At 32.9% G+C, this 144179-nt stretch overlaps 1 pseudogene; it reads left to right on the top strand.

Annotated features, from left to right (window-relative positions):
- Positions 1 to 89735: 89735 nt before the first annotated feature.
- On the top strand, positions 89736 to 91437 carry LOC141547281 (R3H domain-containing protein 2 pseudogene; annotated as a pseudogene).
- Positions 91438 to 144179: the final 52742 nt, after the last annotated feature.

The following is a 144179-nucleotide window of genomic DNA, read 5'->3' as shown; positions in this document are numbered from 1 at the left end:
CAAATCTATATATAATTCTGTACATCTCACCAGAGAATTATTCAAAATTCCACTTTATATGGATTCTAGGGTTAGTAATTTGAATACTTTAATGAGGCAGTATTCATCGATAATCTTCAATTGACTTTATGATTCTTCTATTCAGAAAATTTAGATTATCTTTAGGAAATGAACTAATACCAGTGACATAACTCCCATAATGAACAAAGTACTTTTTTTCAGTACTGCTCTTCCATATTATTTCTTTCCTTTAAATTCTTATTTTGGGAATTTTCAGTCAAGACTGAATTTTACTTTGGGTCTCCACCAAGATAGCAAGAGTAGAGAAATACTCAAATAAGTTTTCCCAGCAACTCCCCTCAAACAATTTTAAAATAACAAGTTCAAAAAGCAATCTAGGTTGACAGAGCCAACAAAAGGTCAAAGTGAAAGCTCTTTCAACTCCAACACACTAATCAAAAAGAAATCTGTGAAAACAGTGAAAGGGCTATCTTGAAGTCTTCACCAAGGATGTGACTAAGTGGTAGACAGAAGCATATATCAGCTTTAGGATCTCATTATCCAGTGATAAAAACATGACTTGACAAATGGTCAAAAAAGAGATTAGAAGGGATCCCCTGTGCTAGTATTGGGCATAGAACCAGATGCTTTTTGACAACCACATTGCCTTTGACCACTTATGAATCATAGTTCAAAGATCAAGAGGAGAACTTTCAGTTAAGAGAGAGTGGGAATCCTGAAGGGAAACTGGCAACTCTATTGTTTATAACCATTGCTGGGTCCTATATTTCACAAGCCAAAAAGAGTACTCCTGGCAGAAAGGAAATGGAGACCACACAAAAACATTTTCAGTCCCAAGGGATCAGACACCAGATAAACAATATATGCTGACCCTGAGGATCAGCACTGATTGTAATCAAAAGAGGTTGGGGATTCATCAGGAAAAAAAAAGGTTGAGAATATCAAAGAAATAAGTGAAAAATATACAAAAGATAGCGCCTTAGCATTACTAAACCTAAAACTATATTTTAAAACAGTAGTCACCAAAGCCATTTGGTACTGGCTAAAATATAGAGGGGTAGATCAGTGGAATAGATTAGATACACATGATACAATAATTAAGGCCAATAGCATTCTAATATTTGATAACCCGCCAAACTCTAGCTTGTGGAAGAAGAACTCACTATTTGACAAAAGTTTCTGAGACAACTAGAAAATAATATGTCAGAAACTCAGTATAGACCTATATTTCACACTCCATACCAAAATAAGATTAAAATGGACACATGATTTGAGCATAAAGGATGATGCCATAAACAAATAAGAACAGCAAGGGAAAACTTACCCATGAAATCTTTGAAGAAGTGAGGAATTTATGACCAAGAACTAGAGAACATCATGAAAGGCAAAATGGACAACTTTGATTACATTAAATTAAAAAGATTTTGCACAAACAAAACCAGAATCATAATTAAAAGGAAAAACAAAGCTGGGAAAACATCTTTACAGATAGCATTTCTGATAAATGTCTCATTTCTAAAATATACATAGAACTATGTAATATTTATAAGAATCCAAGTTATTCCCCACTTGATAAATGGTCAAAGGATATGAACCGACAAGTTTTACATGACAAAATTAAAATCCACTTTGGTTATATGAAAACAAATAGTCTAAATCACTATTGATTAGAGCAATGCCAATTAAAACATCTCTGAGGTACCAGCTCCTATCTTTCAGATTGACTAAGAGGACATGAAAAAATAATGATAAATGTTGGAGGGGATGTGAAAAAAAACTGGGACACTAATGCATTCTTGGTGGACTTGAAATCATTCAAGCATTCCGTAGAGCAATGTGGAACTATGCCCAAGGGGCTATCAAACTGTGCATATCCTTTGACCCAGTAGTGCTATTACTGGTTCTATATTCCAAGGAAATCATAAAGGAGAGAAAAAGACCCACATGTGCAAAAATGTTTGTAGCAGCTCTTTTTGTGATAGCAAAGAATTGGAGAATGAGTAGACGTGTATCAATTGGGGAGTGGGTGAACAAGTTATAGTATACGAAGCTAAGGAATATTATTGTTCTATATTAAATGATGAATAAGCTGATTTTAGAAAGGCCTGGAAATATTTACGTGAACTGATGTTTGTTATGGATCAGAATTCTGAACTTGAAACAAAGGATTCTTACAAGGTAGATATTAAGTCAGTGGAATTGATAGAGACAATAGTTATCTATTTTATCATGATTCAGTATGATTGATTTAATACTACAAGGAGATGTTATGGGCCAGAACTTTAAACAGTACTAAGTAGAATTGAAGAGACAGTGGTTAAATCTAGTTTAGCCTTGATTTAATCCTACAATAAATAATGATTTCCTAGTGATATAATGATTGGTTTCTACTCAGTGTACAGCATATAAGCAAGAAGCTCTCAGAGCCAGAAAGGACAAGTGCACTAGAAGCTCACAAAGGCTGAGAGAGATTCATTCCAAAATCCACCTTTCTGGTGGCTGCAGGCTGAAGCACAAACCTTTGAAGGCATGGAGATTCAAAGGCCAGAGAAGGCATGTGGGAGCTCAAACTCTAGGAACCAAGGAGAGAGATAGGCCTCCAGCAAAACTAGCTGAGCCCCAAGTGAAGGAGATAAGATTTTGAAAGAGACAATAAAGGATTTGGACTCTTTTTTTATTATTATTAATTTTATAATTATAATATTTTTGATAGTACATATGCAAAGGTACTTTTTTTTTTACATTATCCCTTGTACTCCCTTCTGTTCCAAATTTTTCCCCTCCTTCTCTCCACCCCCTCCCCTAGATGGCAGGCATTCCCATACATATTAAATATCTTATAGTATATCCTAGGTACAATGTATATGTGCAGAACCGATTTTTGTTGTTGCAATGGAAGAATTGTATTCAGAAGGTAAAAATAATTTGAGAAGAAAAACAAAATAATACTCACAGTTTAACTCATTTCCCAGTGTTCCTTTTCTGGGTGTAGCTGATTCTGTCCCTCATTGATCAATTGGAATTGGATTAGCTCTTCTCTATGTTGAAGATATCCACTTCCATCAGAATACATCCTCATACAGTATCATTGTTGAAGTGTATAATGATCTCCTAGTTGTGCTCGTTTCACTCAGCTTCAGTTGATGTAAATCTCTCCAAGCCTCTCTATATTCCTTCTGTTGGTCATTTCTTACAGAAAAATAATATTCCATAACATTCATATACCATAATTTACCCAACCATTCTCCAATTGATGGACATCCATTCATTTTCAAGTTTCTAGCCACTACAAAAAGGGCTGCCACAAACATTTTGGCACATACAGGTCCCTTTCCCTTCTTTAGTATTTCCTTAGGATATAAGCCCAGTAGTAGCTCTGCTGGGTCAAAGGGTATGCATATTTTGATAACTTTTTGGGCATAATTCCAGATTGCTCTCCAGAATGGTTGGATTATTTCACAACTCCACCGACAATGGATCAGTGTCCCAGTTTTCCCACAGCCCCTCCAACATTCATCATTATTTGTTCCTGTCATCTTAGCCAATCTGACAGGTGTGTAGTGGTATCTCAGAGTTGTTTTAATTTCCATTTCTTTGATCAATAGTGATTTGGAACACTCTTTCCTATGAGTGGAAATAGTTTTAATTTCATCATCTGAAAATTGTCTGTCTACTCATATCCTTTGACCATTTATCAATTGGAGAATGGCTTGATTTCTTATAAATTAAAGTCAATTCTCTGTATATTTTGGAGATGAGGCCTTTATCAGAACCTTTACCTGTAAAAATGTTTCCCCAATTTGTTACTTCCCTTATAATCTTATTTGCATTAGTTTTGTTTGTGCAAAACCTTTTTAATTTAATTTAATCAAAATTTACTATTTTGTGATCTATAATGATCTCTGGTTCTCCTTTTGTCACAAATTCCTTCTTCCTCCACAAGTCTTAGAGGAAAAGTTTCCAATGTTCCTCCAATTTTTTTTATGATTTCGTTCTTTATGATTAAATCTTAGACCCATTTTGATCTTATCTTAGTATGTGGTGTTAAATGTGGGTCTATGCCTAGTTTACACCATACTAATTTCCAGTTTTCCCAGCAGTTTTTGTCAAATAATGAATTCTTATCCCAAAAGTTGGGATCTTTGGGTTTGTCAAACACTAGATTGCTATTTTTATTCACTATCTTGCCCTGTGAACCTAACCTATTCCATTGATCAACTACTCTTATTTCTTAGCCAATACCAAATGGTTTTGGTGACTGTTGCTCTATAATATAATTCTCCATCAGGTACAGCTAGACCACCTTCATTTATTTTTTTTTTCCATTACTTCCCTTGAAATTCTTGACCTTTTGTTGTTCCATATGAATTCTGTTGTTATTTTTTTCTAGGTCATTAAAATAGTTTCTTGGGAGTCTGATTGTTATAGCACTAAATAAATAGATTAGTTTGGGGAGTATTGTCATCTTAATTATATTCACTCGGCCTATCCAAGAGCTCTCAATGTCTTTCCAATTATTTAAATCTGACTTTATTTTTGTGGCAAGTGTTTTGTAATTTTGTTCATATAAATCCTGACTTTCCTTTGGTAGATATATTCCCAAATATTTTATACTATTGACAGTTATTTTGAATGGAATTTCTCTTTGTATCTCTTGCTCTTGGATTGTGTTGGTAATGTATAAAAATTCTGAGGAATTATGTGGATTTATTTTGTATCCTGCAACTTTGCTAAAGTTCTAAATTATTTCTAATAGCATTTTAGCAGAGTCTTTGGGGTTCTCTAAGTATACCATCATGTCATCTGCAAAGAGTGATAGTTTGATTTCCTTATTTCCTGCTCTAATTGAATCTCTTTCTTGGATCATATTGCCGAGGCTAGCATATTTAGTACTCTATTGAATAGTATTGGTGATAGTGTGCAACCTTGTTTCACTCCTGATCTTCCATGGAAAGGTTTTAGTTTATCACCATCACATATTATGTTTACTGATGGTTTTAAATATATTCTCCTTATTATTTTAAGGAATAGTCCATTTATTCCTATTCTCTCAAGCGTTTTTAGTAGGAATGGATGTTGGATTTTATCAAATGCTTTTTCTGCATCTATTGAGATGATCATATGGTTTTTATTAATTTGATTATTAATATGGTCAATTATACTAATAGTTTTCCTAATATTAAACCAGCCCTGCATTCCTGGAATAAATCCTACTTGATCATAGTGTATTATCTTGGGGATGATTTTCTGAAGTCTTTTTGCTAATATCTTATTTAAGATTTTAGCATCAATATTCATTAAGGAGATTGGTCTATAGTTTTCTTTCTCAGTTTTCAATCTACCTGTTTTAGGTATCAGTACTATGTCTGTGTCATAGGAGGAATTTGGTAGGACTCCTTCAATCCCTATTTTTTCAAATAGTGTATCTAGCATTGGAGTTAGTTCTTCTTTAAATGTTTGGTAGAATTCACATGTAAATCCATCTGGTCCTGGGGATTTTTTCTTAGGGAGTTGGTTAATAGATAGTTCTATTTCTTTTTCTGAAATGGGACTATTTAGACTACTTAATTTTTCCTCTGTTAATCTGAGCAAGTTATATTTTTGAGGGTATTCTTCCATTTCATTTAAGTTATTGAGTTTATTGGCGTAAAGTTGAGCAAAGTAGCTCTTAACTATTGTTCTAATTTCCTGTTCATTAGTGGTGAGTTCACCCTTTTCATTTTCCAGACTAACAGTTTGCTTTTTCTCTTCTTTTTTTTTTTTTTTTTTAATCAGATTTACTAAGGGTTTGTCTATTTTGTTAGTTTTTTCATAGAACCAACTTTTAGTTTTATTAATTAATTTAATAGTGTTTTTTTTTTTCACTTTCAATTTTATTAATCTCATCTTTTATTTTTAGAATTTCAAGTTTCGTGTTTGTCTGGGGGGGTTTTAATTTTTTCCTTTTCTAGCAATTTTAGTTGTAAGCCCAGTTCATTTACCCTCTCTTTCTCTATTTTATGCAAGTAGGCCTCTAGAGATATAAAACTTCCCCTTATTACTGCTTTGGCTCTATCCCACACATTTTGGTATGATGTCTCATTATTGTCATTTTCCTGAGTGAAGTTATTAATTATGTCTATGATTTGCTGTTTTACTCAATCATTCTTTAGTATAAGATTATTTAGTTTCCAATTATTTTTGGTCTATTTTCCCTGGCTTTTTATTAAATGTAATTTTAATTGCATTGTGGTCTGAAAAAGATGCATTTACTATTTCTATTTACTGCATTTGATTTTGAGGTTTTTATGTCCTAGTATATGAACAATTTTTGTATAGGTTCCATGAACTGCTGAGAAGAAAGTATATTCCTTTCTGTCTCCATTTAGCTTTCACCAAAGATCTATCATATCAAACTTTTCTAGTATTCTATTTACCTCTTTGACTTCTGAGAGTGCAATATTGAGATCTCCCACTATTATAGTTTTGCTGTCTATTTATTTTTGCAGCTCTCTTAATTTCTGTTTTAAGAATTTAGATGCTGTACCACTTGGTGTGTATAGGTCTAATATTGATACTGATTCATTATCTATGCTGCCCTTTAGCAGGATATAATGCCCTACCTTATCTCTTTTAATAAGATCAAATTTTATTTTGCTTGATCTGAGATGAGGATGGCTACCCCTGCTTTTTTGGCTTCAGCTGAAGCATAGTAGATTCTGCTCCACCCTTTAACTTTTAGCTTGAATGTATCACCCTATTTCCGGTGTGTTTCCTGTAAAGAACATATAGTAGAATTCTGAGTTTTAATCCAGTCTGCTAACTGCTTCCTCTTTATGAGGGAGTATATCCCATTCACATTTATGGTTAGAATGACTAATTCTATATTCCTTGTCATCTTGTTCGCCCCTGTTTATGCTTTCCTCCTTTCCTTCCCTCTTACCCCCCTACCCAGTATTAAGCTTGTGAACACCACTTGCTTTTCACAGCCCTCCCTTTTTAGTATCCCTCCCCCACCTTAAAGTTACTCTTCCTATTTTACCCCTTTTTCTCACAATTTCTGTATTCCCTTCCCCTTAGCTTACTCCTTCCCGCTCACTTTTCAATGAAATGGAAGAAGTTTCACCATAAATCAATATACTATGTTCATCTCCCTCGTTTCTTTCTCTCAGATATAATAGATAGAATTCATTTATTTTGTTAAATGTCCATTTTTTCCCTGGAAAATGATGCTCAGTTTTGCCGGGTATGTTATTCTTAGCTGCATACCAAGTTCCTTAGCCTTTTGTAATATCATGTTCCAGGTCATTCCTTCTTTTAAGGTGGACACTGATAGATCCTGGGTTATCCTTATTGTGGCTCCTCCATATCTGAATTGCTTTTTTATAGCAGCTTTTAGTGTTTTTTTTTTCCTTTGTCTGATGGTTCTTGAACTTGGCCAATATATTTCTTGGTGTTTTGATTTTAGGGTCTCTTTCAGTAGGTGATCAATGAATTTTTTCAATGTCTATTTTTCCCTTTGTTTCCAAATCATCTGGGTAGTCCTCTTTGATAATTTCCTGGAAAAATAGTGTCCAGGCTCTTTTTTTTTTTCTCCTATTTTTCAAGGAGTCCGATTATTCTTAAATTGTCTTTCCTAGATCTGTTTTCCAGGTCTGTTGTCTTTCCAATAAGGTACTTGACATTCTTTTCAATTGTTTTGTTTTTCTGGTTTTGTTTGAGTTCTTCTTGGTTTCTTCTTGAGTCATTCATTTCTACTTGTTTAAGTCTAATTTTCAATGATGTATTTTCTTTACTCACTTTTTTTATATCTTTTTGTAATTGTTCATTTGAGTTTTTAAGTGAGTTTTTTTCTTCTATGGATTTTTTCCATTTTATGCATTTTATTCTTCAGAGAGCTGTTTTCTTTTTCTAGCTCACTAATTTTATTTCTCAATGATTTGATCTCTTTATCCACTCTGGATGACTTCTCCAGACTCTCTTGCCAAGCTTTCCTTTCCTTTTCCTATTTCTCTTCTAGCTCTCTTGTGAGAGACTTTTTGATTTCCTCTATGAGATTCTTTTGTGTTGAGGAGCAGCTCATATTCCCCTTAGGGGATTCCTCTGGGGACAATCTGCTTTTAGTCTCCTCAGTATTTGAAGTCTGCTCTCTCTCCATACAGAAGCTGTCAATGGTTAGAGCCCTTTTAAATTTTTTGTTCATTTTGTCAGAGTGTGAATCAAAGAAAACAAATTGACAAGAGAAACAATTGGTCTGTTTCTGGGAGGGATGGTGCTTCAACGTGTTACCGAGCTTCCTCTACAGACTGAGGGAGACAGTCATGAGACACTAACAGGACAGAGATGGTTGTGCTAAGTCTGTGCTCTGAGGCTCTGAGAATGTGCTAACTCACTCTGCTTGGGGGTGGGGGTGGCTGGGTCCCAAGAGATGCTAGATTTCTGGGATTTTATTCTTCACCCCTGGTGTACCCTCTCCACTGCTCCTGACTTGCTGCCAAGACAGAACATCCATACTGGGAAAAATGTCTTTTTGCAGAAACAAAAAAGATAGTACTCCACCCCCCTCTGGTTCAAACTTTGTAAGCTGCCTGTCTTGCTCTTACTGTCTGCCCTCAGTCTGGACCCAGTCTGTTCGTCCCCGCCCCCAAGCAAACACAGACCTTCTCTGGCAAATTTCAAGGATGTCTTCTGTTGGTGATTATTTGTGGGTTTCTTTTCTGGTCAAGCATTAACTCTGAGGCTTCTCATGAAGTAAGTCCTGAGAGAAAACACAGAACTCAAGCAGCTGTCTGCCTCCACTCGGCCATCTTGGCCGGAAGTCCCAAGGATTTGGACTTTAATCCATGACTACCCATGTGGTGATTACTAAACTGAAATGAAAACTGCTCCCAGAGATCTATTTCTTTTTTGTGTTACTTCCAGAATTATTTCTTCAATATTATTTTACAATGTTTTAATCTACTTTAATTAGTTCACATTTTCTAATAGGTTGAATTTGTTAACATAAATAATTGGTGACAAATTTAGACATGAATACAAAGACAGTACATGCTAAGTCATCTGTACAGACTTTTGATGGTTTATAATTTCTATTGAATCTCAATTGAAGTATATTTGATTGTTCTTTCCTTTTCTCCACTCATGGATTACTGATTACTAATAGCTGTTCATATTTTCTTCAGACATCTTACATATTTATTTCCTACCTTTAATTAATTTCTGAATGTTATCGTGACACCAAAGTTTGCCCTTTATCATTTTAGAGTACAGAAAAAAACATATTTAAACAACTTATAATCCAAAAAATCCCTGCACCCAAGGAAACTTTTGCCATTTTGGAAATATGCCCATGAGAACACATTGGAAAGGCAATAAGCTGAGAGAAAGTAACATTGTAGAAAATTCAACAATTGGTGAATTGCTTTCTGGAATTAGTATACAGTTTAAATTCTACTCTTAGGTAAATCATCCGTGAAATATAAGGATGTCAAGCCTAAAATCAATCAGGCTGCATTGATATAGTAGAACCAGAGGGTAAAATAGTTATTGAAAGAATCCATTAATCACTCCTGAAAGAGATTCAAAAATAAAAACTCCAAAGAATATTGTTGCTAAAGTCCGGAACTATCAGATTGAGGAGAAATTATAGCAAGCAGCCAGAAAAAAACAATCCAAATATCGAGAAAGCACAATCAGAATTATGAATGACCTAGTAGCTTCCACTTTAAAGGATCAAAGAGCATGGAATATGATATTCCAGAGAAAAAAATAATTTGGACTTCTGTCAACAATCTACTATCCAGCAAAATTAAGTGTTATCTTTCAGGTTAAAAAAAATGAGCATTCAATTAAATAGGGGGTTTTCATTTATTTTTCATGAAAAGACCAGAACTGAACAGAAAATGTGATATTCAAATACAGAATACAAGAAGAATAGAAAGGTAAAAAGGGAAGGGAAAATGATTTTTGTGTTAATTCTTTTATTTTATTTTCTAGTAAATTTCTATAATCTTAATACACATTTTTTTAATTTTATTTAGAATTTTTTTCCACAGTATATATGCATGAGTATTTTTTAAATAATATTATCCCTTGTATTCATTTTTCCAAATTATCCCCCCCTCCCTTCACATCCTCCCCCCAATGACAGGCAATCCCATACATTTCACATATGTTACAATATAACCCAGATACAATATATGTGTGTAAATACCATTTTCTTATTGCACATTAAGTATTAGATTCCAAAGGTATAAGTAACCTGGGTAGATAGACAGTAGTGCTAACAATTTACATTCACTTCCCAGTGTTCCTTCTCTGGGTGGAGTTATTTCTGTTCATCATTGATCAACTGGAAGTGAGTTGGATCTTCTTTATGTTGAAGATATCCACTTCCATCAGAATACATCTTCATATAACAGTGAAGTGTACAGAGATCTTCTGGTTCTATTCATTTCACTCAGCATCAGTTGATATCTCTCCAAGCCTCTCTGTATTCCTTCTGCTGGTCCTTCTTACAGAGCAATAATATTCCATAACCTTCATATACCATAATTTACCCAACCATTCTCCAATTGATGGACATCCATTCATCTTCCAGTTTCTAGCTACTACAAAAAGAGCTGCCACAAACATTTTGGCACATACAGGTCCCTTTCCACTCTTTAGTATTTCTTTGGGATATAATCCCAATAGCAGCAATGCTGGGTCAAAGGGTATGCACAGTTTGATAACTTTTTGGGCATAGTTCCAAATTGCTCTCCAGAATGGCTGGATTCTTTCACAACTCCACCAACAATGTATCAGTGTCCCAGTTTTCCCACAGCCCCTCCAACATTCATCATTATTTGTTCCTGTCATCTTAGCCAATCTGACAGGTGAATACACATGGTTTTATAAATCATGTTGGGCAAGAAAAATCAGAGCAAAAAGGAAAAGCCATGGAGGAAATAATTAAAAAAAAAAAAAGAAAGAAGAAAAAAAAGAAGTGTATCATATGTTGATTTACATCCAGTCTCTTTAGTTCTTTTTCTGGAAACAGATGACATTTTCTGTCCAAAGTGTATTGGGATTGCTTTGGATCACTGAACCAATGATATTGTGTAAAATGTATTCCTGACTCTGCTTGTTTGACTAAGCATCAATTTATGTAAAACTTTCCAAACTTTTCTAAAGTCAGCTTATTCATCATTTCTTATAGAACAATAATCATTGTTATATACCACAATGTGTTCAGCCATTCTGCAATTGGTGGGCATCTATTTATTTCCCAATACTTTGCTACCACAAAAAGAGTTGCTACAAACATTTTGGCACATGTGTGTCTTTTTTCCTCCTTTATGAATTCCTTGAGAAGCAGACCCAGTTATGATACCACTAGGTCAAAGAGTATGCAAAAATTATGTTTTATTAAAGGTTAAAATATTTACCTGCTTATATGGGTAGATGACAAGTAAAACTCTTGAGAACTGTATATTTCTTAGGGGAATACTTACAGAGTATAGGTATAATTTGACTTCACTGTGATGATATAAAAAAGGTGTTATGGCTGAAAAATGGAAGGAGAGGTAAAATGGAGCAAATTGAATCACATTATAAGGTAAAAAAAAAAACCTATTACTGTTGAGGGAAATAAGGAGAGAATATGATGATTGTGTGAACATTAATCTCATTGAATTCAGCTAAAACAAAATAAACTTTTAGTTAATTTGATAAGAAAAAGGAAAGAAGAAAACCAAATTGTTGGTATGAAAAATAAAGAGCAAGAACTTTTCACCAATGAAGAGGAATTTAGAGCAATAATTAGAAGCTTTTGCTCAATTATATGCCAATAAATCTAATAATCTAAGTGAAATGGATGAATATTTATAAAATTTAGATTGCCCAGATTAACAAATGGGGGAATATATTACTTAAGTATATCCATTTTAGAAAAAAGAAATTGAAAAATCTATCAATTAGTTCTTTAAGAAAAATCATCAGGACGAGATGGCTTTACATGTAAATTCCACCAAACATTTAAAGAACAATTAATTCCAATACTATACAAATCTTTTGGAAAAAAAGGGAACGAAATACTACCAAAGTCCTTTTTTGACACAGATATGGTGTTGAAACCTAAATCAGGTAAGGTCAAAACAGAGAAAGAAAATTATAGGTCAATATCTCTAATGAATATTGATGCAAAAAGTCTTAAATTAATATTAGCAGAGAGATAAAAGCAAATTATCACCAGGATAATGAAAGTAGAAAGTCAAATAAAAAAACTACTAGAAACAATTAACAACATTAGCTAAATGGCAAAATGCAAAATAAATCCACAGAAATCATCAGCATTTCTATATGTTACCAACAGAAGTCCAACTGAAAGAGATACAAGGAGAAATCCCATTTAAAATTACTGTATACAATATAAAAGATTTGGGAGTCTACCTGCCAAGACAAAATCAGTAACTATGTGAACACATTAAAAACACTTTACACACAAATAAAATCAGTTCTAATCAATTCAAATTATATTATCTGCTCATGGGGACATTGAGCTAATATAATAAAAAGGCCAATTCTACCTAAATCAATCTACTTATTCAATGCCAATCATACTCCCAAGAAATTATTTTACAAAGCTAGAGAAAATAATAACAAAGTTCATCTGGAAGAATAAAAGGTCAAGAATTTCAAGGGAATTAAAGAAAAAACTGCAAATGAATGTGGCCCAACTATATCAGACCTAAATATATATTATAAAGCAGCAGTCATCAAAATCATTTGGTACTGGCTAAAAAAATAGAGTAGTTGATCAGTGGAATAGATTAGGTTCACAAAACACAATAGTTAATGACTATAATAATCTAGTGTCCGATAAACCCAAAGATATCAGCTTTTGGAATAAGAACTCACAGGGGCGGAGCCAAGATGACAAAGAAGATACACTCGAATTTTTAAGCTCCCTTCTTCCCTCATTACCAATTAGTTAAATCAGCCTCAAAAATAACACTGGACTGATAAAAACCACAAGGATTAGAAGCACAACTTACCAGCTGAAGAGAATCTGGAATTTCAACAGAAAAGGTCAGTTCCCAGGGGAGGAAGAAAAAAGGCCAGCACAGACAAAGCTAGGTGCTAGCACACTGTGCCAATCAGGCTGGGGAGAAATCTGGGATCAGAGAAGCCACTGAAATAGAGGAAAATGGCACAAGCTCTTCTCTGCTTATAAAACAGCAGTTCAGAAGATAAATCAAGACACTTTAAAATATAAAGGCAGATTCTAGAACTACCCCAATCCAGAAGTGACCTAATAGATCTCAGCACTGTTGTGAAGCAGCATTCTGCTGCCTGGGGCTTCTCCTTGGGTAGTTAAGAGCCTGAACAATGGGGACACAGCCTGAGGCAACATCCAATCCACATAGTGCTGGGCTTAGCCTGAGGCAGTGGAACTCTAACACTGTGGAAATACAGAATTAGTAATTTTAACTGTAAATGTGAATGGGATGAACTATCATCAAACGGAAATGGATAGCAGACTGGATCAAAGGTGAGAACCCTACAATATGTTGTTTACAAGAAACACACTTAAAGCAGGGAAATATATACAGAGTAAAGGTAAAAGGTTGGAGCAGAATCTATTATGCTTCAGGTAAAGCCAACAAAGCAGGGGTTGCCATCCTTATTTCAGATCAAGCAAAAGCAGAAATTGATCTAATTAAAAGAGATAAGGAAGGAAACTATATCCTGCTAAAAGGTAGCATAGACAATGAAGCCATTTCACTACTAAACATATATGCACCAAGTGGTATAGCATACAACTTTCTAAAGGAAAAGTTAAGAGAGTTGCAAAAAGAAATAGACAGTAAATCTATAATTGTGGGAAATCTCAACCTTGCACTCTCAGATTTAGACAAATCAAACCACAAAACAAATAAAGAAATTAAAAAGGTAAATAGAACATTAGAAAAACGGTAGACCTTTGGAGAAAACTGAATGGCGATAAAAGGGAATATACTTTTTTCTCAGAAGTTCATGGAACCTATACAAAAATTGACCATATATTAGGACATAAAGATCTCAAAATTTAATGCAGGAAGGCAGAAATAATGAATGCCTTCTTCTCAGATCGCAATAAAAACTACATTCAATAAGAAGTTAGGGGTACATAGACTAAAAAGTAATTGTAAACTGAATAATATCATCTTGAAGAATGAAACAGCAAATTATAGAAACAATTAATAATTTCACCCAAGATAATGACAATGATGAGACATCACACCAAAATCTGTGGGATGCAGCTAAAGCAGTAATAAGGGGAAATTTTCTATCTTTAGAGGCTTATTTGAACAAAATAGAGAAAGAGAAGATTAATGAATTGGGCCTGCATCTTAAAAAGCTAGAAAAAGACCAAATTAAAATCCTCCCACCAGGACTTCTTGCCAAGATGGCGGCATGGAGGCAGACAGCTGCTTGAGTTCCATGTTTTCTCTCAGGACTTACTTCATGACAAGCCTTGGAATTAATGCTTGACCAGAAAAGAAACCCACAAATAATCACCAACAGAAGCCATCCTTGAAATTCGCCAGAGAAGGTTTGTGTTTGCCTGGGGGAGAGTGCACAAACTGGGCACAGACTGAGGGCAGGCAGCCAAAACGAGACAGGCAGCTCACACAACCCGGACCATAGAGAGGAGGGGTACAATCACCTCCTTTTCTGCAAAAAGACTTTTACCCACTGTGGATACTCCATCTTGGCAGCAAGCCCAGAGCAGCAGAGAGGGTGTAAATACCTGAAGTGAATAATAAAACCCCCAAAAGGCCAGCATCACTGGGATCCTGGCCACGCCCACCCCCAGAGGGACTGACTCAGTGCATTCTCATAGCCTCAGAGCCCAGACTTAGCACAACCATCACTATCTTGTTAGTATACTTGCCTCTGTCTCCCTCAATCTGTAGAGGAAGCCCCATAACATGATCCAGCCCCATACCCTCCCAGAAACAGACCAATTGTTTCTCTTGTCAATTTGTTTTCTTTGATTCACGGTCTGACAAAATGAACAAAAAATTTAAAAGGGCTCTAACCATTGACAGCTTCTGTATGGAGAGAGAGCAGACTTCAAATACTGAGGAGACTAAAAGCAGATTGTCCCCAGAGGAATCCCCTAAGGGGAATATGAGCTGCTCCTCAACACAAAAGAATCTCATAGAGGAAATCAAAAAGTCTCTCACAAGAGAGCTAGAAGAGAAATAGGAAAAGGAAAGGAAAGTTTGGCAAGAGAGTCTGGAGAAGTTATCCAGAGTGGATAAAGAGATCAAATAATTGGGAAATAAAATTAGTGAATTCGAAAAGGTAAACAACTCCAAGGAAAATAGGAATAGTGAGCTGGAAAAAGAAAACAGCTCTCTAAAAAATAAAATGGATGAAATGGGAAAAAAATTCCATAAAAGAAAAAAACTCACTTAAAAACTCAAATGGACAATTACAAAAATATATTAAAAAAGTGAGTGAAGAAAATACATCATTGAAAATTAGACTTAAACAAGTAGAAATGAATGACTCAAGGAGAAACCAAGAAGAAGTCAAGCAAAACCAGAAAAACAAAACAATTGAAAAGAATGTCAAGTACCTTATTGGAAAGACAACAGACCTGGAAAACAGATCCAGGAGAGATAATTTGAAAATAATTGGATTCCATGAAAAATGTGAGGTAAAAAAGAGCCTGGACACTATTTTCCAGGAAAATATCAAAGAGAACTTCCCAAACATTTTGGAAACAGAGAGTAAAATAGACATTGAAAAACTTCATTGATCACCTACTGAAAAGGCCCCTAAAATCAAATGCCAAGAAATATATTGCCAAGTTCAAGAACCATCAGATGAAGGAAAAAAAAAAAAAAAACTGGAAACTGCTAGAACAAAGCAATTCAGATATGGAGGAGCCACAATAAAGATAACTCAGGATCTAGCAGTGTCCACCTTAAAAGAAGGAATGACCTGGAACATGATATTCCAAACGGCTAAGGAACTTGGTATGCAGCCAAGAATAACTTATCCAGCAAAAATGAGCATCGTTTTCCAGGGAAGACGATGGACATTTAGCAAAATAAATGAGTTTCATCTATACTTGATGACAAAACCAGACCTACACAAAATGTTTGATCTTCAAATAGAGAACTCAAGAAATTTCTAAAAAGGTAAAAAGAAATCTTGAAAACTATATTTCTACCATAAAGATATGTAAAGAACACATGTATAATTTGTCCTAGAAACTAGAGGTGGAAAGGAAATTATATCATAAAAAAGGGTAAAGTGGTGGTACTACATCTCATGAAGAAGCAAAGGTAACCTATTATATCTGAGAAAAAGAAAGGAAGGAGATGAACATAGTGTGTATCATTAGACATGTTGGAATTATGGTGAAACATCTTCCAGTTCATTGAAAAGTGAGAGGGAAGGAGTAAGCTAAGGGGAAGTGAATACAGAAATTGTGAGGAAAAAGCGTAAAATAAGGGGAGGAACTTTAAAATGGGGGAGGGATACTAAAAAAGGAGGGCTGTGAAAAGCAAGTGGTGTTCACAAGTTTAATACTGGGTAGGGGGGTAAGAGGGAAGGAAAGGGGAAAAGCATAAGCAGGGGTTAGTAGGATGGCAAGCAATATAGAATTAGTCATTCTAAACATAAATGTGAATGGGGTAAACTGCCTCATAAAGAGGAAGCAGTTAGCAGACTGGATTAAAAGTCAGAATCCTACTATATCTTGTTTATAGGAAACACACCTGAAACAAGGTGATACATTCAAACTAAAAGTAAAAGGGTGGAGCAGAATCTACAGTGCTTCAGATCAAGCCAAAAAAGCAGGAGTAGCCAGCTTCATCTCGGATCAAGCAAAAACAAAAATTGATCTAATTAAAAGAGATAAGGAGAGGGACTTCCGGCCAAGATGGCGGCATGGAGGCAGACAGCTGCTTGAGATCCTTGTTTTCTCTCAGAACTTACTTCATGACAAGCCTTAGACTTAATGCTTGACCCAGAAAGAAATCCACAAATAATCACCAAGAGAAGACATCCTTGAAAGTCGCCAGAAAAGGTCTGTGTTTGCTTGGGGGAGGGTCAATCAGACTGAGCGCAGACTGAGGGCAGGCAAGCCATAGTGAGACAGACAGCTCACACAGCTCAGACCGGAGGGGGAGGGGTACGATCTCTGCCATTTCTGTGAAAAGACTTTTTCCCCAGTGTGGATACACTGTCTTGGCAGCAAGCTAGGATCAGTGGAGAGGGTGTACACACCGGAGGTAAAGATTAAAACCCCGGAAAGCCAGCATCTATCAGAACCCGGCCACCCCCAACCCCCACCTGGACTGATTCAGTGCGTTTTCAGAGCCTCAGAGCCCAGACTCAGTACAGTCATTGCTGTTCTGTTAGTGGCTCTCTGCTGCCCTACCCCCATTGCTGTTCTGTTTTAGTGGCTCTCTACTGCCCATTAATACCATCCAGCCCCATCCACCGCAAAACAGACCAATTGTTTCTCTTGTCAGTTTGTTTTCTTCGATTCCTACTCTGACAAAATGAACAAAAAATTCAAAAGGGCTCTAACCATTGACAACTTTTGTATGGAGAGAGAGCAGACTACAAACAATGAGGAGACTAAAAACAGACTGTCCCCAGATGAATCCCCTAAGAGGGATATGAGCTGCTCCTCAATACAAAAAAATCTCCTAGAGGACATCAAAAAGGCTCTCACAACAGAGCTGGAAGAGAAATGGGAAAAGAAAAGGGAAGCTTGGCAAGAGAGCCTGGAGAAGACATTCAAAGACAGAGTGGATAAAGAAATCAAATCATTGAGAAGCAAGATTAGTGAGCTGGAAAAAGAAAACAGCTCTCTAAAAAGTAAAATGGATAAAATGGAAAAAAATTCCATAGAAGATAAAAACTCAATTGGACAATTACAAAGAGATATAAAAAAGTGAGTGAAGAAAATACATCATTGAAAATTAGACTGGAACAAGTAGAAATGAATGATTCAAGGAGAAACCAAGAGGTAGTGAAGCAAAACCAGAGAAATGAAACAATTGAAAAGAATGTCAAGTACCTTACTAGAAAGACAACAGACCTGGAAAACAGATCCAGGAGAGACAATTTGAGAATAATCGGACTCCCTGAAAAATGTGAGGAAAAAAAGAGCTTGGACACCATTTTCAAGGAAATTATCAAAGAGAACTGCCCAGACGTTCTGGAAACAGAGGGTAAAATAGGCATTGAAAATATTCATCGATCACCTACTGAAAGGGACCCTAAAATCAAAACGCCAAGAAATATATTGGCCAAGTTCAAGAACCATCAGACAAAGGAAAAGATATTAGAAGCTGCTAGAAAAAAGCAATTCAGATATGGAGGATCCACAATAAGGATAACCCAGGATCTAGCAGCATCCACATTAAAAGAACGCAGGGCCTGGAACATGATATTCCGAAAGGCTGAGGAACTTGGTATGCAGCCAAGAATAACTTACCCAGCAAGAATGAGCATCGTTTTCCAGGGAAGAAGATGGACATTTAACGAAATAAATGAATTCCATCTATTTTTGATGAAAAAACCAGACCTACATAAAAGGTTTGATCTTCAAATACAGAACACAAGAGATTTCTAAAAAAGGTAAAAAGAAATCTTGAGAACTATACTTCTGCCAAAAAAAAATATGTAAAGAACATATGTACAATTTGTCTTACAAACTAGAGGTGGAAAGGAAATTATATCATAAAAAAGTGTAAAGTGGTGGTACTACATCTCATGAAGAGGCAAAGGTAACCTATAATATCTGAGAGAAAGAAAGGAGGGAAGTGAACATAGTGTGTATCAATAGACATATTTGATTCATGGTGAAACTTCTTCCACTTCATTGAAAAGTGAAATGGAAGGAGTAAGCTAAGGGTAAGAGAATACAGAAATTTTGAGGAAAAGGGGTAAAGTAAGGGGAGGATCTTTAAGGTGGGGGAGGGATACTAAAAAGGGAGGGCTGTGAAAAGCAAGTGGTGTTCACCAGTTTAATACTGGGTAGGGGGGTAAGAGGGAAGGAAAGGTGAAAAGCATAAGCAGGGGTTAGTAGGATGGCAAGCAATATAGAATTAGTCCTTCTAACCATAAATGTGAATGGGGCAAACTGCCTCATAAAGAGGAAGCAGTTAGCAGACTGGATTAAAAGTCAGAATCCTACTATATGTTGTCTACAGGAAACACACCTGAAACAGAGTGAAACATTCAAACTAAAAATAAAAGGGTGAAGCAGAATCTATTATGCTTCTGGAAAAAACAAAAAAAGCAGGAGTAGCCATACTCATCTCCGATGAAGCAAAAACAAAAATTAATCTAATTAAAAGAGATAAGGAAGGGCATTATATGCTGCTAAAGGGCAGCATCAATAATGAAGCAGTATCAATATTAAACATATATGCACCAAGTGGTGCAGCATCTAAATTCTTAAAAGAGAAATTAAGAGAGCTGCAAGAGGAAATAGATAGCAAAACTATAATAGTGGGAGATCTCAACTTTGCACTCTCAGAATTAGATAAATCAAACCACAAAATAAATAAGAAAGAAGTCAAAGAGGTAAATATAATACTAGAAAATTTTGATATGATAGATCTTTGGCGAAAGCTAAATGGAGACAGAAAGGAATACACTTTCTTCTCAGCAGTTCATGGAACCTATACAAAAATTGATCATATACTAGGGCATAAAAACCTCAAAATCAAATGCAGTAAGGCAGAAATAGTAAATGCATCCTTTTCAGACCATAATGCAATCAAAATTACATTTAATAAAAAGCAAGGGGAAAATAGACCAAAAAATAATTGGAAACTAAATAATCATATACTAAAGAATGATTGGGTAAAACAGCAAATCATAGAAATAATTAATAACTTCACCGAAGAAAATGACAATAATGAGACATCATACCAAAATGTGTGGGATACAGCCAAAGCAGTAATAAGGGTAAATTTTATATCTCTACAGGCCTACTTGCATAAAATAGAGAAAGAGAGGGCCAACGAATTGGGCTTACAATTAAAATTGCTAGAAAAGGAACAAATTAAAAACCCCCAGACAAACACAAAACTTGAAATTCAAAAAATAAAAGGTGAAATTAATAAAATTGAAAGTAAAAATACTATTGAATTAATTAATAAAACAAAGAGTTGGTTCTATGAAAAAACCAACAAAATAGACAAACCCTTAGTAAACCTGATTAAAAAAAGGAAAGAGAAAAAACAAATTGTTAGTCTTGAAAATGAAAAGGGTGAACTCACCACTAATGAAGAGGAAATTAGAATAGTTAAGAGCTGCTTTGCTCAACTTTATGCCGATAAATTCGATAACTTAAATGAAATGGAAGAATACCTTCAAAAATATAGCTTGCCCAGATTAACAGAGGAAGAAGTAAGTAGTCTAAATAGTCCCATCTCAGAAAAAGAAATAGAACAAGCTATTAACCAACTTCCTAAGAAAAAGTTCCCAGGACCAGATGGATTTACATGTGAATTCTACCAAACATTTAAAGAACAACTAATTCCAATGCTATGTAAACTATTTGAAAAAATAGGGATTGAAGGAGTCCTACCAAATTCCTTCTATGACACAGACATGGTACTGATACCTAAAACAGGTAGATTGAAAACTGAGAAAAAAACTATAGACCAATTTCCTTAATGAATATTGATGCTAAAATCTTAAATAAGATATTAGCAAATAGACTTCAGAAAATCATCCCCAGGATAATACACTATGATCAAGTAGGATTTATACCAGGAATGCAGGGTTGGTTTAATATTAGGAAAACTATTAGTATAATTGACCATATTAATAATCACATTAATAAAAACCATATGATCATCTCAATAGATGCAGAAAAAGCATTTGATAAAACCCAACATCAATTCCTACTTAAAACGCTTGAGAGTATAGGAATAAATGGACTATTCCTTAAAATAATAAGGAGCATATATTTAATACTTTAAGTAAACATCATATGTAATGGCGATAAACTAGAACCTTTCCCTATAAGATCAGGAGTGAAACAAGGTTGCCCACTATCACCATTACTTTTCAACATAGTACTAGAAACTCTAGCCTCGGCAATAAGAGCCAAGAAAGACGTTCAAGGAATTAGAGTAGGAAATGAGGAAATCAAATTATCACTCTTTGCAGATGACATTATGGTATACTTATAGAACCCCAAAGACTCTGCTAAAAAGCCATTAGAAATAATTCAGAATTTTAGCAAAGTGGAAGGATACAAAATAAATCCACATAAATCTTCAGCATTTTTATACATTAACAACACAATCCAAGAGCAAGAGATACAAAGAGAAATTCCATTCAAAATAACAGTCGATAGTATAAAATATTTGGGAATATATCTACCAAAGGAGAGTCAGGAATTATATGAGCAAAATTACAAAACACTTGCCACAAAAATAAAGTCAGATTTAAATAATTGGAAAGACATTCAGTGCTCTTGGATAGGCCGAGCGAATATAATTAAGATGACAATACTCCCTAAACTAATCAATTTATTTAGAGCTATACCAATCAGACTCCCAAGAAACTATTTAAATAACCTAGAAAAAATAACAACAGAATTCATATGGAACAACAAAAGGTCGAGAATTTCAAGGGAAGTAATGAAAAAAAAAATTAAGTGAAGGTGGTCTAGCTGTACCTGATCTAGAACTATATTATAAAGCAACAATCACCAAAACCATTTGGTATTGGCTAAGAAATAGACTAGTTGATCAGTGGCATAGATTAGGTTCACAGGGTAAGATAGTGAATAAAAATAGCATTCTAGTGTTTGACAAACCCAAAGATCCCAAATTTGGGGATAAGAATTCATTATTTGACAAAAACTTCTGGGAAAACTGGAAATTAGTATGGCAGAAACTAGCCATGGACCCACATTTAACACCACATACTAAGATTAGATAAAAATGGGTCCAAGATTTAGGCATAAAGAATGAAATCATAAATAAATTGGAGGAACATAGGATGGTTTACCTCTCAGACTTGTGGAGGAGGAAGGAGTTTGTGTCCAAGGTTGAACTAGAGAGCATTATTGATCACAAAATAGAACATTTTGATTACACCAAATTAAAAAGTTTCTGCACAAACAAAACTAATGCAAACAAGATTAGAAGGGAAGTAACAAATTGGGAAAACATTTTTACAGTTAAAGGTTCTGATAAAGGCCTCATCTCCAAAATATACACAGAACTGAATTTAATTTATAAGAAATCAAGCCATTCTCCAATTGATAAATGGTCAAAGGATATGAACAGAAAATTTTCAGATGATGAAATTAAAACTATTACCACTCATATGAAAGAGTGTTCCAAATCATTATTGATCAGAGAAATGCAAATTAAGACAATTCTGAGATATCATTACACACCTGTCAGATTAGCTAAGATGACAGGAACAAATAACGATGAATGTTGGAGGGGCTGTGGGAAAACTGGGACACTGATGAATTGTTGGTGGAGTTGTGAAAGAATCCAACCATTCTGGAGAGCAATCTGGAATTATGCCCAAAAAGTTATCAAAATGTGCATACCCTTTGACCCAGCCATACTACTACTGGGCTTATATCCCAAGGAAATACTAAAGAAGGGAAAGGGACCTGTATGTGCCAAAATGTTTGTGGCAGCCCTTTTCATAGTGGCTAGAAGCTGTAAGATGAATGAATGTCCATCAATTGGAGAATGGTTGGGTAAATTATGGTATATGTATGTTATGGAATATTATTGTTCTTTAAGAAATGATCAACAGGAGAAATGCAGAGAGGCTTGGAGAGACTTACATCAACTGATGCTAAGTGAAACGAGCAGAACCAGAAGATCATTATTCACTTCAACAATGATACTGTACGAGGATGTATGCTGATGGAAGTGGATATCTTCAACATAGAGAAGAAGTAATCCAATTCCAATTGATTAATAATTGACAGAATCAGCTACATCCAGAAAAGGAACAAGGGGTAATGAGTAAAAACTGTTATTTTTATCTTCTGAATTCAATTCTTCCTGTGCAACAAGAAATTTGGTTCTACAGTATCTAGTATATACTGTAATATATTTAAAATGTATAAGATTGCCTGCCATCTGGGGGAGGGGGTTGGGGAGGGAGGGAAAAAATCTGAATAGAAGTAAGTGCAAGGTATAATGTTGTAAAAAAATTACCCATGCATATGTACTGTCAAAAAAAAGTTATAATTATAAAATAAAATAAATTAAAAAATGTGCAACAAGAAAAAAAAATAAAAGAAAAGAAATAAGGAAGGGCATTATATTCTGCTAAAAGGTAGCATCAATAATGAAGCAGTATCGATATTAAACCTATATGCACCAAGTTGTGCAGTACCTAATTCTTAAAAGAGAAATTAAGAGAGCTGCAAGAAGAAATAGACAGCAAAACTATAATAGTGGGATATCTCAACCTTGCACTCTCAGAATTAGATAAATCAAATCACAGAATAAATAAGAAAGAAGTCAAAGAGGTAAATAGAATACTAGAAATGTTTGATATGATAGATCTTTGGTGAAAGCTAAATGGAGACAGAAAGGAGTATACTTTCTTCTCAGCAGTTCATGGAACCTATATAAAAATTGTTCATATACTAGGACATAAAAACCTCAAACTCAAATGTAGTAAGGTAGAAATAGTAAATGCATCTTTTTTCAGACCACAATGCAATTAAAATCTCATTTAATAAAAAGCCAGGGAAAAATAGACCAAAAAATTATTGGAAACTAAATAATCTTATACTAAAGAATGATTGGGTAAAACAGCAAATCATAGACATAATTAATAACTTCACCCAGGAAAATGACAATAATGAGACATCATACCAAAATGTGTGGGATAGAGCCAAAGCAGTAATAAGGGGAAGTTTTATATCTCTAGAGGCCTACTTGCATAAAATAGAGAAAGAGAGGGTCAATGAATTGGGCTTACAACTAAAATTGCTAGAACAAAATAAAAACCCCCAGACAAAGACAAAACTTGAAATTCTAAAAATAAAAGGTAAGATTAAAGGTAAGATTAATAAAATTAAAAGTAAAAAAAAAAAAAAAAAAAAAAAAAAAAACTATTGAAGTAATTAATAAAACTAAGAGTTGGTTCTATGAAAAAAAAAAAAAAAACAACAAAACAGACAAACCCTTATTAAACCTGATTAAAAAAAGGAAAGAGAAAAAGCAAATTGTTAGTCTTGAATATGAAAAGGGAGAACTCACCACTAATGATAATGAACAGGAAATTAGAACAATAGTTAGGAGCTACTTTGCTAAACTTTACGCCAATAAATTCAATATCTTAAATGAAATGGAAGAATACCCTCAAAAATATAGTTTGCCCAAATTAACAGAGGAAGTAGTAAGTAGTCTAAATAGTACATCTCAGAAAAAGAAATAGAACAAGCTATTAAGCAACTCCCTAAGAAAAATTCCCCATGACCAGATGGATTTACATATGAATTCTACCAAACATTTAAAGAACAACTATCTCCAATGCTAGATACACTATTTGAAAAAATAGGGATTGAAGGAGTCCTACCAAATTCCTTTTATGATATGAATATTGATGCTAAAATCTTAAATAAGATATTAGCAAATAGACTTCAGAAAATCATCCCCAGGATAATACGCTATGATCAAGTAGTATTTATACCAGGAATGCAGGGCTGGTTTAATATTAGGAAAACTATAAGTATAATTGACCATATTAATAATCACATTAATAAAAACCATATGATTATCTCAATAGTTGCAGAAAAAGCATTTGATAAAATCCAACATCCATTCCTATTAAAAATACTTGAGAGTATAGGAATAAATGGACTATTCCTTAGAATAATCAGGAGCATATATTTATGATGCATACATTGTTGATGGAATTGTGAAAGAATCCAACCATTCTGGAGAGAAATCTGGAATTATTCCCAAAAAAATTATCAAATTGTGCATACCCTTTGATCCAGCATTGCTGCTATTGGGCTTATATCCCAAAGAAATACTAAAGATGGGAAAGGGACTTGTATGTGCCAAAATGTTTGTGGCAGCCCTTTTCGTAGTGGCTAGAAACTGGAAGATGAATGGTTGTCCATCAATTGGAGAATGGTTGGGTAAATTATAGTATATGAAGATTATGGAATATTATTGCTCTGTAAGAAATGACCAACAGGATGAATTCAGAAAGGTTTGAGAGACTTACATGAACTGATGCTGAGTGAAATTAACAGAACCAGAAGATCCCTGTACACTTCAACCACAATGTTGCATGAAGATGTATTCTGATGGAAGTGGATATCTTCAACATAAAGAAGATCCAATTCACTTCCAGTTGATCAATGATGGACAGAAACAACTACACCCAGAGAAGGAACATTGGGAAGTGAATGTAAATTGTTAGCACTGCTGTCTATCTACCCAGGTTACTTATACCTTCGGAATCTAATACTTAATGTGTAACAAGAAAATTGGATTTACACACATATATTGTATCTAGGTTATACTGTAACACATGTAAAATGTATGGGATGCCTGTCATCTAAGGGAGGGAATGGAGGGAGGGAGGGGAACATTTGGAAAAATGAATACAAGGGATAATGTTATAAAAAAAATTACTAATGCATATATACTGTAAAAAAAAAAAAAAAAAAAAAAAAAAAAAAAAAAAAGTAAGAACTCACTTTTTGACAAAAAAAAAATTGCCGGAAAATTTGGAAATTAGTATGGTAGAAACTAAGCATTGACCCACACTTATCATCCCTATACCAAGATAAGGTCAAAATGGGTTATAATTTAAACATAAAGATTGATAGTAGAAGCAAATTAGAAGAAGAAAGGATAGTTTACTTCTCAGATCATGGAAAAGGAAGGAATTTATGGCCTAAGAAGTACTAGAATACACTATGAAATGCAAATTGGATAAATTTAATTACATTTAAAAGTTTTTACACACACACACACACACACACACAAAAAAAAAAAAAAAAAAAAAACAAAACAGTGCAAACAAGATTAGATGGGAGGCTGTAAACTGGGGAACAATTTTTATCCAAGAGCTCTGATAAAGACCTCATTTCTAAAATATATAGGGAATTGACTCAAATTTATAAAAATGTAGGCTATTCTCCAATTGATAAATGATCAAAGAACGTTAACAGACTATTTTCAGATGAAGAAATCAAAACAATTTCAAGTCATATGAAAAAATGCTCTGAATTGCTATTGATGAGAAAAATGAAGATTGAGACAACTCTGAGGAGCTGCTACATATCTCTCAGATTAGTAAAATAAAAGGAAAAAATATAATAATATTGAAACAGATATGGGAAAAGTGTGGCATATTAGATGAATTGCCAGTGAAGTTGTGAAATGATCCAACCATTCTTGAGAACAATAAGGAGCTATGTCCAACAGGCTATCATATTGTACATATCCTTTGATCCAACAGTGTCTTTACTGGACCTGTATCCCAAAAAAAGATCATTAAAAAAGGGAAGAGGATCCATATGTGTAAAAATGTTTGTAGCAGCTCTTTTTGTAGTGGCAAATATCTGGAAATTGAATGGATATCCATCAGCTGGAGAATAACTGAGCAAGTTATAGTATATGAATGTTATGGAATATTACTGTTCTATAAAAAATGATCAGCAAGATGATTTCAGAGAGGCCTGGAGAGCCTTATATGAACTTTTTCCAGTTTTCTGTATGTATTACATATATATGTAGTATTAATTTCCATCTAGTTGAGGGGATGGGGGAAAAAGAGAGAGAAAAAAATTGGAATGCAAGATTTTACAAAAGAAAATGTTTATTTTAAAATAAAAACCTTTAATTAAAAAAAAAGTAAAACAAAAGAAAAACAAATAATAATCTCATATAGTTGAAGAAACTCATGAACTTTGTTAGGAAGTAAAAGGATAGAACAGGGAATGAATAATTGTAGCTCCACACTAAATACAAGACTTTTTACCTTTGATTACAGTTATACTTTCAAAATAAAAAAATAATTCCTTATATTTTAAGGGAAAATGGTGAGTGTTCAAGACAGGGTCCAATAAATTAGAGGAAGAAGAAACCAGTTATCATAGTTGTTGAATTGTTCTTGAGATGTTTATATAGTGACTTTTATGATTCATATTAAAGTACATTATATTCTGAGGAGGAATGGAGAAAATTCTGAGATTTTTCATCTATATAGAAAGAATCAGTAATTCATAAGAAAAACTATCCAAGAAGAAGGAAGACAGAAATAAAACTCATGGACTCCAATGTCAATGAAGAAATATATGAAATATGGCTAATAAAAATATAAACTATAGATCATAATCAAAAAAGTAGATTTAGGGTAATTACTATTGTTCATATTTGTTGAAATAGGAATTATGACTGAATATTTCTATAAAAGAATTATGACATTTAATGAAAAAAAAGCATATATTAAACTTTTATTGTGAGTCAAACACTGTGATAAGTCCTAAAAACACACAAACAAGAGAGTAATCTACCTTATAAAGTTTTAATTCTCCTAGACAGGATATTTATTCCTGTATAGATAATAATGCTGATCATAGGATTGTCATATGTTTTCTTAACATAATGATTTAAATATAATTAGATGATGTTACTTAGAACAATCTTCAGGAAAGCTGATTTTTATGCTTTCTCAAAACACAAAGAATTTTCAAAGGTTATTGATTATTTTCTTTATTTTATCTTCTTTGGCATTATTTGATCAAATCCTGACACCCACTTTTCAGTAAAATAAGATAAACTGGCTCTTAATGGTACCCTCTCTGTGATACATATGCTTGGCTTGATGTCAACCACTGCTATTCCAATGGGCATTCCTTAAATTGATGCTATTTTGATGATAGGTACAATTATCACATTCATTAACTTAATGATGCCATTTCCACTTCCACATGTTTTTCCTAGTAAATTCATTCATTTTTAATACTCATTGCTTTATGAATCATGTTGGGGGAGAGAAATTAGAACAAAAGGGAAAAATCATTGGAGATATATAAAAAAAGAATTGAACATAGCATGTGTTGATTTTCGTTCAGTATCCTTAGTTTATTTTCTGGATACAATTGGCATCTTCTGTCTAAAGTCTATTAAGATTGCTTTGGATCACTGAAACATAGAGAAGAACCAAGTGTTATATAGTAGATCATCACATATTTTTACTGTGATTGTATAGAATGTATTCCTGGTTCTGCTTGTTTCACTCAGCATCAGTTCATCTATCTTTTCAGGCCTTTCTAAAATCAGCTTGTTCATCAGTTTTTACAGAACAATAATATCCCATCACATTTATATATCACAGTATGTTTGACCATTCCCCAATTGATGAGCATCTAATCATTTTCCAGTTCTTTCCAATTCAGAAGAAGAACTGCTACAAACATTTTTACACATGTTTGTTCTGTTTCCTTCTTTATGATTTCCTTGGAAAATAGACCCAGTAATGAAAAAGCTTGATAACCCCTTGGGAATAGTTCCAGATTTCTCTCCAGAATGATTGGATTATTTTACAATTTCATCAACAATGCGTTAGTGCCTCAGTTTTCCCACATCCCAGACAGCATTTATCATCATTTATTCCTGTCGTCTTAGGCAATCTGAGAGAGGTAAGGTGGTACCTCAGAACTGTTTTAATTTGCATTTCTCTAATCAATAGTGATTTAGAGCATTTTTCAATATAACTATAGATGGTATTAATTTCATCATCTAAAAATTGTTTATCCATATCATTTTACCATTTATTAATTGTGGAATTATTTGTATTGTTATATATTTCACACAATTCTTTATATATTTTAGAAATTGGGTCTTCATCAGAAACACTGCTATAAAGAATTTTTTCCAGCATTGCACTTCCCTTTTTATATTGTTTCTAATTCTTTTGTTTGTGTAAAATCTTTTTAACTTAATGTAATCAAAGTTGTCCATTTTGCCTTTCATAATGTCTCCAATTCTTTGATCATTAATTCCTCACTTCTCCAAAGATCTGATAGGTAATTTATTCCTTTTTCTATTAATTTGCTTAAGGTATCATCCTTTATATCAAAATCATACCCATTATAATACCAAGTTTGATCTTATTTTGGTATGGAGTGTGAAATATATGTCTATGCTGAGTTTTTGAAATATTTTCCAGTTTTCCCAGAAATGTTTGCTTTTTTCAGAAACTGAAAATTAAAGATTTATCAAATATTAAATTGCTATGAGCCTTAATTGTTGTGTCATGTGCATGTACTGATCTGTCACTCTATTTTTAGCCAGTGTCAAATGATTTTTTTGACTGCTCCTTTATAACATAATTTTAATTTTGAGTATCATTAAGCCAGCATCCTTTATACTTTTTTTCATTAATTTCCTTGATATTCTTGACCTGTTGAATTCTTCCTGATGAATTTTGTTATTATTTTTTCTAGTTCTATAAAAGAATTTGTGGCAATTTGGTATGGCATTAAACAAGTAGTCAATTTGTCATTTTTAATATATTAGCTCAACCCAGCTATGAACAATTGGCATTTTTCCAATTGTTTAGATCTGATTTATTTGTGTGAGAAATGTTTTTAATTATGTTCATATAGTTTTTGGAATCGTATTGGTATGTAGATTCCCAAGTATTTTATGTGTCTATAGAAATTTTAAAAGGAATTTCTCTATCTCTTGGTGTTGGTCTTTGTCTATATTTATAAATGCTTTGATTTATGTGGGTTTATTTCATATCCTGCAACTTTTCCAAAATTGTTATTTTTTTCAGTAGGTTTTTGAATTATTTTATAGGCTTCTTTAATATATTATTACATCATCTTCAAAGAGTCATAACTTTATTTCCTCGTTGTCTATCCTAATTAATTTATTTTTTTTGTTATTGCTAAAGCCAACATTGGCAACTATAATTTTTAATTGTAGTCGTGATAATGGGCATTCTTGTTTCATCCTGATCTTATTGAGAGTACATGCAGCTCCTCTCCATTACAAGTAATTCTTGAGGTAGGTTTTGGATACTGTTTATTTTAAGAAAAGCTCCCTTTGTCCATTTGCGCTCTAATGTTTTTAATAGGAATGGGTGCTGAATTTTGTCAAAAACTTTTTATGCATTTATTGAGATAACCATAGTTTTGTTTTGTTATTGATATAATTGATTATGATAAGTTTTTCTCTTATTGAACCAGCCCTGAAATTCTGTTCTAAATCCCACTTGGTCATAGAGTGTTTTCAGGAAACAGCCTGCTTTCCCTGAATTTGCCTTCTGACCTGGGACTAGAACCTTCCTTACTGATTTGCTCCTCTACTGAGTCAGGACTGAGAGTTTTAGTTGCTGATTTGCTGTGATTAAAACCTGTTCATGGCCTTTCCCAGGCCTCAACTGAGCTGTGCTGTACTTCTTTTCATCCCAGTAAAACTGATCTTTTTTAATGTTTTTCTGATCTAGCTGCAGCTGGAAAATGGATCATTCCATCAGACTCTGTTATGGGCTAGGTTTCATGTGGTTTTCTAGTGAAAATGGGAGAACTCAAGCAGCTTTCTGGCTTTACTCTGCCATCTTGCTTTCACACACAGAAGTTCCTTCTTTTATACTTTTTGAAACTCATAAAGTCATCTGCTTTTATAAAGGAAGAAATAAAAAGGTAGTATATCTCATGGACCTATATACAAACTCACCAGCTTCCATTTAGGTGGGATTGCTGTGGCTCCAGGAACAGAGATAGAATTCTATCACTTCACAACTCTAGCTGAAATCACATATTTTAGCCTCAAGAACTGTATCTCATAGGCTATCAGCTAAAATTTGACTCTTCTTAAAAAAAAAATCCTGATTCATCAGTTCTTCATGTGCAGAGTACGTATATAAGATTCTCAAAAATGAATCTCTTATGACCAGAAATCAACACATGTAATTCCAATGTGACTATCTGGAAGGAAGCAGAAAATATCATCTTCGTATACTCCAAAAATGTGTGGAAAGCCTCATGATAGCATCGTTATGCATTGATGAGGACACAGATCTTTAATTTTAGTCCTGTTGATATTTTATCTATGAATAAACTCTGGGAGGGAATATTCTAGCAGCCAGTGAGGTTGCTTTGGGAGGTCCATGAGAGACATGCCAATAATCCTTTCATGCATTTCTATTTCTAGCTCTCTCAGGTCATCTTGCACTCATATAGTGGTTTTCCACTTAACAATAAAAGCACATTTGATTACCTATAGTCAGAGAAGAAAATAGTTTAAAAAGAAAATAAAACTATTTCCAAGAAACAAGAACAAAACAATAAGGGAAAATACACTTTTCAATAAGTAACTATTTGGAAGATCTTAAAAAATTATCCTTACCAAATATATATGGGTTCTTTGGAATTGGCTTTAATTATTGTCTTGCTCAGAGTAGCTAAGTCTTTTTATGTTTGATAATCTTTACAATATCACTATTACCATGTACACATTCTCTTGATTCTATTCACTTTATTTTGTATAAGTTCATAAGTCTTCACAGGTTTTTCTGAAAGCACTCTGCTCATTGTTTCTTCTGACACAATTGTATTCCACACTATCATATAACTTGCTCATCCAATTATGTGCATATCCTAGATTTCTATTTTTTACCACTACAAGAAAAACTGTTTTGGATATTTTTGTACAAATAGGTCCTTTCACCTCTTTTTAAATCTCTTTTGGACACAGATTTAGTAGTATTATTTTTGAGTCAAAGGTTATGACCAGTTTTATAACCCATTGGATATAGTTGCAAATTGTTTGCTAAAAATGATTAGTTCACAAACCATCAAAAATGTCTTAGTGACCATTTTTTCCACAGACCTTTGAACATTTATATTTTTTCTTTTATTTCATATTAGCCAATCTAATATATGTAAGTTAAACTTAATTCTTTACACATTTGAGAAATGAGTCTTTATCAGAGAAACTTTTAAAATATGTTCCCTTAGCTATCTGCTTTCCTTCTAGTCATGGCTGCCTTGTTTTTGTTTATATAAACCTTTTTTTTAAAAAAATTAACATAATCAAAATCATTTATTTTATTTCCCAAAGAAGTTTATATTTTAATGTGAGAAGACAGCATATGGAGGGAAATAAAAAGGAGAATGGTAGGGGTTCATAGATACATAGGACACATGGTTTAGAAAAGACAAGATGAAATCCTGCTACTAATAAAGATAGTGATGTCCTACAATAGATAATAGGAGAGATAAAGTAGAACTTTTTAAAGTTTTCCAAAATAGCTTGAAGATTACAACTTTTGGAATATCTATTCAAGAGTAGCAGATTTACTCATTGAAAAAAAAACATGTTCTTGATGAATAAAACTACAATGACAGAATAATTTAATATAGACCAGTGGAAGCAAGTTAGCTATTTTGCAAACATATAGCCTGAAAAATGAAATGAATGATATATGCAGAAAAATGATAAGAAATACAATACAGAAGAATAATATAAAAGATGGGAATCCCTCATCTAAATGAAAGTGGATTTTAGGTATATTTTATTTCTATGTTCCCTCCTTTTTCCTACATAACTGTAATATCAACTATTTAATCATAAAAACTAACAACTAATGATCTTGTATATTTAAAAACATTTGATTGAAAAAGAGTCAGGAGCTCTCTTCTTAGCAAAATGACTTCAATGATGGTGACTTCCACTCCTTGCTATCATACTCTTCACTCATAATTCATTATGTATGTTTCTCTGAGAAAAGACAAAATATATGGACTAGCCATTATTACAAAAGGAAATCCTTTATTATTACATTTTATAGATCAATCAGTCTCCTGTGCATTCAATAATAAGGCCTGTACATTTCTTATATCTGAACAGATAAATGGTTTAAAAATAAACTAACAACCTTCAAAAGAACAATAAAAATAAATTCATGAAATATTGATTAGTTTCACTTACAAGAGAAATTAACATCTCTCAAGTTTTACTTCTTATCCATCAAGTTGTCATGAAAAATGAAATCAGTGTTAGAGGGGTTGTGGGAAGAATGGTACAGTAATTCATATATTACGAATTTCTGAATTTTCTAATAGTTTTAGAAAACAACTTACAATTATTAACTACTCATTCATTTGATCAAACTATCTCACTATCACACACATAAATGCATTTGTTAACAAAAAAGTGCTATAGAACAAAATATTTATAAAGGTATTTTTTATGATTTAAAGAAATGAAGGGAAGAGAAATAAAAGAGAAGAAAGAAAAGGAACTGAAGGAGAGAGGAGGGTAGAGAAAGACGAGAGAAGAGGATCAAGCAAAATGCATTTTAAAGCAATTTTAATGTGTCAAGCCATTCTGTTAAGCCTTGGGGACACAAAGATAAAAATGAAACTGTTCCTTTCCTCAAGGAGCTAATATATCAATATCATGCACTGTTATTATTCTTTGTCCTTTGTTCTTGAAGAGGACCATGACAACAGGGAGATGAAGCAATGAAATGTAAGTGAATTGGATTTAAATGAAAAAGGGTGTGCAAAGTTACTGATCTCATTTTTTCATGGAGCAATTTAGATCAGGTGGCAAGATGTAAATCAGAATGACTAGAGATGATCCTGAATTCAGTGGAAGACCTTGACCTTTTTTAAGCTAAGGTCTTTAACAAACTTCAGTTTGACTGAAGCAATGGCAAATCAGTGATTAAGATTAGATAAGATGCACAAAATGACTTCTTTTACCTAGTCAAATATAGGAGAAAAAGACCCTTAGATTTCGAGGCAAAATAGAAACAACTGCTAATTGCATTGACTTTGACTCAATTAGGGCCCCCAAAATGACCACATTGGCCTGGGACCTACTGCTGGTCAATCAAAGAAAGCCAGAGTGATTTGGGTTTAAGGCTTGGTCCTAACCCATAAACTATAAAGGTTTCAGAAATAAAAATTTGCATTCTTTTTGGCAGAGCATTTCTAGGTAAGGCTATGTTATTTTATGTGGACAGAGGGAAGCAAAGAGAAATAAGAAAGTGAAAGAAGAGGAAAGAAAAGGAAAGAAGAGGAAATGTAAAAATAGATAAAGTAAAAGCATACAATTAATGAAAGCATAGTTGTATTTCAAAGTTATCCAACACAATGCTATCTTCATAGTCTTCAGTTCTGGATTCTAAAACATATAGTTATTTTTGTATTTCAATAGTATTTTTCCATATTACATGTAAGGATAGTTTTCAACATATATTTTTATAAGATTTGGAGTTCCTTTTTTTCTCCCTTCCTTCCTTACCATCCCATTATCCAAGATAGGAAGCAACTTGATATAGGTTATAAATGTGCAATGATTTAAAATATTTTCCATATTTTTCCTTTTATAAAAGAAAAATTATAACAAAAAGGAAGACTTCTGGTAGTGGAAGCATGATGGCAGAATGAATCCAGGAAATTACTCAATCTCTTCCAGTTTCCCTAGAAAACCATATGAAACCAAGCTTGTGAACAGAGTCTAATGGAATGAAACCATTTTCTAGCTCAAGATAGACTGAAAAAACTTCAAGAAAAGTAAATCTCACTGGGGTGAAAAGGATATTTAACCTAGCTGAGATGAAGTGTGGGAAAGCTGATGAGAGGGTCTTAAATGTAGCAGATCAGCAACTACAATACTCAGTCCTGGCTCAGTAAAGGAGCAGTCAAGTTGGGCAGCCTCCAGTACCAGCTCAAAAGCCAAATTCTGAAAAACCAGATTGCTTCCTAGAAAGAACAGATAAAGCCACTGTCTGCAAACACAAGGGGCACCTGTGTTCAAAGTCAAAGCTTAGAGCTTCAGAAGAAGCTTGGGATAGTGCCACCTTAACTCCAGAAGCACAACTTGACCATAAAAGTAAAAAGAAAGTGGAAATACAAGAGAAAAGGAAAGAAAATGATCAAGAAACAGAAAAGAATCTTGACCATAGACAGCTACTATGGTAAAAAGGAAGACCAAAAAATCAACTCAGATGAGGACAAAATGTACATAGAAGAAATATCAAAGACTGATATGAATTGGTCTCAAAATCAAAGAGGCTTCTTGGAAATACTTATAAAACATTTTATTTTTTATTATAACTTTTTAATGACAGAACATATACAAGGGTATTTTTTAACAACATTATCTCTTGCAGTTACTTCTAATCCAACTTTTCCCTTTCCTCCTTCCACCCTCTCCCCATATGGCAGTCTTATACATGTTAAATATGTCCTAGATACAATATATGTGTGCAGAACCATATAGTTCTCTTATTGCACAAGAAGAATTGGATTCAGAAGATAAAAATAACCTGGGAAGAAAAAAACATGCAAACAGTTCACATTCATTTCCCAGTGTTCCTTCTCTGGGTGTAGCTACTTCTGCCCATCATTGATCAATTGGAACTGAATTAGACCTTCTCTTTGTCAAAGATATCCACTTCCATCAGAATACATCCTCATACAGTATTGTTGTTGAAGTGTATAATGATCTCTTAGTTCTGCCTATTTCACTCAGCATCAGTTCATGTAAGTCTTTCCAAACCTCTCTGTATTCATTCTGCTGGTCATTTCTTACAGAAAAATAATATTCCATAACATTCATATATGACAATTTACCCAACCATTCTCCAATTCATGGGCATCCATTCATTTCCCAGTTTCTAGCCACTATAAAAAGGGCTGCCACAAACAGTTTGACACATATAAGTCCCTTTCCCTTCTTTAGTATCCCTTTGGGATATAAGCCCAATAGTAACACTGCTAGATCAAAGGGCATGCACAGTTTGATAACTTTTTGGGCATAATTCAAGATTGCTCTCCAGAATGGTTGGATTCATTCACAACTCCACTAACAATCAGTGTCCCAGTTTCCCGCATCCCCTCCAACATTCATCATTATTTTTTTCCTATCATCTTAGGCAATCTGACAGGTATGTAGTGGTATCTCCCAGTTGTCTTAATTTGTATTGCTCTGATCAATAGTAATTTGGAACACCCTTTCATATAAGTAGAAATAGTTTCAATTTCATCATTTGAAAATTGTTCATACCCTTTGGCCATTTATCAATTGGAGAATGGTTTGATTTCTTATAAATTAGAGTCAGTTCTCTATATATTTTGAAAATGAGGCCTTTATCAGAACCTTTAACTGTAAAACAAATGTTTTTCCCTCTAATCTTGTTTGCATTAGTTTTGTTTTGTTTGTACAAAAGCTTTTTAATTTGATATAATCAAGATTTTCTATTTTGTTATCAATAATGATATCTAGTTCTTCTTTGGTCACAAATCCCTTCCTCCTCCACAGGTCTGAGAAGTAAACTATCCTATATTCCTCTAATTTATTTATGATCTCATTCTTTATGCCTAAATCATGGACCCATTTTGATCTTATCTTGGTGTATGGTGTTAAGTGTGGGTCCATACCTAATTTCTGCCATAATAATTTCCAGTTTTCCCAGCAGTTTTTATCAAATAATGATTTCTTATCCCAAAAGTTGGGATCTTTGGGTTTCTCAAACACTAGATTGCTATAGTTATTGATTATTTTGTCCTGTGAACCTAACCTATGCCATTGATCAACTAATCTTAGCCAGTTCCAAATGGTTTTGGTGATTGCTGCTTTATAATATAGTTTTAGATCAGATACAGCTAGGCCACCTTCATTTGATTTTTTTTTTCATTAATTCCTTTGAAATCCTTGACCTCTTGTTCTTCCATATGAATTTTGTTGTGATTTTTTTTCTAAGTCAATAAAATAGTGTTTTGGGAGTCTGATTGGTATACAGCACTAAATAAATAGAATAGTTTAGGGTGTATTGTCATCTTTATTATATTTGTTAGACCTATCCAAGAGCAGTTAATATTTTTCCAAATATTTAAATCTGATTTTATTTGTGTGGAAACTGTTATCTGTTACTAGGAACAGATAAGGGGGACATTACATAGACAGAGGGTGTGATTGTGAATGGACTCTGATTTGATGACATCAAAGAAAAAGACATTAAGAAGTGGAAAAAGGACTGTATTAACAAAAGAGGAAATGGGAGGTATAATGGGATAAATTAGATTATATGAAGAGACAAAAAAACCCTATTAGAATTCAAAGAAAGCAAAGAGGATGATGAGCATTATCTAAAGCTTGATTTCATCAGTTTTGGCTCAAGGAAGGAATAACTTAATCATTTAGTTGGATATAGAAATTCATCTAGCTCTCAAAAAGTAGTGGGAGGAGAAAGAAGAAAGAAAAGAGAGGACCTTGATAGAAGAGAGGGCAGAACCAAGGGGAGAAATAGGTAAGAGAAGGGCTTGGTAGTGATAGAAAACAGGATAGCTACTGGGTAGGGTGGGTTAAAAATACTATTAGGGAGGGAAGGGGTGCAAAAAGAAAACAAAAATATATGCAGAGGAGTAAATGGGATGGAAAGAAATACAGAACTGGTAATCATAGCAATAAATGTTAATGTAATGAATTCTTCTATAAAATAAAAGGTAATAGCAAAGTGGATTTAAAAATCAGAATCCTATAATATGTTGTTTACAAAAAACACATTTGACACAGAGACAAATTACCATCATCAAAAACAAAAAGGTTAAACTTACCACCAATGAAAAAGAAATTAAATCATCAATTAGGAGTTATTTTGCCCAACTATATGAGAGTAAATCTGACAACCTTACCAAAATGATGAATATTTACAAAAATAAAAATTGCTCAGATTAACAGAAGAGGATATGAGTCTCATTTTAAAAGAAGAAATTGGAGAAGCTATCAAGTAATACCCTAAGAGAAAATCTCCAGGGTAAGATGGATTCACAAGTGAATTCTACCAATTATTTAAAGAATAATTAATTTGAAATCATGCAAATGATTTGAAAAAATAGGGAAAGAGTCTACCAAATTCCTTTCATGGCACAAATATGGTACTGATATTTAAACAGAGAAAGAAAATTACAGACCAATCTCTCTAATGACTATTGATGCAAAAATTTTAAAGAAAATATTAGAAAGATATTACAGCAATCTATCTGCAGGATAATACACTACCACCAAGTGGGACTTATACCAGGAATGCAGGGCTGATTCAATAACAGGAAAAATATTATCCAAATTGGTGATATCAATCATATGACAACAAAATCATTTGACCAGCAAAATCATATAACAGTCTCAATAGATGAAGAAAAATTGTAGACATACTCCAGCACTCATTCCTATTAAAATATTAGGTAGCATAAGGGTAAAGGGAACTTTCCTTAAAATAATAAGCAGTATCTATTTAAAATCTACAGGAATGTTGGCTTAATCAATAAGAAAATAAAAATAAATTAAGTGAATTAGAATAGGCAATAAGAATAATAAAATAAAACTATCACTTTGCAGATGATATAATGATTTACTTAGATAATCCTAGAAAATCATCCAAAAACCCACTGAATGCAATTCACCACTTTAACAAAGTTGCAGAACATTAAAAAAAAAAAAAAAACACTTGACAATTCTGCCTGAATTTTTCTACTTGTTCAGTTCCATACCAATCAAACTGCCAAAAGAAATTCTTATGGCACTAGAAAAAATAATAAATTCATCTGGACGAACAAAAGGTTAAGGATATCAACTTTGATTACATTAAATTAAAAATGTTTTGCACAAGGGAAGCCAACAGAAAAAATGATTAAAAGGAAACTACAAAGCTGAGGGAGGGGGGGAATTTATAGCCAGTGTTTCTTATCAATGTCTCATTTCTAAAATATTGAAAGAATTGTGTCAATTTTATAAGAATACAAGAAAATAAAATGGGAGATTAACAAAACTGAAAGTCAGAAAACTGTTGAAGTAATTAAAAAACCCTAAGATTTGGTTTTTTGAAAAACATCAACAATATTGATAAACCTTTATGTAACAATTAGAAAAAGAGAAAAAAATAAATCAAATTGCTACTTTAAAAAATGAAAATGGTGAACTTTCCACCAAAGAAGAGAAAATTTGAGCAATAGTTAGGAGTTATTTTGCTTAACTGTATGCCAACAAATCTGATAATCTAGTGAAATGAATGAATATTTACAAAGATATATATTGCACAGATTAACACAGAAGATGATGTATTACATAAATAGTTTCATTTTAGAATAAAGAAATTGAAAAAGGTATTAATAGATTCCCTAAGAAAAAAATATCCAGGGTCAAGATTGATTTGCAAGTGAATTCTACCAAACATTTAAAGAACAATTAATTCCAAACTATGCAAACTATTTGAAAAAATAGGAAAAGAGATAAAGGCCTCATTTCCAAAATATATAGAGAATTGACTCTAATTTATAAAAATTCAAGCCATTCTCCAATTGATAAATGGTCAAAGGATATGAAGAGACAATTCTCAGATGTAGAAATTGAAACTATTTTTAGCCATAATAAAAGATGCTATTAGAGAAATGGAAATTAAGACAACTCTGAGATACCACTACACACCTGTCAGATTGGCCAGAATGACAGGGAAATATAATGTGCAATGTTGGAGGGGATGTGGGAAAACAGGGACACTGATACATTGTTGGTGGAATTGTGAATACATCCAGCCGTTCTGGAGAGCAATTTGGAACTATGTTCAAAAACTTATCAAACTGTGAATACCCTTTGACCTAGCAGTGTTATTACTGGGCTTATTTTCCAAAGAGATCTTACAGAAGGGAAAGAGACATGGATGTGTAAGAATGTTGGTGGCAGCCCCTCTTTGTAGTGGCCAGAAACTAGAGCATTTCATGTAATGGGAATAAGCTAGAAGCATTTCCAATAAGATCAGGGGTAAAACAAAGTTGCCCATTTTCATCACTACTATTTAATATTGCATAGAAATATTAATTTTAATAATAAGAGTAGAAATAATATTGACATAATTAGAGAAGGTAATGAGATAACAAATCTTTTACTCTTGGCAGAGAATATGATAATCCTTTGTTTTTGAAGGACAACTAAGAGGAAAAGTAACAGAAAGAACAGATAGCATTCATGTAGTACCTATTATGTGCCAAGTGTTATGCCAAATGCTTTACAAATATGTCATTTGATCATCACAATAACTCTGAAAATTACATGTTATTATTATCCTCATTTTATAGATTAAGAAACTGAGGTAAACAGAAGTCAGTGACTGCCTAAGAGTTATACAGTCATAATTGTCTGAAACTGGATTTGAATTCAGGGCTTCCTCAGTCCAGTCAAATGTTGTTTTAATCTGCTTTGCAAATTATTTGAAAAAAAAACAACAACTTCTAGCTGTTTCTATCTATTCAAAAGTAAATACAGGGTAATATATACAAAATAAACATATTGTGTGGAGATATCAATATAGATATCACAACTTTTTTTCAAAATAAATAAAACTTATTTCACTACCTTAAAAAAAAACACAAAACCTATAGAAATAATTGTTTACAATCCCTGATTCATTTCTCTAGTTTTATTTCTTTAACAGTAGTCTATGATCTAGCCTGTTTATAGTAAGAAGCTCAGCATCTTCTCAGATTTATCTTTATCTGTTGCCTAGCTCATTCAAAAGTGCTCAATCATTGACTCTAGTCAGCTTTCACCTTTCCCACCCCTCATGCAATGACCTTCAGAGTTAGGTTAATAAATGATTCAAGCAATACTAAAATTATCACAAAAGTGGGAATAGAAGAAATCCTAGGCTGAAAATTTAAGAAAACTTATATGAAATAGGAACTTATTTGGAAGAAATTTTGTAAGTTACATGAGCCAAAAAGAAAGAAAGAAAGACAGAACAATGTGCAAGTTTTATGATTTGATCTAGAATAAGGAGGACTTATTTAATAGATTTCTGGAATGATAAGTAGAGTAGGCTCTAAAACTTTATAGGACTTAATTCTTTTGTGCCCATAACTCATATCCTGATGTCCTATTATACAGATAGGGGGCTTCTTCAGACATTCACTATATAACAGCTATACTTCACTTCATTCTCAAGTCACCTCCTCCATATACCATTCCAGCTAATTAGCATTATCTGTTTATCTTCTTCCCTCTGTCTCCAATTATCCATATTCTAATTAATTCTGATATTTCTACCACAACAGTTGTATTACTCTTCTTCACTAAGGCTCCCCACTTGTAACTTTTTAAATTAAAATATCAGTCCTAGATGTTGATTCTCCTATATATGTTGTGTCCTTTGATAATGATGATGATAATAATACAAAATAGTATCAATAGCAGCAATAGTGGTATTTATATAGTATTTTAAAGTTTACAAAATACTTTTCAAAATTTTCTCATTTTATCTCCACAATAATTCTAGGATGTAGATATTATCATTATTTTCATCTCATATAGTAGGAAATGAAGACAGACAGAGGTGAATTGGCTAGAGTACAGAATGTGACACTTTTGTATTTGTACCCTCTGGGCTTAGCACAATACCTCCTATCCAATAAATAAATAACTGATCTTAGTGAATGTGGTTATTTTTAAATTCATTTACCAAATGTATGTGGAATATTGTACTATTTGCAAAGCACTATGGGAGATTGTTAGATGCCCCTGATCCAATCTAGTGTTTTCAAACTCAGTTTTGCCAGTGGGGGAGGGAGAGATTTGGCCTGTTATCCAGGATCTAACATTATAAAATAAATAACAAAAATAAGACATTGAGCTTGTTCTCATGGAGTTTGCAATCTAGTAAAGAACTATTATGATCATATAATCAATTATAGCATAATGCATTTAGAAAATTATATTTTGTTCCAACAGAATTTATAAATTAGGGAATATTATGAGCATTGGTTCGATTTCATATCTACTTCTCTTTCTAGAGAAAAGTAGACAATTTTAAAAAATGTACCACTTCACAATGACTCACAAACTGAAAATTTTCTAAAAGCCAAATTTGGGTGTGTATCTAAAGTGCTAATCTTCTGGTGCATTAGTAGTTGTGAGTGGAAATGATTAGACTGAATATTCATACCTTTACTCTCACCCATTTCCTTTTACTTCATGCTTGACCCTGAGTTTTAGCCTATCCAACTTGCTCTTGAAGCCTTGGAAGAAGGCAGGACAGTAGCCTGAGGCTGCAGACTAGGTCACTTTTCCTTATAATGCTACATATTTCTTAATAATTTAACAGGTCTAAAATAGTGTTACTTTAAAAAAATATATTTGAAAATTCCTAATTTTTTTCAAATACATTTTTGGCCAGTGTTTACCCCAATCTCACTTTCTCTACTAGCTGTGGTTTTTATTGTTCTGTTTTATAAAGCTCTATGCTTGGGAGAAACACATATAGAACTACTTTTGCAATAACAACAAAACATGTTAAGTACATAAGAGATATATAAACATAATGCTAAATGAGGTTCTAACTTAAGAGAGCTGCCACAATGATATTGGGTGAACAGGATTTTAGTGAATGAATAGAATTCATTAGGGGAAACCAAGGGATGTATTGCAGAGAGTGCTGGGCCTTGAGTCAGCAACACTTGAGTTCAAATATTACCTCAAATGCTTATTACCTGTGCAACTCTATGTAAATCTTTAACTCTGTTTACCTCAGTTTTCTCATCTGTAAAATAAACTAGAAAAAGAAATGTCAAATTACTCCAGTATCTTTGACAAGAAAACCCCAAAGGGGATCACAAAGAGGCAAACATGACTGAAAAATAACTTCAGAACAACAAGAATTCAACAGAGGGAAAGAGAATAAAAAGGAGTGTTTTAAAAGTGATGGAAATACAGAAAATTAAGATTTAGATACCTAGATATCACAGTAGTTAGAGTTTGAGGCCTCATGTCAGTCAGAGCTCAATTCAAATGCTACATCACACATCAGTTAGCTCTGTGATGCTAGACAAATCATTTAATATCTTGACACTGTGTCATTCTAAGCAAGTACCTTATCCCTGTTTTCCTTAGTTCCTGGTCTATAAAATAACCTATAGAAAGAAATGGCTTGGGACCTTTGCCTAGAAAACTCCAATTAAGTTAATGAAGAGTCAGATATGACTCAGCAACAATAACAGCATCAGTTGTAAAATGGGGATAATAATAGTACTTATTTTACAGAATTTTTGCTAGATTGAATTGTGTGTGTGTATGTGTGTGCCTGTGTGTGTGTATGAATGACGCATGTATGCATATATATAAATATATGTATATATATATACATATACATTATTCACAGTTTGTAATTTAGAATACACAGAACAAAGAGGAATGTGATCATGCTACAAATATAAAGAAAGAACTAGACCCCTAATCTGGAATTAAAATAGCTTCAAATTCCACTAAGATTTTTTTGAATATTCTCTACGACTTTTAGCTTCAAACCTGCTATAACATAGCATTACCATATTTTGTTTTGTTTTTTTTTATTAATTATCAATCATTCAATCAACAAAGATTTATTAAGAGCTTACTAATTTTATTGTATTGTGTGCCAATTACTATACTGGTGACACAATGACAAAAATAAAAAATTTCCAGCCTTAAAGGAGCTAGTGTTATTTCCAAGGAGACATCATGGATTCAGGAAAATATAACTATATTTGCAAGAGATTAAAATAAACTCTACTACTAAAAATATCAATATTTATCATTTTAATGTGTTAATTTAAGGATTTTTATGTTTACAGAGTTCTTTACATTTGTTTGTATTAACTAGAACTTGTCTAGTGAGATACATATGATTATTATTCCCATTTTACAAATGAAGAAATTGAGGCTGAAAGAAGTTGAGTGATAAGGGTCACATAACTTGTGTTAATTAGGAATTAAGTTCACAAGTCTAGTTCTCTGTTACATCATAATTTCTTTAATTTGATGGAAGGAAGATGTAATGTTCTCTGCTTCAGGTTTCTTGGGGGCTTCTGGAAACAGCCTTCTTTTCAGTTCAGTAATCACCAACAAGAACAGCCAGGTGTTAAAGTCCAAATCCTTTATTATCTCTTTCAAAGTCTTGATTCCTTTCCTGGGGCCTGGATAGCTTTCTTATACTCCAGATTCTTTATTATCTCCTCCCTGGGTCTGGGAAGCTTTCTGGAGAGGCTTTCAGACTGGCCTTGGTTTCAGTGGAGAAATGCAGGAGGAGAGCCTGCCACCAGTGGCCTGACAGAAGATTGCATGAATCTTTTGTTTCTAGAGCTTGAGCTTCCACTTATCTTTTCTGCCCTCTGAAAGCTTCTCCTCTATGGCTATCAGTCCCTGCTTATATGCTCCAGTATAAACCAATCATTATATCACTAAAAAATCATTATTTGTTGTAAGATTAAATCAACCATACTGAACCATGCTAAACTAGAATACCATTGTCTCATTAATTCCATTTAATTAGTATCTTGTAAGTATCCTTGTTTCAAGCTCAGAGTTCTGGCCCATTACATCTCCTACTTTTTTGTTTGTTTGTTTGTTTAGAACATAGGTGGTCATAGCTTCCCCGACTTCTAAAGGATGTGAGAACCCAAAAAAAATGAAGTGATCACACCTTCCCTGACTCCTCAAAAAAGGACTGAAAAAAGAGGTGATCACGTCAGGAAGGGCCTGATGTCTCAGGAAGGATGATGAAAACACTAAAGGAAAATGGGAAATCAAACCAGATTAGCAGGTTTCTGAAGGATCTCACTTGAAACAGGTATACAAAATATTAACATGGGAGGTATTACACATAATTACATAAATTATATAAGCACACAGTAACACAGGCTAGTAACAAATAACAAATCAGCATGAGGAATTATAAATGTCCATAAGTCTTAGAAATAGTCCAAATGAAATCTATTGTCCATTACTTCATGTGTGTTAGAGAATCCAATGATTCCTGCAAGTTTTGAAGTCCTACAATAGTCTCAACATGTGTTAGAAAATCCAATGATTCCTGCAGATTTTGAAGTTTTACATCAGTCTTATCATGTCTCAGAGAATAAAATGATTCCTGCTGGTTTTGAAGTTTTGCAACAGTCTCATTACCAGCCATGCTTTTTTCAGGTGTCAGATGTTTCTTAGATCTTCTCCTTTGTTTCCAGGGTTTTTTTTTTTTCTCTTTTTCTGTCTCTCTCCAGGTGCTTGTTGGCACTTATCTGATTCCTTCTCCATCTGTAAAAATACAAGCAAACCCTTCCTGCAAGCAGTTAACTTAACTGGTCCCTTCCATTTAGCACTTTCTAGATCTCTCCTCATCACCTGGCTATTACATTGGAGCTGCTCACACTGGGATAAAAAAGCCTATATTCTTTCCAATTGTAATCCCTTTCTGCCATCTGATTGCTTTTTGGCTGATTGCTCAAATCAGAATCCTGAACTTCTAAAACTCTCTGGGTGTAACCTCAGCTGTCATCATGCCCCAACTGGTTTTTGTTTGATGTCTTAGAACAGGGCCCTGTTTCTCATTTCCCTGAGCCAATCTACATTTTAGGCCCAGTGGAAGCCTCAGTTGCATTTTGAATACAGGGTTTGGGGCCTTATTCTCTTACTATGTCCTCTAATTCTATCTCTTTGCCTACATTGAGCTCTCAGATGTCCTACTTTCACACATTGAAAGCATTGATGATTTTCTCTGGAAGTCCCTTACCAAGAGGGACTCTGTCTTCTCATGTTCATCATAGTCTGGGTATAATAAGCATTTGTGCCCACTGTGGCACAGTGACTTATGATCTCCTCTAAAGAGTATCTTTGTGTAATTCCAGAATGATTCTTCTACAAACCTCATTAGCATTTTCCTTAGCCAATTGTCTTATCATAATTGTTTTAGTTGCATTTTCTGCAATGGTTCTTGTGACAGCTGTTTGCAAATGTCCCACAAAATCAGCTAAATGTTAATTTGAGCCTTGCTCTATGTTCCTTTATTCAGAAAGCCACAACAAGTTTTGTCCAGGTTCTAAACATGCCCTTGCTAAAGATTTCTAATCACTAGGGATTAAGATTTCTTAAGCCAAATTCTCTAGTAACATCTTAATATAAGACAATGTAGCCCCATAAAGAATGCAACACCTTTTCAAATCCTTATTTTTTCCAGATCAAAAGGAGTATATCTTCTCCTTTGTTGACCTGAAGAATCAAATTCTTCAATCACAGGGTATGCATTTATTAAATCAGATATATCCTGTCCTTTTTTTTTTTTTTCTTTAACTAATACCTTTTGTAATCTTGTCATAGGTTGTTTCATAGGTGGTGCTGATTATGTCACTGCTCCGCCCTCTCCTTCTCCCTCCACCCATGAAAGGTTAATTGAAGGAGGGAGGTCAGGGGATGGGGAATGCCCTAATGGCCCCTGCTGTGAATTACCACACTCCTTAATTTCATCAGCTTCATACTTAATTCCATTCTTGTCTAATTCCTCATGCTTTTCTCTCTCTCCTCTTTCTTCTTTTTTCTTATTCTAATACTTAATTAATTTCTTAAAGCAAGTTGTATTAATTTATATGCATAAAGTGTTTCTTTAGAAACTGAATCAGGTTTATTATCATTATAGTATTCACATAGTTGCTCTCCTACTAATTTCCACTCCTCTGGATCTAATTCTTTTTACTTAGAGAACCAAGGAGATGTATACTGTACTGTTTCTAAAAGTTCAATGATCTGCACCCAAGTTACAATTAAATATTGGCTTTTTATAAGTTTAACCAAGTTTTCAACATATTTTCCTTGTGGTGAAGAAATCTCTTTTTTAAACATTTGTCCCATTTTAACTGGAATACTGCTTTAGCCCTGTACAAAGTTTCCTTCTTGGACTCAGCCTAATTTAACAGATGTAAGTCCTTTGTCCCACATTCAGGCATCAAAATGTAATGTACTCTGGTTTGGTTTTCTTGGGTTCTCTGGGGGCAGCCTTTTTTTCAAGAGAGTAATCACCACAAGAACAGCTAGGCATTAAGTCCAAATCCTTTATTATCTCCTTCAAAGCCTTGTCTCCTTTCCTGGGGCCCAGTTAGATTTCTTATGGTACAGATTCTTTATTATCTCCTCCCTGGGGCTGGGCAGCTTTCTGGAGAGCCTTTCAGACTGGCCTTGGTCTCAATGGAGAAATGCAAAAGGAGAGCCTGCCACCAGTGGCCTGACTGAACATCAAATGAATGTCTGTCCTTGGTCCCAAGAGGTTGAGCTCCTGCTCTGAAAGCTTCTCCTCTGTAGGTCTCAGTCCCTGCTTATATGCTCCACATTAAGTATAAACCAATCATTATATCTCTAGGAAACCATTATTTGTTGTAAGATTTAATCAATCATGCTGAACTTAGAATACTTATTAATCACCATGCTAAACTAGACAACCATTGTCTTTATCAAATCCATTGAGTTAGCACCTTGTAAGAATCCTTATTTCAAGTTCAGAGATCTGGTCCATAACAGGAAGAATTAGCAATTTCAGGAATTAGAATTATTTTAATATAGGGGATAGAATTCTAGCTGAATTTTGAAGAAAACTAGACATCACCAACATCCTTTTGAACTTATCTCTGGCCAGTCTTTGAAACTGATTATGTCCATGTCTTCTTCCTGTCTTTCTGATCTCAATAAAAACATAATTTTGACTTAGTCTGTCTTAACATGTTTGTTTGTTTTGCCTATTATAATATGTTTATGTCATTTGTCTGATTATCAAAGAACCCCTCTACAACACACACTCATAAATACACATGCATGCATACATCATCCCCAAGAGTAGTACCTCATTTTTGGGGAAAATAGCAACACCAATAACAGTAGCAAAAATAGTAACAATAAAAATGTTAAGTCAACTACTTTGTGAAACAGTAAAATCTCACCATCACTGAACTAGACAGTTACAAACATATTCTATTTTTAAGTTCAGATATGACTCATAATTAAATAATTAAAACATACAATTTATCAAAGTTTTTATTACTTCTTTTGAGTCTGGAATGAAACTTTCTGTAGAATCAACATTAATCAGAATATTCATGAAAAGAAAAACTAAAAATGAAAATTAGTAATTTTCATTAAAATGTAGAAATTTATTGAGGAGACAGTAATTTTCTCTGTTTCTTTTTCTTTTGATTCATTGCATTTTCACATTTCTTCTATATCTACCTTTTCTCAAAATTGATTACTATTTTCTAATTAAAGCTTCACTTGCCTTTTATTTCACCATTTATTTTCACCATTTTCAATAGTTTATTAGTCTTTTCCATTTCTTGAATTTAAAATCATATCTTATTGCTTTGTGTTTCTTCATCTTATAGGGTTTATTTCAATCAATTTTAGCTATAACCTTCATAATTTATATGTCAGCTCACTCAATGTTTCTTCCTTTCCCACTGAGAATAAACTCATCTTTATCAGACTTCCTTCAGAATTCATGTTGCTCAGACTGTTGCTTTTCTTTACACCCCAAAGAGCAATTATTGTCTGGCTTTTCAAAAAAATGGCGACCAATAGTGGATGTGATGCCCTAAGTAAGATCTAAATAGTGCTTTTATAACAATAACAGAAGAAACTTTGATTTATATTGCATTCTCATATCAATTGAACCAGTCTTCTCTGTCTTCCTCTGACATCTTGTGAACTTTATGGCCTGAGGGGTTTACAACTTCAGAACAATAATACTTAAATCTTTCTAACAATAGTGTAGTTCAATTGAGCATTCATTTGTTCATTTTTTTTGAAATTCTCTTAAGAAAAGACTTTTGATTCAACATTAATCCATATTGACCTGCAGTTTTCAACTTAACTCCAAGATATACAAACTGAGTCTCTATCGTATTCCATTTTTTCTCATTCAGAGAAAGATCATGGATCCCAAATGTCAATTATTGAACAGAATTGGGTTAAACATTGGATTTGAATTAAATTCTTCTAACAGAAACCTTTTTATTCCTAACTGAGAGAAGTCCAGTCCAATCTAAAGTTATTTTTGTTTTCTCTCTGTTCATTAATCCAATGCTTTGTCCATGTTAGTTGAATTTATTTAATCTTGCATTCTTTGACAACTTTGATAATATAGGAATAGACCTAAAAGAAACTGAACTGCAAAATAAACTGCTTTAAAAGAACTTTATTAATTTTTATTTTCATAAATATCCTTTTGAATAACAAGATAAAGTGAAGTAGCATAACTCCTAATCTTCACTCTGATCCATCAGATTTGTGATATCCAATGGCTTAAAATATGTTGCAAAGTTTATAATTCCTTTCCCCAGCCTTGAAAAAGTAAATAATATCCTGATTTTTCCAGCTGATATAATCATCAATAATTCATGTTCTGCTTCAATTTTGAAAGTAATCTATTATCCCATTTCTTTTATTATGGCTTGATACATTAGTTCAACTCATTGCCCCAAATGTTCCATTAGCCTCTACTGTCTGAAAGCCAGCTTTTACTAGCTCAAAAGATTAAGTTCAGAGTGTGTTAGCCTTGGACTCAAGGAGATTTGAATATAAGCCTAAAATATAAGCCAGACATGATTCTATAGTCCCTTGAACATAGTTCCAAACTACTCTCCAGAATGGCTTGACAAGTTCACAATTCTATTAAAATTTCACAAAGTTATTCATTTTACCCCAGTTCCTTTACCATTTGTCATTTCTGATAGGTATGATATGGTTCCAGAGCAGCTCCTACTTGAATTTCTTGAATAGTGATAGAGAGTATTTTTTTTTTTCACAAGACCGTTGATAACACTGATTTGTTCATCCAGAAATTCCTGTTCATATCTCTTGGGAATGGCTATCATTTCTACATATTCAACTCACTTCCATGAGTTGTCCTTGAGAAATAAAACTTATCATCAAAGCAAATTATCTTAAATTCTTTTGATATCACTTCATTGTCTATGATGTAAAATGCATTTTCCCTGATTATCTTTTTAAATTAAATATAAATTTGCTTTTGTTTTTTCTATGACCAGGGTTGCCACCCCAGGGTTTTTTTTTTTCAACTTCAGCTGTCAAGATGGTGGATTAGATGCAACAAGCCAGCTAAATTCTCACAACATTGCTCTCCGAGCAATTTGAAAAATGACTCTTCAATCAAATTTTGGAGAATCAATATCAACAAAAGATTAGAGACATTTTTCTAAACTAATGGAACTTAGGAATTCAGCAGAACAGGTCTATGACATTGAGATGAGCACCAAATTGAAGAGTACATGTCAGCAATACCAGTAGTATGGGAGAGTGGCTGGTACAGAAATAGCAGCTTTAGGAGATTGATGCCCAGAAATGGTAACAAAGTTGGATAACTGGTCAGAAAGAGATAATAGGAATCTTTTGCTATACTAATAAGCAACTCAATCATTCATATGTAACTCTGGGTCTCAGTTCCAGAATAAAGAAGAATACTTGTGTTCAGAGGATAAAATAGAAATTGAAAAATTCAATGATCACTTCCTGAAAGAAATCCAAATATGAAAACTCCTAGGAATATTATAGCCAAATTACAGAGGTCCAAGGTCAAGGAGAAAATATAGCAAGGAACCAAAAATAAACACTTCAAATATCATAAAATTGTCTTCAGGACCACATATGATTTAGAAACTTCTACATTAAAGCATAAGAGAACTTTTAATACAATATTCTGGAGGGTAAAGAAATGAGAATTACAACAAAGATCAACTACTCAGTAAAACTGAATTTAATCCCTGAAGAAAAATAAATAAATATAATAAAATTGAGGATGTTCAAGCATTCTTGATGAAAAGACTAGAGGTGAATAAAATATTGACTTTCAAATACAATACGCAAGAGAAATATATAAAGGTAAACTGTAAAGATAAATCATTTGGAATAGGAAGATGATACTTGTAAGCCCTAAGAACCTCATTATTATTAAAGCAATTAAAATAAATAAATCAAAGAAATAAAAGGAATATATGTAGGAAGTTAAAAATATATGGTATTATCTAAAAGAATAACATTAATGGGTCAGAAGGAGGGATGCACTTGAAGAAAGGAAAAGAAAGAGAGAGAGAATGAGGGAAAGTTATTTCTCATTAAAGAGGCTAAAAAAAGTTTTTTGTTTTGTTTTGTTTTTTTGTTTTATTTTTTTTCCCAGTGGAGAGAAAGATGAGGAGGACAATGCTAGACTTGGAATTGGCTCAAAGAGTGTATATTACACAAATTTTATTGGGTATAGGAATCTATGTGCCCTATGTTGAAATAGGAGCAGGGAGCTTAATTTGGGGGTATTGATGGTCAGAAGCAAAAAGAGACTTTTGAACAGGGAAAGGTTAGAAGAAGGGATAGGAGAATTGATGAGAGCATAAGTTGAAGGAAAATACATAGTGATCATAACTATGGATGTGAAAAAGATGAACTCGTGCATAAAATGGAGGCAAAGTGGATTAAAAATCCTATAATATGCTTTTTTTAAAAATCGGAATCCTACAACATGTTGTTTAAAAACTTAAACACATAGAAACACATGCAGTGTAAAGCAAGAGGTTGGAGCAGAATAATTATGCTTCAGATACAAAAGCAATAGTGCCAATTATGATTTCAAACAAAGCAAAAGCAAAAATAGATCCAAATTAAAAGATTTAAGCAGGGAAACCATATATTTCTAAAAGGTACCATAGATAATGGAATGACATAAATCCTAAACATGCAAATTCAATATGGTTTAGCATTCTTAATTCCAAATTCTTAAAGGAAAAGTTAAATGAGTCATAAGAACAAAATCCCAGAACTAGATAAAACTAACCAAAAAGTAAAGCAGGAAAAGGTTAAGGATATGAATAGAATTTTTAAAAGTTAGATGAGATGGACCTCTGAAGAAAATTGAATGTGAATAGAAAGGAACATCCTTTTTGCTCAGCAGTCCATGGCACATACACAAAAATTGATAATGTATGAGGCTTGCAACCAAATGCAGGAAAACAGAAATATTAAATTCATCTTTTTCAGATCATAATACAATAAAATTTTATTCAATAAATGGTTGTAGAAGTAGATTAAAGTTAATTTGGAGTTAAATAATAATAATAATGCTATTTCTTTTCTTTCTCTTCTTTCAATGACCAGGATAGCTCCCAAAGGAATTCCTCTCTGTCTTAAAATTGCAAACCAGAACTTTGGTGACTGCAACAGAGTCACCAATTTGAATCAGCTGCTCCCAATACTAGCTCATTCTGAAAAATTATTCAATCTTTTTACCATCTCTGGGATGAGAGCTCCTGAAACTTCTGCTTCTTGCTATTGTTGATGCTATTCTCAGCATTCCTGCCAGTACCTACCATGAAATCTTAGATTTCTAATGCAAAATTTCCTAAATTGTCTTAAATTGGAAGAATCTCTCTCTTTGATCTTTTATTGACTCTGCCATTCCTAAATTTGATTTAAAGAGTTTTATTTTTAAATTTTTTGAAGGTAAATACTTGGAGATTTCAGACGATTGCTGCCTATACTCTGACATCTTGTCCCTGCTTCCTGAGTTGCAATTTTCAAAGTTTATCATTTGTTATGTCCTTATTGTTTATGAAGCTGTATATGGGGTGTTTAGTGGGGATTAGCATCTCTGGTAGGAAGGCTTGCCAAATCTTTTTCAAGGCTGCTCATTCATATTTGTTGTTTTCCTGGCACCAATGTCTCCAAGAAGCTGTGACATGCCCAGTCACCACACCTTGGCAAAAACCTTCTCTAAAAATGAGCTAAACCAGGTTGAAGGTAATGACAAGCCTCAAATCTATTGGTAATGTCTACTCTAAGTATGATAAGACTTTCTCCTTACTCCCTCACTGTAGAGGGCCATGGACAGTGGGGGAACTCTAGGTAAGGTATAAAACCTTCAGCCCAGAGGGAACCTACTGACAATGTCTGGTTTGGCTCTACATCTCCCATAAGGGCTCTCAGCCTTTCTGAGAAGTCAGGAGGCAGTGACAACCTGTGTACAATTTGAAGCAAGGGATATTTAAGGGCTGAGAGGACTTGAAGTAGACATTTCATCTTTGACCAGCCCTTAAATACCTTGGTATGATTACATCATTATAGCACACTAAGCATGTGCCAACTAGAGAATCATTATATAATCACATTAAACTGAGCAAATGCTAACTATAGTAGCATTATATCACCACAGCACACTCTGCAAGTGCTAACTATAAGAAGCACCCTGCTATGTAAATGTCTCTTACTGTAAATGTCTCTTGATTCAAGTAGAACACGGATGGTTATATTCTCCTTGACTTCTCAGGAAGGGTGAGAGCACCAAAGGGAGGTGGGGAGCCAAACCAGACATTGTCAGCAGGTTCCCTCTAGGTTGAAGGGTCTTACACCTTATCCAGTATTTCCCACTCTCTGTGGCCTCACTTCTATGGAATGGGTCAATAGGAATAATTGATTAAAATGAGCATAAAGAAGTGTGAAGCACATTGTGGACCTTTAAAAGTTGATCAGGGAGCAGCTAGGTGGTACAGTGGATAGTGCACCAGCCTTGAATTCAGGAGGATCCGAGTTCAAATTTGATCTCAGATACTTAACACTTCCTAGCTGTGTGACCCTGGGCAAGTCACTTAACCCCAGCCTCAGGGTAAAAAAAAAAAAAAAAAAAAAAAAAAAAAGTTGATCAGACATTAAAGACACCTTGGTGATATAATGCATCCTGGGCCATCACCAGTCATTTTGACTTTTGTCTTGCCACTGGACTTCAATGAATCTATAACTGGGTAGGAAGTTGACAGCTTTTTGCACACTTAAATCTAATTAATGTATCTGTTAACACATCACCCCATTATATCATTGGTTTTCTTAAAATTGAAGAAAAAACAGTGACAAAAAACTTAACTGGGTTCTTAAATCATTAAGGCATTTTTTTTCTTCCTCTTTAAGTGAATTCTCTATCACATTTGATAAAACAGTTGTTACAAATCTTTTTATCTTTCAACAAGCTTTTTTATGATACTACTGCTCTTCCCATTTCATATGGAAAGCCTTACCTCATATTTAACTGGAAAAAAAATTGGTCAGTGTGTGTGAGTTTCCTCTTCCCTTCTCATCTTGTACCCTGTTCTCCTTACATCTCTCACAATCTCTTCCATCTTCCTTTTCTGAACATAAAGTAGTCTTTCTCTTTGCCAAGGCCAGCTTCTCTATAATCATGATCCCCTTCCCACCCACCATCTCTAACAAATTGTCTACACATAGTCCCTAGTCAATCATTCATTCACTAGTTTTTTACATGATGCCTACAAATATTCATATCATCCCTCTTTAAAACAAAAAACAAAAAACAAACAAAAAAAAAACCCTTCATGCCATCCTATTCCTACTAGTAATAATCCTATCATTCCACCAAAATGAAAGTTTCATTTTTGTGAAAGACATCTATATTTGTACCTCCCATTTTCTTCACCATTATTCTATTGCTCTCTGACTTTTGACCTCATTATTAAACTGAATTTTTAGTTTGCTTTTTCACAAAGCTACAAGTTACTATAAAATAATCTTAAAGCTTGTTTTTTATCTTTATGAATCTCTCTCTCTCTCTCTCTCTCTCTCTCTCTCTCTCTCTCTCTCTCTCTCTCTCTCTCTCTCTCTTTCTCTCTCGTTTTACTTTGCCATTATGACTCCCATTCCTCTTAATCACATTCACTGGCTCATCATCTCTTTATCCATATCATTCTTCTATAATTTATCCCATGACTCACTCTATTCTCACCTTTTTCTCCTTCTCTTTATATGTGCTCACATGATCTCATAAATTCTCAAGCACTTAATTATCATTTCCTTGAAAATAATTTCCAGATCTATAGAGCCATCATTCTTTCTCTCTTTCCAAATTTCTAGTCATGTATTTCTGACTGATTTAATTCAGTCAGAACAATCAAATTGCTTTCCCTATAGGATACCCTATAAGATGCAGTATGTCCCAAACAAAACTTATCTTCCTTCCCTCAAATTTTCTTCTCTCTTCTAAACTTCTCTATTTCTATACTTCCAAAGTACCCAGATTTGCAACTTTGTTGTCATTTATAATTCTTTATATAAGCATTTGATCAATTGCCAAATTATGTAATTTCTAATTTATAATATCTCTCATTATACATTTTTTCCTGTATTTACACAGTCACCACCTTATTTTAAGACTTTATCATTTTTGAATGGTCCTTTCAATTGCCTCATATTTGATCTCCACAACTTTCCCTTCAGCACAATCCATTATTCCATTTCCTTTCATCAACACCCAAATAATCATGTCAGTTGAAATCCAGTGACTTCAGAATGAAAGATAAGATCCTTTGATGGTATTTCCAGAGCTTTACATTCTCTCTCCCAGTTCCCAAGACTTAAGAATAAAGTCTTAAATTTTATTCTACTCCATGTACTCTACAGGACAAATATGGTAGATTTATGTGCATATAGAGGCATGTATATATGTGCACACATACATTTATGCATTCACATGCACTCACATGCATTTATTGCCTACTCTTGCTATGTGTTGTCATAGTAGTCAACAATAATTTCCATTTACTTAATTCCTTTTCATAATTATCTTAGATCAAATAAATTATTAATAAAATAAAGAGATAATAATAATAGAAAATAATGAAAAAATGGAATAATGAAATTATGATTCTTTTCTTGGCACTTCCACAAAAAAAAAAAAAAAAAAAGAAAAAAAATTGTTTTGAATGAACCCCAATGCATAGATATTAGTGTTGTGAAAATTTTAAAAAAGAGTGCAGTTTTCTTTGGAAAAAAGTGAACATTTCACATTCTCTCAAATATAATAGTCTCACTTATTTTCAATAAAACATAGAAAGACAAAGTTCTCTAATGAATAGAGGGTTAATTAGCTTTGAAGTCAAACTTTAAATCTTAAGTCCTGTCACTTATGCTTAAATGCTTTTTAACTCTAGACACAGTACATAACTTCTAAATGCTCCAGGGAATTCTGTAATTCTATATAAATTGGAGTAGATTTGCGGACCTACATGTGTAAAAGGAGTTAATATGTCTGGAGTTCAACACAAAGAGAAAATCATTGGTATTTTCCTTTTCCTCATGTTAAATTTTAACTACTAAAATGTGATGTGTCATAAAAGGAAGGAAGTAGATTATTGTTTTGGTAAAATTTAAATTGGAATGCAACATCTGATTAAGAATTTCTTTTTTAGGAACAAGAAAAAATGTCAGTCCTATATATTTACAGATATAAAATTTTAAAATTGATAGATATTATTAAAATTAATTTTTGTTTAAAATATTTTTTCTAAAATTATTAAATGTACCCACTGATTTTTATTATGCTCTGGTTACAATTTCTAGTTATAATTCAAATTTGCGTATATAATACTTAATCCTGAATCAGATTCAAAGATTTAGATATTTAAATCAGCTGCTTAGAAAATTACTTGTCTAGTTGAAGTTCAGTTTTCCAATAAGAACCATGCACATGCATCTCCTTCTACAAAATATAGCTTAGGGTCATGTTACCTTATATTGGGTCTCCAGCCCTTCCACCAGCCCCAATCACTTTATTTTATTTATTTTTTAATTAATAATTTTTATTTTATATATATATATATATATATATATATATATATATATATATATATATATATATATATATATATTTATAATATTATCCCTTGTATTCATTTTTCCAAATTATCCCCCCCTCCCTCTATTCCCTCCCCCCGATGACAGGCAATCCCATACATTTTACATGTGTTACAATATAGTCTAGATACAATACATGTGTGTGAATATCATTTTCTTGTTGCACAATAAACATTAGATTCCGAAGGTACATGCAACCTGGGCAGACAGATATTAGTGCTAACAATTTACATTCACTTCCCAGTGTTTCTTCTCTGGGTGTAGCTACCTCTGTCCATCATTGATTAACTGGAAGTGAGTTGGCTTTTCTTTTCTTTTCTTTTTTTTTTTACTTAATAATTTTTTATTATATATATATATTTTTTTTTATAATATTATCCCTTGTATTCATTTTTCCAAATTATCCCCCCCTCCCTCTATTCCCTCCCCCTGATGACAGGCAATCCCATACATTTTACATGTGTTACAATATAGTCTAGGTACAATACATGTGTGTGAATATCATTTTCTTGTTGCACAATAAACATTAGAATCCGAAGGTACATGCAACCTGGGCAGACAGATATTAGTGCTAACAATTTACATTCACTTCCCAGTGTTTCTTCTCTGGGTGTAGCTACCTCTGTCCATCATTTATCAACTGGAAGTGAGTTGATTTTTCTTTATGTTGAAGATTTCCACTTCCATCAGAATACATCCTCATAAAGTATTGTTGTTGAAGTGTACAGTGATCTTCTGGTTCTGCTCATTTCACTCAGCATCAGTTGATTTAAGTCTCTCCAGGCCTCTCGGTATTCCTCCGGCTGGTCATTTCTTACAGAGCAATAATATTCCATAACCTTCATATACCATAATTTACCCAACCATTCTCCAACTGATGGACATCCATTCATCTTCCAGTTTCTAGCTACAACAAAAAGAGCTGTCACAAACATTTTGGCACATATATGTGTCTTTCTGCTCTTTAGTATTTCTTTGGGATATAATCCCAGTAGTAGCGCTGCTGGGTAAAAGGGTATGCACAGTTTGATAACTTTTTGGGCATAATTCCAGATTGCTCTCCAGAATGGCTGGATTCTTTCGCAACTCCACCAGCAATGTATTAGTATCCCAGTTTCCCCACATCCCCTCCAACATTCATCATTATTTGTTCCTGTCATCTTAGCCAATCTGACAGGTGTGTAGTGGTATCTCATAGTGGTCTTAATTTGCATTTCTCTGATCAGTAGTGATTTGGAACACTCTTTCATGTGAGTGGATATAGTTTCAATTTCTTCCTCTGAGAATTGTCTGTTCATATCCTTTGACCATTTATCAATTGGAGAATGGTTCGGTTCCTTATAAATTAGGGTCAGTTCTCTATATATTTTGGAAATGAGACCTTTGTCAGAACCTTTGTTTTTAAAAATATTTTCCCAATTTGTTACTTCCCTTCTAATCTTGTTTGCATTAGTATTATATGTACAGAAACTTTTTAGTTTGATGTAATCAAAATCTTCTATTTTGTGATCAATAATGATCTCTAGTTCTCCTCTGGTCATAAATTCCTTCCTCCTCCACAAGTCTGAGAGGTAGATTATCCTCTGTTCCTCTAATCTATTTATTATCTCCCTCTTTATGCCTAAATCATGGACCCATTTTGATCTTATCTTGGTATATGGTCTTAAGTGTGGATCCATATCTAATTTCTGCCATACTAATTTCCAGTTTTCCCAACAGTTTTTTTCCGAATAATGAATTTTTATCCCTAATGTTGGTATCTTTGGGTTTGTCAAAGATTAGGTTGCTATATATGTACCCTTTTTTGTCCTTTGTATCTAATCTGTTCCACTGATCTACTGCTCTATTTCTTAGCCAATACCAAATGGTTTTGGTGACTGCTGCTATATAATATAGCTTTAGATCAGGTACACTTAGACCACCTTCCTCTGTGTTTTTTTTCATTAGTTCCCTTGCAATTCTCGACCTTTTATTCTTCCATATGAATTTTGTTGTTATTTTTTCTAGGTCATTGAAATAGTTTCTTGGGAGTCTGATTGGTATAGCACTAAATAAATAGATTAGTTTGGGGAGTATTGTCATCTTTATTATATTCGCTCGGCCTATCCAAGAGCACTGAATGTCTTTCCAATTATTTAAATATGATTTTATTTTTGTGGCAAGTGTTTTATAGTTTTTCTCATATAATTCCTGACTTTTCTTTGGTAGATGGATTCCCAAATACTTTATACTCTCAACATTTGTTTGGAATGGAATTTCTCTTTGTATCTCTTGCTGTTGCATTTTGTTAGTGATATATAAAAATGCCGAGGATTTATGTGGATTTATTTTGTATCCTGCCACTTTGCAGGATTTTGAATTATTTCTAGTAGCTTTTTAGCAGAGTCTTTGGGGTTCTCTAAGTATACCATCATGTCATCTGCAAAAAGTGATAGTTTAATTTCCTCATTTCCTACTCTAATTCCTTGAATCTCTTTCTCGGCTCTTATTGCCGAGGCTAGCGTTTCTAGTACTATATTGAATAGTAATGGTGATAGTGGGCAACCTTGTTTCACTCCTGATCTTACTGGGAAAGGTTGTAGTTTATTTCTATTGCATATTATGCTTACTGAAGGTCTTAAATATATGCTCCTGATTATTCTAAGGAATAGTCCATTTATTCCTATACTCTCAAGAGTTTTTAGTAGGAATGGATGTTGGATTTTGTCAAATGCTTTTTCTGCATCTATTGAGATGATCATATGGTTCTTATTAATTTGATTATTAATATGGTCAATTATATTAATAGTTTTCCTAATATTAAACCAGCCCTGCATTCCTGGAATAAATCCTACTTGATCATAGTGTATTATCCTGGAGATTATTTTCTGAAGTCTTTTTGCTAATATCTTATTTAAGATTTTAGCATCAATATTCATTAAGGAGATTGGTCTATAATTTTCTTTCTCAGTTTTCGATCTACCTGGTTTAGGTATCAGTACCATGTCTGTGTCATAAAAGGAGTTTGGTAGGACTCCTTCATCCCCTATTTTTTCAAATAATTTATATAACATTGGGGCTAATTGTTCTTTAAATGTTTGGTAGAATTCACATGTGAATCCATCTGGCCCTGGGGATTTTTTCCTGGGGAGTTGATTAATAGCTTGTTCTATTTCTTTTTCTGAAATGGGACTATTTAAGCAATTTATCTCCTCCTCTGTTAATCTAGGGAGCCTATATTTTTGGAGGAAGTCATCCATTTCACTTAAGTTATCAAATTTATTGGCATAAAGTTGGGCAAAGTAACTCCTTATTATTTCTCTAATTTCCTCTTCATTGGTGGAAAGATCCCCCTTTTCATTTGTAAGACTATCAATTTGATTTTCCTCTTTCTTTTTTCTGATCAAATTTACCAAAGGTTTATCTATTTTATTGGCTTTTTCATAAAACCAACTCTTGGTTTTATTTATTAATTCAATAGTTTTTTTACTTTCAATATTATTGATTTCTCCTTTTAATTTTTGTATTTCAAGTTTAATTTTTGGTTGGGGGAGCCCCAACCACTTTAAATGAGTTTCTTTATTTTGTGAACCAAAAAGGAAAATATATTTTTATTAAGGAAATGTATTTGGCTTTCTGTAATTCTATAAGGGCTAATAAACTTGTAAAACTTTAGTTATGTATCCCAGTACCAGATTTCATAATTCTCTCAAACACCCATTAATTCTGAGGATTATAATTATTGAAACTCAGAATCTTAGGATCCTAAATAAAGAAAAAAATCATGCTATAGCGACCCACTAGTCCAATCACCACATCTTACATAAGCAAAAATTGAGGATTAAGTAACTAGTCTTGAATCAAACAAATAAAGGCACAAATTAAATACAAGTCTTTATATGTAAATCTACTACTATTTCCAATATACTTCAATATTAAAACTACATTTATTCCTTCTAATAATGTAAGCTTGTTAATATCTACAGCAGAGCACAATAATTAGAGAATACAAAAATTCTCTTGGGCTTATTTTCTTTTCAAGTGTTATTCCTTTAAATCATTTTTGGTGTATTGATCAAGTGTGTTTCTAAAGAAATAGACTATTTTGCTTTTTAAGTGAAGACTTCTAAAATCATACACAATGAAATGTATTAACAATCATAATAGTGGTCAGAAACAATGACATGTAAACAATTATTCTGTTTGAAGTGTAAAGCAAAAGGAATTCAATAATTTGACAACTATATTTTTCTTGAAAGAAAGTTGGGATCCTCGGCCTCATTCCAATTGCTATCTTCACTCTCAGATCTACCACTATCACATTTGTTATTCAATTTTTCATTCTAAAATGTGGAAAGAAGGAAAGGGCCTATAACATTTTTATACTGATTCCTGGTATATTGTGAAATGTTCATTAATATTTGAAAATCTCTTATCTTTTAAACAAACAAAAAAATGCATTCCCAAAGATACACAGCAGTCAGTGAGAATTTAACTGAATACTGTATCTCTTAATAGTTGATTTATTTCATCAATTCTTTCTATATTATTAAAGAAATTAGAAAGGTATCAGTATATATAGAGGAGTAAATTGGTGAAATATATACACTTATGCAAAGAAAAAAACCACAAACACACATATTTTTTTTGAAACTATAATTGATTTTTTTTTTTTTTTTTTTTGCAAATGCAAACTACATGTCACCTATAATATTAGAGAATTTCCAGGAAGGCACTTAGAGGCGCATGACTTATCAGAGATCACAAAACTAATATGCATCAAATCCAAGACATGACCTTAAGTCTTCCTCATTCTGAGGCCAACTTTCTCACTCCAGAAAAGACAATATTGTTTTTGATGTGTCATATATGTTTCTTATGTATGTTTGTTTATCATGTTTAATACATATTACAATATGTGACTGTGCACAAATTATTTTATATTAAATGTTTTGAGATAATTATAAATTTCAGGTTTTTGAATAAGACATTTCAGCTTTAGGAACTAATATAGCTATAACAACTCCAGCTTACTAGTTAGCATCTATCCACAGGTTTTCTTCCTCTTAAAAGAAATATTTTATTTTAAGCTTATGGAATAAAAAAAAAGCATTTCTGTAATATAGTAATATAAAAGTGATGATTATACAACAACTAAATTAAATACAACTTGCTATTTCTTATAAATATATAATAAAAGTGGTATGTACATTTATTTTCCCCTTTATTTAATATCACTGAGCCCCTGTTAAAATGGAACCTTATTCAAATTCTTAATGGAATCAAATCCACCTTTTGACCTGCCCATGACTATTGTTTGACAGTTAATATAATTCAGAGGATCATATTACAATTCACAGAAGCATTGGACTTTGTGGTGGAAAGCACTTTGAAATCATTTCCTTTAATTTCCTCATTTTAAAGACAAAGGAAACTAAGTCTGAGAATTGATAAATTTGCTTAAGGCAATTTCAAAAATACTGGCAATTGATATCAGCCTTAGACATGGGCAAAAGCACTAGAAGCCTTACCCCTGCTGACCCAAAAAAAAAAAAAAAGCAAGGAATAATTTACCTTTCAAATCTTTTGGAAAAGGACCCACATGTGTAGCATGTGGTGGCAAAGAATTGGAAATTTAGTAGATGCCCATCAATTACTGTTCGATAAAAAAAATCATGAACAAGTTGATTTTAGGAAGGCCTAGAAAAATTTACAGAAACTGGTGCTGGGTGAACATGCAAAACCAGGAATACATTGTATACAGTGACAGCAAGCTAGTGTGATCATTAAGTATAATAGATTTGGTTCTTCTCAGAGGTTCAGTGATCCAAGATAATCCCAATAAACTTTGGATAGAAAATGTCATCTGCATCCAGGGAGAGAACTAGAAAGTGTGAATGTAAATCAACACATGCTATGTTCACTTTTTAAAATATTTTTTTCTCTTTCATGGTTTTTCTCTTTTGTTCTGATTTTTCTCTCTCCACTGGATTTATGCATGTGTATTTTTTTAAAAAGCATGTAGCTGTATAATCAGAAAAATGTAAAAAAAAAAGTTTTGCGTGTAACTGGGAAACAATAAAAATATTGCTTGAAAAAGGAGAAAAGGAATGTAGTTGTATAAACAAATGAAAAAGAAAATAAAAAAGTTCTTTCTTACTTCAAGACCAACTCTTTCATTATTGTATCCTTTTGCCTCTCATCAATAAATAATTAATACATAAAGAAAGAACCACACTCCAAAAAAGAATGAAGCAAAGATCTTGCTTTTGGGGATAGGAGGTCATACCATATACAGAATAAATGTATGTAATTATTACTAGCAAACATTTATATGGTTATGTTCCAGATATTATATTTTGCTTTCAAATTATTATTATTTTATTTGGTTCTCACAACAATCTTGGGAGATTCATGTGATAATAATACCTATTTTACAGATGAAGAAAGACAAAGAGGAGTTAAGCAACTTGCCTGGAGTTACACAGCTAGTGAGTTTCAAAGATTGGATTTTTATTTTACTCTTCTTAATTCCAGGCTTAACCCTCTAACTACTATATCCCCTAGCTGGACCAAAATAAGTACAAAATAAATGCTAACTAGGAAGAAGAGCATTTAGCAGTTTTGGAGATCAGAACATGTTTCACATGAAGAATCATGTATGAAAGAAGAAAGAAAGAGAATTTATGAAGAAAGAAAGAGAATTTATGATTGGGTAAGGAGAGCATATATTCTAGGTATTGGAGGAGAAGAGCAGACAGAAAAAAAGACACAAGAGGTGGGAAATGTGATATTATTTATGAAAAAGAGACAGAAGATAAGTCTGGCTGTATAATAAAGTATAATTAAAGATAAATAAATGATAATTCCTATAAAAGATAAATTGGGGTCTAGTATTTAAAGACTTTGAAAGCAATAGAGAAATTGATATTTTATCCTTGAAGCAAAAGGTTATCTGTGTAGTCTTCAACTCAAAGAAAAATTCTAGCATAACTGTCAAAATAGAATCAATTATCTAGAATGTTTCCAGTCACTGAATTTGTACCATAAAACAATATTGGTTAGATGTTGGGGTTCTCATAGAGTAGATTTAACTACATGATCTTGGAATTTCAAGTTAATCGTCTCTAAAATCTCTATAACTCAAACATTCTTTGATGTCCAAGATAAAGAAATTTCCCCTGTGCCTAAGAAAAACTGGGCTAACAAGATGTTCAACAAATGAACAGTTTTCTTTGAAAGCTAGTGAGCTCTTCATTATTATAAACATTTGAATATATGGTTAATAAGTGTTAGGTTTTTACTAAGTGCTAATGAGATAATGAGATATTAGGTTCTTACTAGGTGCTAAGTTGGCACTTAACAATTCTCTAGTTCCGGCCTTTGGGGGGAGTTTTACCCCTTTGAACTTCTTGGGAGGAGCTTGCATGCTTAAGAGGAACAAGTTCATTGGTTGAAGTATTTTTCCCAGAAGCCCCTGAGTTATTCCATACCCATTCTCTGGAAGGATAAAGGAGGCAACATTGCGCAAGGGAGTGAAGAATCTACTTTAGGTCAGAATCTGGCCAGGAGACTGAGTTGAGACAGCAGATCTCGTCCCAGAGAGCAATTGGCAGTTTCTGGAAACAACAGGACTTTACAAATTGGCGCCCAATGTGGGGCAAAGACTTTTGCTTATCCTGACAAGGACTTATTCTGAACCCTTCAGAGGAGCTAGACTGGACCTTCACAAATAAGGATATTGCAAGAGTGCTCTAAAAAGGATTGTTGCCTTGAATTAGAGTTTGGATAACTTGTGAATAATTTCTATGGTCCATTCAAACACTAATGTTCTATATTTCTTTGTCAGTTTTTTAAACTATTTTTTCTTTCCCTATCTTTTTTTTTTTCTTTAAAGTTTTGAAGACAATTACAAATCAGTCCTCAAAGCTTGAAAAAATAGACAAGTTTGAATTTTTGCTCTTCAAATATTTCAAAAATGGAGGAAGAAGATTTATGAACAAATAAGTTCATTTGGATTAATGACAAAGACAGAGATTACCATGAAATCTGTGTACAATTTTGATGGAGTAACATGCCCAGTGATTATCATCACAAATATCCCATGGGGGATGGTTTACCTCTCAGACTTGTGGAAGAGGAAGGAGTTTGTGTCCAAGGGAGAACTAGAGACCATTATTGATCACAAAATAGAACATTTTGATTACACCAAATTAAAAAGTTTCTGCACAAACAAAACTAATGCAAACAAGATTAGAAGGGAAGTAACAAATTGGGGAAAAATTTTTACAGTTAAAGGTTCTGATAAAGGCCTCATCTCCAAAATATACAGAGAATTGACTTTAATTTATAAGAAATCAAGCCATTCTCCAATTGATAAATGGTCAAAGGATATGAACAGACAATTTTCAGATGATGAAATTAAAACTATTTCAACTCATATGAAAGAGTGTTCCAAATCACTATTGATCAGAGAAATGCAAATTAAGACAACTCTGAGGTATCATTACACACCTGTCAGATTGGCTAAGATGACAGGAACAAATAACGATGAATGTTGGAGGGGCTGTGGGAAAACTGGGACACTGATGCATTGTTGGTGGAGTTGTGAAAGAATCCAACCATTCTGGAGAGCAATCTGGAATTATGCCCAAAAAGTTATCAAAATGTGCATACCCTTTGACCCAGCCATACTACTACTGGGCTTATACCCCAAGGAACTACTAAAGAAGGGAAAGGGACCTGTATGTGCCAAAATGTTTGCGGCAGCCCTTTTCATAGTGGCTAGAAGCTGGAAGATGAATGGATGTCCATCAATTGGAGAATGGTTGGGTAAACTATGGTATATGAATGTTATGGAATATTATTGTTCTATAAGAAATGACCAACAGGGGGCAGCTAGGTGGCGCAGTGAAGAGAGCACCAGCCCTGAAGTCAGGAGGACCTGAGTTCAAATCTGGTCTCAGACATTTAACACTTCCTAGCTGTGTGACCCTGGGCAAGTCACTTAACCCCAGCCTCAGAAAAAAAAAAAAAAAAAAAAAAAAAAAAAAGAAATGACCAACAGGAGAAATACAGAGAGGCTTGGAGAGACTTACATCAATTGATGCTGAGTGAAACGAGCAGAACCAGAAGATCATTATACACTTCAACAATGATACTGTACGAGGATGTATGCTGATGGAAGTGGATTTCTTCAACATAGAGAAGAGCTAATCCAATTCCAATTGATTAATGATGGACAGAACCAGCTACATCCAGAAAAGGAACACTGGGAAATGAATGTAAACTGTTATCTTTACCTTCTGAATCCAATTCTTCCTGTGCAACAAAAAATTCGGTTCTACACACATATATTGTATCTAGAATATACTGTAATATATTTAACATATATAAGACTGCTTGCCATCTGGGGGAGGGGGTTGGGGGAGGAAGGGAAAAAATCTGAATAGAAGTAAGTGCAAGGGATAATGTTGTAAAAAATTACCCATGCATATGTACTGTCAAAAAAAAGTTATAATTATAAAATAAAATAAAAATTAAAATAAAAAATATCCCATGGGATAGAAACCATTTTTATTACTTGTCAGTTCTTTAAATGTAAGAGAATGTTGTAGTTCTTGAAAGAAAAAAAAAAAGTATCAAAGAATCAATAAGATAGTGCTAACCTGAAGAAACAAAAATAGTTGTCTTTTTTATTATTAATCTGACTTCTAAATTAATTTCATGCTTGGAATATCCTTTAATAGTACTTGATTTTAATATGTGAAAGAAACTTTATTTCTCTGTGATAGTAAAAATTAATTTTTTAACATTAATAGAATTTACTTTAATTAATGCTAGAGATTTTTTTTAGTAGATGAAAGCATTTTGGCCCTTTCTAAAGTTATTATTCTCCCTCTCCCCTATGGTAATGGTGCACAATCACACTTCAAAAAATATACAATATTTTTATTAGGAAAACTTTGTGTCTATATGTACGTGCACATCTACATAATAGTGTCAAGATATAAACATGCATATACATGTGTGTGTGTGTGTGTGTGTGTGTGTGTGTGTGTATATATATATATATATATATATATATATATATATATATACTAACTGAAATACAGTTTGCAATGCAGAAATTGTAATCAATTACAGTTTTTAACTAATGTTCCATATTCTTCAAGGCTAATTAAAAATAGAATAAAACATAGTTTGCTTTTAAATTAATTTAAATATATTACAAATATGTGTTTAAAGAATTATGGGGGGCAGCTAGATGGCATAGAGAATAGGATATTGGACCTGAACTCAGGAGAACCTGAGTTCAAATTTGGCCTCAGATACTTAATACTAGCTGTGTGACCCTGAACAAGTCACTTAACCCCAATTGCCTTCCCCCCAAAATAACAATAAAGTATCATAGGGTTATATATTTGTGACTGTGATGGAGCTAAAATATAACACAGTTTCGTGTTCTCATTATACACATGAAGAAACTGAGACCTAGAGAAGTTAAATGATTCATCTACTCTCATTCAGATACTTAAATGATCTAGGCAGAATTAAAATTCAGGTCTTCAAGTTCCAAATATAGAATTATTTCCATTATTTTTACAATTTTGTGCAAATACATATTGAAATAATTTGATTTACATGAATCCATTTATATAAACAAATATATATTTTTATAGCAGGAAGTTTATTTTTAATACACATTGCTTTATGAATCATCACAAATATCTATGCATACTTACACACCTATTTGGATATGCATGAAAAAATGGAAAGAATTTCTCAAGCTATCTATAACTTTTTTTTTCCTCCTTTAATGACAGCAAGCATAAGTTATTACATTAAGAAACAGAAATAATACTAAAGAAGATAATGGAACACTGAATGAGACAGAGACCTTAGAGGAGATCCATGTGGTTGTTGTTATTTGTCCTCCATTCTCAAAGAGAACCATGATAGCAAAGAACTGAGGAATGACATGCAAAGGAATTGGATTTGAGTGAAGGAGGACTGTGCAAAGTCACCTGCATCACTTTTCTATTAGGATGGCTAGAGATGGTCTTGGATGAAGATTCATATAAGAATCTGCACACATCTGAAGGAACTGAAATTTAGTTCTAGTGAAAGACTTCATTATTACCGATAAATAAATAAATAAATAAATTAATTAATAAAGTGAAAACAGTGTGAAATCTGAGAAAATACTAGTTACTACTAATTCATGTGATTCTTTTTCTACTTGTGAAAAATCACATGAGCACAAGCTATACAATATAGAGACAAGGACACTTTTAATGAAAAAATGAAGGGATAATATAAGCTTCATTAGTAATGTTTAGAGTGGATTACTTTTTCATTAAAAGTAAAAGAGAATTGAAGATCTTTCTAGGCTTATCATTTCCTGATCTATTAAAATGTTTTTGTTTTTTTAATGAATAGGGCATGACAGCATATTATACTCTCTCCTCTAACAAGGTCACTACCATGCATATGTAAAAATTCAACAAGATGCCAACAAAGTGACCTTTTGATCATTATTATAAATCAATTAAGAAACATCTATTAAACATACTTTGTTGCAGGCATTGCTTGATATAATTCGATGATAATTTCAATAATATCTCAATTAATTGCTTTATTTTTGTTTTTCCATATATTTTATTCATATTTAAAACATGATCCTGAGAAGCACTCAATAAGTTTCAACAGCCTGTCAGTGAGGTTTATGAAATACAATAGATTGAGCCTCTTTTTTATCATATAGGTTGTCAACATTTTTTATGCCAATGCAGAATGACAGAAAGACTAACCAATATTAGCTGACTCTCAACAAACTCTATTAGGGTGTTAGATTTCTTTCATTAAATAGACCTGGATGAGGAGAAGATCAAGAAAGAGAGGTGGGGTTCAGCTTACTTTAAATATTTCTTTGACCTTGAGTTGATACTCCATTAAGATATGTGATCCCTTAGTATTCTGGATTTTATCAAAACATACTGCTGCTTCCCCTCCCACAATATCCACTTGGAAATTTTCATTTGCTGACCAAAAATGAAAACTTATGCTTGAAATTTCTGAAACCAGAAAAATGCCTAAGGTATGGTGGGAGATCTGATAGAGAATATGTTAGAGAAAATTGTTTCATTTCTCATGCATAAATTATACCAGAGGTTATGGGATATTTAATTTTATCTTGGGAAAATTCTGATGAGTCAGAAATGAAGCCATTCATTGATTTGGGAAGTCTGCCTTTGTATTTGGGGGTAGCTAAATCCAAAATGTAAAATATGGAAATTGATTTTAATTTCTCATTCTTCTAACTTCTAAGACTCTAAGCTCCTCAAAACTTAAAGAGTATCATATATTTAGAGTTTGTTAAAGTCCTATTAAATCAAATAGGGACTATTTAAATCAATAAACAAAAAGCCACTTGGCTTCTTTACATATTCAGTGGACCCTGAATAATTTCTTAATTATTATATAAAGCATTTCTACGTATTTAGTTGGCAACAAAATAAAACAAAACAAGATACACAAGATTAAAAGGCAAGAGAGCTGACTTCTTAGATCCAACTAGCAAATGATATCACTTTGGATAAGTCATTTTACCTCCTTTGTCTACAGTTTCATCATATGACTAAGAAGGGAGTGACACATAAGACTCCTTCTAATTCTAAAACTCAGTGGTCTAAATCTTAGCTATTCAAACATTGTTAATAAAAACCGGATGAAGGGATGTCAAAATCAGTTGATGAATACATAATGTCAATAACAAATTTTCACCTACTGACTTTGTCAAAGGAAAATAATTTTGCTTGTAGCTGAATAGCCTAGAAAAGCCCATTAGGATAAAAAATTCATTCTGAAGAAATAGCTACAAAAGGGTTAGGTCACAAGAGTGCTTGCATGTCAGATGGAGCAATATATCCAATTTATTTAAACTCATTCGTGAGCAAGTTCATAGAACAGAGAAAAATTATAACACTTAATATTTTCTTTCCATTTGTATTAGCTGTGGCATATAATGAGTCGCCATATTTTCAGTATTAAAATAACTTTCCAACTTTGCTTTACTTTGAAACTATAAAATGTTGTTTTTATTGTTTCTAGCATAAAGGGACTTACTTATTTTTAAACATAGAATAAGAAATAATATGCTCAATTATTTGTAAAATGGCGATTATGTTGTCTTCATTATCTACTGCAGCAAATGTGTTTCTGTCAGTATGAAATAGTAGCGAGTCTTCACTGTCTTTTCCTATAAAAATAAACAAGATGCATAAGGCAGTATTTTTGTTATATCCCCACCACTAAGCATGGTATTTTTCTGTGAAGAAGTAGTTCAATATATATTTTTTAATGGAGTAGAATGGCTTATGTCTCTAACCCATACATATTAGAGTAAGAAGAAATGAATTGTTCTTATGAAAGTATATTGTTTTTAAACATATTTTAACTTTGTTGAGTAGAAAGTATAGTAGCTAGTCTTGAATTTAGTCAGAAAGTCCTGAGTTTGGATCCTGTCAAAATACTTTCTAGCTAGATGACCCCAGGCAACTCATTTAAACTCTCTGAGTCTCAGTTTCTTTATATTTATCATGATTAAGCAAACATCTACTTCACATGGTTATTCTGAAAATCAAGTGAGATAACATAGGTAAATCATTTTACAAAATTTAAAGCACTATGTAAGTTTTGATTTGTTATTAAAATATTATTAAAAGATAAAACTTTTGTTTCTCCTACTTCCACTTCTAGGGGAGGTTTATATATTCTAGAAAAATATGATTTAAAGTTCATTTTTTTAAAAAAAATCTTCAGAAATGGCAGTTATTGGGAAAAAATGACTGTGTAGGTCAGTCTGAGGAAGAAAAAAATGGAAGAATGAAATACCTCACAGGACATTTTGTTGTACAACATTTGGCCTTAAATAAATGTATGGGCTTGCTACTGAAAATATATTACAGATGTCAAAGGAACAGTAATTAAACTGCTCCCTCTAAGCCTTTTTGATAGGCCATTTTCAGAATGAATGGTTGAAGCTGAGAAAGGGCACTTGGCATTAAGAACCCTACCTTTAGGATATTATCTCTTGATTTTTCCTTTCCCATAATTTTTACATTTTCCCCCAACTTAGAATAAAGTTAACATCTGCTATTTTAGTGAAAGATGACCTTACATACAACCATAAAATATAAGATGTTTATGGTGTACCTTTAATTATTTTTGTCATTGAATAGAAATGATTAATAAGAATGAGCACATATAAATCTTAAAGAAAGATGACTGATTTAATAGGCTGGTCATGTAAAAATGGCAAATTTTGTGGTTTGTCATTGATTAATGGAAATGGATATAAACCACAAAGTCACTTGTAGAAAATTGTTTAAAGTAATTATTAGCTATTTAAGTTTATTTTCTGATGAATGAATATTAAAAAGAAAAATGGCAGTTCTGATCAGGATCTGCAATTTCTTCTTTAAGATTAAGTTATTCATATGTAATACTAATGATGTGAATTCTTCCCATGTTTAAGGCCTCAGATATAAATTTTAATTACTCTTAGTATAGGAAAAAAAAAAAAGATTTAATAATATATAAAAGCCATTTTATTTTTTTTCAATGGTAGCATTCACTTTTTTTCTGTTACTTATATTCCAATAAAGACATGCTATATTACAATCATGAAGCCACTTAAATCCTAGAGGAGATTTCTGAGCATCATAAATACTTGAAGAGACCTTTATTTGAGTTACCAGAGAACATCATGATAGGATCAAAGGAACGACCTTTGAAAAAAAAAATTTTTTTTGAAAAGGATAATACTAATTTAGACCTCTTCCTTCTTATATGCTTTCTTCTTTGTTTCTACTTAATAGTAATTTCCCCTTCTGTCTCTCTTTCCCCTTATCTCTTTTCCTTATTTTTCTTCTGCATTTGCTTCTCTGACCAAGTATTATTCTTTTAATATACTGATTTTTTTAGTACTACAAAATATCTAATTTTGGTCATTCCAAAACCTAATTAATTCTGAGTTTGGCTAGTTGCTAAAGATTCAAATACAAAGAACAAAAGAGTTTCTACTCTCAAGGAATTAACATTTCTAATGAGTGAACCTACTGACATATACACAGCATTTTAAATTTTGCTACATACTTTTTATGCATTATCTCATTTATTCCTTTTAACAACATTCCTGCTCTCCTTAAGAGACTTGCTATCATATGATTCCAAGCATTTTCTTTGCTTACTTTTACACATTATATCTGCAATGCTGTTTTTTTTTTTTTCTTTCTTACTACAGGATACTATTTTCCACCTTTTCTGATTCCCTTTAAGACCCAATTGAAGTCTGATTTTCTGCAGGAAACCTCCACTAATCTCTCTTAATTTTAGTGTTTCTCTCACTTGATTATTTTCAATTAATAAGAAAGCCATTAAAAATTTGAGCAGGGTGTGATATGGTCAGTCTTTAATTAAGAGACTAGGAAGAAGAATACATGATGGCTTTTGGAGAAGAGAGAAGGAATGAATAAGAGACAGATATAGAAGTAGAATCAACAAGATAAATTAGTGGCTGAAGATTGAGAGAGAAATGTCAGGATAACTCCAATTATTAACCTACTGTCCTGCTTCCCAAACACAAAGTCATTATGTCATATTCACAAAAACAAAAAATAAAATCCATTTTTTATACAAAATAAATGGATGAATAACTAGAGAAATAAATGCATAAATACATAAAAATGAATGGATAGATAAATATAAATAAATATATGAAATTACCAGTTTAAATTCTATACCATCATGATAAACTAATGGAATGTGTGAATTAATTGTTAATCTATTTGTATGATTTAGAAAACTGGATGATAATATTTACATTGGAAAGGAAAGTGCTTCATAAACCATAAAGCATATAACAAAATGTTATTATTTTATCATTATAATTATTAAACTCATAATTATTTATTTTTGACAAGCAAATTCAATATGTCATTTAATTGAAATGCTAAAAAGGTTGTTATTTATTTTGACTTAAATCTCTGTTTTAAGTATTTAAAAAAAAAATCTCACTTGAGGAAATTCCTCACCAATTGTTCTGCCCTGATAATTTTGGAGAATTATTTGGGAAGTAGAAAGTGGTTAAGTAATAGGTTAAGTAACTTAAACCAAAGTTACTGAGTCACTGTTTCAGGGTGAGAGTTCTGAAAATGTAAACAATTTTTTTACAGAATTACTATGTTTCCATATTTCAGTAGAGCTTGAACACAGGTCTTCTTGACTTTGGGGTTTATTGATTTCCATAAATAATTTTCTCTCAAATTATGGATCAGATTAATAAAATTAAAATTCTTTTCAAGATGAAAATACTGTTTCTAGCCATCACTAAATCCACTTGGCAAAATCTAATATAAACTAATCATAAATTGAAAATGAGCCAGACATAGTACCCAGGATTTATATGAAAATTTCCAGAATCTGTATGATCCCTCTACTTGACAACATTAAATCCCAGACAAAGGCAACAATCCTTCATGAACATGTTTTAAAAAGACATTTTAAAAATTATCATTCTAAACCTGAAAAACAAAGACAGCATATTCAATAATGGAACTAAACAAATTGAGGTTTCAGAAAAAATACATTGAAGAGGTGTGGGGGGATAAGGAATTCTTTTCACTATAGATAGAAGTTGGTGTCCAATTTTGGATTTATTTTCTACATTGTATATTTGCATGACACATGAAAATCTTACAAAGGTTCATATATTTCCAAAACTTTCATAAAATTTGGGATTTTCCAAATAATGTTTGCTAACTTTAATTTTTTCACTTAAATGTTAATATTTTACTTTGGAAGTATGAGATATGGCATATGAAAATAACTTTTATATGCTGTTATCAAACTATCTGAAGTGTGAATAAGAAAATAATAACAAAATGGAATCATTTACATTTTTGATTGAAACTAAAACATTCTTACAAATCAAATATAGGATTCCTTAATTATATTATTTTGTTATTATTGTAATTCATATCATCTTAAATATTTTTGTTCCAAAACTGGACTTATGATGAATCTCAGGATCCTTGAATTCTAATGATCACAGATAGATGGAGGATCATGAGAAAAAGGATAACATAGGGCAGAGCCAAGATGGCAGAGAAGCTAGACAGAACTTTCTAAACTCTCTAATTCCCTTTCTACCAAGTATTTAATTCAGCCTCAAAAACAGCACTTGACTGGTAAAACCCACAAAGATTGGAAGTACAACAATTTACCAGCAGAAGAGAATCTGGAATATCACCAGAAAAGGTTTGACCTGAGCAGGACCAGCACAGAGCAGGGAGAGAAATGGGAGCAGGGTGGCCACTGCAGTTGGAAGGTTTAAACAGAGCTTTCTGCTGTAGCCTGACTGCTTTTCTTTGGTGGTGGAGTAGGGGACCAGTAGAGAAGTTGGAGCCTGGGGTAGTGGGTACACTGAGGGACACTAAAGCTTGAGAGGCTCTGCTGCACCCACCCAGGACCAGAAGTGACCTAGCACAGACCATAACACAGCTCTTCATGGCATTCATCAGTGAGGGGCACGTGGGGGGCAGTCACACACAGCAGGGGCACAACCCAGGGCAGCCTTTCATTTGTATAGTGAAGGGCCTGGCTAGGGGTAGTGGAATTTCCCCAGCCGGAATGTGATCCCCCAGGCAGGGACACTTCAGGTACAGTGAGGAAAAAGAGGACTGCAAATACTCAAAGTGAGCATTTTGGGGGGGAAGTAATATCTTTGCTCCTTAACCACTAGCTCCAAGGCAGTCACTAATCCTCACAGCAGGGCTCCTAGCAGGGCACTTACAGAGCCCAGGCCCTGATACTCAGGCATAATCACTTCCCTTGGAGCTCTTCCCAGAGCCCTCCCTCAGCTCAGCTTTTCCTTGCAGCCCATTCAGAGTGCAAATACTGCCTATAAACCCATCCTCACTCTGCAGAGGAAGCTGGTAATCTCCTTGCCCTGAAGGCATACTCTGAAGGCTTAAAAAAAAAATAGCAAGAAAATGAAGAAAATGATTCAAAGCTTCTATGCAGAAAAAGAGCTGGTTTCCAAACCTGAGGAGGCTAATAGCAGACAGCCTTCAGACAATTCCCCAAATAATGCTCTCCTAGAAGAAACTATTAAAAATCTGAAGAGAGAATTAGAAGAAAAATGGTGAAAGGAAAGAGAAACTATGCTAGAGAATATCAATGTCCTGAAATGTGAATTGGAAAATGTAAAGAATTCACAGGAAGTGCAGGGAGACAGAATTAAGGAGTTGGTAAAGGTAAAGAAATCACAAGAAAGTAGGATCTGTAAATTGGAAAAGATAAAGAATTCCCAAGAAAGTAGGATTTGTGAATTGGAAAAAGAAAATAATTCACTAAAAAACAAATTTAGTGAAATGGAAAAAAATTCTATGGAGCAAAACAACTCATTTAAAAACTCAATTGCATACATACATAAAGAAGTTAAAAAAGCTAATGAAGAAAATAACTCATTAAAAATCAGAACTGAACAAATAGAAATGAATGATTCACTGAGACACCAAGAATCAGTCAAGCAAAGCCAAAAAAATGAAAATCTGCAGAAAAATGTCAGCTATCAACTTACCAAAATGACAGACCTGGAAAATAGATCTAGGAGAGACAATTTGAGGATTATTGGACTTCCCAAAAATTATGATGAAAAAAAAAAAAGCCTAGATATTATTTTACAGAAAATCATCAAAGAGGACTGCCCAGAGATAATAGAACCAGAAGGTAAAATAGACATTGAAAGAATTCATCGAACACCTTCTGAAAAAGACCCTAAAAAAAAAAAAAAAAACAAAACCCTCCATGGAACATTGTGGCCAAATTTAAGAAATATCAGACTAAGGAAAAAATATTACAAGCAGCCAGGAAAAAACAATTCAAATATTAAGGTGCCACAATAAGGGTCACTCAAGATCTGGCTGCCTCTACATTAAAGGATCGAACAGCCTGGAATCTGATATTCTGAAAGGCAAAAGAACTTGGAATGCATCCAAGAATAAACTACCCAGCTAAGTTGAGCATTTCCTTCAATGGAAGAAGATGGATATTTAATGAAACAGATGAATTCCATAAGATTCTAAGTAAAAAAACAGATCTAAAGAAAAAAATTGATCTCCAATTGTAGGACTCAAGAGAAGCAGAAAAAAAAAAAAAAATTAGGGAAATGGAAAAAAATTCAATAGAGCAAAATAATTCATTTAAAAACGAAATTGGGCATTTACAAAAAGAACTAAAAACTGTGAAAGAAGAAAATAACTCCTTAAAAGTCAGGATGGAACAAATAGAAATGAATGATTCACAGAGAACCCAAGAATCAGTCAAACAAAACAAAAAAAATGAGAAGATGGAGAACAACGTCAAATACTTACTGGGAAAATCTATAGACCTGGAAAATAGATCTAGGAGAGATAATCTGCGGATTATTGGACTTCCAGAAAACTATGACCAAAAAAAGAGCCTAGATTCTATTTTACAGGAAATTATCAAAGAGAACTGTCCAGAGATAATAGAAACAGAAGGGAAAGTAGATGTGGAAAGAATTCATCGAACTCCTTCTGAAATAGACCCTAAAAAAAGAACACCACGGAATATTGTGGCTAAGCTGCAGAATTACCACACAAAGGAGAAAATCCTGCAAGCAGCTAGAAAAAAACAATTTAAATACCAAGGTGCCACAATAAGGGTCACCCAAGATCTGGCTGCCTCCACATTAAAAGATAGAAGGGCCTGGAACCTGATATTCCGTAAGGCAAAAGATCAAGGACTGCAACCAAGAATGAACTACCCAGCTAAGTTTAGCATCTTTTTCCATGGAAGAAGATGGTCATTCAATGAAACACAGGAATTCTATATGTTTCTAAGAAAAAAACCAGACTTAAACAAAAAATTTGATCTACATCCACAAGACTGAAGAGAAACAGAAAAAGGTACACAGAACCCTTGAGAACTGTAACTCTGTTGTGGGTATATAAAAAATACTCAAGGATAATATGATTTTACTGTTATAAAAGAAAAAAAGGGGGGTGTAGTAAAGGGAAGGAGGTCGGTTCAGAAAAAGGGGAAGGAGTGATAAAAAGAGGGAAACTACATCCCAGGAAGAGACATAGAAAATACACCATATCTGAGGGAACTTAGTGAGGGGGAGAATCATTGTGTGAATCTTACTCTCATCAGAAGAGGCTCAAAGAGTAAATAATTAACATATTTGTTTTTCAGAGAATTTTCTCTCACCTCATTAAAAGGGGTGAGAGGAAAAGGGAAAAGGAAAAGGAGAATAAGTGAAGGGACTTGGAGGGAGGAGGGAGGGATCCTAAAAAAAAAAAAAAAAAAAAAAAAGAGGGAGGGTTGCGCGTCACAAGGGGGGTCTGTAAATTAAATATCGGGGAGGGGGATCAGGGGGGTCAAGGGAAAAAAGCATAATCTGGGGATAATACGATGGCAGGAAATACAGAATTAGTAATTTTAACTGTAAATGTAAATGGGATGAACGATCCCATCAAACGGAGACGGATAGTAGATTGGATCAAAAAGCAGAACCCTACAATATGTTGCCTACAGGAAACACACTTAAAGCAGGGAGATACATACAGAGTAAAGGTAAAAGGTTGGAACAGAGCCTATTATGCTTCAGGTAAAGCCAAAAAAGCAGGGGTAGCTATCCTTATCTCAGATCAAGCAAAAGCAGAAGTAGATCTCGTTAAAAAAGATAAGGAAGGAAACTATATCCTGCTGAAAGGTAGCATAAATAATGAAGCCATATCAATACTAAACATATATGCACCAAGTGGTATAGCATCTAACTTTCTAAAGGAAAAGTTAAGAGAACTGCAAGAAGAAATAGACAGTAAAACTATAATAGTGGGAGATCTCAACCTTGCACTCTCAGATTTAGACAAATCAAACCACAAAACAAACAAGAAAGAAATTAAAAAAGTAAATAGAACATTAGAAAAACTAGGTATGATAGACCTTTGGAGAAAACTGAATGGCAATAGGAAGGAATATACTTTCTTCTCAGCAGTTCATGGATCCTATACAAAAATTGACCATATACTAGGACATAAAGATCTCAAAATTAAATGTAGGAAGGCAGAAATAATAAATGCCTTCTTCTCAGATCACAATGCAATAAAAGCTACATTCAGTAAAAAGTTAGGGGTAAATAGACCAAAAAGTAATTGGAAACTGAATAATCTTGCATTTTTCTTTCAAACATTTATGAATGTACAAAGAACTCCTCAAATTAATTTATTCTATATTTAAAATGCCATGAAAATTTGCTGAATAGAATGGAAATACAATAAACTGATCCTATCAACCAACTGGTAAATATTTTGTTTGGTAAAGCTTTATAAATACATATATATATATATATATATATATATATATATATATATATATATATATATATATATATATATATATATATATATATATATATATATTTAAAACAATAATTTCTCCCCCTCAAAGATGGTGACATTCTATATAAAGCAGCTTTAATAATTGGTGCAATATTTTTTAGCTGTAATTAATCAAATGCAGAAGCTGCATGTCAATTTTCTTATATTTCAAATATGTTGATTACTAAGTTAATTTATGAAGTCACAGAGGTTTTTTAAGAAACTCTGAAGTACAGAATTTAATCTACATCCAACTAGATTCAGTCCAATTCAGACTTTCTTTGATCTTGGTTGATTATCTCATAGATTACTTTTTGACTCATCATTGATGACATTTACTATTTATTTGGAAATTTTTCTTTTAATATATTTTACATAAATCCTGTCTGATTTGGCATAGGTAAGGAGAACAGGATCTCTTGTTCCTGTATAATCACTCAAAATCACAAATGGTACTGAGTCAGGACAGTTTTTATTTCACTCTACAGAAAGTGATGATAATTTAAACAAGTGCTTTGAAAGAATGCATAAAGTAAAACATATGCCCACACCCCCCACCCCCCTCACACACCCCCACACACATACAATGAGATCCTCAGTTTTACACAGATTGAATGGAATTCCCGTTATATTGTTGGTCACAATTTTCCATAGCAAAACAAATTCAGTGCTACACCATGGATTATATATTTTTAGAAGGCAAGTTAACCTGGATTTTTCAAAAGGGACAGGGAACAAAAATAAATGTGTTATTTCTAGTTCATCCCATTATTTCATAATGTGGTTTTCTTAAGACTTGTAATGCAAGCTATTGGTTTATACTTCACCTGGAAAGGAAATTGATTAGTCAATCAACTAACATTTATTAAGCACCTCTACTAATGAAATCATTCCACCTTGAAATATTTTTACACATTGACACAGAAATATACTTTAGATCTTCTAGATCAGGACTTCATCTTTGCATAGAATCTATTCTATCCTAATAATTCTCTTTAATGGCAGGGAAAAAAAGTTAAGACCTTTTTTCCTCCACATAATGATTTTAGTCCATTAATAAACACAATGAAGTGAAAAAATGATGTAAATAATACTATCTCTTTCCCTGGTAACATTTTTTCCAGAATATTTTCAAAACCTTCAGCTTTCATTAAGCATTTATTATGTACCAGGAACTGTGATGTGCTAAAGGTAACAATGAAATGTCAAAATAATCCCCTTTCCTCAAGCAATTTACATTCTAACAGGACCATAGTAAGTAAATAATTATGCCACAGATTAAGAAATATTCATTATTTCATTAGATTCTTTAATAATACTAACTAGGAAATTCATTTTCTTTAAATCAAAAATAAGATTTCAATAGTGACAAGGTCAAGAAATTGTCCTTCTAGGATATGTGAATGATTATTTCTCCTAAATCCTTGACTCCTGTTTTCAGCTGTTGTTTTCATTCTTAAGCTGAAAAAGTTCACTCTCAGGACCCTCCTCTCTTATCTGTGATTATAAAGTAGGAATTATTATATTATTCATCAGCAAATTAAATCCATAATAGATTTTGTATCAATGACTCTGATGACCACACAAACATGAACAGAAATTCATACACCCACAAACACTTAGGAATAACTATTGGAGTTTGATTATATCTTTAAACTTCATCTGAAGTTTTTTGCCAGAGATTATAAATATAAGGTTTACATTATATCATCCTTATTTCATGGATGGAACTAAAACTTCAACAACACACTATCTAAGAAAGGAATCCATTTTTGGCAATACTGTCAATAAAATGATCTCAGCAATATTGCAAAACTGCTTTAACTACCATTCTATTTACTCAACATTTTCCTATTCATTGTGTATAAAATGTAGGTTATACAAATAGAAAAAAAATAAAGTTTGTGTAAAAAAAGAATTAAAATCTTAGTTACTGATTCTTGGAATTTTCATCCAGGTTAAGATGGCAGAGAATAAAATATATAATTTGCATCACTGGTAACATTTTACAAGTTCATGTAAGTTTAAAGTCAAGAGATTACTTTTTTTTTTTTTAAATATTGTTTTCAATGTAATCTCACAGATTATTTCCTAAGGATTTGACATTTTGAGTCTAACAAACTACATGCTTTATTTTGTTTCATTTTTTAAAATCTGGAATCCTTTGAGATCATGTGATTCAGATCAGAATCATGAATTTTTAGTCATGATCCTCTTTTTATATGCAAAAACTGATGATTCAGTAAGAATTAATAAATGATTACTACCTAGTTTCAGATATTGTCTCAAACACTTAACAGATTTGTGACCTAAATAGTTTCATCTTTTTTCTTCTCCCTCAGTTTCTTCATTTTTAGAAATTGGAAAAGTTGACCTCTAAGGTGCCTTTTATCTCTGCATTGGTGATCCTATCTGTGCTAAACTCAAAATAATAAGAAAAAGCTAATTATCCATGCTAAAGAAGTTTGCATTCTAATGAAGTAAGGAAACAATACATAAATTAACATAGTCATGAAAAATATAGAGGGGAAACAAAGTAATCTTAATAAAGATAGCAAATGTAGCTATGGGGAATGGGAAAAGAGAAAAGGTCTCCTGGAGATTGGGACACTAGAACTAAGAATTAAGGAAGCCAAGAATTCTAACTGCTGCTAGAAATAGAAAAGAAAAAAAAAAAAAAAAAAAGTAGAAACCATTATTTCTAGGGAAAAAATTCAAAAACTACAGAAAATATAAAAAAAATATTATTGAAATAACTATTAGTAATTAACATTAATTAATTACTAATTAATTAAATTAAAAACAGATTAAAAACCAGATATAATTTAGTATCCTTCTTACTTGTCATGTATTTTATGATTCCTATTCAAACCCTAATAATAGTATAGTTAACAATAATATGTTGTAAAGGGCTAGAATTGAGCAAATGCACTTGGATAATGGAACACATGAGACTAATTGCCAATTGGATGGTTCTCTATTAACTTGTTGAAGGTTGACCTTCCCCAGCTATTTGTGCTGATTTGATTGGTGGGACAAAGAGGGGGAAGTGATGTGTGTGGGGGAAGTAGGAGGAGAAAGAGGAAATTGAGGCTCTCTCTCTCTCTCTCTCTCTCTCTCTCTCTCTCTCTCTCTCTCTCTCTCTCTCGGCATTTGAGGGAAGAAGGTGTGTGTGGAGATTGCTAGATCTAATCCCCTGACCTTCTGACCTTGACCGTAAAAGATCAAGAATAAAGATGTTTAGTGATCCTGACTCCGGCTGACTTCTGGGAAGACAGAGTTCCAGCAACATGTCCTTATAACAAGCAGTATGACTTTTAGAAAAGTTTATTGGTCAAATGATCTGGGTAGTAGAATAATTTATAGTTTTTGTTCTTTCCAACCAAAGAGAGATCAACTAACCTGATATAATTAAGGAATTACTTTTTAATCCACTTTCTACTTTAAATATTTTCTTATTTTGCTTTTTCAAATGCTTTCTTTAATCTAAAAATTATTTTTTCTTCTCTTTTCAGAAATGATACATGTTCATAATTGATATCTGTATATTAGCCTGAAGTCTTTTTTCAATCAAAAGAGAATTATTTTCCCCTTTCATATTTAAAAAAGGAAAAAAAAAATTAAATCTATTTCAAATTATTTCAATGCTTCTTTGAAATCTAGATACATTGCTTATTCCTTTTCTGATAATTCATACTTGTTTGTATGAAATTCTCTATAATTTGTTGCCTTTTGTTCAATTTGGCTTTTGGTTTTTGTTTGTTTCTAAATGATATCTATTTATTCTTTTCATTTTTACATATAATATTAGAGCATACCTTTTAAAACCAAAAAAAGTAGTTCTTCTAAAACATCAAAAATGTATAGGACTTCTCTTGAAGTGTAGTCTTTGCTTTTACAGACTTGTGAGAAGTGATATTAATCTTCCATTTAGTGAATTTTCTTGATTTGAGTCTTTCTTACTGAGAATGTTTCCAGAAACATGTACAGAACATCTGAACTTATGCAATAAGAAAATCAAGTCAAGGATGTTAAAAAATGGGCAATTAGATTTTGAAATTTTGAGCCCTCTTGAAAAATAGATTCCATGTGAAACAACTTCTGTTTTTAGTGGACATAGGCATTAATCCCCTAATTTCCAAGCAAGATAGCTTAGAAATTAAAAAAGAAAAAAAAAAAAAAATAGAAATTCTGTCTTAAATAAAGAAGCTTGGATCAGGGACAATTTATTCTAGAGCACAGGTAGCTTAATCTAAGATCAATAGATCTCCAAAAGTTCCATGCATATATTTCTAAAGGCCAATGAATTTAGTTATATATTGTAAAGTTCTTGAATTGTGAGGGTCTGGTCCTCTGCTCAATTATAATCCTTCTCTGGGAGGAGATTTGTACAATCTTTTCCTCTGTGCTCAGGTTTTTTGGGAGCTCTGAATCTCCTCCAGCTCTTGTCCTTCCCCAAATCAGACTGGTCTCCTTTCAGCCTGCCAGGAGTCACAACTCTCTCCCAGTGTAGATTCTCTCAGACCCAATGCTGCCCTTCTTTTATCCTCCCAGAGAATAGTCATGTGAGAACTCAATGGGGCGAGGGGAAATACTTCCACCAATGAACTTGCTCCTCTTAGAATTCCTAAGGTGTAACCTCCCTTTAAAGGCCCGAACCAAAGGTCTGAGCCAGAGAACTGTCAATTCAACCTTAGTTCTCAACTTGTAATTATCCAGACAACCTGAGTTCTCACCTTGTCATTGTCCAGACAGCCTGAGTTCTCACCTTGTAATCCTAACAATATATAAGTGAATTTATTAATGCAACATAATGAATTTAGTTATATATAAGTAAATAGAGTTATATGTGGTATTTTATTATTTATACTTTAATACATAGGTATATCTGTGTGTGTGTGTGTGTGTGTGTGTGTGTGTGTGTGTGTGTGTGTGTGTGTACCTATGTATCTACACACATATACACACAGCTAGATATGGCTATTTATTTCAGTATGATGATTATTTGTAATTTGTAATTGTTTTTTGTTTGTTTGTTTTCATTCTTAAATATTATTTTAAAATTTCCTTTGACATCACCAGACAGTCCAAGAAATCCATTACATAAGAAATGTAAAGAACCCTATCTCTATAAAGGTGAAATAAGTAAACAAAAACATTTTTGTCATGGAAGTCAGCAAGAAGATTAAAAAGGAAAGGTGCCAAAAACAATTCCAGAAGTCTAAAGAAGAAATTTATAATATGGGGTTAAAATTATTTACTAACTAGTTACTTGTACCAAACAAGCACAACTAGGTGATACAATGGATAGAGAACAGGACTGGGGTGAGAAAGACTCATCTATCCAAGTTCAAATCCTGTCTCAGACACTTAATAGCTCTATGATTCTGAGAAAATCACAACCTCATTTGCCTAAGTTTTCTTCTCTGTAAAGTGAGTTGGAAATAAAGTGACAAACCACTATATTCTCTTTGCCAAAATGAAGTAGCAAAGAGTCAAATGTGACTGAAAAATAAGACATCATGTACCAAAACCTTTTTTTAAGCACAAATATACAAATGCAGAATTATAATAATAAATAAAAACTTATAACAGAGCACAAATATTCTTTTTCTAATGGAACAAACAACACAGGGGAACCACAGCCAGGCAACAAAAGTAACTAACTTACTAACTAACTAAGTTACAGAAAGTAACTAAGATGATGAATCCATCCACAGCATTATAGATTAATATAGACCCTCCAGCAACAAAGGTATAGTTGATTTGGTTGTAGCTCCTGCTACAAAGACTACAAGTTATGTAGAGAGACTTGTCAACAGTTAAGCAGTTGATCAGATAGTTGAATGAGGAGGCTTGTAATGGGTGACTTGACAGAAGGAAGTAAAGTGTCATGTTTGAGGCTTTCTTGAAACAGTTGTCCAATGTGGAAATTCAAGATGAAAATTACTTTGAACAGGTTTCTGGTGAAGGCTCTGAGGCAAGTTGATAAGGATGTCATGAAGAAGGTAATTACAAAGGAGTGGAAGAAAAAATAGTAGGGAAAGATGTTTGAGTAATATACAATGAATACTAACAGAGAACAATGAGATCACTACAGAATCCTTCCATTGTTCCAAAAAGATGAAAATTTTCAGTGAGAACAAAAGATCCTGAACAAAGAATGATTGTGAAGAAGAAGAAAGAAAGAAAGAAAGAAAGAAAGAAAGAAAGAAAGAAAGAAAGAAAGAAAGAAAGAAAGAAAGAAAGAAAGAAAGAAAGAAAGAAAAAGAAAGAAAGAAACAGTTTCAATAAGAAGTAAGAGTCTAGTCAGAATCTCAGGAGCTGAAGAGAGATCAATTGAAAAAAATAAATGATTAGAATTTTCAAGGTCTCCTTTTGAACTCATTGTTATGTCTTGAGACAAATCCTATAAGGAGCTATTTGTCCTGTGAAAAAGAGATTTTGATGACAGCAGGGGAATAATATTTTCCCCTTGTGAAGACTCAGCAATTAAAAAGATCATAAAGATCATGGATAACAGGAGGTAAGTGTCCAGGACATCTGTAGAAGTACCTTGAGCAAAGTCAATGAAGAGAGCTGATAAAGGTTAGTACTGGGATCTTCTTCCTGGAAGGTCAAAAATAAATGAAGCAAGGAAGGAAAAGAGGGAGGCAGGAAGGAACAGAGAAAAGAAAGATGGATGAATGGAAGGAAGGGAGGGAGGAAGGAAGGAAGGAAGGAAGGAAGGAAGGAAGGAAGGAAGGAAGGAAGGAAGGAAGGAAGGAAGGAAGGAAGGAAGGAAGGAAGGAAGGAAGGAATAAAGGAACTAAGGAATGAAGGAAGGAAGCTGATCAGGGAGGTGAATGAAGAGGCTCCATAATGGGTGACTTGACAGATGGAAGTAAAGTGTCATGCTTGAGGCTTTCTTGACAGCTGTCCAATGTGGAAAGTCAAGATGAAGGTTAGAGGTAGGGAAGGAAGGAAGGACAGAAAGAAAGAGGAAAGGAAAGAGGGAAGGAAAGTTGGAAGGAAAAAAAGGAAGAAATGAAGAAAGGGAGGGAAGAAGAGAAGGTAGAAAAAAACACATTAAGTTCTTACTATAGGCTAAGCATTTTGCTAAGTACAATTAATATTGAGTAAGATAACTTTTGTTTTCAAGGAGTTAAGACAAAATTTGTTCAGCTACAAGGAGTATGGAAAGGCCCCAATTCCTTAAGAGGACAGGCATAAAATAGGGTCTAAGAATCAACAGGGCATATGAAAATGCTTGGGGCTTGAAAGATCTAAATAAAGGGATTATAGTAAGGCCTCTCAGGCTTTTATTTCACCAAAAGAATTAAAATTGTTAAAACCAGTTTATGCAAGCATTATGAGAAGTTCTATATCCCTTCACCATGCATGGATCTGGACAGCCGAGAAGTCAAACTCAGTAACAAAGATTAAAGAAGAGGGAAATTTCCTCCAATGAAACCTAAGAGACAAGGGCTGAAATTGAGGGCCAGAAGAAGATCCATGGAAGGATGTTCCTTGAGGCAATTTCCCCCACTCTCTGACTATCCCAATTGAAGACAAGATAAAATTTGCAATTATTGTCAAAAAATGTTCTGTATCTGAAGTTAAGTTTACATTATTAACAAGTTATAAATTTGCCTGCATCCCAAAAGATGAAAGTATTGGAGGAACGTATTATTTGTATTTTTTTGGATTATGAGTGAGAATTCAATATACTTAAATATGGCTCAAGAAAGTAATAAAGAAGAAAAAAAGAAGAGGCCAATGAATATCTGATCATGATAAGAATTAACAAATATCATCAGGCAAGATATTAGCTAGCAATTTCTGATAGAAGAAAAAATCATCACTATTGCATGTCTTTAGGGATAATTGTATTTCTACTATTTGTTGATCTTACAGCAGCAATAAAAGCTGTTTTCCCAAGACATGTAAATAGAATAAATGGAAGAGCTTCCTTATATCTGTCAGTCTCCAAGACCACAGCTCCTGTTAATAATTTTTTTTAAATATCCATCTCACTTGTCAACTCCTTGCAATTTGTATTCTGATATCAAATGACTATTTCCATCAATGTTATTGATGAGGAGAAATTGAGGCTCTAAGCCAAGATGGATCAGCTCTTTTCCTGGTGGTATGATTACCTCTCTCTCCTTCCCCAAAGTAACCAAGGGCAGGTCCAGATAGTGAATAAATTCACTATCAATGCTGTATCAAAACAAAGTCTTTATTGATAATAAAGGGATAGACAGGCATTTGGCCTCTAGGAAGGCCAAGCTGCCTGGCAAGGGCCAGGAAGCCAGAACAAGTTGGCGGGCACAAGGCAAGGATAAACCGAATGTGAGGAAAACAATTTTAGAAATTAATTTTATACATAACCAGGGTCATAAAACAACGTTTGCACAGAGATGTTATCCAAGAGGTTCTGGAGAGATTTGTAAATAAGACAGGAATTTCTAAAATTCTATTAATTATTTGTCTCAAGTTATCTCCTTTAACCTCTCCCAAGACAAGAATTTCCTGCTGGTTATTTGTATCTAGGGCTATCTCTTTTTGACCTTATCATTATGAATTAACTTTTTGCTAATAATTCATTTTCTTTCTTTCCCTTCAAAAGTCAACTTTTGTGTATTTTATTCCTGTTAACCCCTACTGTTTCTCTTGGATAATTTTTATTACATTGGATGCTGTAACATTGTTTTATCTTGCCTTGATTCCTCATATGTTATCACTTTTGCTCAATTTCTATACTGCATCCTCATTCATCTTCCATATTAGCTATGTGCTTTTTCATGAATCTCTAACCCAATCCTTCTTCTTTTCTCTATTCACACACTATTTTTTAAAAAATGACACCTTATTGCTATTGTTTTTAACAGCAAATAAAAGTCTCCATTCTATAAAATAGATATAGAGTCCTTTAAAATAAGGTCAAGGACCATATGAGCATGCCCATATTCTCACTTCTTATTTTGTAAGGAAATAGAATTGCTTGTTATTACAATAAGATAAGAAAAAGAAATGAAAGAAGTAAAAATAAGGGTAAGATTAAGGGCTATTATTTTTTTTTAATTTTAATTTCATTTGTATTTCTAAATTCTCTCTCCCTACATCTCTTTATATAGAATTTTCTAAGTTTATTATTTCCCCTTTGGCTAATGAAGGCAATTTATGTGTGTGTGTGTGTATACATGTATGTGTTATGTACACATGCAAGTATATGTACACTTGTATATGTGCATATACATCTATAGGTATATGTGTATATATATATACACATATATTATATACAAGTATATGTACACTTGTATATGTGCATATACATCTATAGGTATATGTGTATATATATATATACACATATATTATATATACTTAATATATATATGTATGTATATATATACATATATATATACACAGACATACTTTTATACACACAAAAAATATTCATGAATTTCATTCAAATAGTTTTATTGGCATATAGTTGAGCAAAATAGCTTCAGATGATTGATTTATTTTACTTCATTTTAATTGGTGGAGCATTCACCCTTTTCATTTTTGAAATTGGGTATGCTACTGGTTTTCTTCTTTTTTTTTTTTTCCTTTTTTTTTTGTTACATTTTCAATTTTAGACTATATCCCTTATTTCCTCCTAAAGAAAGTCAATCCTTCACAATAATATATATGTGAAACCATATAATTTATAGTTCCATATATCACTGTTTCTCCTCTGGATATGGATAGCATCTTCCTGCAAAAGTCCTTAATATTTATATTATTCAGAAAAATTTAGTCATCTACTGTTACTATTAGAGCAAAATTGCTGTTTCTGTATACAATGCTCTCATTTCATTCTTCCTTTTATCCTGTACGTCTTTCCATGTTTTTTTTTAAATAAACCTGCTTATCATTTCTAACAACACAATAAATAGTATTTCATCATAATCATATAACCTTTTCATCCATTCTTCAATAGATGAACCAGTTCTTTGCTATAACAAGGAGAGTTGGTATAAATATTTTAGAACACATAGTTTTTATTCCTTTTTGTCTGATCATTCTGGAAAACACAACTAATAGTGACATTTCTTGGTCAAAGAGTAAAAAAAAAAAAAAAAAAAAAAAAAAAAAGTCTTACAACTCTTTCAGTATAATTCCAGTTCTTCAAAATGGTTAGGTCATCTCACAGTTACATTATATTACTGTCTCAATTTTTCCACATCTCTGCTGAAATTTGTCATTTTTTCTTCCTATCACCTTAGAGACAGTATCTAAAAGTTGTTTTGACTTTCATTTTTCTGAACAATAAATAATTTAAATAATCAAAGCATTTAGTTCATATGACTATATATATAGATTTGCTTTCTTTTAAAAACTTCTAGTTCATATTCTTTGACCATTTATAATTTGAGCAATTACTCATATTCTTATAAATCTGAAAAAAAGTTCCCTATATCTTCAAATATTTGAAGAATTGACTTGTAAATCCACCTAGTTCTGATGTTTAAAAAGATCCTTTATGGATTAATCAATACATACACATGCATACACACATACATATGTGTATATACATATATATATATATATATACATATACATATGTATATATATATATATATATATATAGGTTCCTTCAGATATTTTATTTCCTTCCCTATTAATCTGGAAAGTTTACATTTTTGTAAGTATTCTTTCATTTCATTTAAATCATCAGATTTATTAGCATATAATAAATAGATGTCACAGTGGATAGAACATTGGCCCTGAAGTTGAGAGGTCAATTTTTGAACAGGTGTCATTTGTCACTGAAATAAAACAAAAAGTGTATTCTTTTCGTCTCAATTCAATTTTCTCCAGACGTCTAGCTTAAGTAAGACTATTCATCTATCTGAATTCTCTCTTATTTATTTATGGTTATCTAATTCTAAGAGGGGAAGGTGAAATGAAATCATTCACTATTATAGTTTTGCTATCTATTTTCATTTGTAATGCACTTATTTTTCCTTTAAAACTCTGGATGCTAAGCCATAAAGCTGTGCACAGAGGAGGGGAGAAGGGGACAAACTCTGGGCCTTTATTCCCCTTCTGGTTCTATCCACCACAACCCTTTCTTGGTTTGTTTCTCCTCTTTTCTCCCCTCATTTTTCCTCAGTCCCTTCTCCCTCCCATCCCTTGGCCTCTTCCCTCACTCTGGCTCCCCAGGGGAAATACTCCTCACTCTAGAATAATTTCTCATAATATATAGTCTAGAAGGGCTGAAGCTGAAGAATGTCTATTGATGGTGCTATATTCTATTGAAGATAACTAGCAATAACACTACACAAAAGACTCTGCAAATAATGCAAGAACCTGAAAGAATCTGTAAGCAAGAATAATGTATCCAAGTCACTAATTAAGGAAAGCTTGAGAAAGAATGAGGATACCAGTGTTTGGCAAGAAAATAAGGGACAGGCTTCTAATCGTGGGCATGCCAAAAAAAGAGCCAATTCTAGTTTTAAACTAAGGCTGATGCAGAGCCTGGCAATGTGTGAGACAAAAGAGGTTCTCAGAGCATATCAAAGATAAGAAGAATATAGAATTTCCACAAAAGTTTATCCTGAAGAGCGATGACAACAGCATGAACCAGGATGATAACCACATCAGAGTTCTATTTCTAGATGGATCAAGGAGCAATTTGATAGAGGATAGAGAAAAGGAATATCAAAGGGTTTGAGAATATTTGTCTGAGAGCTTGGCCAGAAAGGAAATCCAAATGGCATCAGGTGAGGGACTGGGCTATATCTTAAGTAGGCACCAGAGCAGCATAGCCTCAAAAGGCTCTATCTCTAGTATGTGGCTATCTGTTACCAAAGCCAAGAGCTTCAGTGGGATCTCCATTCTTACTTGACATGACAACACTGGAAGAAATAAAGGAGTCAGTGTAAGAAGAATCTAGGGCAAGTTTAGCACTATGTACCCCAACTAAGTCACCTCATCCCAGCCTGTCTGGAGCTTTCTCCATTGCACTAAGGAGCAGCAGTATCCAACTCTCTCAACCACGCTCTAGGAGCAGCCATCTTTGAGTAAATCACATGATCTCACAGATAGTTGATCTTAGCAACCCTTTTGGGCAAATGAGCCTTAGCTGACAATATTCTGCTGAGATAGCTGATCCATCTCCGGTCCTATTCCAGTCCCAATACCCTCAACAGACTGGCTTCAGCATGATCTCCATGGACGAGCTTTTTCTCATCTCCAACTATTCCACCTCCACCCAAGCTCACCTGATCCCATAGGTCTTGCAACCTCAGGACTACATACAATCCCTACTACATACAACAATAGGTATAGGTTTCTTACTGTCCTCCTGGGCAGCATCCCAGATCCAAATAGCAATAACAACCTCTTTCTCACCCAGGGGCCTACAACCCCCAGCACTCTCAATAACTACCTTAGCCATCAGCAACCTGGATTAGAGCTCATAATGTCCAACCATATGCAGGCACCTTATCAGGGCTTTATGAGTTTCCAGCAGCTAAAGAACCCAGGCTTTCTCAGGAAAAAGGAGCAATATTGCTGGGGAAAAGGGGGAGAAAGAGAAGCTTTCAGAGGCAAGGCCTAAGGGTTCAGTATGCTCCACTACCTCCATACCATATTCCAAAGAGAAGTGAATCCTAGAAGGCGGTCCAGCAACCTATGCTAATATCCATGCTACCAGTCAGTACAGGGGGATTTACCAGCAGTGAGCCTGTCTATGTATTGTAATACACAGACATGGGTTGTGATCCCATCAGTACAGAAGAATGACACAAGCTCTTCAATAGGTTTTCTACAACTTCCTGGCTCTGGACAGTACCAGACAGCTTAATCTCCTTTCTCCTACAGCTCACCACAGATGCCACAACAATACTGAGGAGTATCCACTTCTGGACTAGGTATGATAGTCATAAGGTGAATGTTCCCAGTGTTCCCAGTGATTCCCAGGCCCCAAAGATCACTTCAATAGTTCAGTAAAGTCACTGTAAATGCTACCACATGCACCTGGAGACCTAACCAACAAGGAAAGCAGCTCCTAGGCCAAAGCACATCTGTGTAAAGCCAGTAAGATTACCTTATCAAATCTCCCACTCAATCCCCAATCTCATTTCCCATCACCAGCCTCAGCAGCATTTTCACAGCATTCAGCCCTCTTTCTGACTTTACACAGCTCCCCTGACTTATTCACCCTGCCAGGGCAATGGGGTGCTACTCCTTTCTCAGGAAATAATTACAGTACAATCTATCTATTTGTCCTCCTCAGCTCCTTAGCCAGTTGATTTATGTAGCTCACCAGGGACACACTGGAATGAAACATGGAAACCAAGGGAAGAGACAAACACTCAGATCTGCCTCCACTGAGCTAGCACAGTATTGACTTGGGGCTAGTTTTGGAGATAACAGATTTCACTGGGGGCATCATTCCCACAAAGGCCTAAAACCTCTTCCTTAGGCTCACCAAGTCCAGAGCCAAGTGGCTCAAGTATACTCAGGAATTGCAAACTGGTGGAAGTGGGGTGCAGTGGGGGTAGGGGTAGAATGATTGGCAAGCCAAGTTTGGGGGGAGATAATAGAGGGTAAATGGGATAACATGAGTGAAGACCTCTCATAAGAATATAGCCTTGGCATATGCCCTAATTGAGACTTTGCAATAACAAACTGAGCCATAGCTCACCTGCTCACCTGCAGTGTTTGATTATCTTAGATAAGCATTTCCCTTCTATCTTACCCTTTTTAATTAGAATTTAAGTATTTTATGGGTAACTAGTTTATTATTTAGTAGTATTATTTTGTTTCTGAGATAGATTTCCATGTTTAGGGTATAAGTGGGGACTCCCCCAGGCAACGGAAGAAAAGGTGGGGGGGGAGAAGGGGGCTTCTGGTTAGAGACTATATTATGTAGGATGAGTGCTAAATCCCCTCCTCGAATTAACTAATCAGAGGTATTTTCAGGTACAAATAAAAAACATTTATTTATTCCCTGCAGGGAAAGGCCCAAGCACACCTGCAAAGCATCTCAGGTCCCAACATGTGCTCTACCTGACAACCTGGAAGAAGTAAAGCTGGTTAAATACCAAAAGACTTTTCATTGGATAGATTAAAAGGAAGTAAACATCATTTATCAGTAGTCACCAATGTTGTCTGCTTCTTGTGGGTCATATCACTTCTTGTCACTTCCTGTCATTGACCTATAGTCTTAGCCTTTAGAGACTTCTAGACTTAGAGATCATGTGACTTCCTACAACCTGGGCCCAAGACCTGATCTTCAGACTCTGCAGACCTCTGGGCATAGAGGCTACATGATTTAGGCCTAGTCTCATAGTCCTCTTGAGAAAGCTTCACCTGTCTATCTCACTCAGTCACCTCTATCATACATTTGAAGATTTCTCACACCAATCCTAATATATTTCTTCTACTAGGGAATCTTTGTTACCTAGGTCTTCCAACTTGTTCTTGTGTTCTTACCTTTTAGAACCAATACCTACACATCAGTGGAAGCTTTCAAGAATCAATTAAACTAAGAAATCTTAAATTATTCTTATGATTAAGTGCATAAGTAAGCAGTTGACTGACTATTGCTGCTTAAAGCAGGAATCAGAGTCCTAGATTCCACCAACTCCCACTATTTGTCTTGGAAATCTAGTCATCACACACATTTTGTCTGGTATCTGGAAGCCAAAGTGCTGAGCTTCAGGATAAGGTATCAGGTGATTTTAGGTGGACCAAGTTATTGGAATTTCATGACTCGGGGTCTGGAAGAAGCAACTCTCCCAAGAATATATTTTTTATTTTTTTTTTTTTTTTTTTTTTTTTTTTACAGGCTAGTAAAAGTTTATTTGGAAGATGTAAAGTAAATTTCTTTTTTTTTTTTTTTTTTTTTTTTTTTTTTTACATTTTACATGTGTTACAATATAGTCTAGGTACAATACATGTGTGCGAATATCATTTTCTTGTTGCACAATAAACATTAGAATCCGAAGGTACATGCAACCTGGGCAGACAGATATTAGTGCTAACAATTTTCATTCCCCTCCCAGTGTTTCTTCTCTGGGTGCAGCTACCCCTGTCCATCAACTGGAAGTGAGTTGGATCTTCTTTATGTTGAAGATTTCCACTTCCATCAGAATACATCCTCATACAGTATTGTTGAAGTGTACAGTGATCTTCTGGTTCTGCTCATTTCACTCAGCATCAGTTGATTTAAGTCTCTCCAGGCCTCTCTATATTCCTCCTGCTGGTCATTTCTTACCGAGCAATAATATTCCATAACCTTCATATACCACAATTTACCCAACCATTCTCCAACTGATGGACATCCATTCATCTTCCAGTTTCTAGCTACAACAAAAAGAGCTGCTACAAACATTTTGGCACATATATGTCTCTTTCCGCTCTTTAGTATTTCTTTGGGATATAATCCCAGTAGTAGCGCTGCTGGGTCAAAGGGTATGCACAGTTTGATAACTTTTTGGGCATAATTCCAGATTGCTCTCCAGAATGGCTGGATTCTTTCACAACTCCACCAGCAATGCAGTAGTGTCCCAGTTTCCCCACATCCCCTCCAACATTTGTCATTATTTGTTCCTGTCATCTTAGCCAATCTGACAGGTGTGTAGTGGTATCTCAGAGTGGTCTTAATTTGCATTTCTCTGATCAGTAGTGATTTGGAACACTCTTTCATGTGAGTGGATATAGTTTCAATTTCTTCCTCTGAGAATTGTCTGTTCATATCCTTTGACCATTTATCAATTGGAGAATGGTTCGGTTTCTTATAAATTATGGTCAGTTCTCTATATATTTTGGAAATGAGACCTTTGTCAGAACCTTTGTTTTTAAAAATATTTTCCCAATTTGTTACTTCCCTTCTAATCTTGTTTGCATTAGTATTATTTGTACAGAAACTTTTTAGTTTGATGTAATCAAAATCTTCTATTTTGTGATCAATAATGATCTCTAGTTCTCCTCTGGTCATAAATTCCTTCCTCCTCCACAAGTCTGAGAGGTAGATTATCCTCTGTTCCTCTAATCTATTTATTATCTCCCTCTTTATGCCTAAATCATGGACCCATTTTGATCTTTTCTTGGTATATGGTGTTAAGTGTGGATCCATATCTAATTTCTGCCATACTAATTTTCAGTTTTCCCAACAGTTTTTTCCGAATAATGAATTTTTATCCCTAATGTTGGAATCTTTGGGTTTGTCAAAGATTAGATTGCTATAGATGTACCCTTTTTTGTCCTTTGTATCTAATCTGTTCCACTGATCTACAGGTCTATTTCGTAGCCAATACCAAATGGTTTTGGTGACTGCTGCTATATGATATAGCTTTAGATCAGGTACACTTAGACCACCTTCCTCTGAGTTTTTTTTCATTAGTTCCCTTGCAATTCTTGACCTTTTATTCTTCCATATGAATTTTGTTGTTATTTTTTCTAGGTCATTAAAATAGTTTCTTGGGAGTCTGATTGGTATAGCACTAAATAAATAGATTAGTTTGGGGAGTATTGTCATCTTTATTATATTCGCTCGGCCTATCCAAGAGCACTGAATGTCTTTCCAATTATTTAAATCTGATTTTATTTTTGTGGCAAGTGTTTTGTAATTTTTCTCATATAATTCCTGACTTTTCTTTGGTAGATGGATTCCCAAATATTTTATACTCTCAACATTTGTTTGGAATGGAATTTCTCTTTGTATCTCTTGCTGTTGCATTTTGTTAGTGATATATAAAAATGCCGAGGATTTATGTGGATTTATTTTGTATCCTGCCACTTTGCTGAAATTTTGAATTATTTCTAGTAGCTTTTTAGCAGAGTCTTTGGGGTTCTCTAAGTATACCATCATGTCATCTGCAAAAAGTGATAGTTTAATTTCCTCATTTCCTACTCTAATTCCTTGAATCTCTTTCTCGGCTCTTATTGCCGAGGCTAGAGTTTCTAGTACTATATTGAATAGTAATGGTGATAGTGGGCAACCTTGTTTCACTCCTGATCTTACTGGGAAAGGTTGCAGTTTATTTCTATTGCATATTATGCTTACTGACGGTCTTAAATATATACTCCTGATTATTCTAAGGAATAATCCATTTATTCCTATACTCTCAAGAGTTTTTAGTAGGAATGGATGATGGATTTTGTCAAATGCTTTTTCTGCATCTATTGAGATGATCATATGGTTCTTATTAATTTGATTATTAATATGGTCAATTATATTAATAGTTTTCCTAATATTAAACCAGCCCTGCATTCCTGGAATAAATCCTACTTGATCATAGTGTATTATCTTGGAGATGATTTTCTGAAGTCTTTTTGCTAATATCTTATTTAAGATTTTAGCATCAATATTCATTAAGGAGATTGGTCTATAATTTTCTTTCTCAGTTTTCGATCTACCAGGTTTAGGTATCAGTACCATGTCTGTGTCATAAAAGGAGTTTGGTAGGACTCCTTCATCCCCTATTTTTTCAAATAATTTATATAACATTGGGGCTAATTGTTCTTTAAATGTTTGGTAGAATTCACATGTGAATCCATCTGGCCCTGGGGATTTTTTCCTGGGGAGTTGATTAATAGCTTGTTCTATTTCTTTTTCTGATATGGGACTATTTAAGCAATTTATCTCCTCCTCTGTTAATCTAGGGAGCCTATATTTTTGGAGGAAGTCATCCATTTCACTTAAGTTATCAAATTTATTGGCATAAAGTTGGGCAAAGTAACTCCTTATTATTTCTCTAATTTCCTCTTCATTGGTGGAAAGATCCCCCTTTTCATTTGTAAGACTATCAATTTGATTTTCCTCTTTCTTTTTTTTGATCAAATTTACTAAAGGTTTATCTATTTTATTGGCTTTTTCATAAAACCAACTCTTGGTTTTATTTATTAATTCAATAGTTTTTTTACTTTCAATTTTATTGATTTCTCCTTTTAATTTTTGTATTTCGAGTTTAATTTTTGGTTGGGGGTTTATAATTTGGTCTTTTTCTAGCCTTTTAAGTTGTAAGCCCAATTTGTTAATCTTCTCTTTCTCAATTTTCTTCAAATAAGCCTCTAAAGATATAAAATTTCCCCTTATTACTGCTTTAGCTGCATCCCAAAGATTTTGATATGATGTCTCATCATTATCATTATCTTGGGTGAAATTGTTAATTGTTTCTATAATTTGCTCTTTCACCCAGTCATTCTTTAAGATGAGATTATTCAGTTTCCAATTACTTTTTGGTCTATTTACCCCTAACTTTTTACTGAATGTAGCTTTTATTGCATTGTGATCTGAGAAGAAGGCATTTATTATTTCTGCCTTCCTACATTTAATTTTGAGATCTTTATGTCCTAATATATGGTCAATTTTTGTATAGGATCCATGAACTGCTGAGAAGAAAGTATATTCCTTCCTATTGCCATTCAGTTTTCTCCAAAGGTCTATCATACCTAGTTTTTCTAATGTTCTATTTACTTTTTTAATTTCTTTCTTGTTTGTTTTGTGGTTTGATTTGTCTAAATCTGAGAGTGCAAGGTTGAGATCTCCCACTATTATAGTTTTACTGTCTATTTCTTCTTGCAGTTCTCTTAACTTTTCCTTTAGAAAGTTAGATGCTATACCACTTGGTGCATATATGTTTAGTATTGATATGGCTTCATTATTTATGCTACCTTTCAGCAGGATATAGTTTCCTTCCTTATCTTTTTTAACGAGATCTACTTCTGCTTTTGCTTGATCTGAGATAAGGATAGCTACCCCTGCTTTTTTGGCTTTACCTGAAGCATAATAGGCTCTGTTCCAACCTTTTACCTTTACTCTGTATGTATCTCCCTGCTTTAAGTGTGTTTCCTGTAGACAACATATTGTAGGGTTCTGCTTTTTGATCCAATCTGTTATCCGTCTCCATTTGATGGGATCGTTCATCCCATTTACATTTACAGTTAAAATTACTAATTCTGTGTTTCCTGCCATCGTATTATCCCCAGATTATGCTTTTTTCCCTTGACCCCCCTGATCCCCCTCCCCGATATTTAATTTACAGACCCCCCTTGTGACGCGCAACCCTCCCTCTTTTTTTTTTTTTTTTTTTTTTTTAGGATCCCTCCCTCCTCCCTCCAAGTCCCTTCACTTATTCTCCTTTTCCTTTCCCCTTTTCCTCTCCCCCCTTTTAATGAGGTGAGAGAAAATTCTCTGAAAAACAAATATGTTAATTATTTACTCTTTGAGCCTCTTCTGATGAGAGTAAGATTCACACAATGATTCTCCCCCTCACTAAGTTCCCTCAGATATGGTGTATTTTCTATGTCTCTTCCTGGGATGTAGTTTCCCTCTTTTTATCACTCCTTCCCCTTTTTCTGAACCGACCTCCTTCCCTTTACCACACCCCCCTTTTTTTCTTTTATATCAGTAAAATCAAATTATCCTTGAGTATTTTTTATATACCCACAACAAAGTTACAGTTCTCAAGGGTTCTGTGTACCTTTTTCTGTTTCTCTTCAGTCTTGTGGATGTAGATCAAATTTTTTGTTTAAGTCTGGTTTTTTTCTTAGAAACATATAGAATTCCTGTGTTTCATTGAATGACCATCTTCTTCCATGGAAAAAGATGCTAAACTTAGCTGGGTAGTTCATTCTTGGTTGCAGTCCTTGATCTTTTGCCTTACGGAATATCAGGTTCCAGGCCCTTCTATCTTTTAATGTGGAGGCAGCCAGATCTTGGGTGACCCTTATTGTGGCACCTTGGTATTTAAATTGTTTTTTTCTAGCTGCTTGCAGGATTTTCTCCTTTGTGTGGTAATTCTGCAGCTTAGCCACAATATTCCGTGGTGTTCTTTTTTTAGGGTCTATTTCAGAAGGAGTTCGATGAATTCTTTCCACATCTACTTTCCCTTCTGTTTCTATTATCTCTGGACAGTTCTCTTTGATAATTTCCTGTAAAATAGAATCTAGGCTCTTTTTTTGGTCATAGTTTTCTGGAAGTCCAATGATCCGCAGATTATGTCTCCTAGATCTATTTTCCAGGTCTATAGATTTTCCCAGTAAGTATTTGACGTTGTTCTCCAGCTTCTCATTTTTTTTGTTTTGTTTGACTGATTCTTGGGTTCTCTGTGAATCATTCATTTCTATTTGTTCCATCCTGACTTTTAAGGAGTTATTTTCTTCTTTCACAGTTTTTAGTTCTTTTTGTAAATGCCCAATTTCGTTTTTAAATGAATTATTTTGCTCTATTGAGTTTTTTTCCATTTCCCTAATTTTTTTTTTTTGAGAATTATTTTCTTTTTCCAATTCAGAAATTCTATTTTCTTGAGACTTTTTTATCTTTTCCAATTCAGAAATCCTACTTTCCTGTGTTTTTTTAACCTTTTCTAATTCACTAATTTTGTTTCCCTGCATGTCCTGTGAATTCTTTATTTTTTCCAACTCCAATTTCAGGACGTTGTTATTCTCTATCATAACTTCCCTTTCTTTTCCCCATTTTTCTTCGATCTCCCTCAATTTTTTAAGAGCTTCTTCTAGGAGAGAGTTATGTGATGGGGGGCAGGAATCGTTCCCCTTTGGGTTGTTATCTTCTGAATCTTTGCTGTTAACTTCCTCGGGGTTGGATACCCGCTCTTTCTCTGTATAGAAGGAATCTATGGTTTTTCTAGCTTTTTTGCTCATACTTAAAAAAATATTTTGGGGTCTGTCCCTGGGGTAGGAAATTATTTACTTCTTTACCAGCTTCCTCCCAGACCGGATGGATGCAGCGGCTCCTGAGCCTGAGCTAAGAGAGAGCTCTGGGAGAGAGTTCCCCACCCCCTCCCTGGAAGTGCCTCAGAGGTGATTAGCACTACTGTGCTTGGAGGGCGTAGAATAGTGAAGACAGCACGAAGCTCAGCCTATGTGTCCGGGTGGGGAGTGGATGTCTGCAGCAGGTGACGTGAGAAGCCCCTGTGCTCAAACTGGAAGTGTCTGCCAGAAACCGCGGTCCCTAGTTCAAAGGTTCCGCTTCTCTGGGACTTCCTGGAGCTGAGTTCCACTCCCTCCAGCTAAGCTAGGCAGTGTGTGTTGCCTTGGGCCGTATCCACCCACTTGTCAATCTCTTAACTATTCTCAGGTGGTAGCTGAGGCCACACCCCCTGGTGCCGAGTCTACTGAGTCACCCCCAGGGTCCGGGGAAAATCTAATCTGAGTTTTAAAATATTTTGGCTTTCTCTTCTGAACTGCTAAATAATTAGCAGAGAAGAGCTAACAGCCTGTGCCAGATTCCTTTACCTCAGTGGCTTCTCTGATCCCAGAGCCCTTCCCAGCACAATGGGCGCAGTGTGCCACTACCCCACCATCTGTGCTGGTCTTTCTTATTCCTCCCCTGAGAACTGACCTTTCCTGTTGAAACTCCAGATTCTCTTCAGCTGGTAAGTCGTGCTTCCAGTCCTTGTGGTATCTATCAGTCCTGAGCTAATTTTGAGACTTAATTTATCTAATTGGTTGTGAGGGAGTGAGGACGTTCACTGAGTCGTGTGTTTCTTCTCTGCCATCTTGGCTCCGCCTCCTCTCCCAAGAATATTAAAAATACAAGTACTAAATATGAACAAAAAAGAAAGACTAAACAAAAGTGTAGTTAATATAGAGATTACTAGAACAATAATCAGGAATCTCACCCAGAGGAAGGCTGGGAGGAAGATGAGGCTATCATAAATGCCTCTCATCCAAAGAGCTTTTCTTAGGATAAATATCAAAGAATGTGTTCCCCAAATTCTTGCTTTTGTTTCCTGAAAGAAGTAGGAGTAATGGGTGGAACATTGTGTTCTTCAGTGAGTATAATCTCCTCAGCAAAAGCCCTAGAACCTTCTAAGGGAAGGCTTTTACCCTATTAGTACAGGTGTTAACAGAACTGAAAGCATTTTAAAGCCCCTTGAAAGGGGGCATATGTTCAGACCTTTTTAATAACCCTTTCAGAATTTACTTGCCTGGGAGTCATGAGGGAATGCATGAGTTAGTAGTTGGGGAATTAAAGATGCCGTGGTCAGGTGCAAACAGGTATCAGCATGGGCAGCTGATCTGTAAGCCTGTTTCCATTCACCTGAAGTGAATTTCCCTTCCTTTAGGAAACAACAGAAACCTCTTTAGGTCCATGTACAGCTAGTAGTAATCATTTTCCCTGCATACTTAATGGGGAATTGTTTGGCTGTCAAAAAATCCCCTTTCTTTCCATTTATTCCCCATAATCATGCAAAACATGAAAAATATATTTCAAGTCTTTGAGAAGTAAGCAAGGGTCTAGGATAGGGTTCCAGAGAGCCCTAGGACCTACCCCTTCCTTCCATCAACATACAATGTAAAAGGCTCTAGACAGAAGATTAGTTTAGTTTTCAGGGTCTTAAAAATCCTTGGCCTAATCAGAACATGGAAGATTGTCTGCTTCCTCTCCCAAAGAGCAAAAGGGAAGGTGCAAGGTGGCCCCAAAAACTTAGGTAAAGTGGGCCTTTAGGCAAAGAAACTCTAACCCCAGAAAGCAAAAGAGGCAGCAAAGAACCCTCTAAGTCTGAGCTGCAAATCAAAATATCATCTATATACTTGTATTGTGCCTCATATCTTCCACTGACCACTTTCTCTAATTATAGAAATTTGCTATAAGAGGAAAAATCAGGGACATGATTTAAATAGTATCAAAACTAGTCCTTTAGGTTTTGACTTGAAAGTACATACAGCATAAAGCAGCCTTAACTCATTTTGTACTTCAGGTAATTGTCCTAGTTTTTAACAATTCCACCTTAAGCTAGACTCAGGAATAATCAGGTGGATTCTTAGTCAAAAGAACACTACTGGAAAACTGAGTAAGAAGGATGCTACCTTAAGCAGAGATCAAGGTTGTCCTCCTGATTCATTCCCAGATATTAACTTCTACCTATAATGACCCCTGTCCCAATCATTATGAGTAATTTTAATTGCTTATAACTAGTCTTCATGTAAATTATCTTATGTTTCTCCTGATTATTTTAAATCAGATTTTCTGTTCAATTCTGTTGTTTTTTTCTTAAGAATTTCCAAATCCCTTAATTCATTAAATATTCATTTCTTGTTGTAAGATTGCATTCAGCTTTGATTAGTATATTATTCTTAATTTCAAACTCAGACACTTTGGTCTTCAGAAGAGCAAAGTTTGTGCTCTTTTGTCTTTTAATGTAGCAGATACTAAATATTGTATTATCCTGATTGTAACCCAACAGTATTCAAACTGTTTCATTCTAGTTGCTTGTAATATTTCCTCCTTGGCCTCAGAAATTTGAAACTTAGCTACATTGTTCCTGTGAGTTTTCACTTTGGGATCTCTTTTAGTAATCGATACTTTTTAATTTTTTTTTTTTTAGTTTCTATTTTAACCTCTATATCTAAAACTTTAGAACTATTTTTTTCAATAACTACTTATAGTGTCTAGACTTTTAATTATAACATTCAGGTGGTACAATAACATATTTCTCTGTGATCAGTTTTTCAGGTCAGGTGCTTTTATCATGGTATATTTTATATTTTCTTCTATTTTTATTCTTTGGATTTGTTTTATTATACTCCTCATATTTTATGAATAGTCATTTGTAATATACATGCATATATGTATACATTTAAATGATATATTTCTTTGTTGTTAATTTTATGTTAGGGTTGGATCCTGCCAATCTAAAATTAATTTTAAGATATTATTTTAAATTGTTTTGTAGCAAATTTGGAAGAACTAGTTAATTCCTACCCTTATTCTGCCATTTCCCCATAATTTATTTTTCTTAAAAAAAATCCTATGGTTTAAATATAAAAGAAAACATTGGCATGTATATATGTACATATACATATATGTATATATACATACATGTATATATATACTATACACATATATAGTGTGTATGTATAAATATATCTGCACGTGTACATATGTGGATTTTGTAGGTGTGTATTAGAAAACCAGCTCCTAGTTTTATTAGTTTAAATTTTTCAGCTTTCATTTTTTTAAACTTTTAATTTTCAGGATTTTTTTTGGTGTTTAATCTCTCTCTCTCTCTCTCTCTCTCTCTCTCTCTGTCTCTCTCTGTCTCTCTCTCTCTTTCTGCTCCTTGGTGTCTCTCTTGTTATATGCCCAATTTGTTGATGCAAGAATTTAGAAATATGAATTATTTTCCCATAAGTACTGCTTTGGTTGCATCCCATAAATTTGGATATGTTTCTCATTGTTTTCATTTTCTTTAATGAAATTATTGATAGTTTATAAGATTTGCTCTTTGACCTAATCATTCTTTATGATTGGATTATTTAGTTTACAATTAATTTATAATATGTGTTTCAGAAGTTCTTTATTTATTTCATTAGGGTATAAAACAAAAGGATGCATTAAAATACTTTTGCTTTCCTATATTTGTTTTAGAGATTTGTATGTATAACCTTTAGAGATTTGTATAAATAACCTTTTGTAAAAGTACTGTGTACAGGTGAGAAAAGTATATTCCTTTCTATTCCAATTCAAGACCTCTGTCTCTCATATCTAACTTTTATAAAATTCAATTTATTTCTTTATGTCTTTTTTTTAGAATTAGATTTGTCCAAAGATAATTTGAGATCCTCTACTAGCATAATTTTACTAATTCTTACTATAATTCATTTAATTTTTTCCTTCAATAATTTGGTACTATGCTGCTTATACATATACATATGGTACATATGTTTGGCATTGTTATTAATTCATTATGTGGTGCCTTTTTATCAAAATGTAGTTTATTTGATTATCTTTTACTTAGAATTACTTTTGCTTCTGCAGCTAGGTGATACAATATATTGAGCTCTCAGCCAGAAGTGAGGAAAACTTAAGTTCAACTTTGGCCTTAGAAATTTACTAGTTACATGTCTCTGGACAAGTCACCTAACCCTATTTGTCTTTCTTTCTTCATCCATAAAATGAGCTGGAGAAGGAAATAGGAAACCACTCCAATTCATTTGGCAAGAAAACTCTAAATGAGTTCATGAACTATCAGACATGACTGAAGTACTTGAACAAGGAAATTTTTATTTTTACTTTGTCTCAGATTATGATTGTTATTTCTGCCATTTTTTTGTTTCAACTAAAGGACAATGGATACTTCTCTTTTTATTTTTAACACTCTCTGTGTCTTTCTGTTTCAGGTGTGAATCTTATAAACAAAATATCTTCCCAATCTTTCATTGTAAAATATTTTCATTGATTACCTCTGTTATGTAACATTATTTTCTGTAATCTTTTTTTTCCATTTTCCCTTCTCCAATGCATCCCTCTTTCTTACACATCAATTTTACTCACCTATATTCTTCTAACTGCTGTAATGATGCTTACAAATATCATCTCACAATAAAGCAAATAACCAGTTTAATGCTATTAAGTACCTTATGGTTTCTCATTCATATTTGCATTTTTTTATGTTTTTCTACATTATTATATTTAAAAATCAAATTTTCTAATCAACTTTTTAAAATTTAAGAATAGTTGTAAATACTCTAAATATATATATTTTTCTTATATAAGATTATACTTAGTTTTTTCTGTGTTATTCTTGATTATAATCTTAGCACTTTGCTTTGCAGAATAGTGTATTCCAAATCATCTCAGCCTTTATAGTAGTAGGTGCTAAATTTTGTCTGATCCTGGCCAGGAGCCCATGATATCCAAATAGTTTCTTTCTAGTTTTTTTTTTCAGCAATTTTCCCTTCATTTGGGAACTCTAGAATTTGCCTATAATATTCCCGAATTTTTTCTTTTTGATATTTCCTTTGGGAAATGCATTGTGTTCACCTTCTGATTCCTCAGTAATTTTACCTAAGTTGTTTTGTTTTCCTTTTTCCTTTCTTTCATTCTTTTTTTTTTTTTTTTTTTTTTTTTTTAATATGATGTTCACACACTCCCCTCTACTCTTTTTTTGGGTTAAACCTTTCATTAGCTCAGTGACTAGTAAGTAATCTCTCCTTGATCTATTTTCTAGAGTTGTTTTTCCTGATAAGATATTTTATATTTTATTCTATTTTTCACACTTTTGCCTTTTTGTTATTTCTTAATCTCTCATGAAGTCATTACCTTCTAGTTGACAAATTACAACTTATCAGAATTTATTTTCATTTACAAAGTTTTATAGATCTTTCAGCAATTGGTGAATTCTAATTTTAGGAAGTTATTTTCTTGGGGGGATGCATACTTTATCAAGATTTTTTTTAATCATTTATTTATTTATTTATTTTTTGCTTTGCAACTGTTTCTTTGTGATATTTGTCCCCTACTCTATTTATTTGATTTTTAAATTCATACTCTGCTCTTGTTGAACCTCTTTTTAAAAACTTTTACTTAGAAATTTTTATTGTCTTTTGCACAATATTCTTCTTTTTTATTTTATGCTTTGCTTATAGATGTTTTTATTCCATTGTGTTCTGAGTTTGTGTGGGTAAGCTTCTCTATCATCATAACTTTTTATGGTGAGCTTCTTTTGTTCTTCTGTTGTTCATTCATGCATTCATTTTTCCAGCCTATTTCTTGATTTTAGACTCTGTTAGAGTTTTGCAATATTTTTCACTCAATGTGTGGCTAGATGGCTGATCTTAATTTCTATCTTTTATAAGTTTCCATTGATTTTACAATTCAGTGGGTGCCTGTAAGTTTTCAGTACTTCTGAAATGATGTGGTGTGGGAAGAGTTTTGTACTTTAGCAATTACACATTAGGATACCTGTTCATTAACAACTGCAATGACTCCTCTCCAGTCTGTTATTGTGATTTTAAACTGGGTTATAGCTGACAGCATCCAAGTGATACCCAATCCTGTACCTAATGCTTACACAAGGGTCCCCTGAAATTTCTTTTTGATTGCATGTTCAACTACTATATGAGATAATATTTGTAAAGAGTTTTGTCAACTTTAAAATGCTATATAAACTCTTTACAAATATTATCTCATATAGTAGTTGATATATGATTTGATGCAGTGAATAGAATAGAATACTGATATACTAATGAAGAATTTTGAAAGACTTTTCTGATTCAAAAAATGATGATAAAAATAATATTCAATACTTCTTTACTTGGGACTAGACTATTAAGCCAGATAGAATGAGTAACAATGTTTCCATATGATCAAATATGATTTTTTTTTTACTGTGATCATTTCTTATATAATAAGGGACTTTATTTTTTTAAGGGGTGGTATGATATGGGGATGAGGGGATAGATAGTTGGGAAGGAGAAAAAGAACACATGGTCATTTAACAAATAAAATAAAGCCAAACTTGAAATAAATATCTTTTCAATAAGTTGAGTTTGAGTAGTTGGTCATGTGTGAGTGATAGTTCAAAAAAAAATTGATTGGGGATCAACATAGACATTTGGAAAGTGATCAGCATTGATATGATAACAACGTGTTGATGAGATTGCTCAGTGAGGAAATGCTAGAGAGAAAAGAAAATACCATTTGCCCAGATCAAATAATCAACATGTATGTAGAGAGTGTAAAATCTAGATCCAGATTTCAAATAGACCCTCTTTCAGTTTCTACATATCTATTGTTCCTTGTTTTAATGTAAAGAACTAATATACCTATATTCCTCTGGATTTTTTGATTCATTCATTTTGAGGTATTTATTTGTCTTAGTCCTCATTTGATCACATAATGAATGGTTTTGCTTCTCATAAGATATTTGGGGAGGAGTTGAGATTGAACCAATGAACAGCTATTCTCTATTTGTTCATTTTTAAAAGAAAAGTTTGACAGCAGAATTCTTTATAAATGTTCATGCCAGAATGACATTCATTTTATCTGTTAATTATAACTAGCACAAGAACAAGATGTATGTTTCTTTATTCTCTTAACTGAATGTATATTTTAACCAATTTAATTTATGTTGTGCTTTATAGATATTGCTAAAAAAGTTTTGGTAACTGAAAAAAAAAATGAAATGAGACTGCAACGTCAAAGAGAGGAAGAAGCTACATTTGTTATACTAAGATAAATTAATCTCTTATATAATTCCTAATTTTGTAGGAGTCATTTTTATTAATGTAACATGACCTTTTTTTTTATTTCTCCTTAAGATGCAGCTTGAACAAATTGTAAAGTTAACATTTTTATGATACAAAAATAAACTATTAAATAATTACCTGCAGGTCATAGGCCAAGAAAAAGAGGATTCTGATAAAATCACAGACCCTCTGAGTAGTAAGAGATCTTCCAAATCTAGTGGAACATGAACAAGTGAGGTAACAGCTCCACTCCCTTCCCTCCTTCCTACCCAAGCTTTCCTTTGTTTTAGACTGTCAATGTTATTACTACCTCTTGGACAGTTCCTTCAAATTTTGTAAAGTAGGTTAGAAATCAGTCTACATCTTGCTTTTCATAGATGATGATAGGAAAAACCAGTAGGTTTAGGCCTGTGTTTGGAAATGCTTTTCTAAATATTGGAGTTAGAATTAAGACAAGTTTTTTGACACAGTCTCCCACTGTAGCTCACTTAAAGTTCTTACCAAGTACCTTATTCTAATGTCAAAATATAAATCCACATTTTGACCCTTTCATAGAATGGAAGTTTAACCTTTTTTGTTTATTTCTCATATTTAAAGTAAATTTTCTAACATGCAGGTTTTGTGACACTTATTCCATACACTTAAAGATTTTATCCTTTTTTTTTTTTTTTTTTTTTTTTTTTAACTGGTTGCCTGTTTATTAAGGATGTTTTATAGGGGAATTATTTACAGATGAGCTGATCAGAATGATCTCTGAAACATTCCTACAGAGGCAACTCATTCTTCTTTTGCATCAGCAAATTACGTCTAACCATGAAAACATTAAATATATGAAATCTGACAAAGTTTTATCTAGATCTTATGGATAGGAATCTCCTTGTTCAAACCTTTGGGTACATCCTTAATAGATGTGAAATCAGCAGATCTGACCTTTCAGATATCTTCCATTTCTGAGTTTCAATCAATGTGTAATATTGAGAGGGAGGGGATAAAGTTCTTTTAAAGTAATTGTTTCTATCCCAAAGCTCCAAATAAAATGTCAGAAGAAAAAGAAGTTGCTGAATTTCAGATTTTAAAAAATGATCTTTCAACTTCTTTATATGATCAAAAAGGTTATGCTTTCTTTCATTGCAATAGTATATGCTTTAATTCTAAGAAATACTTTTTTTATCTCTAAGAGCAGATTTAGATTGAAGAAATGATGATTGTAAATATTCAAGGATTATTTTTTTCCCAAAATGGAATTTTAATGTTTTTTTTGCTTTATTTGGTTTCATTTTAACCTATAGATTAGAATAGACACATAGATAAATGGATGGATAGATGGGTAAATAGATGACAGATAAATATGTAAATATATTATACATAATATCCAATGTCAAAATAGTTGAAAATAGTTTATGGCAAAGATAAGAAACTAGCCAGAAACATAGCAATGTAAATTGTGCTGTTAGAAAATGTATGTATTCAAATTGCCTCTAACTTTTGCCAATTGGCTTCAGTTTTCCTATACTTTGCCAACTTGTATCTTGCTCCAAATGCCAGAATTCAGTGTGATTGTTATATTAACATCAGTTTTTAGTCTAAGTGCATGAAAATATTCCTTTTTTTCCTGACATGCTAACTTATTAACTTTAGGTACTATTTCTATATTAATTGACAATTACTAAAATATGTGAATTTAAAACAAATCTGTTCAGTCTCAAGAGGATAGTAAATACATATGCTGCTAAATAGAGAAAGGAACACAAAGGTAACATCTCACACTTAATGCCTTTGATTTTTACCTTCATCCAAAACTTCTATTGCTTTGTGAGTGACCTCACATGGAAGAACTCTACTAAGCAGTACCACCTGCTCTTAGCCCACAGTGCTGCCTGGTTTATATGCCTTTTGCAGATACTCAGTCAAACAAAGCCTGAGATCCACCTAAGAACAAATTTCATGCCTGAGTGTGGTCAAGGCATAGTAAGAATCTTATATGATTACAGAATGTGTGAGCAACAAGCACTCTTTTTTCTATTCCTTTTGTAAATAGAAATTCTGTGATACACTTATTTCAATGTATGTATAAGTCAGAGGCTTTACATATATTGCTTACCTCCAGAAACCATATGATTGCAATTTGAAGGAGACGCCACTAGTCAGATACTCTTTCCTGTTTCTTATCAGGAAATACAAAATTGTTTCTCACTGAAGTCACAGACTCCTTTGGCATTTAAATGTATATCATGAAATGCAAAGGAAACAAATCACATTGAAATGTACTTTTATTATTATTCAGAAAACTAATTATTCATTCCCTCTGGATATGCAGATCCAGGTTAAAAATTCCTAATTGAAATTGTTCATCTCATTGATCAGATAACTAATTTAAGGCCAAGAGATGTTAAATGATTCATTTGTTTTGATTGGAGATCTACATCTCAGAGGTCATTTAGTCCTAACCTTTCATTTTCTGTTTGAGAACATTGAGATGAAGGGAGGTTAAGTTATCCACCCAAAGTCACATAGGATGTATTAGATAAGAATTTGATCTTACTCTTTGACTCTAAAGCCCTGTTTTCAATGGTTAAAAAAAAGAAATATAAGTAGGTCCTGTCTCTCCTGTGTCCTAGGCTGTGGGCAATTGGAGATCTTCAACATTAGCTTTGCCACTTTGACTTCATGTGACTTTGAAGAGGCTTCTTTTATTCTCTGGATCTCAGTCTTTTTTTTTTTTTTTTTTTTTTTTTTCTTTCTGAAAGAGTTTATTAATTTACTGTTTGACAAACTCAAAGATCCCAGATTTTGGGATAACAATTCACTGTTTGACAAAAACTGCTGGAAAATTTTGAAATCAGTATGGCAGAAATTAGGCATTGACCCACATTTAACACCAAACCCCAAGATAAGGTCAAAATGGATTCATGATCTAGGCATAAAGAATAAGATTATAAATAAATTAGAAGAACATAGGATAGTTTACCTCTCAGACCTTTGGAAGAGGAAGGAATTTGTGACCAAAGAAGAACTAGAGATCAATATTGATCACAAAATAGAAAAATTTGATTATATAAAATTAAAAAGCTTTTGTACAAACAAAACTAATGCAGACAAGATTAGAGGCGAAAAAATAAACTGAAAACATTTTTACAGTCAAAGCTTCTGATAAAGGCTTCATTTCTAAAATATATAGAGAATTGACTCTAATTATAAGAAACCAAGCCATTCTCCAATTGATAAATGATCAAAGGATAGGAACACACAATTTTCAGATGAAGAAATTGAAACTATTTCTAGTCATATGAAAAGATGCTGCAAGTCATTATTAATCAGAGAAATGCAACTTAAGACAACTCTGAGATATCACTACATACCTGTCAGATTGGCTAGGATGACAGGGGAAGATAACGAGCAATGTTGGAGGGGATATGGGAAAACAGGGACACTGATACATTGTTGGTGGAATTATGAATACATCCAGCCATTCTGGAGAGCAATTTGTAAGTATGCTCAAAAAGTTATCAAACTGTGCATACCCTTTGATCCAGCAGTGTTGCTACTGGGTTTGTATCCCAAAGAGATCTTATAGAAGGGAAAGGGGCCTGTATGTGCAAGAATGTTTGTGGCAGCCCTCTTTGTAGTGACTAGAAACTGGAAACTGAGTGGATGCCCATCAATTGGAGAATGGCTGAATATTGTGGTACATGAATGTTATGGAATATTATTGTTCTGTAAGAAATGACCAGTAGGAGGATTTCAGACAGGTCTAGAGAGACTTATATGAACTGATACTGAGTGAAATGAGCAGGACCAAGACATCATTATGTACAACAACAACAATGATGATCAATTCTAATGGACATGGCTCTCTTCAATCAAATCAGTTCCATTTGTTCAATAATGAATAGAACCAGCTATACCCAGCGAAAGAACTCTGGGAAATGAGTGTGAACCACTATATAGCATTTCCAATCCCTCTGTTTTTATCTGCTCGCATTTTTTATTTCTTTCTCAGGTTAATTTTATTAATTATTTCAAAGTCGATTCTTCTTGTGCAGCAAAATAACTATGTATATGTATACATATATTGTATTTAACATATACTTTAACATATTTAACATGTATTGGTCTACCATCTGGGGGAGGGTTGAGGGAAAGAGGGAAAAAGTTGGAATAGAAGGTTTTTCAAGGGTCAATGCTGAAACATTACTCATGCATATTATAATATGTAATCTTGTGTATATGTAATCTTGTAAATAAAAAGCTATAATAAAAAAAAGAGTTTATTATCTGATTCATAGACTTCTTTATCCCAACTCCTACATTCATATCTTCATTTTATGAAATCTATGATCTACATCTTGACTCCACAGGGAAAGTCTTCTGATAGCTCTCAATCTCATATATAACCTCATATATATAACTGCTACCTCCATGATCTTGAATTCTGATTTTTTTTTCTTCCATACTTTTATTGTGCCACAGTTCCCTTTTATTGTCATGACTCAGTTTCCCTAAATTGTCCTGCCTTGGTTTCCCTGAATTGTTCTGCCTTAGTTTTCCTGAATTGTTCTGCCTCAGTTCCTAATTGTTCTGCTCAATCCTGCAACACCACCATCCCTCCTAATCATGATGATCCAGATAAGGAGAAAGACCTTCTATCTTAGATATCATCAGAACCAGATTGATAGTCCATTCCTGCTCTCAGTGTTCTGACTCTGCCCTTGCCTCAGTAGCTGAGCCATGTGTGTGTGTGTGTATATATATATATATATATATATATATATATATATATATATATATATATATATATATATATATATATTTCCTGGGAAGCACACATTAGTGGCTGAATGCTTTGGGCCTCAGCCCTGGGGGCAGCATGCCCCCAGCACAATCTCTCCCTTTCAAATAAATTATTATAAACTCTCTAATTTCTATCTTGCCTCAGTTTCTCTGGTATTACACCCTCCCCAATCTTACTTGTTTCTTTCTACTCTATTCTTCCTAAATCCATTGTTTGTTCTTCATTAGGACTTCTGACCTTTCTACTTTTCCCATTTCTTCCCATCTGTCATACTTGCTCTGACTTTACTTTCTACATGGTGAAGGCCTAGTAGTAGATTCAATCAAATACAAACTATCTTTTACCCTTGAATTTCTTTCCCCCTTTGTCCTATTATTCTTCATACCTTTATAAAACACAGGACAATGTTACTTTTAACTGCTTTATTTCTATTCATATTCATGTCAAACACTACTGGAAAAAGTTTTTCTGTGGTCTCCACATAACCTCTGGAAGGAATAAATTCTAAGTTCTCTAGATTGATATTTTAAGTACTTAAATATGTCTTTCACCCATATTTCTAGACTTCATACTGTTTCCATTTATGTTCTTTGAATTCCAGTCAAATTTATCTATTATTTCCCAAACTCAGCATTCCATTCCATCTTCATGTCTTTTTTATGCTTTGTCTTTTATACTTTGGTCTCCTTAATCTCTGTAAAATAAAATTTTTAGCTTGCCTCAAGGATCTGCAAAATCCATATTTCCTCGAGGAAATTCCTTATTGTCCCTTGTTGTAAATTATTATTCCTTCACACTAACTTATGCTTACCTAAAAATGAAATTTGTTTTTTTCCATGGGAAGCAAACTTCCTGATTTCAGATATTATTATATATTTGCCTTCTTATTCCATTCTGTTATTATAATAGGTATTTAACAAATTGTTGAATTAAATTTAATTAAATAAATCACTAGACCCAAAAGAAGATGGGAGAGAGAGAAAATAAATATTCATTGAAAAAATAAAATATTTTAAAGAAATTTAAAAAAACACAGAAGAGATCTTAATTAATCCTTTTATTGTATAAATGAAGAAATTCAGGTGCAATTTCCCCAAAGACCTATTGTTAGCAGAGCTGGAAATGCAACCACGGTTTCTAAATTCCAACTCTGTTGTGCCCCAATCTTAAAAAAAAAAAAAAAAAAGTCTTTAATTTTGAAAACATATCTGTAAAATGTTCTTATTTTTTCCCCTCACTCTCATGGAGTTATCAAATAAATATATAATGAAAAAGAACTCTGATTTTTAAAAAGAAAATTGAAATTTGTCAGTTCTGATTTTTTTTAAAGAAAATCAGAACTGACAAATTCCAATCAGTTCATTATCTTTACCAATCATTTTATATATCTACATAAATGTATGAATGCATAAAGTGGTAAATAAGAAAATCTTAAGTTATTACAGTTTCTTAGAGTTTTTATTATTTAAGAGCTATGTTCAATAAAAGAAAGCAGTTTTTCATGTTTATTTAGTGGTTTGATCTAAAAAATGTAAAGATTTTGTCATAAACTTCTACCTATTCCTTTACAATCTGAAGGAAGACCTTCATTTATTCTGTTTCTTTTGTGATTTTTAAAACCTCAGTTCTCCCTCTGGTTACTATTTCCATCTCAGTTTGATTTTTTTCTCCCTATTTTCTTCCTTTTTACTTGCCATCTAATGTCTTCCCAAAGAAAGCTCTCATAATCAAGTAATTAGTAATTGTCTGCCTATTTGTTGCTCATTTGGCTTAAAGGAATAAATAGGAAGCTGGAAGAAATTTTATATGAATTTCTTGAAATATATTGAGAAATTTTATATTTTTTTGAGAAGTCATATGTGCAGATATAGAACCAGATTTTTTCCTGTATCCTTATTGCTTAATTCAGTGCCTGGCATATAGTAGTATAAGTAACTGCTTATTTCCATTAAAATACATATAGATAACCAAAGAATTGAATTATTTTAGCTATTAAGAGGTATGTGGTCATCATATGAAGTACCTGAGACCTCTTAAGAAACTAATATCAAAAAAGTTAAATAAAAGAAGATATATTGAAAGTTTGACTCTATGTCAATTTCTGTATTTGCACAAATACCTGCAGATTTTTATTACAATCAATGGAAGCTGTCTATGTGTGTATTTGAGGGCAGAATATCAAATGTCTATGCTAGTAGCAACTCTATTAAATCTAGCATTAGAAAGTTGGCCCCCAGAAACACATTCAAGGCTCTAGTTGCCTGTGTTCTATTAAAGACAGGGGAAAGCACATGGCTAACACCCCATGCAGCTTTTCTTGAAAATGCAACTCTTCTCCTAGAAGCCAAAAGGGTGCAGAAATATAAATACACATTAATTAAAAACTGTCACAGTACTGAGTCAAATACACCATTGGAACTTTAACTTTGAAGATACTTAAAAGTTTGTTTATGTGAATCTCCTGAAAATGAAAAACAAAGAACAAACAGAAGAATGAAGCAGAAATAGATAATAGTGGAACAGTAAATAGTGAAGGGAAATGTGACTAGATTAAAAAAAAAAATTTGATCGCTTAAAAGACTAATAAGTGACAAAGAGATTTCAATGAAGAAAATTGTAGAACAGTGATGACTTTGATGAGTTTTTATCTTACAACTGTGCTTGCATGATAAATTATTAGGAACAAAAAGTGAGTCAGAGTTTAAAGACAAAGTATGCATGTCATTGATCTCCAGACAGAAAAACCACTGGCACATCGCAACTCCAGGAAGAATGGCATCTTTTGAAGGTACCTTCATGACAAAGAATCTTAAATGTGAATTAATACAGGAGTGAAGCACAGATAAAGGAAAACAAAATCTTGATGTATTAAAAAGTTCTAGTTTGTCAAAGGAAGATGGAGAAGCTAGCTAGGGAAAAAAAAAATAATAGAACTCAGTCTCATTGCTACTATTCTGAGTCTCCTTGCCAGAGGCACTGAGAGAAATTCTACCTCCTGGTGGCTGCCCTAAAGATGATAACTGAAAGCTAATCCATCCAGACTGTTAGAGTGACAGGAAGAATTTAATGGAAACTATCACAATAACTCACATTTATACATAAGTTAACAAAGTATCTTCATAAAAGTCTTGAGAGATAGGTAATCAAATCATTATTCACTAGTTTACAAATGAGGAAACTGAAATTCAGGGACATGACTCATTCGAGGTAACAAATGTGGACCTCAAAATTTTGATTCAAACCTAAATCTTATTGTTTTGATACACTGCTTCTTATAGAAACACACATTAAAAACTCAAGGGAATCAGAAAGGCAAATGAAGTGTAATAAATGACCTGAAGAAGTTCACATAGGCAGTAAGTGGCAGAGATAGTATTTGAATCCATCTTCTACATCAATCTTCTACATTCAGAAACAGAGCTTCTCCATTTTCCTACTATTTCTAATCTTTATAATACCATAGTAAAGTAGAAAAGTAGTACCTATGACAGTAATTTTACAGGTTTGTTGTGAAGCTTAAATAAGACAACTTAAAGAAAGTGTTTCATAAGCTTTTAGAAAGAGGTGGGAATCATGGTGAATGCCTGTAATCTCTGAATCTGGGAGGCCAAAAATGGTAAATTACTTGTGCTCATAAATTCTGAGTTGTAGATTAGAGCCAATAGGATGTCTTCTGGCAGAAATATTGTGAGTACCAAGAGGACAAAGATAGTGGGAGGGAGGAATCAAGTTGTAAATGGAGAGGTGAATTGGTTCAGCTTGAAAATAGAGTATATTGAAGCCTCCATGTCAATCAGCAGTTTGTTTGGGCTCAAGTAGACATCATATATCTAACCTGGATAAGCTAGTTAAATACAGTCTCTCTGATCACACTTTTTCTCCCATGTCCCCTAAACTTTCAAGTGCTATATAAGCATTAATGTAACTCAAGGTAACAGGTCCCTGGAACATGTTTTCTTTCTGGAAGTTAGAAGCCACCCAAAAATGTATGTTATTCCAAACTCTCTCAAACTCTCCTTCTGAAGGCACAAAGCATTTATCCTTAACCGTGTTTGGCACATAGTAAGTGATCTTTGTTATTGTTCATTTTAAGTCATGTCCAACTCTTTGTGCCCCAATTTGGACTGTTTTTGACAAAGACAGAGTGGGTTGTAATTTTTTTTTCCAGTTCATTTTATAGACAAGGAAACATTGTTGAAATTTTCCAGAGTAACAAACCTTTTGATCTCATCTTCTAGACATTCCATCAGGAATTGTATGCACTGCATCATCTAGATGCCCAGTAGGTAATGAATAAATACTTATTGACAAACTAATTAATCTTCACCAAGGCAGATATTCCTAAAGCTTGAGTCTTTGGACTACATTGATTATGATGATGATGATTATAATTATAATTATGATTGGTAGTAGTTATAAAAGTAGCAGCAGCCTATATGAGACTGGAACAACTAGATGGTTAAGGGAGAGAATTTTGAGCCTGGAGTCAGGAAGCCCTGAGTTTAAATTTGATCTCAGGCTGTTTGACCATGCAAAAGATACTTAACTTCAGTTTGTCTTAATCCACATTAAATAACTGCCATGCCACTCTAGTAACTTTTCCAAGAAAACACCATGGACATCATTAACAATAACAAAATATGCAGCTAGGAAAGTATTCTTTAAGAAAGAAAATATTAAGGATATGAGTTTAAGAAAATATGAAATTTAAATGTTGCACAATTGAAAGGAACTCAGGAAGAAAGAAAATGAGGAAATGAGAAGAAAACTTACTTTTATGGGGAAAAATCAAGAGAAAGAAAAACAAAAGGTGAATTTCTGTGAGATGCAGTGATATAATTTTAAGAAAATACAAAAAACAGTCATTTAAATTTGGCTTTTTTTTGCATGGAGGTTAGATAAATGTATTAGGGAAAAAATAGCATTAATTTTTCATATGCTTTCTTAGCTTCTTTAAAAAAAATGATTAGGTACTTGAAGTGCTTAACTTACCCAGGAGTAAGTTAAGGAGAACTTACAAATGATTGTGCCAATATTTTAATGATACCAATCCTTGTGCCAATATTTTTATACCAGCTGCACTGGACTAATTATCTGGTTCTCTCAAATGTCTATTTTTGAAATAATTATGGCCTTTGAGCACATAATAGACAGTGTGCTTAGGATAGACAAGAGTACAGAACCTTCTGTCTGAGTTGGAGCATAAAAAGTTGGCAGTTCTTGTTCATGTCATCATTTAGAATAGTCTGCTGCCATCCCAACTACCTAAATTCTCCTTTTAGATCTTGTGTCTAGATGTCAGTGTCAGGTGCAGATGATCTCAATTTCATTAGAAGCATTATTCAGCAATGTGGAGATCACCTTTTACTCCACAATATTAATTAGTGCCATGGAATGATCTCTCTATTAGTGACATTTCTTAAGAAGAGGCTGTAAAATATGTCTGTCTGAGAGGAAACTAGAGGAAAGGTCACTGTGTTTTAAGCTCCATTAGATATGCCACTCATTATTTGCTTATTGTAGAATATCACATATAGATGAGGCTACAGAGATCATTTAATCCAACTGTTATCTGAACAACAATCTCATTTAAAAAAAAAAAAAAAAAATCAGCCAGTATCCTCTTAAGAGATCCAGTGATTTTAAATAAATAAATAAATAAAATAAATCACCATCAACAAGCATACCTAAAAATGAAAAAAAGGCACTTTTAATTGTTAGGATTTCTTTCTTTCTTTTTTTTCCCCTTTATTCCAATTCAAAATCTGCCTCCCTGAAACTTATACTTATTGGCTCTAATTCTGTACTCTGAGACAAAGCAAAAAAAAAAAAAAAAAAAAAAAATCAGTAACATGATGTGCCTTCAGGTCTTCACAATTCCATGCCTCCTACCCATTTTAGTCATTCTGCTTTGGACACATTGCAGTTTCAATTTTTTTCCATAAAACTTTACATCCAGGACTAAACAGAATAGTCTAGAACAGGTCTACTTGAGGTAGAGTACACAACTGGATTCTAGTCTCTTTTTTCTGAAAGAGGGGTTCCAAAGTCATTGATATGTGTATGCAGGAGGTGGAAGGAGAGATTGGAATTTTCAGTAGATCTCCACTTGGGCTCCACTTTTATCCTTTATCCTTTGATCTTAGAAAGTCAAATCATCTCTCAAGATTCCAGTTTTTTAATCTATAAAATAAAAGTTGTGATTCAATTATTTCTATGGTTCTTTTCAATTCTAATTAAATATACACATTGAACAAAAGTAACAGATCCAAAGCATGACTACTAGCAGAATACTTAATGTCAACAGGTTCTAGTGCTTCTCCATACCTGAAGAGTTTGTTGCTAACTTGGAGAGAAAGCTGAGTCATTACACAGTTGGCACTCATGAAGCAGAAACATTGTGATAGCTTCATTGTTGTATGCCTGTGAAACCTAGGCAGTATGCCTGAGTCTTATCAATCAACTAAATCTCTTCCATTTGAATTGCCTTAGAAAAATTCTAATGATCATCTGGCAATATAAGATAAAAGATACTGAGATCCTTACTCAAGATGAAACATTCAAACTATATTATAAAGAATACAACTCTTATGGGCTAGCCAAGTTATGATTGAATGCCAAACTTTTTTTGCCTAAAAGAATATTTTACAAGAACACACAAAAGGTAGTTGCTCATATGGGCATTAAAAGAAGCAATACAAAAACACTCAAAAGGTTGCTCTGCAAAACTTTGGAATGAATTGTTGCACATGGAAGACACTGATACAAGGACCTTCCAGAATGACATGCCCACATCAAATAAGCTTTTGTACTCTGAGCAATGCAGAACTGCAAATACTTCAATAGAAATTTGAAATGTGCAAATTTGGAGACATCTCCCCTTCAAATGTTCATATGTGCTATTTTTGCCTGACCTATAATAGAGGCTTCTAAACTTGAACTGGTATGATTAGAAATAGTTAAAGTATGTTAGAGTACATACTGTACTTTGTCTAATATAGTAATTTGGTACTTTTTAAATAGAATGATTTGGTACTTAATCTCAAAAGAGTAAATTTGGTTCTCTTCCAGATGATGTATAACAATCAATATTTTATCTTTAATGAAACTCTGTCCTTTTGGTAATTTAACAAAAATCATCTTATTGGGTATGTTTGAGCAAAAAAACAACAGATTTTCTTTCCTTCTTCAGTACTTGGCACTTAGAACTTGGTACTTAATACTCCAACACATTGCTGTCTGAAAGATACTTCTTTTAGAAAGCTGAGAGCTTTATATATTATTTGTCTCACATTCTGATTGGTCAGTGATACTTATCTTGCATTACCTTGAACCTTGCAATATTCTGTGGAAGCCTAATTTTTTCAGTATTCCTCTCATTATTACTTTCATACCTAAGAATTAATACATTTCTAAAAATATCATGTAGTTGTACATATTAGGGGAAAAAAAACACCATTGGGTTCCTATATAGAAATCTTATTGATGTATATTTTACTTAAGTAATACAGATATGAATGAATAATTCCATGACTTAGACAATTCTGCTCATTTAATTTTAGAATTCACTGTTCACAATCGCATTTTCTACCTGTAGCAGTTAGATTACAATATCTGGAGAATGTACCCAAAACAGTAATAATGCAATGGTAAAATTATAGACTTGTAAACTTTAGAGAGAGTAGGATAAATATTTTGCTTTTTTAAAAAAAAAATCAGTTTATTAGCCAAATGATGGAAGATAAATGGGCAAAAAAAAATGGCACTATAAACTACAAATGAGGAAACTGATAGTTGAAGGAAAAGTGATATTTTAAGGCAAAATATTTTGAATGCATTCTTTCCACAATGACTGAAATTATGAAATATATATTTTTTATTTGAGTGATATGGTTTCTGATGTGGGGTTTGGCATCCAATCATGTGATTCAAGGACCAAAATAATGTGGGTGAGAGACACTAGATGATAATAGACATCAAAAGTTGGGGTTTGGTAATTTGAAGAATTCACAATGGCTATTCTATTTGGCAAAAGGTAGACTTAATTTAGGGGAAGGGGTTACAAACAAAAAACAAGGAATACAACAAAAATCAGGAATAGTAAATATGAAGTAGAGTGGGAGAGGATATGAAAGACAAGTTTCTTAGTGGAAATCATAATTGCCAGTAGAAAGAGAGCACCCCCATGAGGTTTGGGTATGATCTTAGCTAGCAGAAAAATTCTGAAAAGGATTTATCATCCTAAAAGAGTTAATTAGCTGTAAGCAGAAGAAATAAGATTGTGAAGCATAGTAGAGTTAGGAGAGATACCACATAACTTGGAATAAAGAAAAAGAAGAAAGACACCATGAGGCAGAGTGCTGTGGGGGATTGACCCAAAGGAATGCAACAGCTTTGAAAGGAACCACAAGTAGATTTTATAGCTAAAATTTACCTATGGGACATGACTTGAATGTCTTAGAGGACATGGCAAGATGAGACTGCTCCAGACTTCTACAGAGAGAGAGTGTCAGGAATTTTGACATAATTTGTTTTTCAGACTGTCAGACCTCCTTAGAGGGTGGGACCATAGAGCTAAACTTATCTCTATCAGAGCCTTCTCTTTCCCTGACTTAGGGATCAATTGCCTGCTGACCATACCTAACACAGAAGACTTTAACTAGAGAAATCATGTATTGAATCCTTATTCTCTGTCAACAGACTTAACTGATTTTTGAGTAAACATGATTGATCAAGTTCCTCCAAGAGCATTCATTTTAAGGAAAGAGTTCAGATTAGTCATGTTTGCGCCATTTTTCTGCAAGGTTCACTTCAGATTTTTCCAAATTTCTTTCCAACTCTGTTGTAGTCTTCTTTTATCACTATTGTCCAATAGTCTTCTCGTTCTGGAAGTTCACTTTACGTGTAAAGGTCTTTAATTATTTAATTTCTTCTTGAATTTTCATTTTAAGGAAAGGGCCCACAATATCTTTTGAAATTAATGAAAAGCATTGATCCACACTTAACACCATACACCAAGGTCAGGTCAAAATGGGTTCATGATCTAGGAATAAAGAATGAGATTATAAATAAATTAGAGGAACATAGGATAGTTTACCTTTCAGACCTGTGGAAGAGGAATGAATTCATGACCAAAGAAGTACTAGAGATCATTATTGATCACAAAATAGAAAGCTTTGATTATATCAAATTGAAAAGTTTTCATACAAACAAAATCAATGCAGATAATATTAGAAAGGAAACAATAAAGTAGGAAAACATTTTTACAGTCAAAGGTTCTGATAAAGGCCTTATTTCCAAAATATATAGAGAATTGACTCTAATTTGTAAAAAATCAAGCCATTCTCCAATTGATAAATGGTCAAAGGATATGAACAGACAATTCTCAGATGAAGAAATTGAAACTATTTCTAGTCATATGAAAAGATGCTCCAAATCATTAATAATCAGAGAAATGCACATTAAGACAACTCTGAGATACCACTACACACCTGTCAGATTGGCTAGAATGACAGGGAAAGGTAATGCAGAATGTTGGAGGGAATGTGGGAAAACAGGGACACTGATACATTGTTGGTGGAACTGTGAATGCATCCAACCATTCTGGAGAGCAATTTGTAAGTATGCTCAAAAAGTTATCAAACTGTGCATACCCTTTGATCCAGCAGTGTTGCTACTGGGTTTGTATCCCAAAGAGATCTTATAGAAGGGAAAGGGGCCTGTATGTGCAAGAATGTTTGTGGCAGCCCTCTTTGTAGTGGCCAGAAACTGGGAACTGAGTGGATGCCCATCAATTGGAGAATGGCTGAATAAATTGTGGCATATGAATAATATGGAATATTATTGTTCTGTAAGAAATGACCAACAGGATGATTTCAGAAAGGCCTGGAGAGACTTACATGAACTGATGCTGAGTAAAATGTGCAGGACTAGGAGGTCATTATATACTTTAACAACAATACTGTATTGTAATACAGAATTGATCATCAGATCAATTCTGATGCATGTGGCCCTCTTCAACAATGAAATGAACCAAGTCAGTTCCAATGGAGCAGTAATGAACTGAACCAGCTACACTCAGTGAAAGAAGTCTGGGAGACAACTATGAACCACTACATAGGAATTTCCAATCCCTCTAATTTTGTCTGCCTGGATTTCCTTCACAGGCTAAATGTACACCATTTCAAAGTCTGATTCTTTTTGTTCAGCAAAACAACTGTTTGGTCATGCATACATATATTGTATTTATTTTATACTCTAACATATTTAACATATATTGGTCGACCTGCCATCTGGGGGGGAGGGGGAAGGAGGGGAAATAATTGGAACAAATGGTTTGGCAATTGTTAGTGTTGTAAAATTACCCATGCAAATATCTGGTAAATAAAAACTATTATTAAATATATATATATATATATATATATATATATATATATATATATGTAAAATATATTAATACTTTATATATTATATTTTATATATTATATCAATATATAATATTAATATATAAAATATATTAAATATAAATATATATATATATATATATATATATATATTTCACTACCAGATAATCCCAATCCCTAAGTTACAAGGAACTAAAGCTCTTAAAATGTCAAAAGCTAGTAAAAGAAATAAAAATCATGTGGAAAAAAAAAAAAAAAGAAATTAATGAAAAGCCAGACAAAATTTCTGGTAATAAGTAATTAGTATATTAATTGAGCTAGCAAGTAACCAATAAAGATGGTCAGTGATCACTCTCAGGGGTTAATGTCTAAATGCCCCTTAAAGACAGACATCAACACTAATAAATGAACAATGAATAAGGGGACAAATAAAAGGTATACTGACAGCCTTCAGGTCCTCTAGCTAAGAAATTGGCTTGATCTTGAGACTGTGGGCCCTCCAGCTATTTGAATAAAGAAATCCATCTCTACTTGAGTCTAATGCTTTAGGGCTAGGATTAATCTACAAATAGATTCTATTTACACTTTAATCTAATGTGATCTCTCTTAGTCAGGTGGAGTTTTGCCCAAAATTGCAAAGAATGTTCCTGAAGGATTTGGTCAATCTCATCATTATTACAATATACAATATACAAGGACCATTACTTGAATAAAGAAATAGATGGAGGGAGGGGAAGAGAGGGAGGGGAGGAAAGAAAGAAAGAAAGAAAGAAAGAAAGAAAGAAAGAAAGAAAGAAAGAAAGAAAGAAAGAAAGAAAGAAAGAAAGAAAGAAAGAAAGAAAGAAAGAAAGAAAGAAAGAAAGAAAGAAAGAAAGAAAGAAAGAAAGAAAGAAAGAAAGAAAGAAAGAAAGGGAAGGAGGGAGGGAGGGAGGGAGGGAGGGAGGGAGGGAGGAAGGAAGAAAAGGAAGGAAGGAAGGAAGGAATAGGAAGGAAGGAATAGGAAGGAAGGAAGGAATAGAAAGGAAGGAAGGAATAGAAAGAAAGGAAGGAATAGAAAGAAAGGAAGGAAGAAAAAAAGAAAAAGAAAAAAACCTCAATCTTACTTTTGTTATTTATATAATTCAAAAATAGCCATTTTTTCTTGTTTTCTTTCTTTTAGTCTTCGGCAGGCACAGATCTACTGACTCTGTGGACTTTTTCCTCCTTAGTCCTTCTCCAATCCTCACTTCTCAGCTTAATTTTAATATTGTCTTGTCTTCCCCTCCTATAATGTAAGGTCCTTAAGAGAATAAACTGTCTTTCTTTTTATATTGCTAATATTTATTGTTTTTTTGCATTTCCATCACTAATTTGAAGCCTAAAACTTAATAAATGCTTGACAAATGCTTGTTGAATTAACAACTTTTTGAATAGTTAGTTGTACCTGCATATAATACCTTATTTTTTATCCTTCCAAATTTTTGTGTAAGCTGTCTCAAAACTGTTAGGTCAGTGTATTCATCTTGCCAAACAAAAGACATTCCTATTTAAACATAAATTTTACATGAAAGACAATAACATATATATATATATATATATATATATATATATATATATATATATATATGTATGTATATATCTTTCTTGGCCTCTTTTTCCTCATCAGTACAATAAGTGCAATGGACTATATGATTTCTAAATTATGATTTCTCAAAAGCTATGAAAATCAGGGATTTTTTTCCTTGCCTTCAACATCAGAATGGTGTTTGATTGACTAATATCACTAAGGACTATTATTTTCTTAATGGTATATCAGTGATGTCAAACTAAAATAAAAACTGAGGGCACTAATCCATATAAAAGTATTCTTACTGACCATTTAATGATTTATTCCTCAAAACAACAATTATCTGGATTTTATTGTATTTGTTTTATTAAATATTTCCTTTTACATTTTAGTTTGATTTTGGTTGCACTTGAGGGACCATATTAAATATGTCTAAACTGTATTATTAGCAAACATATATATATATATAGTTACTTACTTTAGTTATTTACAAACTTTCATTTCTCTTGCACCCTATTTATTTCACAAGGAAAAATATGGATCATAGCCATGACTTGTGGTTTAATAGTTCTGAGTTCTAACCTTAAAAAGCCACCTGACCTACTATTTCATTTTTTTTTTCTATAAAAGAAGTTGCTATCTGCTACACAGCCAAAAAAAAAAAAAAAAAAAAAAAAAAAAAAGAATATAAATTCTCTTTAAAGCCTAAAAAGTGCTCAATTATGTTTTTGTCATTATTACAGGTAGTGGATTCCAAAGACTACTGGATTTTTTGAGTTTCTTTTCTGCTCCTTTGCTTCAAGTTAATTAAAAAAAAAAAAAAAAAAAAAAAAAAAAAAAAAAAAAAAAAAAAGGTTGTTTTTCACTTTTTTGGTCTGAATAACAGCATTATCTATAATTGACTCTTTAAAGCATTCTAACTCTAATCTACTTCTGCATAAGACATATGTAATATTTCATACAAAGGAAAATTAACCCTGGACAGACTACTTTTCTAAAGTAAAAACAGAACATTATATAAAATAGAATGGAATTGAGTTTCAAATCTTTCCCTGGGGAAGAAAATGTAGACTGCTTAAATTTAAATAGGTCCAATGCAGACCAATGAAATATACATATTAGAATAATATGATGTTTCACTTTTATGTTTCATTATTATGTTTCTTTGGTATATCCTTATATATATTATATCTATATATAAAAGTTTATGAGCACTGATTATCTTTTCAGAAAAGTAGACTACAACTCCTTAATACCATAGTACATCAATGATTCAGTCAAAGCCTAGGTGCCTTTCTCAAGAAAGCAGTAGACAGAGGCCTTGCTGATTATAATTTATTTATTTCTTTTTTAGTTTCTTCACTATTATAGACTGTGCAAGAAAAATGTTAATTTTTCTTTTAAGTGCACATATAAATTCCTTCCAATTTTAAATTCCCCAAAGAAATGTTTCTTCTGAAAGCAATTTGTGTCAGACCAGAGGAGATGCCTTTTAACTCATACCAATTCAAAGTAATAAGAATTATTTTGTAGTCTCTACTAATTAATGTAGCCTTATGGAACTGTTTTTGGTTTACAAAACTTTCTTTTTTCAGTTTGAACCCTCAGTTTTATCTTACTGCATAAGGGGAAAATGATAGAAAAAAGTAATATTAGCTCTGAGCTTTCACTATGAATATGTTGTAAGTCCTTTTCCCTCAAGTAAAATCTTTCAATTTCCCTTGAAAATTCACTCTGAGGGAAAAAAAAAAAAGAAAGAAAGAAAGAAAGAAAGAAAGAAAGAAAGAAAGAAAGAAAGAAAGAAAGAAAGAAAGAAAGAAAGAAAGAAAGAAAGAAAGAAAGAAAGAAAGAAAGAAAGAAAGAAAGAAAAAATTTAATCTGATTTGAACAACTGGATAATATTTAATAAAAATATAGAAATCAGGTGACTAGTTTAGGGTCATATGGTGGTTGTTTTAGGCTCTCATTACCTTTCTTCACCTTAGCTAATTTAATAGCCTCCTTAATGGAAGCCTATTTTGTGTGTGTGTGGTTATTTGGTAATTTTTTCTCTCATTCAAATTTCCTCACACAGCTGTCAAAGTAATTTTAATGGGGAGAACCCTGAAACTGTCCTGATTTTGGGGTTAAAGATCTTCTTGAAGTGGAGAACCTCTCCTGGAAGAAGCTTGCCTCAGGGAATCAAGATAAAGTAGATTCATTCTATTATCTTGATGGGACTAGTTGAGTCCAACATCACTCCTTCCTTAGTTCAAATTTAAGTAATCTCATTTAGCTGGAAATTAGATTTCTATGGACCCTTATTGAGCTGAAGATTGGCTCAGGATCACTGCCAGTAAATGGTGTTATTCTACTGGAAATCTAGTCCTGGGGGCAGTAATCTCATTCAATTGGGACTTCAGTCTCAAATCATTTTAAAAGAGAAATTTGGTGGGGATGTGGGGGTGGTGCAGGGCAGAGCCAAGGTGGCAGAGAAGGCACACATGACTTTCTAAGCTCCTCTCATGCCCTCATGACCAATTGTTGAATTCAGCCTCAAAAATAGCTTTATGCCAATAAATTTGATAACTTAAGTGAAATGGAAAACTACCTCCAAAACTATAGGCTTCCTAGATTAACAGAGGAGGAGGTAAACTGCTTAAATAGTCCCATTTCAGAAAAAAAAAAAAAAAAAAAAAAATAGAACAAGCTATAAATCAACTCCCCAGGAAAAAATCCCCAGGACCAGATGGATTTAATGTGAATTCTACCAAACATTTAAAGAACAATTAGCTCCAAAGTTATATAAACTTTTAGAAAAAATAGGGAATGAAAGAGTCCTACCAAATTCCTTTTATGACATAGATATGGTACTGATACCTAAACTGAGAAAGAAAATTATAGACCGATCTTCTTAATGAATATTGATACTAAAATCTTAAATAAGATATTAGCAAAAAGACTACAGAAAATCATCCCAAGGATAATACATCATGATCAAGTAGGATTTATACCAGGAATGCAAGGCTGGTTCAATATTAGAAAAACTATTAGTATAATTGATCATATTAATAACTAAATTAACAAAAACTATATGATCATATCAATAGATGCAGAAAAAGCATTTGATAAAATCCAACATCCATTCTTATTAAAAATGCTTGAGAATATAGGAATAAATGGACTTTTCTTTAAAATAATCAGTAGTATCTATTTAAAATCATCAGCAAGCATCATATGTAATGAGGATAAACTGGAACCATTCCCAATAAGATCAGGAGTGAAACAAGGTTGCCCACTATCACTATTACTATTCAATATTGTATTAGAAATGCTAACTTTGGCAATTAGAGTTGAGAAATAAATTACAGGAATTACAATAGGTAATGAGGAAACCAAACTATCACCCTTTGCTGATGATATGATGGTATACTTAGAGAACCCCAGAGATTCTACTAAAAATCTATTAGAAATAATTCACACCTTTAGCAAACTTCCAGGATACAAATAAACCCACATAAATCATCAGCATTCTTATATATCACTAACAAAATCCAACAGTTAGAGTTACAAAGAGAAGTTCCATTTAAAGTAACTACTGATAGTATAAAATATTTAGGAATCTATCTGCCAAGGGAAAATCAGAAACTATATGAGCAAAATTACAAAACACTTTCCACACAAATAGTCAGATCTAACCAGTTGGGAAAATATTAAATGCTCTTGGATTGGATGAGCAAATATAATAAAGATGACAATACTAATTAAACTAATCTATTTATTTAGCATTATACCAATCAGATTCCCAAAAAACTATTTTAATCACCTAGAAAAAAATAACAACAATGTTCATATGGAAAAAACAAAAGGTCAAGAATTTCAAGGGAATTAATGAAAAAATAAATAAATAAATGAAGGTGGCTTAGCTGTACCAAATCTAAAATTATATTATAAAGCAGCAGTTACCAAAATCATTTGGTATTGGCTAAGAAATAGACTAGTTGATCAATAAGTTAGGTTCACAAGACAAATTAGTCAATAATTTCAATAATCTAGTGTTTGACAAACCCAAAGATCCCAGCTTTTGAGATAAGAACTCAATGTTTGACAAAAATTGCTTGGAAAATTGGAAATTAGTATGGCAGAAACTACATATAACACCATACACTAAGATCAGGTCAAAATGGGTTTATGACCTAGGCATAAAGAATGAGATTATAAATAAATTAGAAGATCATAGGATAGTTTACCTCCCAGACCTGTGGAAGAGGAAGGAATTCATGACCAAAGAAGAACTAGAGGTTATTACTGATCACAAAATAGAAAAATTTGATTATATCAAATTGAAAAGTTTTTGTACCAAAAAAAAACGAATGCAGACAAGATTAGAAGGGAAGTAATAAAGTGGGAAAACATTTTTACAGTCAAAGGTTCTGATAAAGGCCTCATTTCCAAAATATATGGAGAATTGACTCTAATTTATAAGAAATCAAGCCATTCTCTAATTGATAAATGGTCAAAGAATGTGAATAGACAATTCTCAGACAAAGAAATTGAAACTATTTCTAACCATAATAAAAGATGCTTCAAGTTATTATTAATCAGAGAGATGCAAATTAAGACAACTCTGAGATACTACTACACATCTGTCAGATTGGCTAGAATGACAGGGAAAGATAATGCAGAATTTTGGAAGGTATGTGGGAAAATTGGGAAATTGATACATTATTGGTGGAATTGTGAATACATCCAGCCATTCTGGAGAGCAATTTGGAACTATGCTAAAAGAGTTATCAAAATGTGCATACCCTTTGATCCAGTAGCGTTACTACTGGGCTTATATCCAAAAGAAATTTTAAAGAAGGGAAGGGGACCTGTATGTGCAAGAATGTTTGTGGCAGCCCTCTTTGTAGCGGCCAGAGACTGGGAACTGAGTGGATGCCCATCAATTGGAGAATGGCTGAATAAATTGTGTTATATGAATATTGTGGAATATTATTGTTTTCTATAAGAAATGGCCAACAGAATGATTTCAGAAAGTCCTGGAGAGGCTTACATGAAATGATGCTGAGTGAAATGAGCAGGACCAGGAGATCATTATATATTTCAACAACAATACTGTATGATTATCAATTCTGATGGATTCTTCAATAATGAGATGAACCAAATCAGTTGCAATAGAGCAGTAATGAATTGAACCCACTACACCCAGTGAAAGAACTCTGGGAGTTGACTATGAATCAATAAGTAGAATTCCCAATCCCTCTATTTTTGTCTGCCTACATTTTTTATTTCCTTCACAGGCACTATTATTTCAAAATCCAATTCTTTTTGTACAGCAAAATAACTGTGGACATGTATACATATATTTTATTTAACTTATACTTTAACATATTTAACATATGTTGGTCAACCTGCAATCTGGGGGATGGGTTGGGGGGAAGGAGGGGAAAAGTTGGAACAAAAGGTTTTGCAATTGTCAATGCTGAAAAATTACCTATGCATAATTTTTTTGTAAAAATTAACTAAATAAATAATAAATAAAATTAAAAAAAAAAAAAAGAGCAATTTGGGTGCTCATTTCTTTGCAGAGGCCCAAAGCAGGAACATGTCTGGTCAAGGGCCCTGTCCTTGGTATAGGTATCTCTGAGGAACCCCTACCTACTGAGAAGCATCCTTTTCTCTCAGCATTAAGTCCTCTTTATTTCTCTGCCAGACCTTTACTTCTCTGTCAATACTTTGCCACTGAGGAAGTCAACCTCCTAGCAAAAGCTGACTTCTCAATGCTAATAAATTTCTTTTTGCCAGTCTAACTTTTCAGGTTCATAAATTCTTTTATGAAGGTCCTGCGCTGAACAGGAGGGGTTCCGATAACTGTGATAAACCTCATACTTTGATTCCCTGACCAGGAATGAAAGGGATCCAAATCTCATCAATTTCACTAAGGCACAGATCTGAAATTGTCACACCCCTACTCAGAAACCTTGAGGAGCTTCATGTTATTTCTAGGATCAGACATAAACTCCACTGGTTAGCATTTACAACCCTCCCTAGTTGTGCCCCAACTTACTTTTTTAGCGCTCTTTCACTCTCTTTCACACAGTGATCCAACCAAATTTTGTTCTTAGAATTTCCTACATCTTTTTCTTTACTCTGATTGTCCCCCATATTTGGAATGCATTTCTTTAACTTTGCCTATCCAAATCACTGGCTTCTGATCAAGATGGATTCAAGTGTCATCTCAATAGAAAAGCTATTGTCTTACCTCCCCAAAGTGATATTATAAACCTATCTTATACTCCCTTATCTGGACCATTCCAACAGACCTCACTGTCTCCTTGGGATTCTATGTGGTCTTGTTCCTTTTTGATTCTATAGAACAACTGCAGCTTAGGATCCCTAGCTTGGTCCTTGTCAACTGCCTCTTAAAGCCTGACCACAAGTTCCTGCAGACTACAGGGTAGTAGAATCTGCATAATATGGATTTAAGGGAGTTGTCTGCATATTCCTATTCTTTTGTCTTCCATGGATAGATTGTAAACCCCTAGAGTTCAAGAAGAGTTTTAATTCTACTGTGTTAATGTCTATTAATAGGTCAGAAAAAGAAAAAAAGAAAGGGTGTCTGTACGCTTTTTTTCTGTCAAATATTTTAGGATATCTTTCAATGGCTCCTTATTACATATAATTTATATAGAAAAAATGTATTTAATATTTCTGTTGTTTTTGAATTTGAGGTGCCATGTATTGTTGGGGGGGAGTATATTTCTTTTTATTCCCATTCAGTTTTCTTCAGAGATTTACCATATATAACCTTTCTAAAATTCTATCACCTCTTTAACTTCTTTCTTGTTTATTTTGTGTTTAAATTTATCTAGTTCTGAGAAAGGAAGTTAAGGTCTCCAGTAGCATAGTTTTGCTGTTCATTTCTTCCTATAACTTGACTTTAACTTTTCTTCTAAAAATCTGAATGTCAAACCTTTTTGTACATATATATTTAGTATTGATGACTTTATTGTATAAGATACCTTTTACTAACTGTGTATGTTATTTTCTCTTTGAGCCAAATGCAATGAAAGTATGGTTACAATGATATTAACCCCCTCCCTTCTTTTCCTATACTGTTGTAGGTCTTTTGTGCCTCTTCATGTGATGTAATTTACCTTATTTTTCCCTTCCCTTTTCTCTTTTCCCAGTACAATTCTTTTTTTATTCTTAAATTTTAAAATCACCATACCAAATCAATTTAAACCCACCCTTTCTTTCTATATATAACCCTTTTAACATTTTAACTGTGCTAAAAAAAAAAAAAAAAAAAAAAAAAAAAAAAAAAAAAAAAAAAAAGATACAATTCTCAAAAGTTTGAAGTTTCATCTTTCCATGTTATTTCCATTATATTGGAATATTATATTCCAAATCTAACCTTATTGAATAGCATTTTTTTCTTTCCTATTTCTATGTTTCTGCTTTTTTTGAGTCTTGTATCTGAAAATCAAATTTTCTGTTTTTTCATCAGGAAAAATTGAAAGTCCCTTATTTCATTGAATATCCATCTTTTTCCCTGAAAAAAATTTGCTCAACTTGAATAACTGGGTCAGGCATCATTTTCTACATGAAATCTTTCCTGATTTCTCCAACTGCTACTCTTCTGCCTCTCCAATTAATTTATATTTGCCTACTTCATGCCATCTGTCACTGGAGCAATGTAACTTTAATTCAAAGCTTCAACTCAACTCTTTTGAATTCTGCTTTAAAATAAAATTAATTACTATGATACTGAATCTAAAATCTCATTTCAAAAATGTGTATTTGTTTTGGGATAGGTATAAGTCATTATTCCTGGGAAAGGAATAGGAAAATTGTCATATAATTGTATGATACCAACTAATGTTCTTTGAATGTCTTATGCAAATGTGTATATGTGGGGACTATAATAGCTTCTTAAAACACTTCACTTATTCTATAATTTTTTGGAAAAAAATTTTATACTTAATATTGTCTTTTAATTATTTTGAGGATCATATTGATGCTTATTAGGAAAATGCTGAAAATTTTTAAATAGAGACACAAAAAATTTCAAGAACTTTAAATAGCTTTAAAAAAAATAAAAGTGTTTAAACAATGATGTATTGGAACACAGAATGCATTTAAATAAATTTAGCTTTGTAGCTGAATTGTATGTGATTTCATAGATTACTATCAAGGTTTATAGATCAAAAAAACGAAGGAACCATGTAGTCCAATTTGCTCCCTTTACAGAAAAGTAAAATATGACCTTGGAGATAAAATGACTTGTTCTTAATGATACAGATAACAATCATTGGATGTGGTATTTGAAGTCAATTTCCTTGCCTTCTGATTTAATACTTTTTTTCAATGTACCTATGACTTCATCTTCCATAAAATAAAAATGGTAACAACAAATAACAACAATAACAGTAAATCCCCATGGACATTTATGCATCCATCACTTTTGCCAGAGATTCAAAGATATTTTACTGACCCAAGAAGTAAACAAACTATTTATCATAAAAGCACATGATAATATCAATAACTCAGTCTTTATTTTATATAAATCAAATCCATCAGTAAACTTTTATTAAGTCCTACTTTTTGTCAGATTCTGTCCTAACTGCTGGAGCTACATAGTCCTAATAAAATTCTATTTTATCACAGTTTATTTCTAACCTGAATTTTGGACTTTCCTCATTGTTAGTAAAGAAGAAACATTTTATATTTCTTAAAAAGACAACCCTTATAGAACATTTAGTTAGTTTTTTTTTTTTTTTTTTTTTTTTTTTTTAATATGTGATAAAAGTAAAGCTCAGTGTGGTTGAGTGACCTATTTGAGTTTGCACTGGCATCAGTGTCAGAAGTGGATTTTGGACCCACAGATCCAAAGTCCACATTCTACCATCATTCTGCTTTCCTTCCAACAAGATGGTGAAATATCAAAGAACAATGTACAAAGAAAAAAGAGAACAGAAACTAAATATTAATCAACCTGGTTAACTGAATAAAAACTATTAACCTGAAGATGAATGTCATATGTCTGAATAATTGAAATCTATTTCAATACTCCTGATTTTGCAGTTAAAAAAAAAATAAGATAACTTGTTTTATTCTGTATCAATATTTTAGGGTGATTAGAATAATACAAGTAAATTATATATCTTTAATTCAAAAATGACATTTTCCAAAAAAACAGATTTTTCCCATTATAAAGATGTAATTAAAACAATGAAATGTTTATAACAATTATAATAGTCCAGATTTACTAAAGGAGAATGGACTATTTGAGCTAAGTGTAAAATCATACAATACCCATTTTAAAATAAATTTCTTGACTCTCTTACTTTAGAATTCGTTGATAATATTCTTTACTAAAACAGTTATAAATCATTAAATCAAATCATTTAAAATGTCTAAGCATGTATTATAAAACATATATTCAAATGGTTAGGGAAATACAAGAATCTTTTCCATTGAAATTAAAAATTTTGTTATTGTTGTTATATGCATTTTTATTTGCTATAGTGAAAAACCAGCAAGATGCAGTAGCTAGTTAATGTCTTGAACTTAAACAGTCAAAGAAGATATACCTTCAAAGACCTCCTTGGACACTTATTGTAGGCTATGATCTAATGTAAGTCAATATCTCTGAATCTCAATTTCTCAATCTTTAAAATAAGAGAGAAATAAAAGACATTCTACAAGTGTTTTTGAATCAGTTTTATCTACATATCACTAGCACCCAGCACTGTTTTTGACATATAATAAGTGTTTAAATATAACGTTGTCATTCGTTGCTTGAACACTTTCGTTAGATTCATATGAGATAATTTCAAAGTGCTTTTCATACTTTAATCTGTCAATTCCAACTCAGGTTTAGAATATTGTAAATGTACAAAATGTTCAAGAGACATAATTTCTATGAAACTAATCATTGTATTATTAATTGTAGTATATTATTAATAAAAGTAGTCAGTGATACTTTTGAATGTCAAAGACCATTCATATAATCCAATGTTTATATGCCTTTGAATAAGTGGGTGTTCCTGAGGAAGGCAATCTACTATGGTTAACAAGTAATGAGAGAGAATGAATATTATAAAGAGAAGTGGAACTATTCTAATTCTTTAATATAGAATTAATCTTTGATCAGGTTATTTATTTCCAAATAATTTCTAATCTATAGTAATATAATTAAAGAATTTAAACCCACCCAAACCAGAATAGAACACAAAAGACTTCCCTAAGTCTTTTGTCTGAACAAGCTTTAGGAAAAAAATCAGTCAAATCTAATTATTAGCAAAGTCCTTCAGACACTGGTTTGGCCCAGTGGAAAATAAGGTTTTGGATAAGGATAAATCTAGTTTCTCTAATATTAACAATGAGGTATTTAATAATAATGTTTTCTCAATATCAATGTCACATAAAGACAACCACTATCTACTATTTATGGTAAAAAAAAAAAAAAATAGATATAATTCAGGCTAAAAGTTCAAGTAGTATGTAATTAGGGTGGGTTCCTAATTATGGATGTGTGGTTAGGGAGGAGATTCTGGCTATAACCATATGAGAGTTTTTATTCAATCCTTGATTTCTAGTTTTAAAACAAAACAAAATTTGTCATACAGATAAGACTGTTGAATCCTCAGTTACAAGCTTGGATGGTCTTATGAGAGAAATGGCATAAATGAGAAGTTGGTATAGTGAACAACATAAAAGCACAAAATAGGCTATGCATTAAAAAAAAAAAAAAAGAAGCTAACTTTATTAAAAGGACATATTGACAAGATGAATGGGGTGGTCAAGGTGAATGTTCCAGAGCCATTCTCTAAGATTTTCAGTGAAGTTAAGTATCCATGTTTAGCATGGGTAAAATGAAATAGGTTTCTTTAAGATTTTTATATGTCTAACAACATCAGATTGGGGTCAAAAGAAGCAAGGAATCTATTTAGGGACTGGAAATAGTGGTGAGGAAATTAGTGATTAATTTATCTTTAAATCATTATTTCTTACTATGTCAGGGTCACTTGGTTTCACTTTCAGGGCTTTTTGCATTTCCCTGGACTTCTCCATTTGGTAGATTTGGAAAATTACTATATACCTTACAATTCTGTAAAAAAAAAAAAAATGATCATCATAATCATCATTTTCATCCTCCTCCTCCTTATCCCCTTTAAACCAGTTTATAAGACTATAAGATGCAAATCAAGTACACTGATCTTCATTAGAAGGGCTTTTTTCCATTGGAATTTCACAAGAAAATTTTAATGTTTGGTCAAATGCACACACACACACACACATATTCTTGTATATGTTCATATGTAAATTTTTTAGGGTATAGATTTTGTCCTGTAATGCCAGAGAAACTGAGCAAGATAGAGATTAGAGAACAATTTAATAATTTACTTAAAAGGGAGAGATTTACTGGGACTATAGGGATCCATGGTTTGGTCCCAGGGCTGAATGAGGGTATCATCTCCAAAAATCCAGCAGTGAATGTGAGATACAAGATTCTTTTATAGGGTAACAAAAACGATGAAATAATGGGGGAGGTACCTGGATGGGGATGACCTAATGGGAGGAGGAATCCAGGATGAGGATAACATAATAGAGCAAGTCACCTAGGATGATATAATAGAGGGAGGTACTGGAGAGGCTCATGATATTCTAATGTTGGCTAAAATAGATAAAGACCTTCATCCCATCAAACATTAAGAGGGAATGGTTATAACCTAAGATGGAGTAACTAAATAGGACAATTAGGGAAACTGAATCAGGACTTTAAAAGGGAACTGTGACACAACAGTCTTTTTCATAGGTACATTATCATTATTATTGTTATTATTATTTCATTCACTTATTCTTTTATATTCTTATTGAGACATTCCTGAGCCTAACTAAAAATATGGGAAGAATAAGTAAAAATTGGTATAAAATAAATGAAGAATAAATGAAAATTACAGGTATTTTCATTTGTAATATCTAAATAAAAAGATGGAAAGAATTCAAGTTCTCCCTTCACATTGCATTGACTAAAAAAACACCATGTTTCTTCTTTGTATTTCATAGGAATGAAACATACTCTTTTCTTAGTGAAATGTATGTGTAGCCTCATCATACTTTATGAGTATACTTTTTTTAAATTAGTACACATAATTTAAAAGAAGTTCACTGCTTTTCTTTTGAATTTTCTTTCTAAAAACCACTTCAGAATTGATCTGTGAGGAGAGAAGGCCTAGAGTTCATGCCTCACATAAAAACACTAAATCACAAGGAAAGGCAGGAAAAAATGAGTAAGAATCAACAGTTTCAAAGAATTTGAGTAATGAAATTTACTATTGTGACAGGGAGGATCAAGGCATAAATTTAGAAGAGGAGAATCATGTCAAAATGACAACATGTGAAGCTTTAAAGAAAAATGTAATTTGGTCTCAGGTTGAAACATAATTTCTGGAAAGCTTTGAAAGGTTTTAAAAAGCAAATTAGAATAGAAGAAAATTGGGGAAAGAAATGAGAGTAATGAAAAAGAATCATAAAAAAAAAAAAAAAAAAAAACAAAAACAAGGATCAATAGTATGGTGAAACATATATAAAAATTATCTTAGAAAAATAAAAACTCCATAAGAAAATAAAATTGACCCAATGGAAAAGGAAGTACAAAAACTCAATGAAGAAAATAATTTCTTACATGTTAGAATTGAGCAAGTGGAAGCTAATGACTCTATGAAACATCAAGATATGATAATATAAAATCAAAATAGTAGTAGAAGGAAGAAATGTGAAATTCCTCATTGAAAAAACAAATGACCTAGAAAATAGATATAGGAAAGATAAGATTTATTAGAATATCTGAAAGTCATGATGGATGACCACTCCTCATACCCCCCCCCCAAAAAATGAATGGCCAACAACTTTCAAGAAATTATAAAAGAAAACTACCCTAATATTAAATAAATATCAAATTTATTAAACTGGAGAACAAAATAAAAATTGAAAAAAATCCACTGATCACTGCCTAGAAATTAACATTTCCAGGAACATTCTACCTAAATTCTAGAGCTCACAGACTTAGAAGTACTCCAAGCAGCTAAAAGAAACAATCCAAATATTTTGGCTATACAGTCATTATTATACAGAATTTGACAGCTTCCCCATTACAATACCAGAGGTCTTGAAATAGGATATACCAAAAGGCAAAGGAGTTTGGATTACAACAAGAATCACTTATATAGGAAAAGTAAATATAAATTTTCAGGGAAAAGTAGACATTTAATGAAATAGAGGAGTTTGAAGGATTCCTAAATAAAAGATCAGAGCTGAATAAAAAATATATTGATCTCCAAATACAAGACTAAAGGGGAAAAGTAAAAAAAAAAAAAAAAAAAAAAAAAAAAAAAAGATAAAATAAATAAAATAAAATAACTCAAGAAAGTCAGCAGATAAAATTCATTAAGTTTGAACTGTCTATATTTCTAAATGATGAGATAATATTTATAATTTGTACATTCATGCCCATTGAATAAATAGTTATTATGTAATATTCTTGATCAAAAAAGAGGCAAAATGGTATACTGATTTGAGAGTTGGCAATAGAAGCCAAAAGATCTTGTCAAGTTATAACTCTGACAGAAGCCAGCTATATAGCTTTGGACAAGTAATTTAACCTCTGAGTACCTCAAGTAGCTTTCCAATACTATAAATTGCAAAGGACGTGTGACATCTGCATTTGTAAAGGGAATTCCCAACATATACAAAATCATAAATTTGGATTTAACAAACTAAAAAATTCTAAAGTCCAAAAGTATGATTATTTATTCCTAAAAAGTTAAGGGAATTTAAATGTCATTTATATTTTACATTATATTGGTTACAAATAATTTATTTTGAATAACTTGTATATTATATTTTACATTGGGTATACCCTCTTGAAAATACTTCATGGAATTCTCATATTTCAATTTATCTAAGATCACACTGGTGTCCAATATTTCCTTTTAATGTTTGTGACACAATAGTGCCTTGAAGCATCTATTATTTATTGCCGCAAATAAAATTCAACAACTAACTAACTCCCTTTTGCTTATGGATAACATGGAGACATTTCCATTATAAGTTTGGTCTCCATTGCTAATGTCTCATTTAACTTATAATTTCTAACTTTAAAAGGCTAAAGAAGGAGGCTCAGGAAAGAGCACTAGGCCTAGCATCATATCCTTAGCTTGTCTATGTCATGAGTAGTATAAATTAATTTTGATTTTTCTGTTTGCTTATAGAGATAATAACATTTCTACATTAAACTGTAGGACTGATAGTGAAGAAAGTGTTTTGAGAGCACAAAGCTATGTAAAGATTAAATATTATTAGCCATTTATTATAAAAAGATACAATTTATTGATCTTTAAATTAAAGACATTGTTCTGTAATACCAGTCATTAGAAAAATCTTTTAGTATTATCAATTAAAAATCATCTTTATTTCTCCATATTACTCATGTAGCAGAAACTGTTACATATATATAAAATATAGATAGATAGATAGATAGATAGATAGAGTGAATTCCAGATATTTCAGAACTGTTCTGACTATAATGTATGAGATATCCAGTCCCAAAGAGTCTAATATAGCAGTAGGCATATAAATTGGATGCTCAATAAATGTCTGTTAAATGAATAAATTAATGATTTTAAGAATCAAGAAGAGTTTTTTTGGGGGGTACTCATTTGTAAAAGACTTTCATTTTGTATTTTACCAATGATAATGGATGTACAACTCATTTTTATATGTAGTTTTTTTAGAGCTTACTTAAGAGAATCTTATATTAATTTCACATAAGCTGCATGGTCCTTCACACATACAAGTTTGAATCAATTTATAAGAGAAACTAATTCATTTTACTACTTTTTAAATGAAGACCAAATTTCTCTAAAGCAAATCTTAAATAATAACAGCCAAAATATAAAAGAAATACAAAACTACACACAATGATTAAATATATAAATAAAGGCTTAATAATTATGCTATGTGCATATTGCACATTGGCATCCAACCTAATTTAAATAATTAACAAGGATCTGGTATTACTTATGTTTCAGCTGGGACCAAAATATCATTAATTATGTCTGGCATTCATATCTTGTGTCCATTTCCCAGCACATATTCATCACAGGAGCAGTCAAACAAAGCAATTATAAGTATTTAAAGGAAATATTCCATTCACAAACCTATTGATATTATTTTTACAAAAAGGCAAGTGCATATCAAGTGAATATGTTCAAGTATTTTTTCAATGAACTTTTCTATTTCAATTATTCAAACATTTATTCATACTGCAATTCATATTAAGTCAATGTGTAAAACCCTGGGGAAAACATAAAGATAAATTTAATTATGGAATCCCTCCTTCCTCAGGCTAGTAGAAGGATTTTATAAACACAAACCTAAAATAAATATAAAATTCAATATACTATTTCTTATTCACCTGGCTTAGTTTGAGAATTACAAGGCACTTTGTTTGCAACTGTGTTATAAGGTAGATAGTAGAAGTTCTACTACCATTATTTCATAGATAGGGAGAGCAAATAAGTGACTTGTCCACATTCACATGGCTGGTCAGAAGAAGAACAGAATTTAGAAAAAAAAATAAAAATAAACTCATCCTAACTGTAGGTTTCTGAATTCTGAATCTAAATCATCAGTTCTTTCACCCACTGTACTTGAAAATCATATATTGTTGTTTTTCTTCTTTTTTTCGAAGAGGACATAATGAGGTGATATCTTGAAGACTCATGTAAAAATTTGTTTAAGAGTTTAGACAGTTGTTAGCTCAGCCTCCCTCTCTCTTCCAGAATAATTTAAAGGCCAATGAGAAAACAAAAAATCAAGATAATTGGCAATTGCCTGGAATACAATGGATGATTTTTGATGCTATGTTCTCTGACCAAACTTTAAGTGTTCCACAGTGCCTGTTTCAGTTATCCTTCTGTCCATAGAAATACATTTTTCACATCTGCCCATTCTACTAGGAGAAGTCTTCAGAAGAAAATAACACATTAAAAAATAGAATTGGCCAAATGGTTTTAAAGTATGAGGAAGGAAAGATAGACCTGAGAATCCTTTAGAAAGCTTTGTGCAGAAGAGTTACAAGACCTTATCTATGCACTGAGAAGATTAACTTGTTGAAAGTTGTTTTGAAAGGGAAAGAAAAAAATATTGGAGAATATGGTAATGTTCTAGGCCAGTAAGTTAAAAAAGGGTTTTCTTACAAGAGTATAACAAAATATATAGAATAAAATGAAAAGAACAAGAAATATAATTATAAAATCAATATGGTTTGATAATTAATTATATGCTAGAAGCAACTAGGAAACCAAGCATTAAAGATAATTTCTACTTTTCAGTTATGGGTGATATCCTCTTTCCTTCCATTTGCCTAACCTTCTCCTTATCCCACATTGTACCACAAATATTCTTTCTCTGAATTATTCTAACATTATATGTTAAATGCATATTGAAACTATTATACCCCCCTCAGAACTAGGATAGATCAAGCATCTTGCTAATAAGACAATGCATTGTCTCCCTTTCCTTATTTTAAATAGGTCTCAGGTATAAATCATTTTAGATCTGATTAAACTTTTATAATGTCCTTAAGATTTTCCTTGCTTCTTTTCTTTTCCTTACAGAAGTGACTAAGAAGTACCCTGCTCTAATAGATAGGTACAACACCTCAGAGTGTTTAAGTTCCCCATCCCCTCCTCCATTAGGCAGGCTGTACCAATGGAGAAAGCCCTGACAACTTTCTAAGAACATAAATTGCAAACCAGATATTGATATTTCTGCATTGGTGGAGAAAGTTCTTCATGGAGCTTCTTAAATTGATTAAATTAAATTTATGGAAAGAGAGAAAGAAACAGAGAAAGAAACATACACAGAGAAAAACACAATTTTGATTCTCAAAAAAAGACCTAGAGAAAGATCTTGAGAATACAAAAAAATAAAAAAATAAAAAAAAAATTCTTATAGAATTTAATAGTCAAATGATGAGAGAAATTATCACACATATAGATATAGATATATAGCTATAAATCAGGACAATACCATATAGAGAGTGATTGGAAGAAAGAAGAGCAAAAAACTTATTTAGTATCATAATAATTTCCTGGAGGATAGACATATGAAAAATAAATGATAGCTGAATGGTAAAAGAAAAAAAAAATAGATTGTTGTTTGCTGAACTCAAATATGGTAATAGCAAGGGCAACGAGAAAATAAATTATCATTGTCAAGTAAATGGCAGTTTCAAAACAAAAAGCATAACAATAAATTAATTGAGTAAAGTCAGTTGTGATAAAAATATCAAATATGCTAAAGTTTAAAATCCAGAGTTAGAAAGTTTTATTGATAGCAAAGATGCCAAATAGTTGCAAATAAAAGAAGATATTCAAAGTACAAAAGTCCCCATGATTTGGATATGAGCATGATAAAATGGACAATAATTTTCCTGGATGAAATGTTCACAAAAACTCCTTTGCTCCCTTGGGGGGGCAGGGAAGCACTAGATAGCTGGAAATGAAAGAACTGAGAGAAGTACTTTAATTACTGCCAACTCTACTCTTTCTAGGAGAAAGTCAGATTTTTAGGTATTATTTGAGTTTCACAACTGTTCTCACTAGTTTAAAATTGTGTGCATTAATAAAATACTTAGAATTAAAATAAATTAAGGAAATCCTTGAAATGAAACAAAAAGTGATCACTATGTTCTATGACTAATAGTTCAAGTTTCGCTTAAAGTAGAGTGGGTTCAAACATGTCCACTGCCATATGTTTGACATTGTTTTTAGATATTGGACAACTTTTAGCATAACTTTGACTAGTACTCAGTCCTTTCTGCTCTCATTTGGGAAGGGAATAACCAAATTTTGGAGACTCTCTCCTTTTCAGGCTTTGGCTTTGACCTATTTCTTCCTCTTCTTACTTCTTTTCTGAGACTGGTAGGTGTGGAAATTACCCAAACTTCTTCAAAGTTTCTCTTCTTTTTTTAGCCCAAGGCATTGGGCTACAGATTGACATAATCCTTTTTCCTTGTTGCTTTGGGTAGTGTATTGATACAGATTATTAATAATATAACAGCTCAAACTCATGATTAGAAAAGAATTCCCTAACAATTTTTGACAGTGGTGAGGATACAAACTTGCAAAAATCCTGTTTACATTCAATTAATCAAAGTCTTGCTCTGTTTTTTGTTCCTCTATGAAATTAATGATATACTTGGAGAAGCAATACAAAGTGATGCTATTTTATTTAAGCAAAACCATATGTGAAGTACTAATAAAATAGTAAGGAGCAGTTTTGCAAGAATAAACCAATAATTATAATATTTTCCCCAGAAAAAACAAGGAGAGACATGATAAAGGAAATAGTTCACCAATGTCTTAAGTTTCCTCAGGAATAGCCTCTCTAGCAGGTTTTTGTTGTTGTTTCTTTTTGTTTTCTTTTGTTTTAAATAAGATGAGGTGTGATAAAAATTTTCCAGTAACTGAACACTTAAACTAGTCATCATGTACAACACATGTTCCTCTGTTGCTGTTGTAGCCACTTGCTCTCTATAGCTTCTCATCCAGTAGACTAGTACAAAACTTCCATGACTATGAAAAATTTTCTTTCAGCCCAGATCTCAAAATGATTCCTTTTTCTTTTTTTTTTTTCTTTAAGTTTATATTTAAACAGAAACATACTGCTGGTTGTCTAAAATATGGTACTTAGCTATGAGTTTCCTCAAAATAAAACTTGACAAAAGAAAAAAAATTTTTTTTTTCAGAACTATATTATACTTTACATAGGAATAAATTACTAAGGGTTTGTTTATTGAATGAACAAATGAATGAGTTCATAGTTTACATTTTATTTTTTCTGAAAACTTTGTGGAGAGAAGGAAGCAGAGATTCTATGGCTCATTGCACCATTTTTAAGAGTTCTCTTTCTTTCCCCACCCCTCCATCCCCACACCCCTTACCTTTCCTCATCCCCTGACCAAGGTATGTTTATGTAACATGAAAGGAAAGCAAAAATTGTTTAGTGAGAGTAGAATCAGACTGAGTTCAAGACTAAAAAATAGTGATAATTTCCATATTTGAGCTGAGGTTAAAGTTATAACTAGGGATAAATGTTGTTGTTTTTCTCACTGGTCAATTGCATTACACATTCATTTGTCAATAATGCTAAGATTTCAAACCTCAAACCAATATAAGAAAATATGCTATTCTTGTACTAAAACAAGCTTTCCCTGCTACATATTGTATTCTGAAATATTTTGAACTACTGGTAAAGCTTCTTAATATATTATTCATTAGACAAGATGAGAAAAGCTAGTGTTCTAATTTTAATAAAACAAATAGCCTGAGTTTATTCAAATAGTGTTTACAATATCAGCTAAGAAGCAACTTCAATACTGAATAGTATAAAGTTGACAGGGAGTTATCTCAAGGTTTTATTTGAATGTGAGTTCTTTTTTTTAGATTAATTTCTGAATGAGGAAGTGAAGATGACTTCTCACAATTAAATGTGCACATTTTAAAATCATCTCCTTAGATTAGTTGGAATTTTAGGTTTCTCCTCCAATTTGTATGAGCTCTCCTTTAAATGCACATTTTTGTCATGTAATTTTTTTGTCTACAAGCTTTCATTCTGAGAACAATGTTTAATATTCAATATTGTTCTTCAAACTTTTAAATGGCATTGATCCTGATAAAATCTGCTGTAGTCATTAGCTTTTTTTTTCTCAACTTGTTTCCTACAATTATTAAGTCCTTTTAATTATCTGACAACTGTAATATATATTTGCTGCTTCAGCCAATCAATTCTCCTTGTCTCTTTATACTGCCCAGCTGTGCTACACTTGGTCACTCCATTTTCTCCCAAACAAAGCTCATTTGGAGATGTGTGAAAACAGAACAATTTTCTGACCAAAAATGAAGTAGTTCAATTTAGTAATCTCATTTTTTTATGATGCCAGCCACAAGTGTGGGAAATAGAAACTCTAATTTTAAAACTATCTTTATACAGAAGTGATATGAGGGGAAAGAATTTTGTCTTAATTTGCAATTTTAAAACAATCCACTTTTCTTTTTTGAAACAGAATAGTGTAAGGAGATGATAAAGAATTTAAAGCTGAAAGGAAGAAAAAGTTAATAGATCTTCTTCATCCACTGGTTAGACAGAAGCATATGTTTTCAAGTCATTCTCTGATTTACAGGGATGGGGATGATATCTGTAATTTCAGATCCTCTGTAGCTTAAAACTAGTTAAATGGAAAGGAAAAACTCTAGATATCAAAAGTTAATGCAGAAAGCCTCACCCAGAAAAGATTAGTTTTTAAATTATAATTTAGCCTTAACAAAACCCAAGGGCAAGTACGTGATTTTTTTTTCACTGTCTTCATATCCATTCTGTAAATTCATTTACAAGATGCCCTTCACAAAATGCTTTTCACTCACATTTAAAATGATATGATCTTAAAACCATTCTCTGCTCAGTTGTTCCTGTAACTCTGTGTGATTTCCACTTGAATTTAATGTATAGCCCATGTTTTGTTTTCTCCCACTAATAAAATTCTTTTCTGAGGTCAGTCACTTACACTGAGCACCTAACCTTTTGGAGTTTTGAAAATACAGCTAGAACCAGAACATGCAAATGTGAAATTATTTGGAGACATAGGAAGACAGTGAGGAGAGAACTCCTTAGGAGTCTCAAAGTAGAGTTAATATCAGTTTTCAAGAAAATTTTTAAAGGTAATCTCAGAGGTAAGAGAATTTGAAACAATTACGATAGTGATTTAATTCAAAACATTTAATTGTAACTATAAGCAATTAAGAAATCTAACTGAAAGAAATAGGATAAATAAGCTTAAATAGCATGGAGACTCTTATAAGTTTCATTGGAAGATGCTCCTAAGTGATTTGTTTGGAGCGTAGGAAAAGGAAAAAAATTAAAATTGAGAGTTGTTTCATAACAGTATTTATCATTTTGTTATATTACCTCTTTTTATCCCCTTTTAGGCATAATCCTTTTAACCTGTCTATGTACTCCCTTGATATGTGCATAGGTGAATTTAGGAGTCTAAAGCAATAAAGGAAACAGTGTGGTGTAGATGGAAGATTACTAGATCTAAAGTTCTAAGTCTTAGATTTGAATCTTGTCTCTGTAATTTTCCAGCTATGATTTTGAACGTGCCATATTACATCAATGGCAGCTTAAAAAATGATATAATTAAATTCTTTCCAATTTTAATAGTATGTGATTCCATCCTCCTCCCAATCTTTTCTTCCTTTCCCTAGTGTACTATTTTATTTATGTGAAATATGATTTCAAAGAAAGTCAAAGACAGAATAGCGGGATTCCTTAAATTGACCTCCTTGTCTAAAATTGATTGTAGAATGAGTATAGTACAACAAAACTGATGTGGCCTACTTTCCCTCAATA

Source organism: Sminthopsis crassicaudata, chromosome 6, assembly GCF_048593235.1.
Source record: "Sminthopsis crassicaudata isolate SCR6 chromosome 6, ASM4859323v1, whole genome shotgun sequence".
Taxonomy (NCBI): Eukaryota; Metazoa; Chordata; class Mammalia; order Dasyuromorphia; family Dasyuridae; genus Sminthopsis; species Sminthopsis crassicaudata.
This window is presented reverse-complemented; position numbering and strand designations above follow the sequence as displayed.